Source organism: Scomber scombrus, chromosome 9 (genome assembly GCF_963691925.1).
Source record: "Scomber scombrus chromosome 9, fScoSco1.1, whole genome shotgun sequence".
NCBI classification, from domain to species: domain Eukaryota; kingdom Metazoa; phylum Chordata; class Actinopteri; order Scombriformes; family Scombridae; genus Scomber; species Scomber scombrus.
The window spans coordinates 12719319-12845268 of record NC_084978.1 but is presented as its reverse complement, the minus strand read 5'-3'; the positions used below and the strand labels follow the sequence as shown (position 1 = coordinate 12845268).

Below are 125950 nucleotides of genomic sequence, written 5' to 3'. Positions count from 1 at the left end.
CTTTGGAAATGTAAATCAACTCCTCATCCATTAAGAAACACATCACCAGTGACAGGTAGCCTTTCCAGAGCTTATAGTGCATACTAAGCAAGCTGCACATTAATGCATCGCAGCTGCTGAGCGTGCATGGAGACTATAGATATGTCTTAAAGATTCAGCGAGCGCACATGTGGTATCTACATACAATAGAGCCTCCTTTAGTGCTCCTGCACATTCATAAAAGATTTCATCAGTGGTAAACACATATTTTTACTGTATTTCACTTTTTTTTTAACACTAATGATGACTTAAAGCTGTACTTTTGGACTAAATAATGGTACATTGTTTTGTGTTTATGATAATATTTATGGAAATACTATAAAGATTTTTTTTTAAGTTATATTAGAAATGATACATTTGACAGCATCACACATATTACTTTTTCATCATTATATTGTTGATGTGTAAGAAAACCTCACTGAGGCAATGTGTTGAAATATACAGGACCTTGCATGGGAGCCACTCTTCCTCCTATACCCCCAGTGGGACCACTCAGGGAAGTGTCTGGTTAACGCGCAGAGCTGACATGTCATGATAGACAAGAGGTGCACCCCTGAGCCCCAGCAGCCCCCAAAAGACGCCCAAGGTTATATCATCAAGCCTGGGTCAGCTGTATAATTGGGCTTGGGGTCACCGGGAGGATATGGTGCGTGACAATGAGGCTATAGAGTTACAGTTTGCAGCCTGGCAGTGAGGGCCACCGGTGGGGCATTACAGCGAGGCCAGACGTCCCTTTAAAAGAGTTCAAGGTCCATCTGTGAGAGTGGCTCCAGCCCTGTTCACTGTCACTGCTGGTATGTGTGTCACTGCCTGCCAGCCACCAGAGCACTGCTGGGAGTAGGGGAGCAGGGGGTGGGTGAAGGAGAAGTTGGGTACATTGGGTTTGTTGTAAGAAAAAAATAAAACTCTCAGGATGATGAGTGAAGTACTGTGGATAATGAGTGTCAGACATGGTTGCTAACTCTCATGAGATCCTTTAATTATTGACAACATCCCCTCAGCAAAAAGAATAAAAAAGCACAGATCGGGAGCGTATGCCTTCTGTACCATAACGTATGTACAGTACGTGTGAATGTATACCACAGAACATACTGTGGGAGTAACATCTGGATTGTTCTTGGCACAGACTCCCAGAATCAGCTTCTGCCACATCATAAAAACCTCAAGTGCTGTTGGCTCTCCCACAATACCACCAACAAAGCCTATAGAGCCGCTGACAAACCCGCACTGATGGATATTACCCAGCTCACCGCTGTCGTTCAAACACCTGGACCACATTTGACTCAAATTATACGTGCAGACTGGGCTAGGAAATTAAGCATACATATAACGAGCAGGTGTTGGAAAAGTTTTGATTTAATTTTTAAATTTATATCCATGTAATTCAGTGGTGAGGTGGCAACAGATGGGTTTCTGTGCAACATCATCAGTAAAATACGCACCTGAAGTGTAAAATATCATCTCTAAATTGATCCTATTCACAATTTTACAGTCTCCCCCTTTTTGTGGTTGAGCTAACATCATGTTAGCTATAGTTATAATAAATGACTGAAAGGACAAGCTGCTATTGCCTCGAATGTCAGGAGATCCCAATTGAGCCAATTAAAACACTGAGGTCATATTCTTAGAGTTGCAATCCTTTAGATTTTAGTCCTTGATGATTTGGAGAAACTTGTGGTTACCATGGTAACGGTAAGTCTAGCATAATACTACAACCATTCACTGTATATAAATATGAACGCCATGACAGCTACCCAAAAGTGAAGTTAAAACATCTCAATCTCTCCCCAGTCGCTGGCTGCAGTATAGGTCATTAGTCATGCTCCCTCCATCTTAGCAGATGGGATGTGAGCCAATCTACAAAATCTAAGTACACGTCAAATACATTTTTCCCAGTGATGATTTCTATCATTTTATGTAGTTCGTATCACAATATTTGTTGATGTGCTCATTTTTCTGATAAGTTTGTTTTTAATTAGTTTTTTTCGACGATATAAAAAGGGGGCTTGACATCATGATTGACAGCTGTGACAGCCACTCTCAAACCTCTGTCCATTATCCCAACGCCCGACTTAACTGCATAGACTCAAAATGACATCATACAAGCAAGATGGGAGCTCCTGAAAAGGTTTCTATTTTGGCTTCACTTTTGCATGCAGTAGGTGTTGGAGACATGTCGTCGAAGTCAACAAACTCCTTGAGCAGTTACTTTGTCAGAAATATAACAGAAGAGCAACAGCTGTATGTCTTTACGGTGCAACCAAACAAAACTCATGTTGTTTTAATCATCCGTCAATAATCAGTCTAATGCTGCATGCAGCAAGTAGTCTTCCACACAACAGTACTGCACAGTAAAGTTTATTACCTCGCTGTGGAGGTGGAAGCGTGCAGCCTGTTGCCTGCAACTCATCATCTAACAGCTCACTGTGGCTGCTCCTTCTTACTCCATTATTCCCTGCAATATTAAAAACTGATTGGCTGACATGAAAGGCCGAAAATGTCCTATTTTTAAAGAAACATTTTTGTTGCTGTCAGTGCCTCTGTCAAACACAATGCATAAAATCCACACTGTGTTACAACACTTGAATGCTTTACATGTGAAGCAGCAGGAGTAGCAGATGCTTGGTGTGCATTAGCAGTAACTTAATACGGCTCTGATATGGCCGTGGGAGAGTAAACAGCAAACATGGAGGTTGATATCAATGCTATTGAATTAAAAACAGTGATACTGGATTACAGATGTGCATCATTTCCTGTGAGTCCCTTGTGTATAGAGAGACTATTTTAATCCAGCATGGGAATGACGGACTCCACCACTTACAATGAAATCTTCTAGAGAGAGAGACTTTCAAAATGTAAATACATTGATAGAGCGCTATTACTGTTAATGTTGACTGTAAGTAGGTTTGTGTTCATCATAATCTTAAATATTGTACTTTTAAAGTGCAAATGAAGAATTATGACTATTATATATTATGTGCTTAAGTGTTAGCTGTGAGCTATTGAACAGAAAAAAGATGCCTGCCAAAATTTTAAGCAGCCTCAAACCAATACAGAGTGGTATTTCTCTCTCCAATAAACCATCTTTGGCTGAGCATTAATTTTGCTCTTGATTTTATTGTGGACAATCTGGTGCCAGGAGGTTGTACTGTCGGGACATTTTTATGTTTTTAAACAGTCATTGTCGCAGTGGTGCGCTGTGGTTCAAACCCTGTGTATGTGTGTGTGAAGCAGAGGTCAGTGCATATTTCTGCATCTGCAAACTCCTGACTGCAAACACAGCCTGAAGCCAGCTAAAGTAAGAGGCAGTAACAACAGTCTGTGTAATGCACCTCAGCTGTATTAACACCAGCAGCTCTGCAGTGGCAACGGATCACTGAAGTGGTCATAAAAACAAAGTCAGCAAACACAGGAAGGGGGGTGGCTGGTAGGAAAAAGCAAAACTTAAGATGGGGGTGACATGTGGCTGCTTGTGTTGCCCTGAATCTCCCCTCTACTGTTTGTGCGTTTTGGATTTATAGCAATTTAGAAACTATCATCGATGGGTGAACATGGCATTTTGGATTTTGCACCTTTCTCTGAACTTCAGTCCCTTGTCAATGAGCCAAGACTTCCTTCAGGAAGGATTACTCTATACTCTGTACAGCTTAGCCACATAACCCTTAACTCACAAGTCAGGAACAAAGCGAGTGCACCGGCCCGTAGGCTAATATAATCAGGGTCATAACTTTCCCATCATTAGAATGTTATACATTGATGACGGATGGACTTGGGATATTAACTGTTACCTTCCTTAAGCCCTTCCTCAAGTGTCCTCTTTTAGGGCCAAAAGGGCATTTCCTTTCCTATTAGACAGAGAAATGTTGGCTCCTGTTTCGCAGCGATTCCTTCCCAACCATGGTTACACGAGCATGATGCTGTGTTATGGAAGAGGTAAAACTCGCTATGTGAAACCTTTATGATCACATATTAGGTGTAAACAAGAAACCCTAAGGGAATAATGTGACGTTGTAAAACTGCAAAGCTTTTACACTGCGCTGTCATGTTACAACAGAGAGCCTTAAAACTTTTTTATTGAGCAATGACCCTTTACAAGAATGTTTTCTATTGTTTGGATGCTGGTAACATTAAAACTTCCTCATGCCTTCCAACAAGTTATTTTTACCAACATGATACATAAACAGCTTTAAAAAAAAAATCTAAAGCATCCAGTTGTCCTTGAGGTTTTCCTTCAATAGTCCTATCTTTAACAACACTACGTAGTCCAGGCCTCACGTGTATACATAACGTGCTTAGAGCCAGGAAGTGGGTGAGCTGATCATAAGGGTGTCACCCAAAACGGCATGTTTATCAACTGTGTGCATGGCAGAGATTATCTGATAACACATTGTGAGCTTTACTGAGATCGTTGACGAGTTCCTTTCAGGGTCACACCAGCAAAGCACGCTCCTCTTTTCCCCAAACCCAAACGCATTTAAAGAAACAATTTGCTGGCGATCAGGGGAACCGTGCAGTGTTATTATCTTGTTAAGGCCAGTTAAGAGGCCGTGTCTCTGAGGGCTGAACCGACCCTGTCAGGAAGGCGTCACTTTGCTCTGCGGGCTGCCATGCGACCACAGAGGCGTTAACGGTCCAAACCTTTCTGCCACATGGACAATTAAAGAGTCAAACACACACACAGAGTCTCAAAGACGGACAGCTACATGAGTCACTTCACTACCCTCAAGGTATTTCACTGATCTGTCAACAGGCTCAAAGTAGTCAAGTTTGCTGAGAGGAGCTGGTGAACGTAGACTCAAGACATAACCTTATTCACACCTCCAGCAGGTATAAATGTATTTAAATCACTATGCAACATGGTCCTGATACATTTTACAATCAAAGAAACATAGGACAAAACATATAGCAAGCAGTTAAAATAATACAAAATAAAATAAAACAACCACATTATCACTTTAACTTTGGACTCAGGCTGTAATAAAGTGAATAAAAGTAGGTTTTCAGTCTCGATTTAAAGATTTCAACCGAACAATGCGGCAAATCATCTGAAGCCAACTTATTTTATGTTAACTTAAGGAATGACCTGAAGACCAGCATCGAGAGATCAAAGAGGGCCTGCTGGTGTATAGGGGTAATTAGCTCAGATAAGAAAGGTGGTGCAAGTCCATGCAAGGCCTTATAAGTTAAAATTCCTTGTTAACTGTTAGAAGGAGTTAGAAAGACGGAAGAGGCTAATGTTAGATGAGCCAGAGGAAATTTCTCTTTGATATTTACAGCAGGAGAACCTATGTGTGATGGATACTGTATTTGGACATGTCAAAGCAGGAAAAGCACCGGTGCTATGGATAACTGAATCCCTTTTAGTTTTTCCAAAGTCATGACCTTGGTATACAGCATGATGGTTCACTAGTATCTAAACAAATACATTTGACTTGACTTGTGCCACATGGTTGCTTGTAACAAACACTGGTAGTTGTTAAGATGACAGAATTTTTCATTAAGATTGGAGTTTTTTTGGATGCTTTTATTATTTACGACCATATTTATTTACTGACATTATTGAAACATCAAAATACAACAGAAAGGATTGATAAATTGTTGTTGAATTATTGATGTAACAGACAAACATATATCATATTTTAGTTTAACCAGTTATTAGTAGATTTCACTCCCAAATTTATCCAATTCATGCACAAAGTAAAACATCACAGTCTGTGGCATTTTTAAAATTAAACATGACAGTTAAATAGGGACTTTAACCCTAACCCTAACATCTTAGGAATTTTCCAATTAAAGTTGTCAACTTATTGGCGAAGATTTACTTGACTGATATTAGAAGCTTAACATTGGGAAAATTGGTAATGAAGTAGAAAAGGAACAAAGCTACATGGCATTATTCACTCCAATCCACTTGAGATTTGGCTAAGAGAGCGTTCTTCTAAAACATCTCAAACAATCATTCAGAAAATTGTGGTCTTGTTGTTACTGGATTTCTTCTCCACTTTAAATAGCAAAGAGAAAAACACATACTGATTGCAGCGGGAGCCGAGCCATTCAAAGGGAAGACAATGAAGTCGTGACACATGCTGACCTATAATTGCCAACAGAGGAGCGCTGAGGGGCAGTGATTGGCTGGCTCTTAGGGTCCTGTAGCCTCAGAGGATGAGAGCCATCATGCAATTGCACAGGATCAGCAAATCACTGTCAGATGCACACTGCCAGACCACTAAAAAACCGAAGCTATTTTCTCATCAGCATCAGAGCGTTTACAGAAACAATAAAAGCAAAATGGTTACAGTTAAAAATGGAAAAAGTCCAACATTGTTATCACAAATTGTGCAATAGCCTTAGAAGTACAAAGTGCTTCATGAGTGAGAATGAGAGAGACATTTGTTTTGGGATTATACTCTCCAAAAATGAGTACATTTGGTTGAAAGGGAACATAATGAATGAGAAGTAATGGGGCTAAATAAATGTTGGCTCATGGGTTTCATTAATTCAGTAATGCAGAAGGAGGCTGCGTTTGTGCATGTATAATAAATACATTAGTATAGAGATGGAGACATCAGTTCGTGAGGATGCATTTGGGCGATATCCAGGCGTTTATAATCTGCCAACACAGATTAGGTGAACTCTATTTAACCATAATAGCAGATTTCCTTAAATCACTGCCAAAACTCCACAGTTTAACGAGCTTTTGAAGATGTTCTAGAGAACCGTTCCTATTAGCCCGTCAGGCAGTTTCTGATGTCTTAATGCAGGTCAGCTCCCAAACCTGCAGCTGCACAGAGAAAGACAGACCAGAGAGAAGAGGGGGGAAGTGTGGAATAAACCCAGAATCAGCAGCTCTCCCTCTGCCTCCTTTCTTATCTGCTCCAACAGCCAGATGAGAAGCACACAGACACAGCACTCTCAGACACAGCCAAGCTTTCCTGGCATCTCTCCCCCGACTACGGAGAGATGAGTTTGTCCTCCCATCTACACCTCTGTGTGAAGCCCAACACACATCAAGCAGCAGCAGCAGCAGCCACGAGCACATTTAATTGGCCAGCTGTCTGAGTGGTCAGAGCTACTAATTACTCCAGAAACGGTAGACAGCAGTTTTTCAACAGTGGCTCGAGCCATATAGGAGCACACATTAGATCTGTACACAGGAGTGCAAGCACGAGTCATATGCAAATATCAGAGAATTGTCCTTGCCCCCACATTCCCAATGGAGCAAATCTGCACTTTCCCATTTGTCCTTCAGGACGTTAATTGATTAAAAATTCAACATATGGTAATACAAAGCTTGTGAATGAGGTTCAGCTTGCAGGCAATAGTTGCAGTTGAGTCCCTGCAGTAAATCAAAGTGATGTCTTATCAACTAATTAGCTCCACTGAATTGTTTATCAAACACAAACCCTGAAGACTTTTTCCTCCTCCTTCGCTACTGTTTCTGTGTAGCTGTGTGTGTGTGTGTGTGTATTATTAGGTGACATCTCTGGCTAACACTCCGTGGAAGGCTAGTAAGCACAGACATCAGCAATATACAAAGCACACTGACCCTTGGATGCCACAGGGAGATACAACGGAGATGAGTCAGGAAGGCTGCAGGGTGGAGAAAATGATTGAGGGCCAGCAGAGTAATGCTGAAAACAGCACACATTGCTTTAATATGACATCTGCTACTTCTAATTAGTTTGTATGGAGGTTGATTTGGACTAAAGTGTTATGTGTTAAATAACAGTAATGCAGTCATTTTGTAATGTTCATTAGTGTTTTCCCCCAAAAGAAGGTGGGCAGCCTTTTTCAGACCTGCACTCTCTAGTCTGGTTGAATCACCTAGCTCAGTCTGGTTTGTTTTCCCAATTGGTATGATTGATTTGGACAGGTCTGAACCATAGGATTTATATAAAGATGGACAACGTGTATCCATTTCCTACCGCCATGAGAAAGTGAAGCTATCTTGTTTTTTGGGAGCTGCCATCTTGCTTGTGTTATGTGACAAACTAACTGATAATAAACGTTTTAATTCAGGTTCATGTTGAACAAAGAGAAGAAAATACAGTGGCAATTTGGGAAACATACAGGTGACGGACTATTATTTTATTTGGATAGTTTAACAAATCTTTGAGTATTCTTGAAATACCTTTAAAGCAACATAACGTGTCCCTCTGGGCTTCTGTTAATGATCTTCAAGGATTTGTCACTCACAACAATGGATGCTGAGCTCTGTTAATTTAGGTACAAAATGGTGCAAGTGTCACTCATGATTTTTTAATTATAAAAATCATGTACAAAATACCTACTACTAAGAATGATTTTGTGTTCATCAGTGCTTTCTAATTAGAAGAAATTGTCTGTGCCATCTTGCCTGCAGCTAAAATCCTCAACTAACAAATGTGACTCGCATTATTTATGTTAATAATCCAATAAGGTAACGTCAATGTTCAAATTTAGCATATGGAGTTGTGTTGGACAGCAGAAACCATTTCCACATAAATAGATATACAAACAAATTATTAAATATTCTATTCACAGCAGACAAAGAATGTCAGGTCGAAAACATTCCATAGCTTGAAAGAATCCGCTCGCATTAATAAAAGGTAATGTAACTACCCACTTGAAGTCAATGTCTCCTTTAAACAAATGCTATACTTTAAGTAGCAGATATGACAGATATAAAGACAATGCTGCCTTAAAAAAATCACTTACTTAACACCAGCTGCCAACTGCTCCAGTGTTCCTTTCATTTGCGCTTTACAGGACCTTTGAGCTATGCAAATTCCATATTAGCCTCCATAGTTAACCAGGTAACAAGATAGTGGGTAGTAATTTGAATTTTAAGAAGTCTATCCTTCCTTAGAGGTAGGCTTACTAATAAAGATAGGGAAAAAATTCAACACGTAGTTCACCAGATTCATTAAATGTAAGGTGGTAGTCTGAGCTCTTGAAACACAATGGGAGTTTATATGCTAACGTAACTTTTCACAATTTACCTAATGTTATTTAGGGAACTGAGGTTCAAAAAAGGGGAGGGAAAATCATTATTTTAAATTATTGCGGAGCAGAACATACTATAATCTAAATGTATTTCTAATTATTTTTTTATGTATTCACTTTAAAACCATTTATGATAAAACCGTGACCTATTTGGATTTATGTGTAAATATGAAATTTCAAAGTATCAGTATCTGGATTGTGTAAAGTTAAAATATATCTGAAACTGGAGAATTTAAGTTTATTGAAATGTACAAAGACATGAAGTGAATCTGGATGGTAGATTTAGATTTCTGTCAGTAACTATTTCTAAGATCACACAAGGATTTTTCAGCGTTGACGTCATGAACTGAACAACTGAGGAGACCAACTGTCACGTTGCTACCAGCTATAGACTGTAATGTCTATGAAATCATCGTAAACTAAAACAAAATTCATGCATGTTCCTATACCAAAACAGAAACAGGCTTCCATCATTATCCATAATTACCAAGAAATATGTCAAATAAAACTTCACAATAATTAAACACTTCAACTATAACTTTGACAAAAGTTTTGAATTGAGTTAAGAAATAAGATCTTAGAATGTATTTTAAGTTGTTTTTTGTAAATTCTTTGTATTTTATATTATTGAGGGCTACCCGTTTTTGTGTATATTTTGAGTGTTGTGCATCACAAAAAACTCAAAACAATTCATTTAAACAAGTGTGACTTCAACAGAGATGTGATTGGATCATTTATAGCACATCCAGGTCAGTTTGCTAAATAGGCTCCATATTGTGCCGCTTTGATGATGATGGTACACCTGGCACCTCTAACACCAATGAACAGCCCACAGAAAAAAAAAATTGCATTAGCTGTTGTTCACAGTTAGTGACACAGGTTTCGGTAGATTTTTCCACTACGTTGCAGACCGTACGTGCTGTGTTCACGGGGCACTGACATCCAGCCAGGATGTGTTCCTGTTTTTCCTGGAGAAGATCTGCCAGTTGCAGGTAAACATTAGAGGCAAAGCACATGCAACAAGCCACAGCCAACCAATCACATGTCAGAAAGACATAGCACTGGGCTATCCAGTGTACACACTGACTGATAAGGATGATACTGGATTATGATCTGACAAGACTCAGATCTCCAAAGGTCAGGTGTGCGGTCGTTAACACACATTACCTAACTCACAAACATTAACAAAAACCTCATATTAAAGGTACCTGGCCTTAGGTAACCAGAATGGTTTTCACCTTTTCTATGATGCTGTAAGTGAGGTAATTTCAAGATAATTGTTCCCTAATTTGTAAAAGTTGTTTGTTTGTTTAATAGTAAAAAACAAACTATTAACTTTATAGTCTTATGCAGAATTTTTTTTGAGTATTTATTAAAGAATAGTATTTGTCAACAATGATAACTTCTCCTATGAAGACATAATATTACAACCATATTTTACTATATAACTTCAGTTTATAAACCCACCTCCTCTTATGGGAGAGTTATAGGTGTTGACAAATAAATAAATGAAAAATAACTACTGCTTACAACTACATTATAATGTTACATTTAGTGACCTCAGAGGGTTCAAATGAAAAAAAAAAAGGTACATTATTTTTAAACTTAAAGGTCCAGACTTGGATTGTAGCTCAGTAGTCCACTCATGTAAACATGACCTTAGACTAACAGCAGCCTGAAACATTTCTAAAAGTAATCTCATTCCGGGGGTTCTCACTATAAAACCAGACCAGGCACTTTGAAAATCCTCAAGTATGTGTTCACCAAACACACAGCTTAGCAGAGATAAAGAGAATTTCAGTGGCACATTCTCAACTTTGGTTTAAAGATAAATCATGTGTCCGTGTGGCTCAGCAGGCTTGAGGTGAACGCCATGTGTTCCTGTCATCACGGGTTCAAAACCAGCTCATGACCTCCGCTAGACATCATCTGTTTCCTTCCCATATTTCCTGTCATGTTCCACTGTGTACTATCTAGTGAAACAGAGGTTTCCTTAACGGGTAATACTGATGTTTGGGCTTTATTTAGATTATACCTACTGGTGTCTGCATACCTTAAAAAGATGTTTGCCATCAGTCATTGTTGTACAGTATGAAAAAAAAGAACTGTCACATTGTGGAAAATGAATCTTTGGCAGAGCAATCCATCACAGAAAAGCCTTCATGTAAGTCTTTGTCAGAGTTTAATTTTATTCCTCTGTGAATTGACTGTTTTCTTATCAGTGTGTGCATTACGCTACATTAGGCATACTGTCAGTCACCTGACAGCTGCAGGAAGAAATGGATGTTGTATCCAGGAAATGATTCCTCAAAAACATGTCAGTTTACAAAGTTTACTGTCACATCCGTGTCTTGTTATTCAGAGGATTATTGTGTGAAAGCAGTTCATTTCAAGCAAGACTAGCACCATAACATTTTTAAAATTTAAAACAAGAAGGAAAGATAGAACGTTGAAAGATTCATAGAGCATGCAAAATCAACCTAATCTCCTAGAAAGTATATTTACATACTACTAATTTGTTTTTCCCAAATTTGTTTTAAAGGAAATGTAATTATGTTCACTGACATTTTCCAAAGTCAAGAAAGTGTTACGTGCTTTTTTACTACACAGAAGTCATAAGAAAGAGGTAGAGGTGGCAAGTACAGGGTGTTGACATGGAGACTGGAGTCAAAGAGCTTTTTGCTACAAAAGAGCTTTAGTTACAAGGGAATCACATTTACAGTATATATTTTTAATCTGGGGCTACTGGAATATCGTTGCATGATTTAAAGTTCAGAGAACTCCTTTTTTTTTAACAAAATACAGACTCTTTAATGCAGCCCTTCAGTTCAGCCTCTGTCTGAAACATGTCGTTTTAGCTCCCGTTTTTTTTAAGCCCTCTGTCCCGAGCACACTTTAAAGCTGCCCCACAGAAGATATTTGCTGGGTCCAGAGGCTACGTCAACAAACCATTTAACAAACTATAATGGGATTTTATTACTTATTTTCATTCTTCACTCAAATTGATCAACTTCTTAATACTAGAGGGTGGATACACAACCCAAGGTTGACAGGACCTGATGAGTCGGGCTGGATTCAGACAAAAAATTTGAAATGATGTTTGGTCATGTCAGCTGGGCTAGCCTACTTGACATGGTGCTTCAAGTTCTTTTTAGTGAAAATATAGTGTAAAAATAAATTAAAATGATGGGCCTATTGCCTATGTTGAGCTGCTTCCTGATCAGTGCTGGGGTTAAAAAACATGCAAAAAATAGTCGTGTAGTATTTCAGGCAGTAAATACTGCGGTAGCCTACTTAAGGACGGAGGACATCAAACAAATTTGTCATTGGCTAAGTACTGAAAATAAATGTGTGTGTTTGTCTACAAATCTATCTACCTACAGTCAATATAAAACAATACCCGTTGTACCTTTTGTTCAGACAGAGATATGTGGCCCAAACCACTTTCTAATTCGTACATTTTCAGGCTGAAAACTGATTAAAATGAGATTGAAGAACGTAAACAACAAATGGAACAACAACCTTAGCAACAAACACAACAGAGCAGACAGCCGTATATGGGCATGTGTGATGAACTCAAAAGGATTAATTCATACAACATTTATTCATAGAAAAAAATGGTGCAAACAAAGCTTTCACAGATCAGGTTGAAGCCTGGGCTTTTGAGTTGCAGGGAGCATTTCTACATACATTAACATCATAACAAACATTTGACATCATGACAGTATGTTAATAACAGAAAATCACAAAAAGCATAACATGTCCCCTTTAAGGTTTATTTAAGGGCGATTATGGTTTTGGATAAATGTTAATAAAGTAAATTTGTCCTGCCTCTCACCCCAAGGCATAGTTTCTAAATATTTAGGTAAGACCACAATCTTTCCCTATAACCTTAACCAAGCGCCATTGAGCAGTTTGTCTGCTGCATCTGATTCTGTGAAAGTAACTTTGTGGTCACAGCTTACTAGAAACACAAATTATAATGACCTCAGCCTCTGGCAGCTTTCTACAGACCTTTCACCGTGTGCCAACAACACAACTCAAAAGGCAACAAAAGAGACAAGCGAACAAACCTCTGGCTCTTTGACATGGTCAGCAGCTCCTGAAAAACTGTGCAGCTCTGTGCTCAGCCTGAATATCTGACAAGTTATTATCCCATTACATATGCTTCATTTACAGTCCAGGCAATATACGAAATTACAGGCAATATACGAAAGTACAGGCCAACCACAAGTGAGACTCAGGGATAGAGATCTGCTGTTCCTGGCTGAAGCAACCAGTGTTTTTTTCAGCCTATTAATGACCAATCATAAGTTGCCTCATGGGTTTTAATACCAACAAACAACCAATTTTTCCTTCACCATTCTGTCGTAAGTATTTTGAAAATGATTTTAGGACAAGGGTTACAAAAGAATGTTGTGTTTAGTTTTGCCTCTGATTATGAGTCTCGTTAGCAGAACACAATACATCTCTTAATGGTTCAAAATTACTTTGACTTTTACGTCAGTTCTACCCTTGCAAAAAGTAACTTTAATTGTGTCAACGTCAGAGCTTTTGGGATTTACGGTAAATTTCGTAAGAACAAAAGTTACATTCATTAATATACAATACAACAAACTGTGCTTTTGTGTAACAGAAATATATTTTTAGGACAGGATATTTTAAAGTCCTACACCTCAATTGCACTACTTACATAGTTAATGGAGTTTGGCCACCAATCCTATTGTCATAAATCATTTTAAAACCATTGTTAAAATGGGGCCACCCGAAACATTTCACTAACCCTGAGGTCCTTTCATTTTCAGTCGAAGCAAATTGTTCCTCATCCAGTATGCTCTGAATGTTTAAGGACTCTGTCAACATCGAGCCAGTTGCTCTTCTGTGTAATGCAAGGCATGAGGTGGGAATGTAAAACATGCTTAAGAGTGTGGAGGGCTCTTGGAGGCCATGTATCAACAGATCCCTGAAACATGTTTTGACACAACAACAAGACGAGGGAAAGGCAGAGTCCTGAATGTTACATGAAGTTGGAAAGCAGAAGGTCTTACTTCCAGGTCACTGGCAGAAACATGACAACATACAGATGTTAAGTTCGATATATACAGTAGTAATACATGGTTAATGCCAAACTACACCTGCCAACCATGAGTACCTGTTATGTAAGACAGTTGGCAGATCTAGTTTGGCAGAAAGAAAATAGTTCCCACATTAAACTGCTCTCAGTGAGGCCTGTGGATTACCTTGGCCATATTTTTGGCTCTTTTTGCACAAGCCAAGTGCCATCCAGTTTAATTGTATTCAAGATATGGCAGACATCATCTCTACAGATAATGTTTGCAATTCAGTACAAAATGATCCCGATGGATAAATAGCACTACAGGTATGTCGAAAAATATGATTTTTTTTTTTTGGGGTGATCTTTAACTGCTTTTGGTTGTAATTTCCAGTAGAAATGCAACAACGGAACTGATGTAAGTCTTCACAGCTTTCCTAGCGAAAAGAAGAGGAGAAAGAAGTGGGAAAATACTTGTGGACAAATACAACTTCCTATAGACCCACTGCTGTGTTCTTGCTACTTCAGTCCTGATGCGTTTGATGCATTTAATCGACCACAGCTGTCAAAAAGGCTAACGGGTGCTGCTGGTTATAAGCGAAGATTAAAACCAAAAGCAGTGCCTACAGTTTTCTCCCACAAGGTGTCTAACGGTAAAAGCCCTCGGATAGTGAGTGAATTCTGCTCTAAGAAACATCAATGACAGGAGACGCTGGATGCTCTCCTGTTGATAGCTCTCCAGCTGCACAGACATCTCCTCTTCAATCAATAAAAAGGATTTTTAAAATGTTTCTTTATTATATAAATTAAGACACAAAGAGTGTTTTTATATAACTTTTATATAGTTGATGGCAACATTAATTTAATAAGGCCTACAAGTCTTAAGAGTCGGGTTTTCTTTTAATAAATCTACTTAATACAATTTACAAACACTGAAGGGTGTCTTGTTGAAAACTGACGCAGTTAAATAGTTTGATATTTTGGGAAATTGGTTATTGCTTTCTTGCTGAGAGTTAAGATTGATACCACTTTCATGGCTATGAAGCTACAGCCAGCAGCTAGTCATCTTAGCTTAGCATAAAGACTGGAATGAAAGGGAAACAGCTAGCCTTGTTCAAAAACATGTACCAGCCATAAACACTTATTAAATAATACAACACTTTACTAAATAATGCTTCATCTTGTTTGTTTATAATGTTTATTTTGTATGTTAGTAAGTGTAGGTATAAAAATTTAAATTGCTATTTTATGTTTGTTAGCCAGAAGCAGTTGCCAGGTAACCATTTGCTTTGTGCTAAGCTAAGCTAACTGGCTGCCTGTTACAGAGGCTTATCAATCTTCTTATCTCAGTCTGGGCAAGAAAGTGAGCATGCATATTCAACTATTCCCACAACCACACATAACACTATGTGCAGTTTATACCTCCTGCCATCAGATTTCCCACATGTCCTCATCACACATTGCACAGGAAATACTGCACTCTGTATAAATATGGGATTTAATGCTATCAGAACATGTGGCTTTCCCAGTCCACTAAGCAGCAACATGGACATACACACAAGCTGGGTCTCTTATATATAAAAAATTGCAGCCTTGTATATTCTCTGAAGACCCTTCCTTGAATGGAAAGGCAGATGTTTATGCGGTTGCCATGGCAAGAGGTGTCCTTTAGTGCGGGAGCAGCAGAGGTGTCACACGATCCATATCACCCTTTCAGGAGAGTCATTAGAGAGCCCTGGTTGTGTCAACTTCTGAAATACCGTCCTCTCAACAGGGTGGGTGCGCACATTTGGGAATGAGGACACATACTGCAAAATATAGACAAAATGTATTTTTACATAAATTGCCTTTTCACCCCAAAATAATGAGGTTATTGATGTGCACGTGATGAAAGATAAATATTCCCACATATGAGAATGACATCCAGCTGAAACAAATACTGTCAAACTTAAGTCTGTTAGGTTTCTATTATTATCTATGTTTAAGTTTTCCTTTTCTGTACGGTATTGTATTTCCTAAGGGGTTAGACAAACTTTACACTATAAAAAAAAAATTCTCATAGAAATAATAAACAGATAAACTTGGACTAAAGAGAGAGAACTGGTTTGAATTTCCTTTGTTTCTAAAGTTAGAAATGCCTGGGATATATCCATAAAAATTCACAAGGACATTGTGTGGCCATATTTAAGGAGGCCATGGGTCTAATTATCAATTAACTGGGTTATTATTCCCTCTTAACTCAGTCAGGCGGCACATATGTGCAGTTATGTATGCAGGATGCTTTGATTTCCGCTAATTACAGGCTTTTTTTTTTAACTTTACCATTCACTAGTAATTTCCTATAAAGGTTGCAAAGCATCCAAGTTTACTGTTCATTTCATGGTTCAACAATATGTTTTTGAAAACCCATATGAAATTAATTAAAAAATAACACCTACTATATAATGTTAATATGATGCTGGAGGCTGTTTGCAAAAGTAAAAGAAAATATGCACCTTTGACTTTCTGTGCTTAGAATTGGCCAATAAAATCAGGGGTTTCAACGCTCTGAAATCTTTGGGGTGCAGATCTCTCGTTCTTCTCCAAACATTTGTCTTCATCTTAAGGATGGCTGCTGGCTCTGGTCTTTGCTGCCAGCTCCTCACTGCTTGTTTGATGATTAAATACAGTTTGATTTGCCGGACCATGTTGTAAACTTCCTGTGTCAGGTCTGTGTTCCACACCGCTGCTCCCCAAAGGCCTTGTGTGAACACCATTATTATCCCTGCAAATTAGCCCAGTTAACCCACCCCTGCTCCAGCTCATTCTTTGTTAACCCCTCATTTTTCACCGTGTCTGGACGTTGGACCAAGGGATTGTAGAAGTCGGGTACCCCTCCCCACCGTCCTCATCCAGCCCTGTCCCGGCAGATCCTAACCCCTGTGAATATTAAACAGCACAGACTGCAGGAATGCCTCCACTAAATTGGCAGCAGATGTTGTTGAGGGGATTTGGTTGTGAAGTGTTTTGTCTGCAAACTGAGCTGTAAAACATCGCAAGGCTGACAGGTCCTCTGGTGAGCATCTAAGGTAAAATGGCACAAGGGCAATATAGCCCTGTAGTAGCTCTACTGAGACTCACCGGTGGCTGAACACCCAACCATCCATTTAATGGTCACTTATGAAAGGTTTCAGGAGACAAGCTGAACAAAGAGTCTACTTCGGGTTGTAGTGCAACAAGGGTTGAGTCCATGTAGAGTAATTGAATTTCCCCAGCACCAATTATAAATAACGAAGTGGAGAATTCCATGATTAAACAGGAGGATAACCTACTTAACACCACAACCTAATCTTAATTTGGTCCATATGTTGTTGTCCTTTACATGACACTGAAAGGCTTTTCTCAAATAAGGCACAGATCTCAATTCAAGATGTGGAAATCATGTCAATTTACAAGCAGATTACATTTTAATGTATGTTATAATATAATTTAAAAACCCTACGTGTGATTCACGAATGGAAAATGTTGCTTACCTGCCGGTCATGTCAATTTGAGATGAAGCAGGCCTAAGATGTCTGGGTGTCTGGGAAAAGATGAATGACTGGTGCGCAAAGAAAATGATTTCGTAGTTTGTTCCAAATACTAAACCAGCCGTTGCTCCAGGCTATGACTGCCGACATAAACTGTGACACATGTGATTTCGTACTCCCGACCCAAATTATGATGGTTTGGACTACTGGCGCTCTGGTTCCAAGAAGCACAGGAAGAATAATGGGTTGTAGGCACAAATAAGTCAAAGGATGTTAAAAGGAATAAATGCTTTCAAAGACTGAAATTTCACATGCAAAACAAAGCTTTTTCGAACCCAACACAACCCTTTATGATTTAAAGCTGCACTAATCAATATTTTTATATATACAATCAGTCAGATGACTATGTATAATGTTAAAGATGTCACTCATTATTATAATCCACAGATAATTATCACTGAACTCTGCAGTTACTCTCATCTGTGTGGAACTTTTTAGCATTTTTCAGCTCATTATTTGGGTTGTGACTTGCATGTTTTCTAGTCTCTAGTCTCAAATAGGCAGCGGAAATGTGTTTACCACAGCCACTTTTTAAGGTCAATATTGTGTTTACAGGTTGTTGCACTGCAAAAAAAGAGTGAATGCAGTTTTTGTAAACAATAAATAACTTTCATGTAAATAACTTATCATTTTCATACTCACACTGGTACCCTGCATATGTACTTATGATGTTGGGTGTTTTTTTTGTTTGTGTTTTTTTGTTAGCAATAAGAAAACTTTATAACCACGGTATAAGATCGTACATGGGGGCAGATCAGTGAATGGTGTGCTCCCACTTATAGACATATAAGTTGGAGCAGACCATTTACTGATGAGGTGAAGCTTAACATGAGAACTAACTTCAAAGGTGGCCAAGATCCATGCAGGCCATCTGCCAAGAATCCAATACAGCAAATGGTTGGATCCGTGTAAACCCTAAGCTGACAATAAAGTCACTATGCTTAAAAAGATGCTAACATCCTTTAATGGGTTTGAAAGCCACTGCAGCAGAATACAAATCCTTGTTGTTTTCTTATGTTCCCTGTAGCCCAGACTTTTATCCTCTTCCATCCAGCATGCCCTGTGAAGTTGAATAATTGAACACTTGGGGACAAAAGGGAATCTTTTATCAACTTTGGCCGTGACTAACCCACTGTGTGGAGTTTGGGGAAATCAACAGAGACTTAAAAAAAACAGCTTTGCTTTATCTACTGATCACAAGACAAGTGAAGTGTTTGCCAAGAAATGTTAAAAAATTCACAAACTGTAGATGGCAGATCAAAGATATGAGGAGTCTCGTGTTGGTGGTGTTTGCCACCTGCTTTGGGACAGACATGAGGGGAGCATGGGGTAAAAGTGGGGTCACGGCTGTCAGCAGTCTCTCAGTTATACAGGCCTAGTGGGACTGCAGATACGAGGAGGGCAAAAACTACAGCGATGACATGATGGGGGACCTGGGGTTTATACAGTCACACTACCACCATCTGCATATAGCATAGCATGCTGTATAAACTCAGTATGTGGTTGTTTGGGTACGTATGTAAACAATCCTTTAAGGAGTTCTCTCAGGACTCCTGGTCCTGTGTTGTGTGACGCTCCCACAGTGGGAGCCTGTCCACGACCTTTTTAAAAAGAGAGGGATGCCCACTTCCTGCTACCCTCAGGCGTGCCAGTCCTGCCTCAAGGGAGAGGGGCCCCATAATTTATTATTTGTTCCCCTCTTGTTAAGGAAATACTTTCTCAATAGCTCTTTCTCCTTTGTATATTTTTACTGTTCTTATTTTCTTCCTTGATTCAACCCCGTCCTCTCTTATTTATTTGCTTTCTAAACACCAGCTTGGCTCGTTACGTCCAAACTGCCATGAAGAGACTTTAAAAAATTACTTTTGTCTTCACTGAAGACAGTGTTTATTTGTCTGGGTGAACCTGAAGGGATAAGACTATTTTGGTGATACCTATGTATAGGTGACAGCTGAGCTGAGTCATACAAGCTGACCTCGGTTACCATTACCTCAAGCCTTAATCAGATTCCTCTACTGGTGATTGGAGATATGTGGACTGATACAACGAGCTTGGATGTCATTATTTATAGGCCTGACCTGCCACTCTTAATGTAAAGACATTCCTTCTCCATGTGAAGTTAACGGGATGTTATGTCCACAACATATGTTGTTTGAAATGGTTTCCTTCAGCACAAGCCAACCATCATGTTGAAATGTTCAATCGCACACTGAGCATTACCCAAAGGGAGTAAACTCCCCCAGCAGTGACTTCTTTTATTTGTTGGTCTTTCTCATCTCACAGAAACCATCAAGGCAAAAGGGATGAAAAGACCAGGGCGCTTCACTGACCACTGACTCAGCTTTGAAAGTCTTTGCCTTCAAATGAGATTGTCCGGCTTCAAGGAGCTGAGGTGTCACAGCCCTGCCCCGGGCCACTCAATGTCACCGGCCAGCTTTGAGGGGTTAATGCACATTTTTCTCAGTTGTCAAGGACTTGTGAAGGGGGCAAAGGAGTACAAGGGAGTCCAAAGGTCACCACGCTCACAAAATATCGAGAGGTCTTTGGAATGCTTAATTGTGTTATTAAAAAAAGCTGGAAATACTGACTCTCTAAATCCACACATCTTCATAGGAGCACATCTTGATCTCAACACCTTCTCAAATGGTTTATTGTTTTACCCCCAAATGATTTCTCTATTCATCATAAGTTAGTCATTGATAGGTGATTATGATGAGCTCTGTGTTTAAAACATGTTAGTTAATGTTTTCTAGAAGTCTTGTGGTTTGTTTTGTCACATTTCTTCTTTTTCTTGTATGGCACTTTGGATTTTCATTGGATTATATACTTATATACAGTATTGTCATTATTAAGATTCATGTTCTATAGATATTGTGTGATTTAGAGTTAATTAATTCACTGCTTTGTATTTTGTGAGGCTATTCTTGTATATTCATGCCATTTTCTATTTATTCTGCATATTGAGAATGAAATGCTTAAATGAAGCGTCTGTCCTTGTTTAAGATAATGCTGTTGATCATATTTTGTTCTTGTTTGGGATTTATTGACACCCCTAATAGTTAATCATCTTTACTTTTTCTTACTATTGCTGACATTAACATTTAACTTAAAGCACTGCTGTACCCACAGAGTCACTAGCATGGCTGCCAACTCTTAGTCTTGTTCATGGATATGAAATGGTTTGGTCACTAGGACTGGGTGTTGACCTTTGTTGCTTAAACAAATCACTAAACATTTATGTATCTGTCTGAATACTAAATTTCAGGTGTGCAAAGTTCAGAGGATTAACTCAGTCTGAATTTTGCTATTCAAACACAAATTTCATAGCAGGAAAATTACTGTTATTCTTATTTTTCTTAGATATTTTCATATTTACCACAAGGCAAATACAATTTAGTCCCGCAATTTCAGAAGCATTGGTTGGTTTGTAGGCTTTCTTTATTTAAGAGATACAGAATGAAGCACTGAGGGAAACCACATCTCTGAGCTCTTCCCCGAGGTCTTGATTGAGAACTTCGGTCCTGAGAAAACAGACACAGTGGCTTCCTCTGGGGTCCAGCCATGTTTCATGTCGGGACAATTAAACAAGTCACAGTGGCCACCCGGCCCCAGCCCCCTCCTCCAGACACTGAACTTAATTATTACAGAGGCTAACTCTTCATCACCAGTTCACTGACTGTGGCTAATCTTATCCGATCTGTTATTAGCAGCATTTTTCATCTTTATGGCAGAGCTAACAAGCCTTTGAGATCATTAATAGCTGGGAATGTTCAAATCTCATGTTATGCATGAAGATGAATGAAAGAGGGATCACTGAACATAAATCACTCTGCTCTTTGCATAGTTTTGTGCCGGGAAAGTCTTAAGCTGGAGGATCCACAAGCACTTCTCATGAAACACAGATTCTCACAAAAGAAATCAAACTGTCAGAAACGATCTCTTAAGCAACTAGTTTTATTTAATTTAAACGTGAAGCACATCCTGATGCTTGTGCAGAAGCAGGAAGCAAAAATGATTTATCACTGGTTTTAAAGTTGTGTAGAAAGTAAGGAAAAGATTACAAAGGAATGTATTACAAAATTTTCCTGAAATGACAGAAAATTGGGACATTGCTTTTCAAAAGAAGAAATAATTAATCATAGAGGTTTTTCTTTCGCGAAAGATCCAGGTGCACGTTTTGTAAGAGCTGCAGAAAAACAACTTCATGAGCCATTTGCAAACCAAACACTGGGCACGGTGCACTTGAGCGTCAGTTATATGTAAAACCAACATGAAGGCATGACTGTAAAAGCAAAGGAAAGGTGAGATGCTTTTGGTTACTAGAGAGAGGGCTGTCAATACGTTTGTTAACAGCAGAGAGGGTAAAGGTTAAGAGCTGGTAATCAGTCCGTGTTTGAGTGATGGACGAAGTGTATCAGGAGGGAATGACCCCACGGAGCCGTACAGTTTGTGTTTGTGTGATTTTTGTGTGATACTTGTTACTAGCAGAAAAGTGACAAAACATTTCTGAATGATATCAGCGAGCTGGTATAGATAAAACCCACTTAAGGAAATATCTCTGCCAGACACTGAATGGATACACACTCATCGCACAGCCCCCATCCTCCCACCAGTCTCAGACAGCTCCATCTTTCTTGTAGACTCGGGGTCATCTGCCAGAGACCTGTTATCAGTGGCCCAGCTTAGGTCTCCAGTCGGCATTAATCTGTCATGATAAGTTTACATCTGCTCAAATTGCTGTGTTGGTACCTTAAGCTTCATTCTAGTGCTGATTTGTGTCTGGTTTTCGTGTTTTTCTTTGTGTGTTTTCTGATCCACGTGTGGGGGAGCATCAAGCCTGCCTGTCTGACTCGCCGGCCTCAAGTCACAGGTTGCAAAGCCTCTCCTCTTCTCCCTCCACCAGACTCCTGAACAAGAGAAATATCCAAAAATACAAAAAGCAGGTGAACAAGGAGAAACATACACTACTAATCACAGGTTTACTCAAGAGACAAGATGTTGCAATCTATTGAGGTTCAAAGGTTATTTTTGAGTTTGAAAACACAAAATTACACAATCTCAAGGTCCATTATAAGAGTTCAACTAGTGACTGCTGTCCGTGTTATGTTTGCATGTATTATTCATTTGCAGATTGTTTGGTCTATAATATATCAGAAAAATGTTCTTAAGCTGAAGTTAATGTCTATGTTTTTATTGTCAAGCCAACACCAACCCAATGATTTATCACATAAGACAAAGAAAACCAGCTCATCCTAGAGGCTAGAAATCAGGAATATTTGACAATTTGTTTGAAAAATTACAATTAATTAACTAGTTCTAGTCAATTTAGTGGCTCCTCATTAGCTTTTAATCATAAGTCTTGTTGATTGGTTTATCAAATGCTGTTTCCAAAGCCAAGAATGAACTCAGAACCTACACTTTTAAGCCAACATGTATGAGAAGTCACAGAAGGGTTCAGAAACCCCCTCACCCCTGTAAAATTTTAACATCTGCAGTACATTTCCATTACAAATAGCAAACTACATCTGATGAAGACCATGTGATATGATCGAAAGCTTCAGAGCAGCTGCTAAATTGACTTGGCAATGAGATTGTTTGGTCATACATTATCATAAAATCCGACATCTGATTTCGTCATTTGTGCTTTTCTGAATATATTCATCTTGGTATATTTATAATTGCAGTTTAATATGAATATTTTGAATCTGCAGCAATGGCCGACTTGTTATATGGCTGACTTGTTAGTAAGTAGTTGCCTGATTGCACCCCCAGCAGATACAGTTTTCTGATTAATGAAGTCCTATATATACTCTCTTTTATGCTCTGGTCCAGTCTTTATCAACTCCTGAGTGAAATATTGCCCACGGTGCAGTTGGTTTATCTGTGTTTTGTTTTCTAAAAAACATCTGCCTGCTGCATCATAACATTGGAACCAAAGCCAAAACCAAAACCCAAACATTTGTTATAGCAGATTAAAAATAAGACCTGTAGTCATTCACTGCTAAGCATACACTTAGCAAAAACGGATCTTATCTTCAGCTGAGCTACTGGTTGCTGCGTCATGTAGCAGTGTGCGCAGACCACAATGAACAGCAGAATGAATTACAGTGTAATATGGTTCACATTAGCAGTGAGCGAAAGCAGTGAGCATCTTCCCAAACTGCTCTGAGATGCTTTCACAGGCGATAAGCCACTCAGTAATGGCAGCCTGGGGTCATTAGGGTCTGTTGTGCTGACAGTTTGCCACGGCACAGAGAGCATAAACAACCACCATTTTCATTTCTTATTCATGGTTTTAATCACGGATGACAAAACATCCAGTAAATAAAGAAAAGGAAAAAGAAAAAAAGTTGGCATTGACTGTGTGTCTTTCCTGCGCCTTAAAATGTCTTTGGGACAGTCTGTTGGGTAACGAGAGGGTATTAAAACTGTGGCGAATCTGGAAATGTGTGTAAGGGGTGAGGTGTGTGTGTGGAGGGGGAGCGCTGACATTAACAGGCTGGCGTGGAAAAGAGCTGGCAGAGGCCCAGCACACAGCTCTGACAGTGTGCGGTCCTCTTTGCCCATTCTAATGAGGCACTGTGAGGGTCTGAGCTCAGGCCTGCAGCAGGGCCCCCTGGGGGTCATATGCAGTCGGATGGGCGATGGAGGGGCTGCAGGAGGAAGTCCATGGCAGCGTGCTGAGATGGCTGAAGTACGTCACTCCACATACCAGGATGGCAGATGGTTAAACAACCTCAATGGAAGGAGGGAATGGCATGAAACGTCTTCAAGGTCGCATACAGGAAACTGCATCGTGACCCTAGTTGTCCCATGATGTCAGCCTTTTGTTTGCAGAAATATCTTGTTATGGACGCAGCGGATGTCCAGGTGACAATATGAGACAATATTGGACTCACACACCGGAGCTTACAGAAATACTACTTATGTTATTCACGGCGATGCTCATGCAGACAATGGACACGTCATCTACACATCACCAGACGTTTGCTTCAAGATTCGCTCATAAGTAAAGAATGTCAAAAGCAAAAAGAGCATCAAGTTAATGTAAATCTAATGAAATCATCCCATGATCATAATAATTCTCTATGACAGGTTTATATTATGTGTGGCACTTTATTGAGCACCATAGGGAACGCCTGTCCTCATTTTGAACCCCCTGCAGCCGAGATGAGAATCTACAATTTATGTTACGGTGTCTGCAGGTTTGAATTATAATCAGAAACTACAGTAGAGATGACTTCATGACATTAACACATTCAACAAGAGACGGCAAACTAATCAGTGAAGTCACCTGTTGCTGTCACAAAGTTTCTTGATCTTCTCTATTAAAATTACACTGTGCTGTACATGTCATTAGGTGTTAAATATATATGTTAAATTTTAAGAGTCTCGTTTAAGAATAACAACCTGCAGTTGTACAGACATGGAAATACATTTGAGTTACGAAGGTATGGAGGACACTAGTGAGTGTTGTGTATTTAAGGCAGCTTTTCATGCAAATTTTCTGTCACTAAAACAACTTTGAATGTTGTGTTTACAAGCACCAAATCCTACATAGTGTGCCTTTAATGTTAAGATTTTTATTAAGTTGTATTTGCATGCATCAATTGTCCCCGGGACCACTGAATCAGCCAAAGTTAATTGAAAGCCTACCTGGTTACCTGTGTGGTATAGATCTGTGAAGCCCACACCATTTCCCATCATTTACTACCCCGGCTGACTGACCTGTAGGCGGTGATCTCTATCTCTCTGGCCATCTTCTCACTGAGCAGCTCCTTGTACTCTTCACATTGCTCTTTCATCTGCACTTCGAAGTCAGCCTCCTGGAGCCTCATTTCTTCTATAGTACACTGAATACAACACACACACACACACACACACACACACACACACACACACACACACACACACACACACACACACACACACACACACACACACACACACACACACACACACACACACACACACACACACACACACACACACACACACACACACACACACACACACACACACACACACACACACACGTATGTATATAGCATGGGGAGGGGGTGATTTGAGGTTGAGATGAAATGACAGAATTGGTCCAAACCACTGGTCCGTTACTGACCGTGATTGCAATAATCAGTCCACACTCATACCTCCAAGTCAGCAATCTCCTCCATGTAGGCGGCCTTCTTCATCTCAACCTCGTCCTCCAACTCCTCGTTGCATTTTTCAAGCTCTGAAAGCTCCGTTTGTAGCTCTGAAATCTGCAGAAACACAGACAGCACACAGAAATGGTTTTTCATTCAGAACACAAATCTCTTTATTCATGTTGGTAATAATAATGGCATTCTCTTCATGGTCATTTTCAACTGCCCAGAGTTGGCAGGAATTCAGGGTCTTGCTCAAGAGCACTTCAACTGAGGAGATGATTGTCAACACAGCTTGAACCTGAATCTTCTTAGTTTAAGAATAGCCTCATTAAAGTTGCTTTAATCTGGGGTTTGTTTGGTTTTTTGGCCACTAGGGGGAAGAAGACTTACAACACAAGCTGAAAACATCATCTGACGTACAAGTTGATTGAGCAAACGTGTTACCAAACAGCTGTCTATTATAAACATGGAGCGACATTAACATTCATTTGAGTCCTGTTTCTGGTCACCTGAAGTATGTAAGTCCAATATTTACTTTTCTTTTAGCTTTGTTTTGGTCTCCTCCTGAACTCCTTCGATAAATATTGGATTTTTAGACATTAGATGTTTTAATTTCTTCACCATCTAGTTGCTAACTTTGTCTGTTGTCATTTGGTGCTGAACACTTGCAAACAGTGGGTTTATCAGACCTGTTTTTGCTAGAAACAGCTGCTTGCTGCTGCTGGAAACAGAGATGATGTGAACAGAATTTGCAGCCGCAAAACCAAAACAATTAACTAAAAGAGGCTACAAGGTCTGAAGAGCTGGAGACGGCAAAGTTGGGTGATAATTCTCTGTTAGTTTGTCAGTAGGAGCTACTTTTATCCAGTGTGGAATAATTCAGATCCTTACTTTATGTAGCAATAACACACTGTAAGAAAAGCATTTTAGTCTAGGGTTAGTCCTACGCTGAAAATGTTACTTAAGTAAGAGTGTTATTATTATCAGCAAATGTTACACTGTTATAAATTATGTGAACAGTGTTTTCAACAGCTCCTTAATCTGCAACTAATGAACTATTTTCTGTATTGATTGGTGTTTTCATCTTTAACAACACATTATATTTTATGAGCTGACCAGATATTTTGTGTAAAAGCTTAATTTTTTAGTAGATGCATTTTCTTTTAAAGCAATTATATATTAAAATGGAGGTGACAATATTTCCCTCTAAAATGCCATGGACTAGAAGTGTAATGTAGTATAAAATGAAAAAAGTGTCTAAAATTACCACTGCTAATTTCACATTTAAGTAATTTGATCCATTGTTCTTATTGTAATTTTTAGATGAACTCCCGAGAGAATATCTTTGAGCAAAAAAAAAAAAGAGATCCCACTAAATTAATAAATTAACAATGTAAATATAAAATATTCATTAATGAGGAACATAACAACTGTCTATAACTATTCTGTCATCCTGATTTTCCAAATATTTTGGTCTTTTATATCCACATAAAGTCTACTGCATATCTGTAGAGAGATCCTTTCTCTTTCTTCCATTTCTTCACCCGTTAAAGTTTTTTTTTTTTTAAACGGTTTTAGGATAGAGGGTGTTGTATTTGTACAGATTGTAAGGCCCCATGAGGCAAATTTGTGATTCTGGACTATATAAATAAATTTGAGTTTTCCAGTCAATCCGACCAACACAGATTAATACAGGTTACTTTACTTCTATCACAAACTAACACAGGAGCATCCCTCCCCTCGTGTCCGAGGCGCGTTGTCCTGCCGTGAGTAATTACAGCAATCACACAAGTTCAACAATTAGCTGTCACAGCCAGATGGGGGATCCAGGCGGTCGTGCTCGTCTTTCAGTGAGATCATATGAGTGGAGGAAGACCTAGTTACTACTCACAACCTGGTAGGGTCATTTACTCACACACTCCTCCATTCTCCCTGGCATGATAAGTGAAGTCTGGGTGGCGGCGTATGTGCAAGTCTGTACAACTCCATCAGTGCCTGCTCTATTATATACATTTCTGCATCAGGGCTGATTTCACTGCAATCTGTTTGTTTGGCCATGTTGTGTCTCAGTGAGAAACCAGACCCGAGGCATCCATCACATGCAAGAGAGGAAACAGAGCAGATCAGGCCGTGCTGTCCATCCGTCAGGCTGGACTGAGCAGAGCTTGTGTGCTGCATGTTAGAGAAAAATGGGCGATGTTGGGAGAATTCTGCTGTGTGGTTACAGAGGCTCGCTGTTTATTTAAAGAGCTGGAGGTACCGATACAACCAGAGTAATGAGAACCAAACCGCCATGTTTGTTTCAGATGTGGTGAAGACTCAGCTGTGGTTTGACCACTAATGGACAAGACATGGATGTAAACTTACTGTTTCCTGGAGTCACAATTTGATTTTACCAGAGTCACAATTTTCTGTTGTTTTTCTGTCTGCACACTTTACTGGCATTTTCTGCTGGACGGATCAAAAATAGCAGTTGTATTTCCTTTCTTTTATTTAGAGAGGAAATCTCCAGTCATTGTGTGTGTGTGAAGTTTTAAGACATCAATGATGCTGCAACCCGCTCTGAAAGACTGCTTAATAACTGAGGACACGGAGAGTAATAAATCCTGTCTGAGCTGAAGCCGAGGCCTTTCACATCTCCTGCTGAAAGTGTCCACAGAGTAAACACTCCGGTCAGCAGGATCCCCCACACTGTTGCTCCGCTGTCACTCAAACCCTCTCCACTCCCTTCGCCTGCTGTGGGAAACCATTCATTTTCACTATTAAGTTTGATTTAGGGGCTGATGGGCGACACAGAGTCAGTTGTGGGTTGTGAGACTCCTCTTTTCTTTGTAAGTAAAGTGGTGGGAAATTTTATTACGGGAAGCTCTGAATCAGTTGGTCGTGACTAAAGGTTTTAAAGGAATCATGCAATTTTTTAGGAAATACGCTTTTTTGCTTTGTGCAGATTTAAAGAAGATTAATAACACCTGGCTCATAGAAAACAAACTCTGCCTACCAGAACCTCTAAAACTCAGTAATTAAAACACATTATATCTTGTTTGGTTGATCTGTCCAAAAAATTGTACAGGCTGATTAATTGTGGGTTGCTCGACAACATTTAATGCTAAGCTAAGCCAACTGCCTGCTGGCTCCAGCTTCATATTTAGTTTTAATGTAGCTTAGGTTAAAAACTGGAGGCAGAGGTAAACAACTAGCCTGGCTTTGAAGTAAACAAAATTCACCACAATGAGCAATAAAATGTAATTTTTGTTTATTGGACGGATCCACCAAACAGGATATAATGTGTTAATTAGTGAGCTTTAGAGGTCTTGATGCCGGTAGGTGGATTTTTTTTACTTCAGATCCAGACTAACTATTTCCATCTGCTTTCTGTCTTCATGCTAACCTAAGCTGCTGGCTTCATATGCAGCGTATAGACATGGAAGTTGAATTGATCTTCTCATCTAAAAAAAACCCACAATGTGAGACCAAAAAGTCTAACTCGCCTTATTAATTATGCATAGACATGAGATTTAAAGGTTCAGTTCAGATAAGTAAGTAAACAAAGTTACATGTTTTTGGTTTGTATTTAACCGTACAGATAATTTTGGTCTTATTTGCAGGAAGATGTTTGCAGCCAGTTTATGAGATTCACAAATTCAATGCAGGTGAACATGGTGCTTACAGCAATGAAAACGTATCTATTACCTAACTTAACTTAACTATTTAAAAATTCAACAGCAATGTATTTCTCCAGATAAAACATATGATATAATGGATAATTGACCAAACCATTTTTCTATGCTGTGAGCACCACAAACTGAATTTAATTCAATTTTCATTCATTCAAAAAGTGTTTTCTGTTGGTTTGTTTGTAGTTTGGGTGGACTGACCCTTTAAAAACAGATAGGAACAAACTAAGTCCACTCACCAGCATCTTCAGTTCAATGATGTCCTCTGTCTTTGTCAAGTCTTTGACTGTTACCCCCGCAGCTCCTCCCACTCCCACTTCTCCATCACCACTGGGAACAACAGCAGAGGAGGATACACCTCGCTCAAACTACAAAGACAGAAGAAGAGTAATCAGGGCAAGTCTGCAGGAATAATGAAAAAAAAAAAAGCAAAACATTTAAATCTCAGATGGACTACATATGCACAAGACCATGCAGGATAGTGCTCTCTTTTGGGCAGTTAAGTGCACTTTGACAGAGGAGCAAAGAGCAATCAGAGTCTCTCTCAGCTCTGATGGGTAAACCTCTCCTTGTGTACACCACATTCCTGATTAGATGGAACAAATGCAGCAGAAACGAGCAACATGAGGGTGCACAGGTGTGTGGGAGTCAGCCAGCAATCACCATTACTGTTCAAACCCAATAGCAATCATTTCAGCATCAAGACAATTGCGTCTCGTAATCGAGGCCAGGCACAGACAGAACTGTGTCCAGCTGGCGAGGGAAGAGACGAGAGGGAGGGAGAATAGACAGCGATCAGGGGAAACAAGTGGCTGGCTCCAACAGACACACCTACGCATCTACACAGACAAATGTATAATACAAATACATAAATACGGAGGATAGGCTTCAACCTAGCCTCTAAATAAGAGAGAGATCCACACACACACACCAGCTTCCACTCCAGTGCAGCTGAGGAGCCTGGGAAGGCGGCCAGCAGTCTGATTACAGCCCTGACCTCTGAACCGGGCAGACATCCTCGCCCCAGAGGAGGTCAAACCCACTGGAGCTATAGTCTGACCCCAATGCAGCACCTCCACACACACACACACACACACACACACACACACACACACACACACACACACACACACACACACACACACACACACACACACACACACACACACACACACACACACACACACACACACACACACACAGGTAGACAAAGACATTCTATTCGGGTACAAAACTGCCCCTCCGATTCTCAAGTTCTTCCCTGGTGTTGTGTTAAGAGGGAAAGAAAACAAGAGGGAGTATCGTTGTGTGATTTGTGAAAGTTGAGATTTACATCTGGACCTGACCGGGCAGTTTCAGAGGGAGAGGAAGGGCGATGTGGTGAAAATAGGAGGGGTCAAGTGGTCAGTAGGAGGATGAAGTTGGCAGCTGGTTTCTGGATTGTGTGCATGAGGTTAGTCTGAGTCCATTCATGTGAGTGTGTGTAGCTTAAAGCCAGAAATAGGATTGTGATTCTAAAAATGTACACAATCCTGCTACTGTAAACCATTTGGCATGACGAGGCTCCCACTGCATGACATGTTTATGTGTTTTCATGCTACACTGTGTCGTACCTGCAGGCTCTCAGCCAGCTGGCAGTAGTATTCCTTTACATCCAAGGCCGCAGTGATGTCAGGGCTGCCAAATTTAAGAGTTGCTACCACTCCTGTAGTCTCTTCAGCTGGCTCCAGCAGATCCTCCACTGCCTGTTCATGCATGCCACACATAAAGTACAAATACACAGTGGAGTATTTAGATACACTACATGAGTAAAAGTAGCAATACCACTGCACTGAAACTGTTACTTACAATTTTATAAATTATATAAGTAACATATTAAAGTAGGTTATTAAAATGCACTTAAAGCATAAAAAAAAACTGGAATCAGAGAATTTTGACTTTTTTCTCTTAACAAATGAATCAAAACAATTAATTGATTTATAAAACAATTGGCGATTAGTTTTCTGCTGATCGAAATCTAAGAAAATCTTGAGGGGAATACTTTGACATTTTTGGAAATACGCTTATTAGCTTTTTGGTTAGCTGAGAACTGAGCTGAATGAGTTGAGTTGGAAAGATTGATGATACTGCTTTAACATCTGTTCATTAAGATGCTACAGTCAGCAGATGGTATGGTTAGCTTAGCTTAGCACAAATACTGGACACAGGTGGAAACAGCTAGCTTGACCCTATTTTAAAATTAATCATAATTTCTTTTTTAATTCGCTCATTAGTTAAAACCAACAATTCTTTATTTTACGGTACGTTAGGTGCCTGACATTGTCTTGGCTGGGACCAATAACTTCCTGAGTCTCCATTGATTGCCTGGCAACTGCTCAGAACTGAGACACAGTCCGGCGCATAACCCACCCTAAAAAGTCGAATAGTATATTTTACACTTTCGTTAATGCATGAATTTAAAAAACAAGATATTATGTGTTAATTAATGACCTTTGCAGGTGTGGGTATATTGATTTTGTTATGTTTGGAGAGATTTAGGCTAGCTGTTTCCCCCTGCTTCTAGTGTTCATGCTCAGCTAAGCTAACACAACTAACTGCTGGCCAGAGAGTGGTATCAATCTTCTCATTTAACTCTCCGCCAGAAAGTCAATAAGCAAATTTTCCGTGATGTCAAACTTTTGCTTTAAATTGTGTAGTAATTACTACATGTAACCTCTAAATACTGGTATAATCCAAGTATAAAGTGGGATGAAATAGAAATATTCAAGTAGTGTTTGAGTAAATGTACTAACTAATGTAAGTTGCCAGAACATGTTCATGCATTAAAAGACATATCAAAGACTTCAAGATGTACATGTTTTCAGCTATGTCGCTCCTTTAGAAAAAAAACCCCACAAGATAAATTAACTGTTACAGAGCTGCAGTCGCAGTCGTACATTTTTCTCCTTTTTTCCCTCTACCTGAATAACGACATGGCTGCCGATTTGTCAAGGGAATGTGGGGTATCTGGAAGTGCTGATAATAACAACAGTTAATAAAACAAAGGGAACTTCTGTTTTCATTTGGTATTCAGCCGCATTTCCCGGACTGTGAGTTATCGAGCGTGTCCCAGAGGGAGTGTGTTAAACGCCGGGCGGCCTGGCTTTGCAGAGAAAAACACAGTGTGATGGAGTTGCTCCTGCTTCAGCTGCCTCTCTCTCTCTCTGCCTACAGCCTCTAGATCTGATACTGGGGTGCGTCTGTCATCTCCTGGCGAGGCAGAGAATATTATAGAAGGTGAAGTGAGCAGGGTGTGTGCGTGAATACAATATAGGTAATGATGTGTGTTGCAAACATGTTTAAGAGCCCAGGATAAGGACTCAATTGGGCGAATTTTGATATGCTACACAATTCACTGAGGACTCCTCTTCATCAGCCTCACCAGATTTCAAATGTTGTGTTGTAATCGCCTCGTATCACTACATCTCCTGTTCACATGGCTGTTTTTGGCTCCAACTCCTCAGCAAGGTGACTGGGGTCATCACAGCTGTGTTTGTCACCACACGTCTGGGCATTTTTCCAACACTCCTGTCTGACCTAAGCGCTACATTTTGTGCCTTTTCATGGCTGTAAACCTCCAAGTTTCATCACACTGCAGCTATATATCTTCTCTCTCTCTCTCTCACCGTCTTGTGCTGGGCCTCCATGTTGGCCAGCTGCTCCTCGTAGATAGCCGCTTGCTCCCTCAGCGCCAAACACTTTGCTGTCACAGTGTCCACTTCCTGCACAGTGGAGGAGAGAATCAAGTTACACAGAAACTGAAAAGTAAAGAAGTTCAACTCAATTTGTAGAGGTGTCAGACAGGAACACTCAGCACCTGATCTATGTGATACGGTGCAGTTTGGGAAGTAAATTACACCACAGGTTGAATTAAAGTACAAAAAGTACTCCTTTCCACCCTGAACACCCATTAAAAGGACCATCATCACCAACGCATCCACCCTGTTTCACTGAACAGCAAGTAGACACTGCAATGCAGAGGAAGGGGGAGGAGGAGGAGGAAGATGAGAAGGAGCCTAACTAGAGACAAAAGCCCTGTCCACCAATCCATTCGCCAGCAGGGGCTCGCAGCTCAGCTACTCTTTTTAAAGAACTAGATTAATTGGTGTCGGATGCAATTAAACATGCAGAGAGGGCTGGGTGGTGAAGTTGCGGAGCCTCGCTGGGAGGACAGCAGGGTCCTTGATGGACAGCAGTACAGCAAAAGTAGTCTGCTGACTGTGTTCAAATATCAAGCAGCAGCTGGAGAGTATCATGTTGTAAATCACATTCTGTGCAACTTTAAAGCAATATATATTTGATCTTTTTTCGGCCACTTGGGGGCAGCAGAACAAGCTCGAAACACAAAACTGACATATCATAACTGTATAAAGTTATGGTTGGCTACTTTTAGCATTCGGAAGATACAGATCAATATTAGCGTTCATTTGGAGTCAGTATTTACTCACCATTTGACTCAACTTTGGTCTCTGTCAATTCCTGAAGGAAATATCTCAGTCTTTAGCTCCTAAATGCTCCACCAGCTAGTTGCTAACTTTGTCTGTTTACCATTTGGTGCTAGGCAGGTAGCATACAGCTGTTTTGAGCTTTTTTTTACTGAAATGAAGCTGTGAGAGTGAACCAAAGCCATAAAGTTCCAGGTCATAAAACCAAAACAATGAGCTGAAAGGCACTAAAATGGTCCATTGAGCATGAGGGCCTCTGCAGAATCGGGTGATAATTCTCTGCGGGTTTGTTACGATAAGCGGCGCCTTTTACATTACCCATGAGTCATGTTACCCAGTTTTAATAATAAATAAATATATTGATTGATGCAGCTTTAAATTTCCTTAAAACTGTATTTCAGTTCTGGTGAATGGACTGCAAGGTGCTTTTGTACCTTTGCAAAACACTTTAGAATTCACAATTCTCCTGTCGTTCAGCCATTTAAACACAAACACACAGCGATGGCAGAAACCTGGTGTTAAGTGTGGTCAAGGGCACTGAGAAGATCTGAGGACCAATCCACCAACCCTGCAATGCTATCAGACCAGATCATCTAGATGGATAATCTTCAGTATCCCTGGAGTCTGCTCTGATAAAACGCTTGGACGAAGATAAACTTCATTTGGAAACGCTGCCTTCAGATCAGACATTCAAGCATCACATGTAACTGAATGTAACTGTTTTAAATCATCAAGTTTTATCTCTCATATTTCTCAGTTCTTGATCTGTTGTGTTGGATGTGATTGTTGTAAATTAGTGTGTTTTTATGTAACTTTGCAACACATACTGTACAGGTCTCCTTTGTAAAAAGAGATAATGTATCTCTAGAGACTTCCAGGTTAAGTAAAGGTTAAATTAAAATTAATTAATTAATAGACAAGCCAATCTAGACCGCTCCTGATTGCCTCTAACATATTAAAGAGGGTGAATTTAAATACTGAATATTGTTCAAACTCAATTCATTTGTTCAACATGTAAGACATGACTGAGTTTAAAAATATCAGTCTTGTAAAAATCACTAAGATTATCTAACAAGACTACACAGGCCATGAAAATGAAGCAGAATTGGCAGGAAAGAGTCAACAATAGCCCGTCGTTTACTTCAAAACAAGCCAAACATGTCTGGTTTCATCACCATCAGTCTACCATTATGTTGAGAGAACTGCAGCTACAGTTGTTGTGGGCTGAGCTGTGTAGTATTCGCTCCTCTCCTCCGCATCTCTGCTCTTCCTCTACCTCCCTGCCGATTTCCCACCATGTCCTGTCACTCTGCAGCTGCTTCCAATTCACAACCAGAGAGCTCAGAGCCAGCAGGAGCATTACGGCACCATATTACAGCTTGCATTACATCTGTATGGGAGAAATTAAAATGCCCCCCCACCCGACCCCTCCCTCCCCTCATCGCATCTGGCCCGGCTGGGAAGAGATGGGCTCAGGCATGTGTGGGAGGGACGAGGGAACGGAGAAGTTGGTGGCTCAGGTTACTGTGTGACTGCTGCTGATCAACAACCAACAGAGGAGCAGCTGTGTAGTTTCATTTGACTCAACAGCAGGCGGAGAGACGCTTGACAACACTGACACCTACTGCTGAAGGTGCATTATCACACACGTCTCATAAAGGTTTTTATAAACTGTCACAAATAATGAAATATATTTCACTGCTTTAATATTATTAACCAGCTGTTTCAACTTTAAACCTAAATGTAACCATATCAAGACTTATTCTAATTCTATACTTAAACATTAATTTTATGCCTCAACCAACTTCTACAGCCAATCGCAGCATTTCTGCTCATAACCTTCATGAGATTCATAATTTAAAGTCTATGAGATGAGATCTTAATTGTTAATGACCTTCTACGATTTATCACAGCTGGAATCATATTTATTGTGTTGCCTGCAATACAACAATGCATACAATACACAATCAACTAAAACTCCCTTTCATTATATTTTTATTTTTACTACAGATCTTCCTCTGGAAAGTCTGATGAAGATTGTTGAAGATTTGTTTGAGGAAGAACTGTAGCTGCTTGACATATTGCAAACTGCAGATATAATTTAAAGGAGTTTAGTTGATGTTTGTATCCAGCACCTCTCCTACTGAATCTTCAACTTTACAATAAGCCATCAAATCTTTCCTTGTAAATGTCAAAAATGTGTTTGTATTCTTTTTTTTGCTTTGAAGTCCTTATAACTGTGGCTTTGAAAGGCGCAATAGAAATGAATTATTATAAGTCATACGTGGTGTGTTTTTTAAGTCTCGCCTCATTGGATATACAGTAGGTCAAACTACCAGTTGATCAACCTTGAGTCTTCACTGCTTTACTGAGCACAGGCTTTAACTCTCATATAACGCTGAATATTTCAGGTATGTACAGTCCAGTGCTGTAGTTAATCTAATTGAAACACATCATTGCAAATTTAAACAGATCTATAAATATCAGTAAAAAAGCAGCAAATGAGCCCTTACACTAAAAATGTTTGGTTTTGTGGGGTTTGTGTCACTTTCTTGACCCCTTGTAGGCTGGTGCTGCTCTCCCTCACTAGTCTTAAAACATGCTATTAGGTTAATTATTACCTCTGCGACATCTTGGCGGTCCTGCTGGAGGAAGATCTTTTGCTGAGCAACCTTCTCATACTCTTGCTTCAGACGCTGCAGCTCTCTCTGCAGCTCTTCTGTGTCGCACAGAATCTCATCCTGCAGGGAGACGCAGCGATGACAGTGATGCATCTTGACAAGGTCACACATCACACCTGCCTGTCACTGTAAAAACTGAAGTATAACTGATGGGATGTGAAATGTCTGCATAGGTTGTGCATGTGGATTCATGTGAGGTGTCGTATGAGAAAACTAATTTAGAGAAACATGCAGCGGACACACCCAGCAGTATCTTACCCTCTCCACACGCAGTCTGTCCACCACTGCATCCAGGCTGAAGTCCGGTGCAGCCACAATGGTGGTGAGGGTGGAGGAGGCTTGTCGATCACTCAGCTTGTCCTCCAGCTCCTCAATCTGACACTCAAGAGACTCATTCTCCTCCTCGAAACAATGAGCCTAAAGGACACAGAAACAGATACAAGATAGAGAAAGTCAGAACAAGTTCATGCTGTTTATAGAAAGACATTCACAGCGTCTTCTACCCAGAACAAAGGCCAGACACAGCGGAGGGAAAGTAAAGTGCTCCTGTGCCATGGGGAGCAGTCACAGATTTTCCCCATTAGGCAAGGTAGGAAAAAATGCATGGGGCCCCAAACTAAAAGACCACAGACATATTATGATGTTTAAATATGAAAACTGTTTAATCATGTTACTATTCTAACTCATTATACCCCAAAATAACTTACAAAAAGCCCCCATAACACCTAATAGAAAAATATGCATCTGTGTACTACTCACTGTATACTTCTAGTTCAGAGTAAAACTTTGCACTATTACATTTACATGACAGTTAGATGTTATCTTGCAGATTTTGATTTTACTCCAACATATAACAATTAAAATGTAATGTGTTGTTATACACTAAACTATCACATTGAACATAGTATTACACATCCAAGGATAATAAAATTAGGAAAAACCCTGATAAGAGGGATTTTTAATTATACAATGTGAACAACTGCAAATTAATCATATGTCATACACAGACCCTGATAATTCATCTATCAGTCTTCACTTTAAGTAAAGATTTGAATGCAGGACTTTAACAGTGTGGTGTTAATGTTTTTGCCATTCACAGTTAATTGTGATACTAGCAAGATGGAGTTTGACTGTGGCCCCAAAATCACTAAATCCACCCCTGGTCACAGTAAAGTTCTCACCAGTTTAATCAGCCTGACCAGTCGGTCGTTGAGAGCAGCAATGCTGGTGCGATCTTTGACAAACTGGTCCAGACCCTCCTTGCTGAGCGCCCTGGCAGCTACGAAGTCCAACTTGTCACAGTCACACTCGTCAGCAGCCGCACCCCTGTGAGAAGGACACAGAGTACTGCAGGGGATGTTTTGGAGACTAGCCGACCCTCCTTCAAGGATAGTTAATGATTTTTTTTTTCACCAAGTATACAATAATAAAGTGACTACAGTGAATAAATGAACTACAATAAAACATTTCAACTGAAGCATCAGGAATTCTTTAAATGTTTCAAGGCATTTCTGCTCATCCAGTCACAGTGAATGAATGTTGTTGACCAGGATGACATCATGTTTTTTCCATGAACACAGAAGGAATTTGTCACCTTCATCTTCAACATCATTACAAACAAAATTAGAGCAAGATATCTGAATATATTATATGATACATCCAACATGTATATTTTAAGAATTTTTCTTAGATGGTCACAAATTTCACAAAAAACTTTCAAGACTGAACAAGAAACTCAGCTGCTCTGGATTATATATTGTGCAAAATAACGTGATTATTCAGGAAATACCTATTTATTTTATTAGGGAAATTTCATACCCATTAAGTTACATCTACTCATTCAACTCCACCTTTTAAGTTTCTAACTGAAACTGAATGTTATGAGTCTCTTAAACTTGACTTCTCTTAACATTTACTCAGAAAGGTTTGAAGAAGTCTCACTAAAATGTATCTTTTATTTTTTAATCTATCATTCTCCGATGTAACTATTGTTAAATTAACTGGTATGATTGATTGTACTATCCTATATTTTTTTCTTTTTAAAAAGTCATAATTCAGGAATGAAAAGCCTGAACTACAAACACAATAAACCCAAACAACCACATAACACCCAAATTTTGCACTTGTTAAAAACATTGACATGACATATTTAATCATAGCACAAGACTTGAACCTGTGTCTAACATCTTCATATTTTAAAGCCTGATAAGTCCAGACTTGCCAACACTGACCTGACGGAGGCCCGGTACTGGCCTGCACACTGCATACTGGAACTTCCATTTGGACTCCAGCTCCCCTCCTCAAACAGCTTGCGGTAAGAAGACACTCTGAGCATGGCCGCGGCTTTGGATGTTTAGCTACAACACAACAGGCAAACAGTGGCAGCAGTCTGAGGAGGTGGTTTTATATCTCCAGTCGATGAGAATGTAGCAGTGTGGTGAAAGATCTCTCATCGGCCGCTGAGGAGACTAACTATAGCGTGAACATCAGCCAGCAACGATTTCACATGTAACTGAAGAGTGAGCCCCAAAATCCTTTTTTGAAATCTGACAACAGGATTTCCACACAGAATATTTCAAGAGACGATGTTGAATTAGAACACGAAACAACATTATACATTTTATTTCTGTTAAATAAATTAAAAGTACCAAAAAAAAAGAAAAATAAATCAGAAAAGTTGAAAACAGGTGCAAGTGTTTCCTTGTATACCTTTTAAAACGTACCTTAAATTTATGAAGAGAGTGACAAAACTGAAGACAGAAAGCACAAAAAATCCACACAAATACAGTTGATTCAGTGGGAAAGAACAAGATACTGATTATACTGATTGGTTTGACGTTTAGTTGTTTATGTCAATAAATAAATTGTAAAATCTCCCAAATCAAAATCAACGTACACTTTTCCTTCAGGCCTGAGCCGCCTTTTAGTAAAGCTTGGCTTGATGAAGGCCAACAGAAGCATTTATTTACTAAATGGCAATAAGGCAGAAGAAACTACACAAGAATAGAGCAACTTGAGCCTTACAGGTTTATCCTTTAAGTGCCATGATTGTCAGCAGTGTCATATTAAATCATGAGCTCACATCGTCTCAGATAAAAATCTTTTTAGTTCCTGCAGCGTCAGAGATGAAAACCTCTCAGGGCTTTTCTGGCTTCACTATATTTTTAAGAGATACTGAGCAACGGAAATTAGTATCATAAATGCTGCAAATATTTTTGTTATGGAAAGCTAGGAGGAGGCTATCTCTGGATACAACTGTTAAGAGGAAATACTCTTCATTATACACAGCATGGGAGTTCCTTATTTCAATAACCATGACATGGTTTGCAACAGTTCCAACACAAAAATGTTTCCTCTGTGGCACAAATGAGAAAAGCGCACAAAGACAGGGTACGTCCTGCAAAGTACTGAGCCATTAAAATCTTGCTGAACAGAAAATGCTGCATCACGTCAAACAAGAGTCTGGAGTTAGTTTGCGGAACAATGTTGGTGCCTTGGCGTCAATGAATAAACAGCAAGAACTGTAAAGCCTTAAAATATGGCAGAAGTGAGAGAAGAGAGACATGTAAACAAATAGAGATAGTAATAGTTCCACCTTCATGACAAACATGACAAAGTGTAGACACCATCACATATTTGCACCACCATACTGACAAATGTCAAATACCCATGAAAGTCAAACAGGGAAAACGACCACTATTTACACCATTTAAGACATCGACAACCACACAGCGTTAACTCTTCACTCTATTCCGGTCCATCAGGAAGTTAGCAGACTTGTTTTGTAACTTAAGAGGAACTGGCAAAACTGGATGTAAGGCTCATGGTTAGACAAAAAGACCGCAAACAGACGACAAAGTGTTTCTTTTTCTATAACAGGATGATTAAACAAACAAAAAACAAAATATATGATGAGATTTTTCCGATGGGACATTTTTTTTAAAACGAGACAAGCTTGAAAATAAACCACAGTAGAGAAAATCGGTTTGGGTGGTGCAAAGTATGTTGAACAGGAAAAAAATATATATAAATAACAGTTAAAACACAATGGAAATGCTAACAAATAACTCTAGCAGATATCTTAATATTGCCCACTCAGCTAAAATGCTTCAAAATGAACGATTGTCATGATTTATCTTAAGCTTAAACATTCTTAGTATTTTCATAATTATCCCATTTTAAACTATTTAATGCTTTGACAGATATACTAGCATTCAGTCTGCGTCTCACTGTTCATTTTCCTTTCTTTAGTGTAACTGAGTCTCTCTCTTAGCATTTATGCATACATAGTGTTTTCACGTTCATAGCACTCTATTATTTTGGCATGAGCGCCTACAGTAAGAAGGGTCAGCTGAGGATGAAGACGACTGTAGTCTGGAGGTCCTACAGGTTCAGCAGAGGTGCGTATGCATCAGTTCAAACCTCCCCCTAGTGCTTTCAAATCCAGCGAGCGGTCGTATTATTAACAAAACTTAAGCTATGACACTTGGTGTAATCATTGAAGTTCAAATGGAAGCCAAAAAACAAAACAAAAAAGGTCTTGGGGATTTTGAACATTAGAGTTGGTGAAAGAAAGGGTGCAAAACAACTGCACTGGTCTCCAATAGATGACAAAATACCAAGTGAATCATGTTACACAGTGTTCAACGGGTCCACTTCCTTTGCAAAGAGCGGACACTTGACCTCCGATACTCCTCGTCTCCTGCGTTACTCCTCATCTCCTGCCATGAGGAAACCCAGAACAAAGTCGATTGCTTTCTGTCGTTCATGTGCCGTCTGCCTACCCACCAGGTTGGGAGGCGGTCGGATAAGGAGGCTGGCAAAGAGGGTCGCTAGAAAACAACAACAGGGTAAAGAAACAATGAATAAAAGCTGACATACAATATATAAAGAAGACTAACTTAATCCTTAATCACGTATAATACAGGTTATCTATGATCAGCAGTGTCAAAACGTTAGCACAAATCCTGTCAGTCTGTGAGGATTTAACAGAAAAACCAACATAACAGGTGCTGCATCAGATCCCTTACAGTCAGTAAGAAACAATCCGCCCCTCCTAAACTACTGCTGCAACATCTACAGTGTCTGAGCAAAATACACCAAACTGCTCAGAACTCAGCAGTAAAGACGATGCTGTATTTATGACAGAGCATCATCTTATTTCCTGTGATTATGAGCCTGTGAAGACGACAATCAGGGCTGAGTACAATGTAGGAACTTTTGATACTTGAGCCTTGAACTCACCAGATTACGTATGTACATGTAATAACCACAACGTGTGACTATAATATCAGTAGAATTAAGGATTACTCCTGATAGTACACAGAAGACTGATGTTGTCAGTGCTAGTTTATCTTCTTGCAGATATCAACATCAGTTTAAGGCAGCTGATTAGTAACAAGTTGAGATCATTTACAAACAGTGTCACTGTTGTGTAGTTTATCCACCAGAAAGAACTGACACCAAACAGATACTGTACAGTCAATCAGTTCACACTACAATAGTCTTATTATAGTTAAAGCTCTGCTGTCAGAACTAAATAAGACTGATATGTGGAGGTAAATATTCTGTTCATATGGCCTTTAACACAGTTCATATATAGACAGCAAACTATTATGTAAAGTATGAAGTATATTGAAAATTAGATAGCAGCACTGTATGTAAAGCGTACCTAAGAGAGTGGCTGTTAGGTTGTTGTTGTGGGAGTGTTTGAGCAGTTCCTTCAGGAAGGCTATTAGGTAGCGGAACACATTGCGGTGAGCCCGGGGCAGCTGCGAGATCAACTGTTGATGGTCAAAATGGAGACAAAGATCAGTAATATGCATCAGTGCTTATATTACAAAGAAAAAACACTTAAAAACGCTTCTCAGAAAAAACTGAAAACTGCATCGTTTGCAACACACTATTTACTGCAGTGTAAACAGAGAGAGAACTACAAAATACATCAAGCGTATGATCACTCCACCTGTTTGCAGAGACGGCTGTCATGAGAACAGTCCAGGCACCGTTGGTAGAGTTCATAACACACGACTGGCTCCGGCAAGGCCTCCAAGAAGATCAGCAGGGCCTCCGCTACCGAGTGGTTGCAACCAGCTACAAGAACAGTCAGGGAACAACGAGAACGTATATGGTGCAATGTGTGCCTGGATCTATACTGCTCAGCATATAAGTGTGATCGGGATGGACTATGAATTTTTTGCATATCTAGTGACCTTGTCTCTGCCTGCATGTCTTCTTATTATCTGACAACGTCTTATCCAGCTACAAAACTCACTTAGCTTTAATCACTATCACTGAACCCTTCTCACTGACCTCTTAACAACACAAGCTCATATGAGAATCCATGTATTAACTCAGTAAGTATATAAATAGATGCGCGTCTTAATGCTGCTCATGTACGTCTTATATTTTATGCTGTTTGGAGGCAGATAAGACACGACTGGAGGCATTTGTGACCTCTGAGCTGTGAAACTGGCGATGTCTTAAAGGATACGGATGGATTCTGGGATGCTCGTGTCCAGACAGTCGATGATGCTCTGCAGCTCCTCTTGTAAGCCCGGTGTTTGAAACAAATCCTCCTGAGAGACACGCAGAGACACATTAAAACATTTAAACTGGACGACATAAAAAGATGCAAAATATACGATGACCAATGAATACAAAATGGTTAGAGCTGTAACTAATGATTATTTTATTTCATTATCAATTATTCTCAACATTATTTATGCAATTAATCAATAATTCGCTTACTCTATAAAATATGAAGTTTATTAATCTATCTGGACATAAATTTGGTGTTTTGTCTTGATCTTAAAGGTGCATTACACTGAAGCCAGATACTGGAAAATTGTTACTTTGTGAAAAGAAGAATAAATGCTATGCTAAAAGAATAAATGTTAATATGATGACCAAACTTTTCTTGTGAATAAAAAGCCTTTAAATATACTGAGAGACATTTTCAAATCTTTATCACATTATACATACGGAGGTCCTTGTTTGAAAAATATTGAAATACTTAGTTATGTTAGTATCATTCTGCTCTATATAATTATACTTTGTATGTATTACAAAATTAAAAAAAAACCTGCTCGTTAAAAACATCACTCACTTTTGTCTCATCACTTTTATGATTAACATCTTTTCATTGGCACCCTTCTCACCTGATCACAGGACTTGGTGAAGAGGTGGTTGACCAGAACCCAGACCTCCTTGGGGATCTTTAGAGGTTTGTCCTCAGTACTTGCACCATCCACCAACAGGAAGTTCACCTTGGACTTTTCCTGATGGGAAATAAGCCGTTGCCATGTTAGATAATTTCCAAGAATAGCACACCGATACCTCCCTAGTTATTCATGAAAATTCTACGAAAATGGAGATAAAAAATGATCTGAAATGATGACATTATTCCTATATTATTCATACTGCTGTGTCAAAGTGTAACAGAGACAACTAGAATGACTGCACATGACACATCTGATCAATTAGTGATGGAGTGGGGGCAGCAGTGAGGTCCAGATTATCTCTGGGGTCTGGAGACTTGAAGGAGAGCCATTTTACTAAGAGCAGGATATCACATTCTTTTTGTCTCTGCAAATGGATCCCCGAGACTCACAAGAGACGTCCGAAAATAACCGCAGCTGCGGGGCTGCACATAGAGGCGGAGGAAACTGGAGTGGGCCTTATAATGGGGGGCCAACATGCAGAGCTAATGTGATATTGTGTAAAATGTTTTAACGGACACCCAAAGCGTCTGATGTGATCCAGAAGGATATTTACAGTGTTTTTTTGATCTTCCAGAAGGGATTCAAGACCAAGAAAAGCCTCTAACATAATATGTACTGAATTGCAAAAGTGCAAAAAGTCTAATTTATATTCTAAGTGGCTCTACGTTTACTGATGCAACTTCTCAGATTAACTGATCAGTAACAGGCTATGAAATGGAAGAAAGAACTTGTCATTAGGCTTAATATGAGTCTTTGAGCTCAGCTGAACAGACCCTAATACTTCTTCTCATTAGCTTTAATCATGTGTATGAAGGAACAGCGCAATGAGGGTGACCTGCTGTGAAATGAGATTTAATGCGTATGTGTGTTGCTACATTTCACTGGACTGCTTGTACCCTGCTCTCAAAGGGGCCGTGGGAGATTTAATGGGTGACTGATTCATGCACACAGATTATAACAAAGCTGTCATGGTCTGGTCTGTGATTGCCCGCGGGCCGGGGTTACTGATCACTGCCCTTGTAAGCTTTCTAAAATGTGGAGCGACTTTGCTCTGATTCACTTTTTAGATTAGCTGGTGGTGTTTTAGCAAATGACAGTGTAAGAAACAGTGAAGTGTTGGTTGAACAAGTGAATTAAGGCTACAACTAAAGACTATTTTCATTATTAGTTCTTCTGCTCCTTACATTCCTGTTTGGTTGACAAAATGACAGAATACAGAGATTCAATGAGCATCATTTAAAGCTTAAGTGATGTCTTCAAATTGTGTCTCTTTTTCTAACAAAGTTTACAATCACATGTGACAAAGAAATGAAGGAAATCTCCTGAGCTAAAACTAGGGAATGTTTGGCATTTGTGCCTTAAAAATGACTAAATAATTAAACAATTAATTGATTATCAAAAGAGTTGCCATTTACTTTTGTGTCAAACAACGAAATTGATTCAATTCAATAAAAAAAATGTTTCTTAGAAGTACAGCTGCAAGTGAACTTTCATGATCAATTAATTTCAGGATCATTTTTTCAATTTATCAATTAACTGTTTAGTCTATATAGTGGAAATGCTGTCAGTTTGCAAAAGCCATTATTCAATTCATTGACTATTTGGTTCAACTATAAAGTTTACAGCATAAACTCTATAAAGTTTATAGCCACATAAAAAACTATTTGAATTCATTTATGTGCTGTACTGCTTGATTATCAAAATGCTGATTGATTTCACTGGACTGATGCTCATGTCAGCTCTATTTGAAAGTTAGCGGCCTGACCTTTTTTACGCATAAAAAAGTTACACATTAACAGTCTAGGTCAGAGCTTTCGTTGATACGACTGTTACTAATAATACTCGGCCCAGTTTCAGACATGAACAATTCAGGAAGGTCAATAAAATTTTATGAGAGACATACTTAATGACACAAGCCTCGTAACTACGGTGATACAGACATTGTTTTTGCCCGATAGCCGTTTATCACCAGTGTTAATATTTTACCTTTTCCATGTAGCTGTCCTCTCCCTGAGCAAGAAGTCAGCCCACAACCACAGTGAAGAGTTGGAAACGAATGATCAAGGCAAGGAGAGGCGACGAAGAGAAAGAAAGGAAAGAAAAGAAGAAGATAGTACTATGCATAATCACAGAAACAGCAAAGATTGATTATTAAGCGGTCTTAAATCATTTCATCCAAATACATAAAGCCAGCAGGAAAGTAGAACAGTAGAAATAAAAGGTACTGACTGATAGTGACACTACTTCAGATAAAAATCTGAAATATGGAAACAGACAGAGGTGTAAACATTAAGATTATTTATATACAACAGACTAAAGTGAGTTAACCTGAGTCAGTTCTCCCTCTTCTTTAGGAGCTCCCTTCCTATATTTTTGCCTCTTCCCCGTTCCCTTGGCCTCTCTTTCAAGCCAGAAATACACATGTTGAGACATTTTTATGCATTCCAAAAATAGGCTCTCTCTCTCTCTCTCTCTCTCTCTCTGTGTGACCAACTTTACCCAGAGGGAGTGAACAAGCCCTCACGTGTCCCTGTTCAAGTTTCAGGTGAAAAGCTACAGAGAGAGGACTGGTTATTGGATTAAGATCTGAGCAAAATTGGTCCATGTAGAGGAAGGTTTGAGGAAAATGTGTTCACTTTGTTCCTTGTTCACTAATCCTATCGTTTCAACTAGCCTGATGGGATTTCACTCGCATGCCACTGGAAAAGGAAAAGCTCTGCCCTCACCAGGTCGATGAGTTTGGTGATGGGGATCTCTCTGATGGGCTTCTTCATGCGGCACAGAGTCTCCAGCGATGTGCCAAAGCAGCTGGGCATGTAGTTGCCAGAGATGGTAATGAAGTAGTCTTTGCCACGGTCCAGATGGAGCACCAGAATGTCTTCTATGGAGTCCTCTCCGGAGTTCAGCAGCGTGACAGAGTCTTTACTGACGTACACCTCCAGATAGATCTCCAGCGTCTCATCTGTTTAAGGAGATAAAGCAGAGGTTCACTCTTCTGATGAGAACATTAGCTGCATTTACATGGAACCTGATATTCTACTGATAATCAGAATAAAAACGCCTCATGTAACCACCTCAAATCAGAAGAGACTGCCTCGATCGGAAGGGCTTTTCAATCAGGTTAAGAGGCGTGGTGTAAATCTGTGATAATGTGTTCAATAAGAAAACATTAGCAGTAATTACCATGTAAATACTTAATCCAATCGTGTCTCTCTGGTTGGAGTAAATATATTCTTTTTGTGCACGTTTGCCTCATTAGGTGACGTGATGGTGGCTCTCCACACAAGAGTGTGTGTGTGAGGATGAAGTTAGCGGTTGTGAACACAGCAGCACAGTGTGTGTAAAGTTTAGGATATTTGTCAGTGAATACATACTCCTCAAGACCCAAATCAAGTTCTCATGTCCTCCTTCCCACCTGCTGATTAAAGTGAAGGGGGTTAGCCACAACGGGTTAGCCTCACCCAACCAGTTCACTTAAGGTGGATTGATTTAAGGTGGATTAGCTATTCTCATCGTAGTGACAATCTCAGCCTCTCCTACACAGAGAGTGTAGAAATGCCTGGCTTCTGAGGTCTCTCCCCAGTTTTGCTCAGCCCCTCCCCAATTGTTGGCCGATAGGACATTTTTGACATATCGTCCTGATGTATTCATCACTTTTGTGCATATCACACAGCGGTCTGATTAAGCGTGGGCGCATGTAAACACCAGAACGTATTAGATCACATCCAATGTTAACAGTTGACCCGATGACATGTAACTGCAGCTACTCTCAGAGAAGCTGCTTCCGTTGCTTTATTGCAAACTAGATAAATATTATCTTGTGAGGAAACATTCAAATGTTCTGTTATCAGTTATCTGTTGTTTGGAGCAACAAGTGCCATGTTGTACAAATGGGGTAAAAAAAAGGTTGGCAGCATGAAGGTTCACATGCTTGTTACTGTTCTTCAATGTAAATAAAATATATTTTATAAGATTTTTGTTAAATAAAAAACTCCTCATTTTATGTGTGAGCCACTTTGCTTATTTTGCTGTTTAACATGCCGCAGTTAAACAAAGGTGAATGCTGTGAATATAAAATTATTACATAACTGCTGTAGTGAACCTGGGATCTGTAGCAATACAATGTTGTCCTGAAGAAATACAACAAAACCTGTAATCTCTGCTTTGACAGTAGTGTTTACAGTACTGCATAATTACAGGTAAAAACCTGAGGAAACAAGCCAAAGGACAATCAAAGAAACAAGAGAAATTATAGGGATAAAAAGGACTTACTGGGCTCTAAGAATCCATCGCTTGGCTCGGCACGCAGCCAAGGCTTACAATACTGTGAGTCATTGAGTTTGGGGATGAAGGCAAAGTGACAGGGGACCTGCCCATCGTTGGTTATTAGGAAGCGCTCCCTGTGAAGCTGCCGGAATTTCACATTCTCAAATGCAAACTGCAGGACGGAGAAAAAAAAGAGGTAACATTTATCACAGAATCCACATAACTTGATCCTGAAAATAAACGGATGAAAGGGACACTCAGTTTTATGAGCGTATGTGTGCGTGAGGACTTAATTCTCACCTCTCTCCTGCTCAGGGTTACAGAGGGAAGGAAATCGTTCTCCATTCTGTCCATCGCCCGAACAATCTCCTCAAACACCTTTTTGTGGCGTTGCTCATTCACGACCTTCACCTGTTACACAAACCATAAGTCCCAAACCTCATACACATGTGAATGTACTGTATTTTATTATTATCAGTGATCTTTTTAATTACTATTTAAAACTATCATATTGTCACAAATACATGAATTATTTTGCAGAACCTTGCAGGTTAGTAAGAGGTATTCATCTGCTTCTTACCCCTATATTGAAGAGGGAGCTGACAGGTTTGTGGTCGCTGGTTTGCATCTCCATGTGACTTCGGTATTTGAGCTGCTTAACATTGTTTCCCCTCCACAGGATTCTGTCACACCAAGCTGGGACACGGCACTTCCCACTGAAGGAAACAGACACGGTTTCAGTGGTGAAGTCAGAGGTCACACAAACAAAGACACGGACAGGACTGCTGACGCTGTATTAGTCTAACGATAAGACAGGAAATGAAAGCCTTACTAGCAACATTTTATCAGGAAAGCTGAAGCTGTGGTCAAGTTAGTAACGGCTGTATGAATCCAGGAGAAAATCTGTGAATTCCAGTTCAAAGTAACACAAAACAGGGATGTGTTCCTACCTTGAGTCCCATCGGTCTGTTTTGGGGTCATACTTGTACGTAGGAAGGAAGTTAATCTCTCCCTCCATGAAGTCAGTGAAGGCTCTTTTGGTCTGCCTCTGAATGTTAAGCTGCACAAAAACAAGTGGAAATATGAATTTAATGAAAGCCTCAGATGGGATTTATTATTATTGTCACAACAAACAGCCTTAAAGAGAAAACAGACACACCACAGCTTAAATGTAGCAATCCTAACAATCTGTGTAATAGTCGTATTTGCAAAACAGCTTCCCTTACATACCATACTTTTTTACTTACTACATACTTTTTTTTTTTTTAAAGAAGTACGTTCTCATTCAGCGACGCTTTGCTTAACTATCACACAGTTACACAAGTTCTCATGGGAGAGTTGCACAACACAACCACAACTCACTCATACAAACACATATATTTCACTAAAAGCTACTGATCAGCAACACTGGAGTTAGATCTCAACGGCATTATTAAAGGACTAAATGTTATCCGAAATGGCTTCATAAGTGGCCATTTATACAAGCAGTACTATTAAAACTGCTTCAGGGTCAAAAGGAAAGCTAATTATAGTAATACATGGTACGATAGAGGGTTTTGTTTTGTTTGTTTGTTTAAATGTCTTTTTCAGCTGCTGGCTATTAGCACACAGCCAAAAGAGTAAACACTGAGTCTCTCACCTGGTCAACCTCCTGAAGCTTCCTCAGCTCATTCTGAGTAATGAGCTGCTTGACCTCAGCAGCATCGTATAAGAACAGACGATAGTTTAAATCTCCAAGCCAGATTACCACACTGAAACGCAAAAAAAGGGAAACAGAGATAGCCTCAAGTAACAGAATTAGAACTATAGCGTTGTGGTGAATATGATTATAGAGATCATGAGAATCTTTGTTAGCAAAGCAAAAAAAATATTACATATTTTTTATTCTTGTAGAATGAATGAATTTTTATTGCTGAATTCTACAAATTTTAAAATAAGAAAACCTAATCAAATACAAAAAATCTTTAAAATGATTCAGTTGGTACAAACAAATCCAAAGATAGTATAATTAGACTTGCACGTGAATTCAGAGTCACATTCTCACTCTGAATGTCGAACTCACTCATGCTTGACGATGCTGAGGGGAGGGTGTTCCAGTAAGTGGAAGGTCATGCGGGCACAGATGTCTTTATAGTCCTGGTTACGGCGCTCAAAGTCCTCCACGTGGGCCGCTAGATGTGAGTTGACGATGCAGAAGCTAGTGTTGTGGAAAACAAACCTCACTGCAACGCCTCCTTTGTTACCCTGGGAAAAAAATTAAACATGTCCTTATTTTCATGCAGGAATAATGTTGATGTAAACTTTAGATGATGCATTTAATACTTCAGAAGGCTACATTACATTAAAAAAGACTGAGCGAGAGATGTGATTTGTTTTTTGGTGTGCATCCAGTTGCAGATCCAGCAATTTTTTACAATGTTCTAACTTGAACTCACATTTTTAACAGTCTGAGTTTAGTGTGAACTAACCATTTTCCCCATGATTCCAGTCCCCACGTGCTCTGCAGCCACTTCTTTTATATGATTCTTGTGTGTCTTTTTGACAAAGACCACCAGCATCATCCCAACCAGCCGTATGATCCGAACCTGTAGACGTAAAAAGAAGTTAGTACCTTTTCCAGCAGACAGGTGTCAATAACCCTAGAAAATATTGATTCAGTCATCATTAGGGACGGTCTCTCTCCTACTCACTCTCTTGTACTTGGCTTTAGTGTGTAAGCTCCTCTCCGTAGCTTCTACCCAAAGCTGCTCCTTGGACGAGTCCATGTAGAAGAAAGCCTCAGTGCTCAAGTCCAATTCTTGAAAGCTATAGAAATAAACCAAGTTAATAATTTAGTTATTTTCTAGAAAAGAGCAGAAAACAAATACAGGTCAAAGGTTTGTAAAATACTGTAAGAACAATTCACACTGACCCCAAAGCGTAAAGATCAGGAGGTTCTGGGTCACAGCAGAGCCACGACTCAAGCGAACTGTCTGGAGACTGGCCGTTCACGTTCCACGTGCCAGTGAAAATCCTGAGCAAACAAACAAACATGTTCAAAACAAACAGGGTAAGGTCAGTGGTGGCTGGAGCCACAATCTACATTTTTGGATAAAGCTCCTCTCACCTGAAGTTCTGGAGGTCCACATACTCGTTCTCCTTCTTACCCAGGCGGTGTTTGATGAGGTATTCTCTTTGACCCGCCTGGCTGGAGAACATGGCCTGCCTCATGGTGTTTGTGGTGGGACTCTCGCACCAAGACGGTGGCCTGTCCACACGATCAAACCCTGATCTAAAACTACTGGAATACAAAAGCAGCGTTGATCCAGTTCAGTTTGCATCCCTCACATGTTTCCAGTAAAAGTGACACACTGTGATGACAGGTTAACTTACTCTGGTTTGGAGTTGTCTTTAGCCTGTAAGGAGACAGCTCTGTCTTTAGGGATTGGTGGAGGAGGCAGAGGGGTGGTTGGTGTGTAGGAGGCTTTGCGAGGAGGTAGAGGAGGAACAGGAGGAGGTTCCCTGGAGGCAACGATCCGGTTCTGGTGGTTCTTCTTTTCCTCCACTTTCAGAGCGTGATTGAAGTTGTCCTCAAAGCCAAAGTCTGAGGCAAGTGACTGAGCCGGATCTTCAGGAAAAGTCAGTTTAAAAACAATTTCAGAAACAAAACTTCAGGCTTAGGTAAGTTTAGAGCTTTGTTTACAAACTAAATATCATATATGCATGTACGTATACATTACCTGTATTAGTGCGATTTGTTGGAGTGCTGTTGTTGAGGTTGGTAGGCAGTGCACTGGTAGATTTGGGTGGGTTGACTCCAGAGCCCACAGAGTTAGCAGTCTTGTTTCCTCTTTGAGGCGGGATGGGGACTGGACCCCTCTGTGCTATTGGTGCTAGGGGCTCCATCGCTTTGTGTGTCGTGAGTTTTGATTGAACTGAGGAAGTGAAACAGAACTAACATGAAGACTCACACAACAATCAATCTTACTCAACAACATCTCTCTGGGAATTATCTCGAGTTATGAGAAGAAAGAAAACCTCTCAGAGAAGTGAAACGTCTTGTCATGAAAAACAAATAAATCCATCAACACTAATATAAATTATGAAACCTTTACTTCAGTAAATTTTCTTCCTGTTTTAACCAACATTTATCAATGTAAATATGAAAACATAAAAATGAGCCAACACCCAGACAAGCAGTGATGTCATCACAGGAAGTAGTAGATCACGTAATACCAGACGACAGACGGTGTGTTGGCAACTACTGAAGAGGAAACATTTCTACTCCTACTTCTACTAAGAGTTAGTCATCAACTAAAAATTGAAAGAAAACGATAGCAGCAAAGTGAAACTGGATGATCAGGTTCTTTCTATAGAAATAATAACTTGTTGCTCCACATTCAAAAACGTTTTTTAAGATATTCCAGACTGTCTGTGAGGTGGTAACCCAAGAATGGATTTAATACCACAGTTTACACACACAAACACTTCAAATACCTAACTGGGCCAAATCACAATCTGTATTCTTTATCTATTTACTATATAAATATAGATAATCACAGCAACCTTTGTAGCATACTACAGTGTAATACCCGCCACATGTGTCTGACTCTTGATGATATCTGTCATTCATAACTGCATAAGCACCTTCACTTTTAGTTGCTGAAATACTCATTACCAATCAAAGGATCCAGGGCAGCTACAGTATAACCATTTCAACACCTGCCTTTAATTGGAGGTGGTTCTTATTTTAAAGCAGTACTAAATTCTCCAACCCTGTGTGACTTAAAATGCAAAACGGTTGCTTTTGTGATTATCTAACAGTTTGGCTGCAACTATTCTGTGCAGCTAAAGTATACAAAAGGAACAGGAGCACAGATAAAGACACGCTGGCTGCAGCACAGCTCCATTGTAAAGTCATGTGTTTGGATTAGGTCATTCAAGTTCCTCTGGGTTGCCTTTTAACACAATCTGCCCACTGTTCTCAACCAAAACATAAGTTCACAAATGCCTACAGTTGGAATGAACCAGATGGTTGTACACAGGTATAAATATATAGATTCTGATCAAGTCCGAACACAGCGAGATAAAGACCAAACAAAATGAAAACCAGTCGCGTTACTCTCTTCCAGTATACAATATATCAGCTATACGGTTAGTTTTAAATGCAAATGACTCATCATATATTCCAGCCTGCTTCAACAGATTTTCCTATGCTACTGCTTTCAACAGTGCTGCTTTAAAACTGCTTTGGATACAGAAATAGATAAAACATGCTCAACAAAGGAGCTGGTAGATCATTCACAAAGAAAAAATATATTTATAACTCTTGCCCAACATATTTACAATCTGTTTTCCTCTAATGACTTGAAACTTTGCGGTCATTGCAACTTAATCAGTGAAATAGTGTCATTTACATGCCTAACATTTGAGAGTGAAAGCTTAATGACACTGGCTGCATTCACACTGGTGGGCTGGCACATTTAAAAAGGTGGATCTGATTTCAAAAAATGGCAGCCAAATGAATCCTTCCACCAGTGTGTGGGAGGCCACAACACACAGGAAACCAGCGAGCGGTGTAATCCACCCTTGCTAAATAAATGTTAGATGAGTGATTAAATAATTCATCATCCAGCAGTTCTAGACTGCTGACAGACAGCGGCGTCTTACCTTGCTCCTGAGCGCTCTTCACCTGGACGAAGAAAGTCTGAGTCCGTTCATCGTCCTGGAGTTCTAACAGCAGGTCTGGAGCTTTTTCTCCTTTGATTCGTATCCTGATACAGGCTACAGTGGGGCACATCACACACACACAGAAACGTTGGACACGTTTAGACTTTGCAAACATCAGAAATGCAGACTGTCTAGTAAACAAAGCATAGTGATTTAACTGAACCATTTCAGCATTCTTTCAGAGAGCCCTGGCAACTCATGACCAGTGTCTGCTACTAAATAAAGACGTAAATGCTTGGCCGAAGGCATGCTCTAAAAATGTAGTTTGCTTGGATAGGGGCTGTGCTGCAGTAAATGCCTTGGTTTATCTTGCTTTAGTTCCCACAGTATAGGTCAGGCTTGCTTTAAAAGAGTTTTTCCTGTATCAGCGGCATCTGAAAACAAAACTGAAAGATGAATTAATTCAAAGAGGTAAAAGAAAAACAACTTACTATCAGCAGCTAAGTCAATGAGCAGAGCTTCTTCAGCCTCTGCAATGAAAGAGAAAAAGAGCGCTTCAGTGGAGCCGGTGAAGTTCAAAGGTCTGCTGTGGGAGTAAACTAATGCTGTTTCAACAGGCAGCAGTGGCCGTATGTTGATTTTTAAATTTTTGTCTTCAAAGTGCAAAGGAAACACTCCCTGGACTTCCACAGCACCCCTGAGTAAACATTAACTATTACTAACACTACTTTTCCTAAAGGTTAAAGAATGTGAGGTCAAACAGTGAGAGGCTGTGGTGGAATCACAAACATACTAGTGAGGGATAGTTTGTAGCAGTAGGCAACATTAAATAACCCGACCATTTACTACAGTATTAGACTAGCATACCAGAAACCACAACAACATTCATACTGAGGACTAAAAAAAAGTCACATACCTCTTACAAGCTCAAATTTACCATTGATGGGTATTGACAGCTGAGCCACTGGACGAGACACAACAGCATCAGGAGTCGCCAAGACGCCCAATCTAAATGAGAACAACACAGACTCCCACTTAACATCAGCTCTGTGACGCTTTAATATGATCAAACAATGATCTATGACACAAAGCATATATAAAAGCTGCAGCCACTTCTCTTACTCATAACAGCCATTCTGCATCTAAAACAGTGTTTCATGAACAGCATTCCAGCTTGAAATTATGAGAATGACTGAACATTGAGATGCAGTGTGGGTAAAGATGCTATTAAGATTACATTTATTTGGTGATTAAATTGTGAACTCAAAAATCTCAAATGTACATGCACATGCACTAATCTGCTGCTTTAGTTCAATGAGCAAACAATTTCACAAAATTAAGAATAAAAGCTTCAGTGTAGTTGACTGTAACAATCTAGTGCACAAACGGAGGCGCTAAGCTTCGGCTCATTAAACAGTCAATATAAGCAGTTTCAAGTCTGGTGTGGGTTTGTGTAGGTGGGGTCGTACTGCACTCTCTAACAATGGCTGAGTAACAGCCAGGGTCAGTACAGCACGCTGGACACTGCCCACATTTCCCTTCCACTTCACAGTAAGTCTGATTACTGTTGACAAGAGGAAAATGATTCAGCGCTGTTGGACGAAATGTGTCAGAGACTCACAGTTTCCCAGAATCAGAAAAGGACCCCTCTGATGTTGTAAGCAACATGACAACCGACCATCCGGTGGACCAAATAATAGAAACACATCACAATTTAACAGCCCTAAATTAGATACCAGAGTGGTGAACCTCACGATATTTGGTTTTAGTTGAGACTGTCAGAGCGTGGTTTGAATTTTTTAAATTTATTTTTAAGGCTTTCTGGTTTCTCTTAATGTCACCTCTCTACCTCTGCAAGTTGCCTCATGTTGCCTTCAAAAATAACTAAGGAGTAGTCATTTTGACACTTCTGCTATAGCTGCTAATTGATATTCAACTTACAGGAACACTCTCTTCCTGCTGCCTTTAAAACTGTTATTTACAAAGAGACACTGCATCAATCGTTGGTGCATCAACTACAAAAATTGCAAAAGTATGTCACAGGCAAGAGGAAAAGTCTCAGAAATCACAACACTACATGCAACTGCACTGGCAGAGATAGCAGGCGGTCAGAAGAGTATACTGTATATAAACACTGACGCACAAGAGAGGTGATTTACAGGATCTTTGCTCAACAACTCGAAGCCTCAAAGATTTCAGAGTTTCAACAAAAACCAAACACAGTCAGGCTCCCACTGGTATCTACTGCAGAGATGTTGTACAACTCAATCAAGACCAGCGTCAAACACTCACAGCAGCACAGGTGTATGCTGCAGTATCTGTACATCAAAAACTAATGCCGGACTCAGACTATAGGGGTTAAAAATCCTCACCCATTTTGAAATCTGGTTACATCACACACATAAAGAGAAACTTCACAGAAACTACTCTCTAATCTGAAACATGCACACACTGAGATTTAAAAACAATGGTGTATCACACACTAACAGGATATTAAGATTATTGTGCCAGAGGGAGCAATGCGCCACCTCACGTGATGTGGTGGGGAAGCATATGTAAACAAAATGCTTCGCAGTGAGAAAAAAAACACACCGTTATTGGCTACTGTGGTCCAGCTCAGAAAGTAGTGACATAATCATCCACATTTTAAAATCCTAAATATAAAACATTTAGAAATTACAGCAGCGCCAACAGGGTCCCAAACCTTCTCCTCCGATTGTCAGAGAGGGTGACTCAGGGATAAATAGGCTCAAAAACTCTGTAGTCTGAGCTTGACTTCAAATCCTGACAGCACCTGGCTTTCATAACAGTTTCACCATTTTCCCCTGTCAGAACATCCCCTGAGGTTAGTGTCTGTGGTTTTAACACAGTTAGCTGAGCATGGAGCTTGTGTTCCCATGTGAATCTCATTACAGACCAGGACTAAGTGGAGGAATTCAGGATAATGGGCAGTGAGCTGACTGCTGGTCGGACTAATTGCTTTCTCCCTCACACTACTGGCACAACCTTCTACAAACACCAACAACATGGATGGTTTAAACACACCCACAACATGCCCTTTCACTGATCACACACTGGAGCTGCCAAGAGGACATCAGGTTTGGCACATGTGACTCTCAGATGAATCTCAACCGAGAGTAAATCTGATTGGACAGCAGGGCCGTGTAGTGTTTAGGGAGCCTATCCCCTCAGCTGGTGGACAGAGTTAAAATCTCCATGAATGGAGGAGTCAGTCCTGCTGACGTAACACCGAACTGTATCACTACAGCTTCACACATCTGCAGCTGACCTTCAGGCCTCCGGGGAGCGAGTCCAACAGTTGCTGATATCTGCAGAAGTCCAGTTATTTTAATCGGGCCATATGACATCAGTTTTATTTGCTAATTTATGTACTCATAACATGTAATGAGGGATTGCTTTTATATAACTTCTCAAAACTAATTATTTTTTTCTTTCATTGATGCTAGCACACTGTTCTATAAAACTCAGCCTGGTATTCAGTATGAAAGACAAAGAAACAATAATGTCATTTCGCTGAAAAAAGCTAAAGTGCAGTTCTGGCTTCTGACCTTCTGATAGTTCTTTGATTCAGTTGCACAACTTCCTGCCAACAATATACTGCTTATCTGATGTTATTCACCATAAAATGAGGGGAAGTTAAAGCAAAGAGATAATTTTCTAAGTATAGCATACACTTAAACTGATATTGATTTTTTACATGGGCCTTTTTTTTTTAGGTGGCTAAAATACATTTTACTGCCAGCCCCACCCACAGTATTGCTTTGCTTCAATGTTGGTACTCCTGCCTGCTTCTCCACACTGGGGACATGCCGACCCCCCATCTACTGTAGGCAATACACCGACTATTGATAGGTACGTCATACAACCCTAATTCCAAAAAGTCGAGCTATCCCTATAATCAAATAGGACAAGAAAACCAACTTTACATCCTAAATAATCCAGTCTGTTACACAGTGTGGACCTATCGTTGTACAACCTTACAGAAAGGACTGTTTTATGTACCACCTTGATATAAGATCATTTGCATGTTAAAGCCAAATTTCCACCTGGCCTCGAAAGCAGCCTCGCAGCTATTCAGTGCATGTCACTAAAAGACAGCAGCAAACATAAAACAGCTCCCAAATAAGGCAACCTGAACAGAAGAGTAGGCCCAACACCTCAGCAAGTATCTACCTTCAAATACAGAAACAGGTGTCAACTACTTTAAGTTCTTCCAAATAAAGCAGAAGCGAAGAGGATGCTGCAGATGAACATCTAAAATCTCGCAGTGTGCACGGCTGCTTTAACACGCAGAAGAATAACCTATTCCTTCCACACTACGTCTACTTAAAGCCTAACAAAAGAAGATGATGAAATATCAGTCATGTTCGCTGATACTTACATAAACTCTCCACTGCGCTCAATTAGTGACAGTAGTCTGGGCTCCTTCTGGCCAGACCTCAGCTCCTGACCTCTCACAGTGTGAGCAGCACAATCAAGGAATTATTGTGACTGGGGATGAGAAAGGTGCTTGGACAACACAAGCACTGAGTTGTTATTTCAATGAACCGCGGCTTCACGGACATTTACGTCGAGGCTTGCAGTAGTATTAGTGGTTAGTGGTTAGTGTGAGGATACTCAGAAAGAGGTGAACTGTTAGAAGAAGCCATGCTAATTTAAAATTAAGAGGCAAATTAATGTGACAAACGACAGGCCATGTGGCAGTGACAGAAGAAAGGAAGCAGATCGGTGGATAAGTTGGTTAGCTTGTGACAACCAGTGTAGCTTTAAGGACGGGTTCATCATTTTTAAAGTGTGTCCTAAAACAGTCAGGTGAACACATGAACACAGAGAGGTTTTTTGTCTTCGCAGTAATCATTCATCCTCTCAATGCTGGCTATTAAAAGATCCTCTTCAAATGTGCTTTCAGTAAAAGAGATGGCGGTCGAAATCCAGAGTAATTTTGTGCAAAAATACATTTATAAGTTTATCTGAAACATATATGAGGCTTCAGCTGTCTGAGTTAGTCATATCAAGTAGATATCCGCCATATTTGAGTAAATGATTCCCATTTTTTGTTTCCCTGCTGAACTGCAGAGTAAAGTAACAAAATAAGAGAGTTAGGCCCTAAAAAGACTGTAACATTTAAATATATCTACTTGATTTAACATATTTGGATGGCTGAAACTTCATATTAGCTTAACTTTAAACACATTTTTGCACAGAAGGAGGACTGTGGGTTTTGTCCCCCATCACTTACATTGTAAATTCATTATGAAGGGATCTTCTAATAGTCAATATGAACAGGAAGAATGATTACATCAAGAAAACCCTGTTGCAATATTAATTTGGGCACCTGAATATTATTTAGGGCAGACTTGAATAATTGTCAAACACGTCCTGTTTTTTCTGCTAAATCATGGCTGATTATATTCAAATCAATAACAAGAGGCTTTAATCAGATGAAACTGCTTTTTTGTAGCTGCAAAAAAAGAAGCAGGTTAATAATCTCACACGAGTAGAAAGTAACATCTACTAAAAGACAATTATCGTATAATGTTTTTTATGTTAGCTAAATTACTGACGTTACCTGAGAAATCATTGAGGATCACTAACAAGCGAACATTAGCAACACAAACACAAAAACACTTTTCTTTTCCTTCTTTTTTTTTTTTTTTAAAGGATATTGCCAAGCACTCCTCGCCGCCTATCCCCAAAGATGAATCCATTCTTACCGATCAACAACAGGAGAGGGGAAAAGGAGGTGAAGGAGGAGACTTTTTAGTGCTGGCTCCGTCCAGACGGAGAAAGTTAAACCCCGGCCCGGCCCGGCTCGGCTTGGCCTTCCGGGCTAACAGCTGTCTAGTCCGACCGCTGGGTCGCTGCTGCTAGCCGCTTGTTAGCTTGTTAGCCAGCTGTTGTCGCTGCTGGATGCAGGCTCACAGATATTCAACAGAGCCCACTAGTCGAAGTATCCCGGCTAGTTTGTGTCATTACGCGACGAAAAAAGGTGAGGAATCCGGCTTGTGTTGAGTCCCGCTCGGTGTCAGCTGGTCAGACTACATATCTGACATTTGTGGTAGATTTAACTCCTCAGGCTGTGCTGGAGAGAGTTTGCTGGACTCCCTCTCTGGTCTCTGTGAGAGCCTCTCCCCGGCTGCTTGTTCGTCGATTCGGTTTCATGATGTTGATGATCCGGAGCGCAGCGCCACCTGCCAGTCCGGAGGGTGTAACTGCAGCGTCTCTCATTAACCCTCAAAGAAAAGACTGCAACATGTTGTAAATTCACCATTATTTTACAATACTTGAGTAAATAACTAAGTACATTTACTCAAGTACTGTAGTAAATTACACTTCTGAGGTATGTACAGAGTATTTCCATTTAACTTAATACTTACACTCCACTACATTTCAGAGGGAAATAAGATACGATATGTAGCTATATGACATATGACATGTATATGACAATATATGTGTATATATGTGTGTATATATGTATATGTATATGTATATGTAGGTGTGTGTGTGTGTGTGTGTGTGTGTGTGTGTGTGTGTGTGTGTGTGTGTGTGTGTGTGTGTGTGTGTGTGTGTGTGTGTGTGTGTGTGTGTGTGTGTGTGTGTGTGTGTGTGTGTGTGTGTGTGTGTACTCCTACTATTTGTAAAACATTAAACAGAAAAACCTTTAAATGGAGCAGAAGTATCTCCCCAACACAATCTTTATTACTTAGAATGACTTACAGTACATTGCAATATCTAGTAAATACTGGTCTCTACATATATACACAATATCATACAAAAAAGAAAAAGAAAAACAAAAGAAAAATGAACTGAGTCTGAATCGTTGGTCTTACTGTTAATTTGTCTTGTGTTGAACTAAATTAAAGGAACAATCTTAATAATGATACATTATTACATTATATTATATATGTCACTCCTAATCTCTCACAGTCACTTGAGTAAAAATACACAGAGAATGCAGCACAGTTATATTCTTTTAAAAGGAAAACAATTATCTCATTTTAGTCTGCAACTTAAAGTGAAAGTTGCTCTGAGTAGTTTTATTAATACATGTGATGTCTGTTAGTGGTTGTAAGTTTTAATCTTGTGAATGGCATAGGGGCTGGAGTCCTGCTGTGGCCAGATGTCTCCATTGGGATGATCCCTTGTCTGCTCCAGCTGACGGTCAACCATCTCGACTGCCAGAGTGGACGGGCTGAAGATGTCTGCTGCTCTGTAGGACTGCGTGAGGCGACGGAAAGATGACGTGTCTGAGATGTCGTCGTCGTAGAGGTCCTCCATGAGCTCCCTGCGCTGTTTGCGAGATGCTTTCAGCTCCTCTTTCAGGTCAGAAACCAGACCCTTCACATCCTTCACTATTGTGGAGCGTATGCCAAACAGGCAGAGCAGGAAAACCAGACCAGCACAGATCCCAGAGACAAAGTACAGAGCCACTCGCTCTGGCAGACCTAGAAAAAGAGGCAAATTATGATCAAACCAGCCTCAATATCTGCTGGCATAACACAGAAAATTCACAATTATCTGCCAAAAACCAGTTATCCTGGCACTCTGCACCAAATATTTCTCTGAAAGATGACACTGGTCATCTTTGTGTTTGCCATTATACAAATCTTACAAACTTTCCATTACTACAGACCATTTTTCCAAAGTTAAATTTTTAGACTCAAAAACCAACCTTTTTCCTCGTTTTCAAACAACCTCCTAATTCAGTTGTCATTACATCATGAAAAATCAACATGCAAAGGGTTCAAACTCAAGATAGGTGATCGGACACAGTAAACATTGAGGATTTTTAAAATGTATTTATCTGTCAAACTTACATTATTATAGCGTGGTCATGCAGTTGAGAACAAGGTTAGGGTTAGGTAAGTCTTTAAAGTCAGTCTGTTCAACTGCTGGTGGGAACATGAGTATCTGAAACTACATAGTTGTTTTTTGAATGCTATTTTAATGCAAACATCTATTATGCTTACATTCATTCTTTCTATAATTGTACACATTTGTTGATTATTCAGTTAAATTCATGGATGTGACTATACATCAATGGATTGTGAGATAATAAACTCCGGGGCACAGGAACCTAAAAGACTTATATCGTCGTGTTCACTCTCATTGTACACCTTTTTCCGCTTTTTTTTTCGAGGTTAACCTTAAGTTAATTTAATGTTAAGGTTCACAGCTTTGTGTTCCTTGGTTGCCATTTTCCACCAGTCCACCAGATGCCCTCAGACTTTTGCCCTGTTTGTAGAAGTGGTCTGAGTGTGTTCAGGCCCTTGAATGTTTGCTTTCACACTAGTTGTGAGAGGTGACTGAGGAGTTTAACAGATCTAGTTAGACGTCAAAGATTCAACAATTTATACACCAGGCAGTTCATTCGACGTGTCCTCACGTTTACATTCAGGCGGCCCGCGGCCTTAAATCCTCGGGTGGGGCCCTTCTGGCTGTTCCAAAGTCAAGGTTGAAATCTAGAGGGGACCGTGCTTTCGTCATCAGGGCGAAAGCACAGAGGAATTTTAGGAACAATCTAAACTTTCAACTGAATTATGATGCGATTATAATGTAACGTTGAAAAAAAAGTCAATTAAAAGTTGATTGTTTACTAATGTATCTTGAGCAATTCATGATGTGCAACTTAGTGCAATACTGTAATAAACTAAAAAAAAGGAACCACAAGTTGCCTGAAAGAAAGTTAAAAACCACAAACAATCTATGACATGCTTTTAAAAAAAATGGTCCACAGTAATGTTAAGTATTTATGCAGATTCAGTGTTACTAAACAGAAAACATAGGGGAACCTGAGAGGCAAAACAATAATTTCTAAGCATTGAAAGCCTCCCCCCAGTTTTTAATGTGCTACTGTTAACATGTTTAGGAGGCTGCTATTCCGCTGTTACTCTAACATTTCTGTTGTACTGAAGCATGCCAAAACACCTGTAGGCCCATATTTATGGTCTAATAATAAGAATTTTACATAACTGAGGTCTACAGGCATCAGTGCACATACCCAACATTTTTTCAATGATCTCCAGAGAGTTGGTTAAGAGCACGTTTTGAGGCCTGTAGGTGGGGCCAGTGTACCATCCACCTGCAGGTGAGAGGGGTCTGAGCTCAGACACCAGTCAAACTCTGCATGCTATAAAACCACTGAATATTCAGTCCAACTCTCACCATGTGTGTAGTCAGAGATCATGAAAGGATCTGTTGTTCCTCGACCCACATCTTCCAGAAGATATCGGGGCACTAAAGAAGAAATTAGAGATTTTTTACATAACACAGCAAACCATATCACCACAGTAACGAGCTGTAACATCCGGTTTGTCTCTCACCACATGTGAAGGACACCCGCAGGTGTTTCCTGGTCCCAGGGAAGCAGGGTTCCCCAAAAGTCACAGTATCAGCCAGTATTGAGCAGTTCGTCCTGGTGTGACACCTGCGTGAGACCTTCCTCAGAGCCGAAGGTGACAAACACTCTGGAATAAATAAAGATCGACCTAATTAATAAATATGATGCAATTATTATGAGAAATAAATGTCAAATTGTAACTTTATGTTCTTGTTTCTCGTCTCAGCTCTGATCAGCAACACTACAACTGTCATTAAACATAGCCTGTAGCTTTATTTAAAATAGTCACCAGTGGACAAATAACTGTTAAGCACAATTCTTCAATTATGCTCCCAAATTAGGTAACACCTTACAGTATGTAAAGACTTTTAAACACCACTTTCCTTAAAACAACACTTAAAAACACATCTTTTTAATGTAGCCTCTCTATAACACCATTTCACACCATGTCTTGTGCACTATATCCCACCATCTTTAAGACATTTTATTCCATTTTAAGGCATTTTAATTACATTTCATTGATTATGTGTTCTTCTTAAGATTTTTAGCTGTGTTTCCTGTTTAAGTTATTCTTGTATTCTTTTTTTTAATGCAAAGCATTATTTTTTTCTTGTTTGCTTCCTTTTAATCTACACGTTTCCTGTTTAATGTTCTTAATGTCTGCCTTCAATTTCAGTTCTATTCAATGGGCTTTATTGGTATGAAAGCTCTGAGAACAATGTTGCCAAAGTATTAAAATAGAATTTGTCCAAATATTTGGAGAGTACAAAATAACAATAATAGCCTATGTAATAATATTTATCTCTTTAATGTAAAACACTTTGAGCTGCATTTTGTATGAAAGGTACATACAAATAAAGTTTATAATTACTATGATTATTACTGTTTATATTGTAATCTATTGTTTGGATTCATGTGTACTAATAGAAAAATAGTGCAGAATAATTATTCTCCACCATATCTGAACAAGTGTTTTTGTTCCACTCTTTTGCCACTAGATGACACTGTGCCCTGTTTCCGACCCATATCAGTCTGTGATCCAGATTCCTGAGGACAGTGGGGACTTCCATGCAGTAGGTGTCCAAACGTGGCTGAGTAGATGGCAAGGACAGTCTCATTCTTACACATCAGCCTCAAACGCTCATTTTCACACACCAGTCTTGTGCGGTGGTGCTCTAAGAAACAGATGACATGTTCAGACAGATAAGGACAAAAGAATAATATGATGAGCATGTAGCAAAGCAACTTCAAGAACATGCTTATGTGTTTGCATGTTTTAGCTCATTAGTACTGCCAATCTACCCTCCAGCCAAACACTTTATGTAAATAAAATGTCAAAAGTTGAAATTCAGTTGTGACACATTACATACATTACTCAATACATGAGTGGTAAATCATGTGTACTTCTTGTATGCATACTTTCCAAATCAGTCCTCGTGTTCAATTGCATAACTATATCACAAGAAATAAAAATAAGTATGTTGTTCACTGTGATCAATGGCCTATCTCAAACAAGTTCCTATCATAGAGTTGATTTTTTTACATGACTGAACTGAACAGAAGCTGGTGGCTGCCTGAAAGGTAGAACAAAATGTCTTCTATGGTCAAAAGCTCCAGAACAAACGAGTAAGATGACTTTGAGTTGACTTTTTGACTGAACTGTAAAGTTCAGCTTTTAGGTCAACATTGATGCAAAGTCTTGGAGGTGCTTATTATTATGAAACTATGTGATGATGAGGACAGTATGATACAGTCAAAAGCTCAGGCAGGTAAGTACCTTGAGTTGAGATTGTTTAGTTAAATAGATAAATATGCATTTTTAAAAACCTGTCGAATTCTTTTGAAAGTCACTAATATAAAGTATGCATAATTTGTAGTAATGAAATTAAATGAAATTTTGGTTTTCACACACTGAGTACAGGATCATAGCAGCCTACCTGGTTGGCACTTGTAGGAGACTAGAAGGTACTTGCTGGTGAGAGGACAGGGGTCCTGCCCAAAAACGGGACTGAGGACAGGGATGTGACAGGACTGCCGATCCTGACACTCCGACAGCACTTTCTGCAAGTGCAGGAAAACATGCATTTGACGACTGTCATCTGCTGCGAGTCATTAATTAAAGCATTTGAAGCATCTGAAGAATGCTTTATTTATCTAAAACAGACCATGTTGAAATATTCAGCACAGCCTTACATGTATACCTCTATAGCAACTGGAGAAGTGCATTCTGTGTCCTCCTCCACAGTTGTGTTTGTTTTCTCAGAGGGGCATAAATGCTGATTAGGGACACGTCGTCCATAGAAGGCTGACAGAACGGCTACAGATGTCCTGGAGGGACACTCGATGGTGAGAGTGTCTCCTTCACAAGCATGAGCTGTGTGATTCTTCAGGATGGTGTGAAGGTACTCTAAAAGAGGACACAAGGTAAAGCTAATTTAATTTTATATATCTGCTGAATGTACAAGATCCTCTTGAAGTACGTCAGGGTGTACTCATGAGTAGCACATTGTTTAGGTGCAATGATGTCACAGCAAGTCGGCAGGCATGCAAACACAGTGATCATTCAACAGAGTGATGCAAATTAAAAAACAAGAGCTGATATCAAATATCAAGTACATAAGTTTAATGTGTCATTTTTGCCTAATTTAAATCTATTAATAAGCATTAACTGGATTATTAGAAAACAAGGCAATTGTTTTGTCTTATTGACAAAGTAGGAACTGACTGTCTGACTCAGTTAATAACTCTAAATGATACATCATTTAAAAATCCTACACTTTCTGAATTTGGTCTATGGGTGCTATTTTCCACTCCTAGCAGCTCAGTCCTGGTTGTTGACTGGGTGGTGTCTCAGTCTCTGGGTGTAGCTCCTCAACACAATATTTGGAGTATGACCACACACACATAAAAACATGAACGACAATGGAAAATAGACACTAAAGTGAACTCTCCCCTCCCATGTGTGCTTCCCGTACGCGCCCCCTTGTGTCTTGTGTGTGTGTGTGTTTGTGTGTTTGTGTGTGTGTTTGTGTGTGTGTGTGTGTGTGGGGGGGGGGGGTTGTTTGTTTGTGTGCACCACAGAGGCCAGGAGCAGCTTTAGGGAGCGAAGGAGGCAGTACCAGGCACTCACTTACAATGAACTATTATTAGGCCCCTCAGAGCCTGTAACCACACCAAAAAATGGAGATATCTGCCGGGGTCAGATATAGAGATACACTGCAATGCTCACAATAGAGGTCTCTGAGACAAAGGCGACCTCCTGCTATGTATGAACTTATCATTGTGATTATAACGTCATACAGCCCAAACAACAAAACTTCTCAACATGGTAACAAATAAATCAAATTCAATTTATTTATTGTTTTGGGAGTATCTGGTCCTGTTCTCTGAAGTTCTAAGTTCAGGACCTTGATTCTGGTCTCTTAGCATGAGCTGCGCCAGCTGTTTGGAAAAGCAGGATGTGGAGATAAATTACTAAATGCTGGATGCCTTTCAGGATTGTCAGCATTTTGAGTTTCTCCTACTAAAACAATTACTGATTTAGAAAAACGAAGCACTTACGAGAAAAGTCAGGAGCCGAATGTGCGCTGTGTATCTTCAGAGCCAAAATGAGAGGCAGAACACAGAGAGACCGGCAGAAACTCTGTGGTACTGTCATTGTGCATATCCAGCATGACAGACCCCCGGGTTTGTTGTAATGTCTTGTGTTGCAATGACTTTCTGCATAGGACAGAACAGTCAGTAGGTCAATGATGCCATTGTGTTCACAAGAAGCAGCCACCCCCTGTCAACCCCTGTCGATCACAGAGCTGAGAGCTTGTTGCTGCAGGGTTGATCCTCTGTCAATTTGTGCAGATGGAAACAGATTAATTTATTTCTATTTTTACACAATGCACAAAAACAACATTTCAGACATAGACCTGTCGAGCAGTAATCTCACAACATCAACACTTTTATTTGAGAGACACTTCCTGCACAAACCTGTGATTTGACTCATTTGATTGTTTGTTACAGCCTCCAGTATAAAGATTATATTGTTTTATACTGTGAGTTTAAGGAAATAGTTCATTTTAAGCTTATTCTTATTCTTACCATTCTCTTGTCTCTGGGTGCGTGTGTCTGTGTGTGAGTGTGTGTGTGTGTGTGTTTGTGTATGTGTAAAATGTCATAATAAAGGCTCATTATCGTGGGCCCAGAAGTCAACACTGAGTGTCCTGTTTATTGAGATAAGGCCATTTTTTCCAGGTCACTTCCAGTTGCTGTGTATGTCCAGCAGAGATATGTGTGTGTATGTGTGTCTTTATCCATGAGACAGTGCTTTTCCCCATCTTTTTGTGTGTTTTTGGGGAAGTGGAAGGTCATTGGTGTTTCCACTGCTGCCAGCTTTTTCCAGGAATACTCAGGAAATCTTTCCTGTTGAAGTTCCTAGCAACCAAAATTGCCTGTGATCAATTTAATACAAAGGCTGTGATTTTAACCTTGCTTTCCCTTTTACATATCCTCTCTGTTTCAACCCCATGTGGTGACTGTTGCCATAGAAGCCAAACACTGACACATAATACTGTACTTGTAAAGTCATTGCCAGTGATGAGCCCAGTACGTTATCAGCAATTGCGTACAGTTGCGAAGGTGAATCAAAATTAATTTCTCAATGGAACAAGAGTCATTTATCATGCAAGCTCCAATAAACACTCCCTCCACTGCAGCAGAGTGGACGAAATAATGGAGGCTGATAATCTGAAAGGACTGGGAGAGACCGTTTTAATCATGTTTCAGTAAGCGTGACACTCCCACACTTTACTCTCCTGTAAAAATTCCATACACCTCCCATAGGAAGTGTTAATAAAGTGACTAATTGTTCCTTAAAACTAGTGTGACTGTCTTTGAGGAGGGGTCATACCACTGTGTGGAAAGAGAGATTAGGTTTGAGATTGCTGGAAACGTTCAGGATTTTCTCCCACTTTTGTTTTCTACCACTTTATCTGCTGCCGTGACATTTCCTGCAATGATCAAACATTATTCATCAACTTTCCTGGATTTGTTTGGAATTTCAGTGGGATGCGTTTGTTCTTCATCCTCCCCCTGAGTGTTTAAAATTCCCCAAATCCTCTCAGCTAGATAAATGAGTCAAGTACATGGCACAGAGCCTTACATGTTTATCGTCTTCTTTCTAAATTCCTTGTTAAGCATTGCATAATCTGGCATATTACTTTAGGGAAGTCTTAACCACAACTTGGGGATTTTTTTTAATGAAATCTCGCTTCCCCTGTTTACAGTTAATGATACCATATTACAAGAAACACATCATGAACTGAGCCCCCTGCACCAATCTCCCTAAAGACACATGGCCTTGAAATGAAAGTAAATAATCATTCATTCATCCTCATTCATTTATCAGGAAAGATTTACTAATCATTACTACTTCCAGAAAATATTGTTTTCCTTGGAAAAAATATCTCATCGTGGAAAAGTGAAAGTGTTTTTTAATACTTTGTTTTCTTCGCTCCTTTACTATCACATGCAAAGCAAGTCAGCAATGAAAGTAATGAAAGCTAACCTCCACCTCCCTGCACTTTCTATGCCTTAAACACATAGGGGATTCCCTCTGCCATGATACAGTCAGTTATTCAAAATACCCCCAAAATTTCCCATTATTGTTTTAAAGAAATGTTACAAACTATAATGGGACCCTTTCTGTGGGCTTAAAACTAGAAAAAACAATGTAGACTTCTAAGAAGATGATCTATATTAAATAATGATGATTCTTAAAAAGCAGTATGATATTTTATAAAATACTCCAGTGAAAGTTCTGTATTTGAAAGTTTACTAATAGTAATATTACCAAGATGTAGTATCGAGGGTAAATACTCATTATGCAGGCCACTCACTGTTATATGATTATGAACTTTATATTCAGTTAGTGATGCATTAGTCTGCATATAACACTCACTCATGTTACAGGATAACACAAGTGTTTTGACAATGTAAAGAAACCAACAAGTTAAAAAAACAACTAAAAACAGGCACAAAAGACTAAATAGCTGTTTTACAAATAAAACCTATTAGTCATGTTCTATGTCATTAGAACAATTACATACATTTTTCATGCTGTTTAGTACTCTAATACTTTATAAAAGTGCATCATATTTTATAATTATGCAATTTATTGATTTTGTATTCTTATATGCAAAATAACTACTTATTACAGTTGTCACATAAATATTTCCTTCTGACATCTATTGTAGTAGAGATAGTAAGTAATATAACATTGCAATATTCCAGTATAGTACTCAAAAATGTACTAAATATAAGACTTTAAAATTTTTTCTTAGTTATACTTTTCACCAAAGACTATACTACCTATAAGTTAAGAAAAAATAGGTAAAGGGATGATTTGAAATGGATGTAATTAGATTTTCTTCTTATCAAAATGCACTAAAACAAGAAAAACCTCCACATTTTGTCTTCATCATCTAAAAATAAACGTTATTCATTATCAAATATATACAAACACATTGAGACAAATCAGTACAGTATAGACTTTTAAAGCATGTGGTCAGATATTTCTTACATTCCTGTCACACTGTTCACATTCAGACAAACAGATGGGGGACTGAAGGCTCCTTTTCTGCCAGAAAATTAGATTAGGAGTCTTTACTTTTTTCCAAAGTGTCACTAAATACACAGAAGGTGCTTTGTATTGAAAGCCTTCCAGGTGTATTATCCCTCCATGTTTTACAGTGTTGGAATTGAATTGGCTAAAATGAGTTGTGTGAATGTGTGTGTTTTGAGTCATACACCTTTACCAGTTCCTGTATTTTGTACAATGTCTATTTAAAGCTCTCCTCATAGATTTTGGCTTTGGGTATATAAGCGTGTCCTGTGTGTGTGTGTACCCCGCCCATTCTCTGGATCCCTCCCTCTTCTCCCTACTGACTTGTGAAGTATGTTCAAAGCGATAGCCTGCAAGGAGCCCTCAGACAAAACACAACCAGCCCTGAGGTGTCACACTTTCTCCTGACGTCTACAACCACAAAGACACTTGAAACCAGAGCAGCTTGTTCAAGGACACTGTTATCAGCTTTTTGGGGATTTTTGGGGAGGTTGAACAAAAAAAACCCTGAGTTTAATCAAGGAGAGGCTTTGACTGGAGCAACTGCTGGGAATTTTTTAAAAGAAAAAGTAAATAAAACAGTTTTTTTGGGACGACATGGCACTACGGCAGAACTCAGACAAGGAGCCGATCATTGAGTTGTTCATTAAGGTAAGTCTTAATGTCTTTCATTAATAGCTTGTAGAAAAAAATATTCATATATGAAGCAAAAACTACACTTGAATTCACTGTCAAACACATGCTGAGTATAATTTGATTCTACATGAATTTATCACCTGATTTTCCTGTTTTTATATTATCTCCTCCTGAGAAAATTTTATAGGCGTCACACAAGGATTTTCTGCTCTTTTATCACATTTGTAAAAAAGCGTAGAGCTCTTAATACATTGCTGTATGAGCATCAATCAGAGGACTCAGATACCCATGTGCTGCAGATGTTGAAGTGTTTGTGTCCCTGCTGAGTGTCACACCACTTTTTTTTAAAACTTTTTTTTTTATCAGTGAACTCTGGCCACAGACAGTCCATCTTATCATCGCACACCCAGAGAGAGCGGGGGAGCATACAGGGTGTCTGGCCCCAAGCATGAACCTGGCACACCCACTTAGTTACGCATACATGTAGATACAGTTGTCTATATCAAGACATTACATAAACACATAGCTCATTTCTCAATATCCAAACTGTAAAATATATCTTGCTCTCAGAGGTGTTTCAGTTGTTTTTTATCAGTGCAGAGACACAGTGTCTTCTGATATGTAGAGAAAGGTCATGTGGAGCTCAAAAACAGCACCAGACAGCTCAACATACATTAGATATTTGCAGATGTAATATTTAAAATCTAATCTAAAATCTAATCACTTATAGAAATAGTTTGAGAAGATTGATATCACTTCTCCTTCTCATTTCCCAAACTTTTTCTTTAACTTTTTCAATACGTTGGCACATTGGCTCAAAGCCAGAGCTCAGAAAACCTGACGTGGGGCTTTGAACAGACACAAGCAGGCTGAAAGAGGAGAGCAAATGTTTGTCTTTAAGACAATTCCTTCTTTTCCCCTCTACGGAGGAAATATCCCCACTCACTTCCAAAATCCCTCCTTTCAGGGAAGAGGAGGGATATTGTGATTGTGTACTAAAACTGGACGTGTTGAATTTTGTGAGTTTCTCATATGATCATAAAGTCAAATTCTCTGATGTTTCACTGTTTTTCCAGGCTGGTCATGATGGCGAGAACGTGGGGAACTGCCCGTTCTGCCAGAGGCTCTTCATGGTGCTGTGGCTGAAAGGAGTCAAGTTTACGGTGACCACTGTCGACATGAGGAAGTAAGCACCCCCCCTCTCCTCCTCTGGCAAAAAACACTTCCTGAGCATCTGGTGCGAGGCACTTTCACACAGTTTTCTTTTAAAGAAGTATCAACAGAGAAATTGAGATGTTTTTTTTTCCTCGCAGTTAAAAGGTGTGTTGCGTTGAGTTTAGAGGGAGGAGCCCGTAAACCCAAAAGTGTACAAAGAGCTCTGTGTCGCCTTCACACAAACACCTTCTTTAATTGAGTCTTTATTGTGTGAATTTCTCAGGGTCATTACCGGTAAGCAAATAAGATCAGGAAACTTTGAAAGGACGCTGATAATTGAATGATTCAGAACACAAACACACACACACACACACACACACACACACACACACACACACACACACACACACACACACACACACACACACACACACATACACAAAACAGGCCTCTTAAATAGCTGACCACTCCCAGCGCTGTGTGTTTTTGCAACTGAACCAACAGGCAGTGTTGAAATCATTAATCCATAGTTCCACATTTGATTGAGACAGCCTCGATAACCAGCTCGGCCTCTGATTTCAAAGCTCAGTTTTGACATGTTTGATAACAGACTGAATTAATGATAACGTGAATAATCACATCCTTGTAAACTTTCCTCTTCCATCTGTTCTCTCTCTCAGGAAGCCAGCAGAGCTCAAGGACCTGGCTCCAGGGACTAATCCTCCTTTCCTCCTTTACAACGGCACCCTCAAAACAGACTTCATCAAAATCGAGGAGTTTCTTGAACAAACAATAGCCCCTCCCAGGTACTGTGTGCTTAATCATTATACAAATATTAATCAAGCATTTGAATTGAATTTGAAGATGGCTTATTCTCATTAAACAGAAAGTGTTTCCCAACGTTCTCCTGCCTTCTCTCTACAGGTATCCTCATCTCAGCCCACTAAACAAAGAGTCCTTTGACGTGGGTGCTGACATTTTTGCAAAGTTCTCTGCTTTCATCAAGAACAGTCCAAACAATGCCTGTAAGTCTTTCTTCTCATTCATTAAACAAATTAAAGCTCATAATGTTTTACTTTTTTTTTAAATGACAATGCTCAAAAGGACACTCATTGTGGGATTTAAATGCACCTAAATAATCACAGCAAAGCAGAAAACTAATTAAAAAGTAGAAAAATAAAGAAAAGAGAGAAACAATCCGAGTAGGATACTGTTGTAGAAATACGGCACATGCTGTACATTTAATCCAAACAGCCAGTGCCATCCAACAACAACATATTTTCCTGATTTCTGGTCAATGTTCCTATTTTTATGTCAAACTAAAAGCCATTTGCCTCACTTAGAGACCTTTTCAGCAGTCTGGTGTTCCCAAAAAACTATGATATGTTCAACCATTTAAGTACTTATCATGTCTGAGGTGCTTCTTTACTTATTTTTACTTACTCTTACATGAATGTGAGATAAAAGAAAGCTTCAGTAAATTATACTTTTAATCCTCCAGTTCATGAGAAAAACCTCCTGCGGGAGTTCAAGCGTCTGGATGACTACCTGAACTCTCCCCTCCCCGAGGAGATCGACCACAACTCCAGAGAAACCATTGGCATCTCCAAGAGGAGGTTTCTGGACGGTGACCGCCTCACTTTAGCCGACTGCAACCTGCTGCCCAAACTGCATGTTATTCGGGTGAGACAGTGTACTGGTTGTTTTAGTGTTTTTGGGTCATCTCTGGTATAGTAGTCTGTTCATACAATAATTCATACAATTTTGGGGTGGTTGATACTCGTTTTACTTGAATATATTCAAGTATACTTTATTCTCCCCTAAATTTATATTACAGCTATAGTTACAAATTACTTTTACATTAAGATTTCATATAATATAGCTAAGAAATACAATTCTTTGTAAAAGATTATTTCCTTTTTTGGCTTCTGAACCACAGGACTAATTTTCAAGTTTCAGATGTCTACGAGTTGTTAGGAATTCCTCCAAAGAGACATTTTCCCTTTAAACATCTCAGATCGTCAACTGTTTGAGGCTCAAATTTTGAATGAACTATTCAATATTTCACAATACAGGGATTAATGCAAAGATAAATACAAATTTGTGAAACAGAAATGTATTTTAGTTTATTTTCCTCTAACATAAACCATCTGGTCCTTTGGAGTGAACTTGACCCCTAAGTTGGGAAATTGCAGCTGTCTGTATATAAACTCCCAGTACTTAAAACCAGCTCAACCTCCACCAACTATTACAAGAAAATGTTACTTTCACATTCTGCATAAACAGTCTAATTATGTAATTTATTACGTGTCACAGGGGGAATTTTTCTGCAGAATGTGTACTTTTGTTTTTGCTATTTCAAGGATGTTTTTCTGATAATACTTCTCTACTCATGTAGGATCTTGAAAGCAGGATTCATTTGTAGTTTTACTTTCATAATGAATCCGAACACTTCTTCAATCTCTGATCTTGTGTACTCTATTTCTCAAAGATGCGTGATTTTTGATTTCCTTTTCCATTTGTTTCAGATTGCTGCCAAGAAGTACTGCGACTTCGACATCCCAGCCCAGTTCACAGGCGTATGGCGATACCTTCAAAACGCCAACGAGAGAGAGGAGTTCAAACAAACATGTCCGGCCGACATTGAAATTGAGAAGGCCTACTTTACTGTGGCCAGCAAAGGAAAATAAACCTTTTATCATCTGTTATTCATGTCCTAACATATCCATGCTTGTCCTGATCTGTAGAGGGCACTGCAACCTACAAAAATAAACTGTGGCAAGAACTCTGTAGAAAAAAATCAGTCACTATCACAAATTAAAATATCTGATCTGTTGTTGCAGCAGGACTTTGGGTCATGCTAAAGCAAAATGTTTTAATTGGTTGTATGTTTTGACTGTTTTTCCAAAGTCGCTCACAAAAAAAATAATATATTTATGCCACAATGAAGAGACCAAACGTGCAATTGACTGATGATATAATTTAGCACATCATCTTTTTTGTTCATAGTGTAAATATATATATTTTTAATGCTTTTTATGATCAAAACACCCTTATTGAAATATGCATGATTGTGTTAGTGTGAGCATAACAGCTGAAGAAACCTTCACAAACTGTTCATTTTTATGCAAAATATGGAAATACACTTCTGTATCTCACTCTGTACGAATACAGTTTGATATAAGATTGTCTCACTGTCACACTAATAAAAAATATCAAATTAATTTGTCATGATCTTGATTTTGTGTATTTGTGAGTGCTGACTTGTACTATAAAGCTCTCTAATGTGGAAAAAAAAATCATCCATCATATTTCTTTAGGTCAATAGACATTTATATACATCTTTAATTTTGACATATCGCAGCCAAGAGCAGGTCACATAAATGACATTCCTGATATTCAAGTTTATTTTCAGCCACGAAAAACAACCATTTTACAACTTCAAAAATATATTTTCTGTTGATCTGGCGCAGATGATGAAAATGCTGTTTGGTGGGGAACAAAATGACGATGATGATGGATGAAGGTGTTTCCAACCAGGCCAAATGATATGAGTTCCTCTGTCGCTGGTCTCTAGTTGGTCACACAGTATTTCCAGAAACATGCTGTCAGTGAACAGAGAGCAAAATTAGGAACATAACTGAAGACAACTGCAGGCCTGCTCTTCACTTCAAAAAGCTTTTACACTGCCTGAAACTCTACGCACTTACTTATGAAACTTAGTGTCATATATTTTACACTGTTTGTGTAATACTATATTTCTGTACATATGTAATACTATACTTAAGTCTATTGCATGTCTGTCCATTCTTGAAGAATAATCCCTTCTGTGTTACACTTACCCCTTTTTTCCCCAATTACAATGTGTGAAGGTTTTCCTTTTTCCCCAAATTGTGGATTTAAAGACAGAGGGTGTTAATAAAGTTAAATCATGATATATATATATTGTTGTAAAGCCCTTTATTGCACATTGTCATTTGTGGATTTGGGCCACAACATATGTATTTAAAGCCTTATGATGTTGTGCCACATTTACAAAAGTAGAAGTACCTAATTTTTACTCCTGTTAATGATCAATAAGTCGAATTTTATTGCACTATATTTTGTTGTAAGTATTTCTTTTACTAAAGAAGTGAACTTTCCTAGATATGAAATCACCTCTATGCATCTGGTTTCTATGAGCATGGTGAATTCTGGAGCCAATGAGGGATAAAAGACTATTCTGATGAACCCAAATCAGTCTTTACTCTGTGCTTTTTTTCAAATATAATCAAATTAGGGGAGGAGGAGTAACCCAGTTCTTTTACTCTGCACTTACTGTTTACTTCAATAATCTTCAATAATTGATTTTCCAGTACTTTTACTCCTTCTTGCTTTAAAACATCAGCTTCGTCTTGAGTAGAAACTTCTACTGCTTAATTTATTGCTGCCTGCCAAGGCGTGAACAACCTGTCCCGAGCCTTAGTTAAACATCCTTGATGAGTTCATTGTATCGTAACACAATAAACGCCACTCAGATATCATGTGAGGTATTGTTATGTGATGTCAGGTGGACTAAAGCTTACGTGAACGTAAAAGAGCAGGTGTGGCATGTGCTTGATAGAGAACAATGGTCGCTCACCTCTCTTGTTAGTTTTTGGCAAGTTCTGGTCTGATCTGAGAAAACCCTGAGAGCGAAGCTTGTCAGCTGCCGCCAGCTTCAGAACTGCTTCTTTTAGGTCATCAACCTGAAAACAAGGAAAACATGATGCAGATGATCACATTGTACATTAATCGGTTTCATCTGTGGTGAACGTTCTTGAGATGATGTGTTCAGCCTCACCATGTTTGCATACTGGTCCTGTTGTGCTGAATCTTTAGCCCCTAAAAAAAAGGAAGTTGAAGAATTGTTTTATATTGACCATCACATGTGACTCATTTGTCTGTCTACTGCAAATTTCTGGGTGCTGATTTCTGTCGCTTCTTTTACCTTTATTCCAGGAGTCTCTCCCTGCGTTGTGCTGCATCAGTAGAGGATACAGATTATTCACCTCCCTCTGCTCCCCCTCAGCAGCGTTTGGTCCGTCTTCAACCTCTGAAACTAGTTTCTGAATAAACTCTGTTGAGACAAAACAGCTGCCTTTCATCATCCTGACATCATTACATTAACATCCCTGCAGAATACCGTAAAATATCATCTAGGAATTGAAGGCACATCTTAAAGGGCAAAAAGGGAGTTAAGAGTGAAAGGATATTCACATATTTTAGTAATAATAAAGTAGAATTTCATACATCTCAGGGTACATTTATAAACAAGATGAACACAAGAATACAGCAAAACAGAAGTACAGACTAAATATCTCAGTGTTGCTCAATTTTAAAAGGTAAAGCATGACTAAAGAAATCAAACAAACTAAAATTGAAGCAATGTGATCAAAAAACAGATTTTGGGGTCTTACCTGCCTGTGGTTCCAGGTTGGATTCAGGGTACAGAGGTAAAGCATGTGTCCGTCTTGCTGAACAAATCGCAGCTACGAGGTAAAACAGAGCTACAGAAAGCATGGTGACTTTAACTTGAGGAGGTCAGATCTGAACTATACCTTGGCTTGGCTGAGAACTTCACTTATATATCCTCAGAGGTCATCCATCACAACCTGATCAATACATTATCATCACACCCAGTCTCCTGCTTAATGGTTTTGACGCGATGGATCAGGCGTCATAGACACAATTTAGGGGACCCTGTCAATTCAGCCAGAGCCTATCTCTGCTTGTACAGAGAGGCCTAACAAATGTTTGCTCTCCAACAGTAATCAGCGGCTGTCCAGAGATGCTTTATGTCTGACACCACGTTCAGAAGTATCATTGCTCATGACAGAGCTCATGGAAGTATGTCATTGCAGGTTTCTACGTCATTTTCGGTCAAATGGCTAACAACACAGGCAATTAATTATGATTGTCTAATAGGGCAAATAGGTCACATTGTGAAAGTACATCACAAATCTTAAGTTATAGGTTCAAACTGCCATGTGCTTTATTCTTGTGCTCTGCTTTTTTGTTTCTATAATGGACGAGATACTATAATGTTTAATTTCTCCCACATTTTATATTGATTAAGTATAGACACCTATTTATATTCTCTGTAGGTTTTTATTGTACACTGCTACCCCTTTCAATATATGAACTGTTATTTGCACATAGGCCCAGCTAAAGTGTCAAAGTGTAAAATTTAAACCACTGCAGTGAAAAAAGTCCTTTGGGAGAAGGAAACGACACAGTAAGATTTCAAAGCATTACATTATTACTTGTTTAAAGTGTAAAATGTAAGAGAAAAATCAGGAGAAGTTGTTTCCAAAAATATAGAACAAAACAAGTTGAGAGTGTTTGGCGGTGTGAGAAGGCTCCTGGCCACAGGGCTTTTTATCAAACTGAAAGGTCACTAATGTTCTTCAGACGAGTGTATGTACTTGGTATCGGGTGATTTATAAGGTTGTCTTCACGTCTCTGCTATTGTTGTTGAAAACAACACGATTTGATACATCTGGCTGCTGAAAGGCTTAGATACATCAGCCACATACACAAATTACTCATCTTGAAAAAAGAGATTGCAGCTCTATCTATCTATCTATCTATCTATCTATCTATCTATCTATCTATCTATCTATCTATCTATCTATCTATCTATCTATCTATCTATCCAATACAACAGTTCTGCCATAAATTCTACTTTTTTTGAAGTTTATACATTTTCAGTTTTTGTTAACATTGTCAAAAAGGTGATAATTTTACTTTATGTTTATTACTGAGGTCATACTAAGTGGTGGTGGTGTTGTACAGAGGTGCATTACATTGACTGGTGTTGCTAATATTTAGCTCCTCTCATGTATGTTAATGGTTTGGAAATATTAAGAACACCATTCAATATAATGCACCCTAGTAAACCCCAGTCACCCACTATGACCACATTAATAAACATAAAGTAAAATGATCACCTTCCTGACAGTGTCAACAAAAACTGAAAATGTATAAACTTCATATAGAGATTATAGCAGAACTGTTGTATTGGATTGCTTTAGATTGCACAGGTGTACCTAATGAAGAGGCCAGTGGGTATAAACACACACACACACACACACGCACGCACGCACGCACGCACGCATTTTTTCTGTCTCTTGGCAACGCTTTGGACGCAAACTGCCTCTAAAAATCAACGAAGAAGAAGAGAGGGAAGCAGGAAAAGGAGAAGAAGAAGAAAAGAGTCAGAAAGCGGAAGTCGGTGTAGTCTTTAAACCTGAGCTGCACCAACCGGACTGCAGACTGCATTACTGCCAGTCCTGTCTGAGGTTGGTCGTCTCACCAAACAGGAAAAGTGGGAGCTGAAAGACAAACGACAGCAGGAGCACCAAGTGGCACGGCAGCAGTAACCTCGTTAGGTACAGTAAATCCTCTTTTATTTGTTGGGTTTATGCTGCTAACCAGATATTAGCCGTGTCTGAGCGGAGATATGAAGCTAACTGTTAGCCGCCTACAGCTAAAACCCCTTAATTAAATCATATACGGTCAATACTAGAGTACCTCGTTTAAATGTCGAGTTCAAAACAAGTAAACAACTCCAACAGACCGTATGTTATATATTATATGTTATATCGAAACTTATTGTTAAATGTCTGCTGGTATAAGTCACAGTGTGAGCTTTAACACGTAGTATTTCTCTACAGAGACGATACTGCTGAGTGGCATTTTATTTGTTAAATTGTCTAAGCTAAACATAATAACGAAAAGCTACTTTAAGATATCTAAAGCTGAGAAGTTTGTCAGGATATAAGCAATAAAAGCAACCCTGCTGAAATATGTGTTTAATGTTTACACAGAAGATGCTGAACAAGGTGCTTAAATGATTTGCAAACATGCTGAAGTCAAGCCAGGGATTTATTGGTATCACAGACTAGAAATTTACCCTCAGGGCTTTACAATCTGTACAGCAATAAAATACATAAAGTTATTCAGTAATTTGCCTGATGTATTTTCAGGAAACAAGTGACGAGTTGAAAAGTGTGACCGACTATTGTCCTCACAGGAGTCTTCTTCATTTGTAGCTGTCATTTACTTCATTGTGTACACATGTTATGTTTGGTGACAGTATCTTCATCCAGTTTATTGTTTCATTGTTTTGTTTGTCTTGATTTGTGTTGACCTCTTTAGGAACTTTTCCCAAGTATAAAATACAATCTGACTGAAAATTAAAAGCAATGTGTACACTTGAGTTGTAACAATAAGACGATTTATTAATAAATCTGCAGCTATTTTGATAATTGAATGACTGTTTTGATAAATTATCTAGTGAAATGACCAAGCTTTCTCTGCTTTTAGTTTCTCTTGTGATGATTTGCTGATTTATTTGTTTATTTATTTTTTAGTTGTAGCTCATTGTGATTAGAGTATATTTGGGTTTTGTACACAAACAGACTGAAATCCAAAGATAAAGATGAGAAAAGGAGCAAAGCCTCATAATTGAGAAGCAGGGACAAGGTAATCTAAAAAAAAAAGACCAATAATTAATAGATGATCAAAAGTAATTAGATTTTCTGTTGAAAAAAACAGTTAAAACACTATTAACAGCTACATTAATCCCTTTTCTTCTGTCCAGTGCTGCCATGATGTTGTCTGAAGGAGGCTCTTTCATGAAGGGGATGGTGATGGGGGGCCTCTTCTGCTTGGTGCTATCGCTTCTGGGTAGTTTCAGCCCCAGCACAGAGTCAGGGACAGAAGACCAACACCATCATCATCACGTCAAGGCCCCGAGCAAAGACGAACTGAACCGCCTCTCTGACCCTCAGGTGCAGGAGTTGATTAATCAAGTGCGTGTGTATTGCGTCATCATGGTCCAGCCCAAGATCCTGGTTTACTGGGCTACTGCGGTGGACACATGGAGCAAACACTGTGATAAGGCCATGTTTTACACTTCAGAGTCGTCTAAGGCCCTTGAGGCAGTAGATCTGAATGAAGATGATGACTGGGCAAGGTTACGTAAAGCTCTGAAGCACGCTTATGAGAATGCTGGGGACCTGCGCTGGTTCTTCATTGCACAAGCCACCACATTTGCCATAATCGAGAACCTCAAGCACCTAGTACTCACTAAGGATCCCACTGAGCCCTTCTACCTTGGCAATGCAATGAAATCAGGGGAGCTTGAGTATGTGGCGTATGATAGTGGCATTGTCTTAAGCTACGAAGCTCTGAAAAGGCTAGTGAACGTGCTCAATGATGAGGAGAAATGTCCAGAGAGAGGACGCGCCCTGTGGAAGCTGAGTGAGGACAAGCAGCTGGCCGTGTGTCTCAAGTATACAGGTGTGTTCGCGGAGAACGGAGAAGATTCACACGGCAAGGGCCTGTTCAACAGCAAGAGTGTCAACAGCCTGATAACGGACAGCATGAAAGACAACCCCAACAATGTGGTGGAGGGATGCTGTTCCGATATGGCTGTCACATTCAACGGGTTGTCACCAAATCAGATGCAGGTGATGATGTTTGGAGTTTACAGACTTCGTCCTTACGGGCACGATTTTCATGACTCGTTAGTATTTTACCCCCCCGAAGGCTCAGACAATGACTAGAGACCCACTCCTTCGACCAGACTGGACATTTTAAACGTTTTGCTTCTGTGATGGCAAACCTAACTTTGGGGAGAGGTTTTTTTTTGTATGCTGTTTGTAAAACTGGATCCTGGGCGGGAATATCACTATTATGTATTTTGTACTTTTTGCACCTGGCACAGTCAGCACCCCTCATTCCTTTGTGGTGCAGGTTAACGGTGTCAATGGGTGTGCCGTCCTTTGAATGAAGATATACCTGGGAAAATATATAAATGATGTGACATGGGGCTGGATTGTATGGAAGGTTTGGTTATTGTATTAATATATATCTTAATTGTTGTCTTTTGTGGTCCTAAAGCTACATTAGAGAAATAAGTGATACTATTTTCTGAAAATGACATGTTTGTGTCTTTATTTTACAACTCAGAGTGATTGGCTTTCTTAAAATTATGAGTGACTTCTTTTTCCTCCAATAACACATCACCAATCTGACTTAATGATTGTATGAAAGCATGATATATTCAGTTACACATGTCACAGCTCAGTCCAGCTTTACTTAAGTGCATTTCTTGCCACATGATGTTTGGTTATCTCCACAGATGAAGGATTTGCCTTCTCAGCTAAATGGAGGATAATAAACCTTAATGTCAACTAAAAGGGTAAAGTATATTTCTTGTCATGCACCAAAAGTTTTCAGTGAAAGATTTGTGCTTCTTCCTCGGGCCGTTTCAGAATCACTGAAACTCACCGAGCTTGTTTTAACATATGGGTGTCACACTAAGCAGATGACTTCTTTGAAAAAAGTAATTTTGGATAATAAAAATAAATACATAAAATAAATATTTTGTGGTGTTGAATGATCCACTCTGAGAAACATACTTTATGTTTTATCTGTCATTAATGAGAACTGTTAAAAGCTGAGAACAAGTGCTGTAGTTTCTCTCGTGTTGTAGTGGATTCATTCCTGAGCATGCTGTCAATGATTTTTGTTGAAGAGATATTTTTACAATGTAGAGACTATTTTGTATTTTCTATTCCAGAAAAACTGTGCTACTGTCAACATTTTACATTCTTCCTGATTGCTGTATCTATATTAACACAATGTATACTAATGTATTGCTGCTTTCAGGTAAGAAAATAAATTATTTCTTTGTAATTCTCATCAATGCCTTTAGTACTATTACAAAACATGACATGGGAGCTTTTTAAGAGCAAATGTTGTAATGTACAAAGTTCAGCCTTTAAAATGACCATGAAGTTGAATAAACATTTCCCTGCAACAGTTTCATAGCATTATAACCTTCATGAAGGTAGGGTTCTAGCTACGTGTCAAACTCGCAACGGAGTGTAAATTCGAGAACACCAAAAATGTTATCTGATTTTTACCTGGCAGCAGACTCACTGCCACTTTTAACCTCACTTAAGGGAAGATCAGAATAACCGGTTCTGACTATTGAATACCTGAGCTACCCTGACAATCCTGTAATTATGTAAATTTGCTGACATCCTGTATTGCTCAATGAACATGTCTTAACTAGATCCACAAACAAAAAACATTTGAGGTTTAAAGCAAGATCTTCCTTTTATTTGTGCATAATGGCGATTGAGTCAAAGCCTCCAGCAGGTTACACAGCTAAGTCCGTAGGTGTAAACAGTTGACTGGCAGTTCATGCCTCGCTGTCAAGAGCTCCACACTCTCCCGGAGTGGTCAGGGGGTGGGGTGGTGGGGGGCGGGGCGTTGCAGGTGCTGATGTCATCATTTATACGTCTTCATGTGCCACAATCCATCATTCAGATAGTGAACGTTCTCGATGCCAATTCCCTTGTTGACTTTTTCTCTGTTTGCAAAACACAAAGTAAAGTCAGACATCATTGAAACAGCAACAGAATCTTGCTTCTGTGTAAAAAATTTGAGTAAATCTTACATGCTTTCTGCAGACATCTTCATGACGCCAACACAAAGTGCATGTTGTTTGCCCTCTGCCATTATGGCCTGCATTCTCTTGTTAAGGATAAACTCACTGGTAGGTACAAGTTGATGTATTAATATTGCAGATTTGGGGAAATATTTGTGGTACAGAACAATTCTACAAATATAGTCTACAGCAGGCATGTCCAAAATATTGCATAAAGGGTCACGTGCTTGCAGGTTTTTGTTCAAACCAGTCAAGGGTACACGATTCGACCAATCAACTGTCTGAAAACTGAGATCAGTTGATTAAATGAGTCGAGCCTGGTGTTTTCCTGCTTGGTTGGAATGAAAGCCTGCAACCCCTTTGTGGAATAGTTTAGACATCCTTGGTCTACAGAGTTAAAAAATCAATTCAAACAGCTTCAATTGTAAAAAGGATACAACTACTGTGTCGCCTTCAGCCGGGTAGAGTTTAGCGCCTGGTGACGTCAGCCCGGGACACATGATGTTGGCTCCACTTAAGACAAATTTAATGGCCCCTTTGTCTACTTGCTGATGTGGCAGAATGAAAGGATCTATGAGGAGGAAATGTATTTCTCGTCAGTGGGATCACACTTTAATACAACCATCAACCAATCAACATGAGGAAATCTTACATTTATGCAACAGTCTGAGGGTTGGATAAAATGGTCCTTCTCTCTGTCTGAAGAACAGCAGCTCTCCATTCACTGTCAAGATTTCGATGTGTTCATGGCTGGAAGAACAATGATAAATGATATAAGAATAACTGTAAGGGAAAAGACACTTGGCTGATGAGAAAAGTGAAATGATCAATCTTACCATCTCACGATTTTGACGGGGTCCTTTTTTGGCATTATGTGATTGAGCCATGACTCGATTTCAGGGAATTGATCCAATAGCTGATTTTTTATGCCTTTGATCACTGACGTTTTCAGCTGGATGCAGTTCGACACATTCTCCTTCTCATCAAATCTAAAGAGAGAAAGCAGAAAAGTTTAATTTATACATGGTTACAAATACGAAAAGGTATTCAAATGCTTGCTTGTGGCATTATACAATAAGAATCTTTTCTCATTTAATTTTATCTTTGTCATTTTAATGTGCCATATACATTCATTTAAAAGCTTCAGGCCAACATACACATTTATATCCCAATCATACTTCTTTAACAATGGAGTACATTGACTCCTTATTGTGGAAAATAATGGCTGTAAGCAGTATAGCATTAATTTCAATATTGCATTTTAAAGCCAATATCAAGAGAATCCAATTATTGTCATGGAGAAGAAACAGAATACCACTGACACATCAATACATACAACCTTAAAACAACTATGCATCCATGTAGGGCTGCAATTAAATGATAACTTTTATTATTGATCAATTAGACCATTATTTTCTTTATTAATTAATTAGTAGTTTGTAGGGACGGGTATTGGTACTCAATACCTTTAAGGTATCGACCAAAATAAATTGATACCAAATAGTATCGAAACGTCGCCTGTCACACAATACCTGTACTTTTTGCACCCAGAGCGATAAAATACAAATATTTATGTGGAATTGCACACAGCCAATCAGCACAAGCATTCTTTGATTTAATGCGACTTGTGATTGACCCACTGCCACAGCAGCTACAATCCATCAATGGTGGTATTTTATGTCATTTAATGATTCTATTCACATGATGGGTATCGAATGAAGTACTTAAATGGTATCACTTTAAGTGTACTTGGATTGGTTCTGGTGTTGTAATTTCTTAAACGACACCCAGCCCTAGGGGTTTGGTTTGGTAAAAAAAAAAAAAAAGACAATCATTATTTCACAGAGCTTTAGATGAAACCCAAACATATTCAGTTTACTATCATAAAAGACAAAAGGAACCAGAAAATATTTCCATTTTTTTGAGGGAAGCAGGGAATTTTAGTATTTTTACTTAAAATGAATCACAGTTATTCATTGATTATCAAATAGTTGCCAAATATTTTTCTGTTGCTGGACTAATGAATCAAATGACTAATCGTTTCAGCTCTGCATCCACGTACCATTATTATTAAATGGATTTCAGAGTAAAAATATCTCAGTCAGCTGTGCTCAAGGAAGAGGAGATAGTTTTGACTAGTTGGTGGGGAAAAAGCCACCTTTCAGTAGTTACTGTAAATTCAAATGAAAAAGTCTAATGTTAAAAGTAGAAATACTCCTTACTAATGCCAAACATGACACCTGAACGCACCCATTTTTTAAAAATATTACTGACTTTATTATTTTGTACAGAAACGTGAATGATAGATAATAGCCCTGTGGATCTGACCCAATTGAGAGCATTAAAAAACTCTGATCTGATGTAATAACTCAGAAACTGTGAACATGAGCCACAGTTAGCGTTAGCCTGCTAGCTCCAGTTAGCGTTAATATGGAAAAATAATCAACAACGTACTTTTTAAACATCCTCGTTGGTCACTCGTTAACGCTTTCCTCAGTTGTCTCAAATCTTGTCCGTCTTACTGTAACAGATAGGGAATGGTAAACACAAGTAAATAAGAAATACAAGTTCATCTATCCAACGATGCTCTAGCTAACCTCACGTCTGTATAGCAGCGGAGGGCCAGAAGCTTTACGACATCTGGGTACGACACACGGCAAGTCAGGTCATTTTCTTCTTCTTCCTTTCTTTTCTCTCCTGTCGCCTCGTTATTAACTTTATATTAAAGCTTATATAATTTACAAACGTGACCATGTCCGCTGTGTATCTTTCACAGACAGTTAAATAAATTATGAGTTATTCAAATATGTCCAGTAAATAATATTAATGCCAGTTTCCATAGTGACGATGCACTTTTTTTTTTCAAAAAGTATGATTGAACATGAGGTACACAGGTACACAGAAAGATACTACTACTACTACCACAACAACTACTAGCCTACTACTACTAATACTACTACTGATAATAATAATGTTAATAATACAATAATACAATAATAATAATAATAACTAAAACACATTAAAAATAATTAATACAAAATAAATGCATAAAATAAAACAACAACAAATATGTTTTTCATCATAACTCATAATAATAATAATAATAATATAATATTATATTTTTACGATATGTGTTCCATGTTATTAATATTGTACTTAATACTTTGAGTTTCACTATGAATGAAAAGTGTACTACTACTACTATCATTATTATTATTATGATTGTTATCTTTACTATTTTTATTATCACCATTATTATTATTTAGGGCTGGGTGTCGGTACTTTTAAGTACCTTTTAGGTATCGACCAAAATAAATCAATACCACATCTCCAGTCAAACGATACCTGCAATCAATCCTTTGTGAACCCAGAGCTAGAAAATATGACTATTTGTATGGAATTGCTCACAGCCAATCAATGCAAGCGTTCTTCGATTTAATGTGACATGTGATTGGCCAACTGTATTTAATAAATATTAATAATTTGAAGACTTATTGGTATCACTTTAAGGATACTTGGATTGGTACTGGTATGGTATTTTTTTAGATGATACACAGCCCTATTATCATTATTATTATTATTATTATTATTATTATTATTATTAGTAGTAGTAGTAGTAGTAGTAGTAGTAGTATTAGTAGCCTAGTAATGGTACTTCCCAGTTTCAAAAATGTACTTTCAGGTACTTTTTTCACAAGATATATTTTATTAGGCGTCTAATATGACACTTTTGATCTTTTTGTTGCACAATGCTTATCACAAATCACATTTCCACCACAATTTTATGAGAACATTAAAGAGCAAAATCAAGAAAGGCGGGTGAAGTTGGCCATTAATTTAAAGTGAAAATTGAATATGGGATATGAAATGTAGAACAAATGAGAATATGGACACTGTAAAGATTGTAAGAAAAAGTGATGATGTGGAAAATATATTTTTCATTGTAAAACCAGACCAAAATATATAATATATTAAAATATTTTAGCTGTATTCAACTACAAAAAAAGTTTATTAATGACAATCATCATCATCATCATCATATTATTATTATATTGAGATGTATTGAGGAAATAAAGTACTTAAGTACTACTTTAATTTTAGATTTGCATGTGCATTCCTACAATTAAATAAAAACTGAAAACAGAGTTCAAATATTAGTAGTTCAATAGCTGGATCTATGAATATATTGCTAATTAAAGTTCAAAACAACAATCAACAATTTTCAAAAATATACACAAGGAATGACTGTATACAGGTGAAACTGTACCAGGATACAAATAATGCAAAGAAGTGACACATACATGCAGTGCTGCAATAAATATTACATGGTAAAAATGGCATGTTACTTTATACATATTAGTGCTCAATTGATACTGGATTTTTGTGGCCGATGTCAATACTGAAATTAGGAGTGAACATTTTTTTAATATATTGTCCGATTGTCCTTTACAGTATATACAGAAAATACACATAAACACACATTTTTGCTTTCACAAATGTGGTTAATAAACACTTGTGACAAAGGCATGATATTTTAAAGTTCAATAAACTTTATTGTATAAAATGACAGGAGTGCACTGAAATAGTAAAGTTCAATGAGAAATGTAATAATTATAAATAACTACAAACAAAAAATACATGACATAAAAAACCTATGAATGTATTTTAAACTTGAATTAAGAAAAGGGATCACATACATACATAAATACTGCCAACATAACTGCCTATATCGGTCCAGCTCTGAAACATACAGTACATGGTTCTGTACAGTACAGCCTGTTCACATATACACTAATGAGTGAAATGTATTGCACATTTTGTATTTTAAACTAAATAAATATGTATACTTTAGTAAAGGTAATACAGTAATTTTAAGGATTTTAACAAAATAATTGAACTTTTTTGTTAAAAAATCATATGAGAGACATTATTATTCTAAGTAGAGTATTTTTCATACATCTTAACAGGGTTGGGAAGGTTACTTTGGAAATGTAATGGGTTAGGTAGTCCTATTTAAAATGTAATAGGCTAAGTAATGTTACTATTCCAGTCTTAATCAAAGTAATGTAACTCATTACATGTGATTACTTTTCTAATGGTTTAACAAATGTTTTCAACTGTGACTCTACCCATTAAGCCCACCAAAATCTAAGTTCAGCTGTTTTTCATGGATACATGGATGATTTAGAAAGGGAGGTCATTTCTTATAAAGTAAGATTAATCTCTCATTTGAAAATATATTTTATATTTTATGAAAAAAGTCAAAAGTCTGGCATGGGCTTGATTGGTACTGTGACACCTTTTAAGCTGACGTTATGATTTATTTACAAAATTAAATTTTTTTTTCCAAATAATTAAAAATAGCAATACAATTATGTATTAAAACAATGAGGAAATAACCCTCCTGGGCAAAGTCTTAAAGGTCTGACTTAAGATCCCCCTTTGTAATCATCAACAATTTCGTAAGCAACTGTAATTTAATACACTTTTTTCTCAGCAACTGTAACGGATTACAGCTATATTTATTTTGTAGTTAAATCATATAGGCCTAACTCTCTCCCTCTCCTCAAATCAAGGCTAAAAACTCACCTATTCAGACTTGCATACCCCACTTAACCTGAACTGCACCACCGCACCTTACTCTGTTTTGTCTGATATACACTATATTTTATCTGTTTTGTTTCTTATTGTTTTGTTTATTATTTACTGTTTTGTTTATTAATTGTACGGTGTCCTCGAGTGTCCAAAAGAGGCGCCTTCAAAATAAAATGTATTATCATTATTATTATTATTAAAACTGGAGGGCATCTTTAAACCAGAACGTTTATTTCAAAGCACACAGGAAGTCTGCTGTTGCCATGGCGCCATCTTGTGTCGGGAGAGGTTACTGCAGCTCAGTCGGTATAAAAAAAAAAAACACGCTTGTGCAAAAACTACTTTTGTACAAAGTACTTCCGGTGGGGTCACCGACTACCTTTCGCTGTGAATCTTCCCCGTGTTTACCGACGTACCGTTTTCCTATCATGCGAGCGTGTTTGTGCTTTAGCTTCACTTCTCCGGTAAATAACGGTCTTTCTTTAACGGCCGCGTTTCTTCAACCGCCCTGCCTGAGCTGACTCCACGCGCCGCGGCGGTGAAAAAGAAAAGAGGAAGCAATAGCCAACCATCTTTCTTCTTCTGCCAGCAATAACAAGAAAGAGACAAGGCTAGGTTTAAGTGGAGCTGTGTAGTTTTCAGTTAATTGTTTTACAGTGGATAAAGAAGTAGCCTAAAGCCTGCCCGTGTTAACAGAGACAGCAGCTTTCGGACTCATCCTCATCCTCCCCGGCTAACCCTGGAAGTTATCACAAGACTGGCTGTTAAGAATTGGTATCCCCCGTTTTTTCATGTTTCCAACAGGTTTATCTTCCCCTAATCCCCCACCACCGCCAACCCAGGAGGCTAGACCAGCGGCTACTGATGTCAAACACGACAGCGGTAACATCACATCTCCGAAGAAGAGGAAAATAAACGGCTCCGAGAGGGAAGACACCACCGACACCATCTCCTCTTCGCCTCCCAAGACCCTGAATTCCTCCTCTTCCTCCTCCTCTTCTTCTTCCTCCTGCTCTCCCACTCCGCTGCACATTCAGAAGAAGTTGAGGTTTGAGGATTCAGTGGATTTCATTGGACTGGATGTGAAAATGGCTGAGGAGGCTGCTGCTGCCGCCGCCGCTTCGTGCTCCAATAACAAAAGCAAAGCCGTGTTCCTGGCCGGCGGCGGCGGCATGGGGCATCATGCAAACGGACTGACGAAAACCGCAGGCTCCGCCACCTTCTCCAACAGTAAACCCGGTGCTGCCAAGAAACTAGTCATCAAAAACTTCAAAGGTACTGCTGGATGAGATTCATCCTCCAAAAAAAACTTAATTTCAAGTGCTGACAAATCCTCAGACAGTGATACAGAGGCGTTTTCAGACCCCTTTTAGAGGTGCTCAATCACCCCTAAATTTGATCTCAGCACCCCTAAAAAAAAAAGAATAAATAATAATGTTGTTTTTTCCCCCTAAAAATTATTTGATACAACTTTAATTATTTTGGGAGCCTATCTGTTAGAGATGGGACAAATACTTATGCTACAGGTTCATATGGTTTTATTTTAACAGGTTTAATGTACGTTGGATAGTTCTGTCATTTAATATACAATCTTTCCCTCAGAGTCGTATGGTCTTCTCTGTAGAAATCTGTGATTGTTTATTCTGAACCATTATTATTATTATACACTACAGTAGACCACTCTACTATGTATGAATATTTCTTGTTGTAATTTACATTATTCAGTGAAATTAGTAATTTAGCAGAGGGGTTTGAACACTTGCAGGGCATTGTATGTCAAATTCTCATTAGGAGCTGAGCCCCTCTAAAGGGCTGATCCTAGAATCACCCCTGCACTGATATGTTGGAAATGGGACTTACATATAGTCTTCTTGGCCCCCAAAAAGCTTCATCATAGTACAAAAGTGATCAATCGTCCAGTCACATTAGTTTAAATGTCACAATAACTTGATTGACACAAGATATTTTGACAGGAATATATATATTTTTTTTTAGAAATTATAAGTCATAACCAAGTATTTAGGTTGAGACTTGCATAGATTAATTTAATTATTGATGAATTATTTTGTCTTTAAACTAGTGATAATGACCATTTATAATATAAGATAAGATAGCCTTTATTGTCATTGTACAGTCACCTATACAACAAAATTGGGAGTGCCACAACTGAAGGTGCATAAGACAAAGACAAGAATAAACAAAACATCCCATATATCAGTCTGAGTCAAAGCTCACATCTTCTGCCTTTTTTTTTGTCCAACCAACAGTGCTGAGAAAGCCTGGGACACTGAGATATTACTGGTCCATATGTTTTAAAATTGTGACATAAAACTAGATATAGTTAGACTTTTCTTGGTCTTAAAAGCAACATTACTATTCAAAAGTGATGAATTTAGATTGCCATTAATTCTTCACCATCTGTTACAAATAAGAAATGTGTGTGTGTGTGTGTGCGTGTGTGTGTGTGTGTGTGTGTGTGTCAAACCAACAGTCTAAAACTTAAAGGTAGTTTATTATCATGAATGACAAAGAAAAGTACCAGATCTTCCCATTTGAGAGGCTAAAACCAATTTTAAAAAAGAAGCTTTATTAATATTTTATTATCAATATAGTTGCGATTAATTTTCTGATGGTCTACTAATTGATTAATTGTTGCAGCTCTACTGTCATAGGTCATTTAAGTCAGCTAAAAGAAGTCAACTAACTTCTAAAATCATTATTATAATTTGGTAATAAGACTATTAAACAACTTCAAATGTTATGTATCCAAATCTTTAAATAGACCTCAGTTGTTTTAAAATAGCACCACTGTCACTGGGACTGGTGACACAGCATAAAAGTCCACTGAGGTCCACTGTGGTGGTCCTGCTGAAGTTGACAGTGTTGTCAGTGCATTTTGTGTTTTGTCTCGCACACAGAAAAACCCAAATTGCCAGAGAACTACACACAGGAGACCTGGCAGAAGCTGAAGGAGGCAGTCGAGGCCATACAGAACAGCACTTCAATCAAGTACAATCTAGAGGAGCTCTACCAGGTATCACAGCAGGCCTGTTGACCTCTCAGAAGCTCACTGTGTGGTCTGTGGAGAGCTGCTCCTGTGTTACCATGTTCATGCCCTTAAGTGAAACCAGGTTTCCATAAAAATACTCTTTTCTTTTGTCCCCTCAGGCTGTTGAGAACCTGTGCTCCCATAAGATATCTGCCAAGCTTTACAAGCAGCTGAGGGCTGTGTGTGAAGACCACATCAAGGCACAGATTGATCAATTCCGAGAATATCCTTTACAGTGTTTTGATAGTTTATTCCTAATTTTAGTCTCTAAATCTGACCAGTTATTAAGTGTGCTTTAGAGGATAATCAAATTACAGTAAGAGTCTTGAATTCAAACGTCATTCGCTTTAACTTTGTCCTCACGGATGCCCTGGACAGTGTGCTTTTCCTGAAGAAAATTGACAAGTGCTGGCAGGATCACTGCAGACAAATGGTATGTTTTACAACCTCAACGATTCAAGTGGAAGTTATCATAACCCCCTAAAATCTAAAAAATCTCAAAGTTATCATAATACCATAACATGTGTGTGTCATTTAATATCCATGTTTTTATTGTCGCTGTAATTGTCCATATATGCTGCAAAGAGATTTTTTTAAGGCACTTTCAAGGGGGCAGAAAATCAGTCCTTGTTTCAGGCAAATTAAATGTATAAGTTTAGCTGAAGATAAGAGGAAGCTTCAACATTTTAAGGCACCTTTGGACTGTGACCGTGTAATTTTATTGCGTGTCACATTGTGCGAGATGCCTTGGGTTAAATCTTGGTAGCAGTCTGTGTCAGACCGTACAGTGTCAGATTGTGAGGGCTGAATCGTAGTGCTATGATGTGAACACAAGAAAGTGTACGAAAGCAGAGAAACATCATCAGCTGTGAATCATCTGCGGCAGGATGTTTTAAAAAAATGGCAAAGTCACATAAAACTTCACCTCCCGTGGTTTTTTGTTTTTGTGTGTCACTGATGCATTAAGGAACACAAGTGTGTCAGTTTTCCCTAAACTTAATTTTAAAAACTACATTTAGGAAATGTCCCACTGGTCAGTGTTTACCTTCATTTCATGTAGTATTCTGATTGGTTTGTTTGTGACATGGTCGTAACGACAGTTGCACTGTGAGAATTTGGTCTTACATTTCTGACACAGTCTTTGGTCACCGAAGCTCCAAATCGAGTCTCACTGTTTTGAATTGACAGCCAAAGATGTTTCCATGTTTCTTGCACAGTGTAAAGGCGCCTTTAGACAATTCAGGTGATTATATATTTTAGTTTCTATTCTTCTGCTGCCGCTCAACAAGGAAACCCTGTCTGTGGAAGCATAGAGAGGGAACTTCATAGTTAAAACATTACAACTTGATTTTTACTTGATTTGTCCAACACACACTGTTGAGGCTTCATAACAGCTTCAGCTGAACTTCAGAAAGTGTTTTACATAGAAAGAACGGTGTATCATCAAATTGAAATCACTTTTTTCTTTGCATCCAGTTTTGACAGGAAGAACAGTTACAGCGATCAATAATGCTTCAGATGCACATAAAGTATGTGCATATTATACGTCAAGAACGTCAAACATATTTTGGTTCCGGCTTATAAAATACAACAATTTCTTGTTTTTCTTTGTCATATATGACAGTAAATTGAATCTGAAGGTTTTGAAGGTTGAAACAGACAATACAAGAAAAATTGAAAAACTCCCTGTGAGCTCTGAGAAAACTCCATTTTTTTCAAAAATGTTTTAACAAAGTGATGAATGAATAGATCAATTGAGAAAATACCCAGCAGATCAAACAATCATGAAAATAATTGTTAATTGTTGCAGCTCTACAGTCATTAGATTGAACTAGTCTGGTAAATTCCCACTTCTTTTAAACTCTGTACCCCCAGTTTGTAATGAAAACTTTCTTTCAAGCCCAGTTTGAGATAAATGACATCATTAGGGTTATTTTCTCAGACTTATGAAAAGGTTCATCAGCACCACACAAAATGTTTTATTTTACTACACTAACCATTTTTATAGCCTGAGTAGTTGTCCTAGTGACGTGTTAACTGATCTTCTTGTGTTTGTGGGATGTCTCTAATTTAAAAAAAAAAAAAATGACGTCTGTGTTTTTCACTCATTTTCAATGTTTGTCATTGTTCCACAGATCATGATTAGGAGTATATTTTTGTTTTTGGACCGCACCTATGTTTTACAAAATTCAATGCTGCCATCAATCTGGTGAGTGATTGTTGATGTTAGCTGCTCTACAATAGCATTGGCCAGTATTGTTCTTAAAATTGGTTTTAAAAAGGAGCTGCTCTGGTCTGCAGGGACATGGGTCTGGAGCTGTTCAGGTTCTACATAATCAGTGACCTGAAGGTCCAGAGTAAAACCATCGATGGGATTCTGCTACTCATTGAGAGAGAGCGAAACGGAGAGGCGATAGACCGCAGTCTGCTGAGGAGCCTGCTGAGCATGCTCTCTGACCTGCAGGTAATCGACTGTTCACCTTTTTTTTGATTCACACACGAGTCTCGGCTGTAAATCTGTATTTGAAAGTCAGGATTGCACCTGAGTTTCTTTCTTTTCCTGTACGACATGAAATGTGGTTTGGCAGCTGTTTGTTTGTGATTATCACCCTCTCAGGAGTGTGACGAGCTGCTTCCTGTTGACAAATGGCTTTAATGAAACCTGTGTTCTCTCCATCCCTGACAGATTTATCAAGACTCTTTTGAACAACGCTTTTTGGAGGAAACTAATCGCCTGTACGCTGCAGAGGGACAGAGGCTGATGCAGGAGAGAGAGGTGATTTATGTGACCCTCATGCTCTGACCACTTTTTGTTGTTTGTTGTGTATTTTTAAAATCCTGATGTATAACTGGACAGCCATTGTGTAGGGAACTGATATTTTAATGTACGAATTGTAACATCAGGGTTAGAATGAAAAGTTTCACCATTTTGTGCTTATGTTCAAAAACAACGTGAGGACCTATCACACATATATTCAAGCACAAATACACTCATAAATCCATAACAAAGGAAGTCTCATCTACACCTTCAGCAGTTCAAAACACAGCCTTTTGTCAGCATTTCACTTGCTGATGCATTGAATTGAGACACATTTTATCTTTATCTTGTCTGTGTTGCATCAGCTATGACAGCTCAGATTTTGATGTTTTTCCACAGGCTGTAAAAACATTTGTTGGTAACATTCAAATATGTTAACATAAAATGAGTTCAAAAATGTCCAAAAAAGCTAACTGTACATACCCACATTAACTCTTACATAGCTAACTTAAGATGAATGTACTGCACTATAATAACAATCAGATGTTTGTATGCTAACATTAAAAACTTAAACACACAAACTCATGTTAGTTTAGCACAGGAAGTATGGCTGGATGAGTCAGTGTTATCTTTCAGATCTCTTCTTTAAACAAACCATTTTCTGAGTTTATCCAGATTTTACTCATGTTTTATATATGAATTGTCTCTTTAGCTCTTTTTTTACATTACTGGATTTTGTATCTACAGTTTCTCCATTTGATGTTATTTCTGTTGGTTTTAACTTTTTTGTTTTAATAAGTTTGATATAAATAAAGAATATTGTCATGTTAGTCTGAATTATTAGATACATTTAGATGGATTGGAGAGTAACAGTCATTCAAGGCACATGTAAATCGGTTTTAGTGTGTAAGAAACTGTTGAAACTAATACTCTCCTTTATTTATTTAATAAACTATTGCTTGTTGTGTGACGTAAATGTATAACAATAATAATATCTGTTTTTTTCCTCCTTTCGTAGGTACCAGAATATCTCCATCATGTCAACAAACGCTTGGAGGAGGAGGCAGACAGAGTCATCACATATCTAGACCAGAGCACACAGTGAGTGTTGGACTGCAGTACTCGCTTAACTCTGATGGAGATTTGTTTTTAACCTGACCTTTTTTTCCCCCCTCTCAGAAAACCACTCATAGCTACTGTGGAAAAGCAGCTGCTGGGTGAACATCTCACTGCTACTCTGCAAAAAGGTGAACCACAGTGATTTATATTAAACGTGAAGTAAATGTCTACCATGTATTGATACTTTCAGCTTTTCTGTCTGTCTGAATACATGCTGGACATTTGAATGTCACGCTTGCAGTAGCAGCTGCAGTTTGTCAGAGTTTATGTGCACTCACACATTTCTGACTGCTTTTGTCGGAAATTTCTAGGGCTGACTCACCTGCTGGATGAAAACAGAATTCAGGATCTGTCCCTTCTCTATCAGCTCTTCAGTCGAGTGCGAGGCGGTGTTCAGGTCCTCCTGCAGCACTGGATAGAATACATAAAGGTATGTCTGCAGGAGCTCTCTGAAGCTGTTTCATAGGTTTTGTTTGAAGACATTTGGAGATTTTCACAAATTTTGGCTTGTACATGTTATATAATATCTTTGAACTCAATGTCTAGGCTTTTGGAAGCACAATTGTAATCAATCCAGAAAAAGACAAAACTATGGTGCAAGAGCTGCTGGACTTCAAAGACAAGGTGGATCACATCATCGACGTGTGCTTCATGAAGAACGAGAAGTTTGTCAACGCCATGAAGGAGGCTTTCGAAACATTCATCAACAAACGGCCAAATAAACCTGCAGAGCTCATAGGTTGGTAACATGTTTCTTCCCCCCCGTTTTAGACTCGATGCACTCAGTCAATGAGTATAAATCCCAAACAAACAATTGTACTCTTGTTTATTAAAATATTTCTTTTCACAGCAAAACATGTGGATTCAAAACTGAGAGCAGGAAACAAAGAGGCAACAGATGAAGAGCTGGAAAAGATGCTGGATAAGATCATGATTATCTTTAGATTCATCTATGGTAATAATAATATCACATTTGCTTTCTTTTTAGGATTTTTGCCTCTGTTGTTGTTCCTTAATGTATTTGTGTATTTTCATTTTAGGTAAAGATGTTTTTGAGGCCTTCTACAAGAAAGATCTGGCCAAGAGGTTACTAGTTGGAAAAAGCGCCTCTGTGGATGCTGAAAAATCGATGCTGTCAAAACTGAAACACGGTACGTTGAATTCAGTTGAATCAGCATGTCTCTTTATAACACACTCAGTTTGGAATAACTGACACAAACGGGATCTTGACTTGATCACTTCTTTGTGGTATTTTGTCAGAATGCGGAGCGGCGTTCACCAGCAAACTGGAGGGAATGTTCAAAGATATGGAGCTTTCGAAAGACATCATGGTGCAGTTCAAACAGGTAAGAACAACAATGGTATGTACATGTAATGTGTGTACCTGAAACATATGATTGATTGTTTTAACAGGAGAGATCAATTGGAAGTGTGTAATAACATTTATTTAGGTTAGACTCTGGAGATTAGTTCTCATTAACGTGATAGATCTTCATTAAGCCAACAAAAGACAACAAGACCAATAGACCGAACAAAACAAAAGAGAGAGAGAGAGAGAGAACAAAAGAGTCTAGATGCTGTTGGTGTAAAGTCAGCAGATAGAAGATGGGGCCTCTCACTTGAATCTTTAGGATGATCCTGAAGGACAAGGTGGTGATTGAGGAGGAAGATGAGTTTCACAATCACAAATCTGAAAGACAATGACAGAAACCCAGTGATCTTCTTAGGAGACCATTGAAGGACTGATTGGCCTAAAAAACACAGGAAGAAAGATCATTTGACGGATATGGTAATGCCATGATTTATATATGTATGTATGTATGTATCTGGCCATAGTTAGATATACAACAGCACTGTGTGGAAAAATGCAGCCCTCTCATTAATTTCAGTGAAGTGAATGTATTTGTACAGTAAGGGTGCAGATGCAGAGGCCTCCAGGGGAAAAAATGCAGGGTCAGCCAAGGAAAATGCTGACTTTCAACTTAACTTTATTGTCCCTTGGGAAATTTGTTCTGTAGCCAAATGAAACATAAAATACACACAGATTTAAACATACCATCTTTATCAATATAGTTGAACACTGACTGCCTCTCACTGAGTTTTGTCACAACTGACTGTGCTGGCCAGTCAAATACATGCAAGCACACATTGCTGGAAGATTATTTTATAAATTAGTTTTCTGCCAGTCATTGTGATTGAGGATAAAATGACAAATCAGTAATTTTACAGAGTTGTAAAATCATTCCTCCATACTGTTTGACACCACTATGCACTATTTTGCCATCTGACAAGTCTTCAAATTTCATAAATCTATTACTCAAACCACGTCTCCTGGATCCTGTGTCATCACCTTGTCTGTTCCTGAAACAACACGCCTTCACAAACGCAGCCCCTTGCAGTTTTTTAACACAGTGCTGTTTTCAGTCTGAACATCCGTCAACAGATCAGGTTTCTTGTAGTGGGAAAAAAAAGTTGGATTTGTCTGTGAGGTGACATGTGGATATCACATGTGTCTCATTTGTGTTTCTTTAGTATATGCAGTGCCAAAACATTCCCGGCAACATTGAGCTGACGGTGAACATCCTCACTATGGGTTACTGGCCAACGTATGTCCCGATGGAAGTGCACCTGCCCCCTGAGGTTAGAGCTGAACAAATATTTAAATTTTCATACCATGCTGTTTTTATAACCTGCTGTGCAATAAATGTACTGAGTGTTGCTTTGTAACACATCTGTTATCTTTGTCCAGATGGTGCGACTGCAAGAGATCTTCAAGACCTTCTACCTGGGCAAACACAGTGGCAGGAAGCTCCAGTGGCAATCAACACTAGGACATTGTGTCTTAAAAGCAGAATTTAAAGAGGTGGAGGAATTATTTCCAGGAATAATCTGACTTGTTTTTCCTTAGGAGAAAAAGCTAAATGCTAATTGCTCTCTTTGATTTTTCTCACACCAGGGCAAGAAGGAGCTGCAGGTGTCACTTTTCCAAACACTTGTGCTACTGATGTTTAATGAAGGAGAGGAGTTCACTCTGGAGGAGATCAAACTGGCAACAGGAATAGGTTTGCATGATCACATCAGCATCACTTAGATTTAATGATGAAGAAATGGGTTTGTCGAATGTTCTTGACTTAGTCCAGCTGATCTAAAACACTATTTGTGTGCCTGTGGGTTTACAGAGGATAGTGAACTGCGTCGGACTCTGCAGTCCCTCGCCTGCGGAAAAGCACGTGTTCTCACCAAAATCCCCAAAAGCAAAGACGTGGAGGACGGGGACAAGTTTTCTTGCAACGACGACTTCAAACACAAGCTCTTCAGAATCAAAATCAACCAGATCCAGATGAAAGAAACGGTATAACTGTGTTCTTATACTCATCTCACTGCTTCAGGGTCATGATATTTGGCAGTTATGTTTTAACTTATTGTTTTTCCCACAGGTGGAAGAGCAAGCCAGCACCACAGAAAGGGTCTTTCAGGATCGGCAGTATCAGATTGATGCTGCGATTGTGCGGATCATGAAGATGAGGAAGACTCTGAGCCATAATCTTTTGATGTCCGAGGTGTACAACCAGCTCAAGTTCCCTGTCAAGGTGATTAGTGCAGTTGTGATCCTTTTTTAAAAATTAAAAAAAAATCAAAATATGTTCTTTCTGGGACATTTTAGAGTTGAAAACAACTTTTAGTGCTCTCTGGTGGACAAACTAAGAAGTGGAGACACAGTAAATGTGCTTAAACATATTTTTGTATTTTTTTATACTTTACGTTTCTTATTACTTATCAAGCAACATGAAGTATATTTCCTCACAAATATCTGCAACAAACTAACATAGGATTTATCAGTCCAGCTCTAATGAGGATATCTTTCATAATGAAGTGGGGGTCTCTATCACTTTATTTTGCAGTTGTACTCGAAATTATCGCTGCAACAATTTGTCGATTAATTGATTAGTCAAACGCCGATAATCAAATAATGGACTTAGTTGTTTTTTAAAGCAAATATGTTAAATTTGTTGGTTCCTGCTTCTCAAATGCAATGATGTAATGCTTAATCATTCATGGCAGTAAACTGAATATCTTTTTGGAGTGTTTGTTGGACAAAAAAAAGACATTTTGAAAACATTTGGCTCTGAGGTATTGCAAGGACCATAATCACTATTTAATCATTTTGTCTGTAAAATGTCAGAAATCAATTAATCAACAAAATAATCAGCAGATTAATTGTTAAAGCAAAAAATCTCTATTGTCTTACCAGTTGTATTTAAAGTACCTCTTTGAGGGTGTTCATATTGTAAAACCATTAGTACTTCTCCATCTATAAACATACAGCCTTTCTGTGCACAGTTTCATAACAACACCCTCTCTGTTAGTGAGCTGCTGCTCCCATTAGCTAATGATACTGATTAACAGTTAAAGTGGTGTTGATTCAAGACCATTTGCAATAATAATATGTAAACTGTTTTTTCCAAGCAGGGCTTTTGTATATTACGTTGCCCAGTGGAAGTGGGATGGCTACCATGAATCAGCTTTTCAGTGTGCTCACCTCACACCTCAGGGTAAAAATAATCAGAAGTGTTAGCATGTTCCTCATCTTGTAACTTCTTCCACCTCTGTTCTTCTCCCTTTCAGCCTGCTGACTTGAAGAAGAGGATAGAGTCTCTTATTGACAGGGACTATATGGAGCGTGACAAGGAGAACCCCAACCAATACAATTACGTGGCTTAAAGAAAGAAAAAGTGACAGAGAAAAAAAGAGTTGCAGACGGTCGAGTCAGGCTGAAAGCTGATCTTAGTGATCGGTCTCGTAAATCTTTTGCTCCAGTGGATGTTTACCATTATCATCTTCAACCCAGCGACCGACAAGTGAATGGATACTGCTCCACAGGATTTTTGTCAGGGGTCTTGTGATCCTGTGGACTGCGTGCCCATTGAAAAAAGATTATTGTCCATATTTCTCAGTGTCTCTGAGAGAATTGGGCGACCTTGGACAGACGAAGAAGACACAGATGTTGTTCCGTTTGCTCTTTTTTTTTTAATGGAGAGGGAAAATATTTATTTTCAAACTTAGATTCTTCTTTGTCCATAGTTTGAATCAATATGCTCTTTGTTATCAAGTCACTTTTTTTCCCTTTTTGTTCACTCAGTACCCCAAACAAATGCTGACACACCTAACAATGCTTAAATGTACCACAAGTTGGAGAGAAAGAGGATCAAAAAAAAAAAAAAATTAAATGATGCTTGTTTCTTCAGTCAGTGTCAAATGTGGGACTATTGGACTAACTAACATTCATTGCAGAAATTTGAAAGCTGGGTGATATTGGTGTCAAATGTGTGATCCTGCAGCAGAGTTTTACAACCTTAAGGCCACATAGCCACCTGTCAAAGCTGTGATCATGAACACACAAAGTACAAAACAGTATGTGCCAAAAACAGGAGCACTTCTTTTATTATAGGGTGTATTCAAGCTGCTAAAACAGTTGTACATGTATCTAGTTTCTCCTTTTTGTTTTTTTGTTTCTTTGTACAGTACATACCTAACAAAAGTGACATTTTAAACAACCCCATCTGACAGCTTTTTAGGTTTTTGTTAACCCTTAGAAAGTATACTAAAAGCACAATGGCAGCAGAGTCCTTTTCCTCACCATCCCTCTGTGTCATACAACATACACACTATATGTGTGGCTGGACCGCTTCGGGCCAGCCCTATAAACACAAATGTTTATCCCTGACTGACTAATGAGGTTACACAATGGTGCAACTTAATCACTCAGTCAGCCAGTTACTTAACCCATTCACTTCTTGTATCCGTCAATTAAAAGCCCTCAAGTGTTTCATACACAGTCCAGCCATATACTAGGCTTTGACCTAGTCTTGTTTTTTTTGTAAATGTCCCTGTGGGGCTTGTAGACTTTGCTGAAAGTGAGGAAAATTGAGTGGATTGCCTCAACTTTTGAGTGATTACTGAGGAAAAAAAACATGATTGATTAGACAAGCCCTTGTTTGTATGAGTCTGTTAGGTTTATTGCTTCAGATTAAAATAACTGTTTCAATCGGGGTTTTCTTTCTTTGATCACTGGTTTCTCAACATTTTTCCTGGTGTCTTAGTGGGTCTTTTTATTTTATTTATTTTTAATAGCAAACCGATGTTAAGCATTTTTTGCAAACATTTACATTCTGGTGAGCGTTTACAATGTACCATACAGGACAATAATTAACTGTAAAAAAGGGGGGAGATATCTAAAGATAGATTACAGTCCACACCTCCTTCTGACACATTGGTCTCTGTCATATGACTTCCATTTCCTGGTACAGCGGCTCAGCTTCATCCTAAACGCCGCTGAGTGAGCGTCTCTGTCCGGCTTTCTCTTCTCCTCTCCGGTGTCTGGCACTCTAAAACTATCAGGCGATCATGTCCCGATATGCTGCATTTGTGTTATTCCTCGCACTGGGAATTGGTACGTATAACCACATTGAATAATATTTAAATCTGCAAAAAAAGAAGACCAAAGAAAATCTCTATTATGCGAAGTGACGTGATTAAACTTCTGGGGCCTGGTTCTGCTGAGCTCAGGCTTTATGCTGCTGTTTGAAGATATTTAAATATAGTTGGTGCTTGTAGCTTGATTGTCAGTCTTCTTTAATTACAAAGACATACATGTGCCATTTTTGTGGGTTGAATTAACTGTAGAGGCCCTGAAGAACCGAAACCACCATCAGCTGTTCACTTGGAGGAGTCGTGATGTTTTGCTAATGTGGCTAGCTTGCTTGCTAATTGTTACCTACGTCAACAACACCGCTGAGAAGCAGCTAAACCGCCGAGTCAGTCATAAAACACTGTATTCGTTCACATACATGCTGTTTTAATTTTCATGCCAAAGCTCAGCATCTAAACTATATACAGAAAATAACTTCAACTAGCCAAACGTTTGGACCTATACTGATATCATATATAACGTAAGGCGTATATGATATAATGTGTTGACAACGGTAGCTAACTTCGCGTTAGCTTACTGTTGGGATCATTTGAAAGCTAAAGTTTGATTTAATAATGAAATCTAAGCTTGTGTGAGTGATGTATGCGCATAAAGACACTCAAACAGCAATGCTTTCAAAATATAAGGGGCGCTTACAGCCTTGTAGGTACAACGTAAAATGAGTCAACGTTATGTTAGCAGGCTAATATAGTTAGCAACTTTTGGAGGTTTACAGTAAGTTAGCACGTGACCGAACGGCAACAGAGAGTTACCGTTCAGCTACCGTTGTCATGTGATGTACCGTTAAATAACGTTATGTTATTTTACCGTTTAATTAACGTTACTTGAATTACTCCAACGTTATGTAATTTTACCGATAAATTAACGTTACTTGATGTACTGTAGCGTTATGTGATTAGTTAGCGTTAGTAAACCTAACTAAGATTGTGACCTAAAAACTCAATCACGTTAAAAAAGATCACATCCGTTTAAAATAAACATTTCAAATGAGAAATCCTCTTTAATCTCTTGTGTTGATAATGTAGCTACTTGATCTGCTGATAGTACGTTTAAATGAGTGTTTCGTGTCTAAAATAACAGTTAGGCGCCCAAATAAACACTGAAAATCGTTTTTCTTGCTGTTATCATTCCTCCTGTTAATACTGACCCTCAGAAGATCCCTTCATTAATGTACTTTCAATGTAGCTGATGAAATCCACAAGCCTGTTTTTGTGCCAAAATGCAAGTAACTAAGGATAAGGCAAATACTGATGCTTAAATGTTCAAATGAACAAATATTTCACCAAAAATCAAAGATTAGAAAAAAGTCCAAAAAGTGAAAACAGATGTGTATCAGAACTTGTTGTTTCTTCTTTCCTCTCCCATTAATCATCTTACGACCCCTCCGATTTATCTCATGACCCTTTGGAGGAGGTCTGACCCCTAGGCTGGGAACCTGTAGACTAAATTATATTTTATATCCAGTTAGGCCATAGTATATATAATATAAAGTAGTATTTTTTTGACATTGCTGTAGTGGTGCTTTTACCTAAGTAAAGGATCTGAATACACTCCCCCCACCATTTAAAAGTTTATCTGAGGCTATTTATCTGACTGTAAATGTGGTGGATATCTACTTGACATGACTAGCTCACACTACTGAAGCTTCATATAAACTTCAGATAAACCTTAAAATGTTTTTGCCTAATGTGTGTGAACCCACTGTAGATTTTGGCCGCTATTACTTGCATTGAAAGTATATTTGAAGTTTTAATAGCCAGTGTGAACATGATGAATGATTACAGTAAGGAAAACTTGCTCCACTGTTCATTTGGACACCTGACTGTTGTTTTAAGACACATTTGAAAAAATGCATACCCATCCTTTAAGTTAGTCTCCACTGCTAACAGATACAGCGTTCAGGGCATGTGACCCATAATGTTCTGTGACCTGATTAGGAATTTCAAATATTTTACTGCTGCAAATGTTCTTACCATACTTTATCTCATACTGTGTTTACATTTTTGGTCTCACCAAAAATAGTGCCCCTATTGTATTGAGTCACACATTTTGATTTTAGTTTACAGAGACTTAACTTACCAAGACTAAACACTGGTTCAGGTACAGGTTGTGACTCTAAACCTGACACTCCTATAAAAAGAAATTATTTTTATAGTGTAGGTCATCTGTTTGAGTCATGTTGGATGCTTTATAAGCTTGTGTTCCCTGCAGATTGTAGCAGTCAGCTGTTGAGTTGATGACAAAGCATAATATCTAAATCATAGTTAATCCAAGTGGACCTTGGCCTATCTTTTGTCAAGTACTTCAAGTATGGAGTACACTATCTTTTAAAAATGTTAGTAATAATAGTGTTTTCTTGATTTCCACTACGTAGAAATGAGTTTGTATTTGCTTCAAAATGTGTTGTATTGTAACAAATAAACTTCACATGAAGTGTCTGTGTTTATTCCACATGTTGCAGCTATATTTTTTACTGAAAAGAGAGTAACCTATTAAATTCCAGCTAGAACTAACTCTTGATAATCATTCAGAATAAATTCAGTAATTTCTTTTCTTTTCAGAACTCCATCTGTCACGTGGTACTGAGGTGTCGGTCTTGGGCAAAGATGGCAAGTTATGCCTGTATGCAAATCTAATGGTCAACTTCTCAGTCTCATATGAAGTCACTGGCAATACGGTGGGTGTTTACTCTAAGTCACACACTCTTCTACTTTGATTGACCTGTGCTTGTGTTTGGTATATATGCTATGCTGATTTGCTAATGCGACATAGCAGTGCTGCAGTTTCCAGACCACCTCAGTGGTGTGATAATCAGACAGCTCTTGTCGGAAGAAAATGTCACCATGAAAAGGAAATGGTGGAAAAGGAATAGGGGCAGTTACTACAAAGCAAACATATATTCTTGCTATTCAGCATTTCAGTGTATGAGTTGTCCTGGTGCATATCCTGTACTTGTTTTGTCCTGTCCCTTTGATGAGTGAGTTGTTGGTCTACAGAGAGACGCTCACAGAAATAAATGTAATTGTAACACGCTTTCATGTTTCTTAATTATTCTTTTCTACTAGAATGAATTTATCATATCAGCTGTTTAACATATTTAGGCCAATATAATCTTGTTTTAATAGTTAAACATTTATTGGACTTAATATTTGTGTCATGCACATCAGATAAACAAATAAGCTTTTGCCCCATTGCCTCTTGACATGTTTGTGTACATTAAAATTGTACTCAGTAAATCTTTATTGTGTTCGCACTAACTAAAACTTTGCTTAGCAGCATTTTTTTCTTTAGACCTGTCTCACAAAATCTATGGTATATACTCCTGTCAGGTTAAGGTTACACTCTGCTCTCATTTCAGAATGAAACAGTTGAGATTGAACTTCCCGTTGAGGTCAAAAGCGATGAAAGTACATGTGATGTCACAAGCTCAGTGCTGATGCTCAGTTTTGGAGAAGGTCACTCCTGGAGAGTGAACTTCACAGGGAATGACCAAATGTACCAGGTGGACTCCATCATGTTTTCCTACAATCTCGGCGACTCGACCCACTTCCCCAATTCTTTGTCAAATGGTGACTTCTACACTTCACAGTACAAGCCAGAATATACACATGGACAAAAGATGTTGTACTGATGCTGATGTGTTTCTGTGTTTCTGTTTTGCTTTTTAGGAACCATGTCAGTGAGCATGACGCCTCACATTACAGGCGTTGGCATGGACACCTGCTACTCTTGCAAGAGTAAAGACGTGATCCAGTCTGACTCAGTCAATCAGACACTGTGGAACGTGCTCATACAGGCTTTTGTCAGCAACGGCAGCAAGAGTGAAAAGAGTGAGTGTAGATGAAGCTTCACGTCTCATCCTGGCTTTAATAATTATCTCCTGTCTCTATTGACGACCTCCTCTCTCTGTTTTCTCTCTGCACAGTCAGCACTTGCTCTGCTGATTTGCCCGTAACCACTGTTGCCCCGCCCACTCCCACCACCACTCCCACCACCACTCCTACCACCACTCCCAACACCACTACCACAGAAGCTCCAAACTCGACTACCATTGCCCCTCATAATACCACCACCCCGACCACCATCCCAACCACCATCCCAACCACCACCCCAACCCCTACCCTGCCCCCACCCATAACCGGGAAGTACAGCATCAAGCAAGATGAGAACAGCACAGCCTGTCTGTTGGCCAGCTTTGGTCTGCGGATTGGTTTCAAGCAGGGAGACGTATGTTCAGAAACACAGTTAATCCCTTTTATTTTATACACAGGTGATCTTTGTGGCCGTTTCTTATTTGGTTCCCTTCACTTCCATCTGCTTTAGAAATATCAGGAGATGAACTTGGATCCTAATGGGACCCAGGTCTCTGGATCATGTGGAGTCAACAGCAGTGAGCTGGTGCTGACATCTAACACAATGACTGTCATGTTAACCTTCGCCAATGTAAGTACTCAACAACATGTTGGATATATTGTTTTGATACACCGGCCTGGTTACATTTAAGATTTCATTTGAATTGTTTTCCTTTTTTTAATCTTTATGGCTGCACAATTTCTCAGAGAGCCAGAGAACATGAGCTGCCTTTTTTCACTATCGTAACATAGCCAAAATATGCCACATTTTATCCAACTCACACGTTGAAGTCCTTGTATATGCTTATATAACATTCAGAATCAACTACTGTAAGGCACTTTATTCTGTCCTTCACAATATGACCGCAACAAAAGGTCTCAGTTTGGTCCAGCTGCCAAACTCCTCAAGATCTAAGAAGTTGGATCATATAACACCAGTAGTGATGTCTTTGTATTGGCTACCAAGTCAAGCAAGAGCTGAAAATCCTTCAACTTACTCAAAAGGCTTTAAATGGGTTAGTGGCTCCCTCGTATATCTCCTGTCTTATCACTCCATATACTTCATCACATCCTTTTATTTCTCTTGATCCTGGTAGACATACAAATTCCCCTTCTTTGGAATGAATATTCAGGAGGCAGGTTTTTTGGAGATTTTCAGATTCAGACTGAAAACACATCTTTTCTTAGTGTGCTGTGCTGTGGCCTCTCCTAATTTAACCAGAAGGGAAATCAAATCACCGACTGTTTTCCTGTTTGATGAATAGTTACCTAAGTTCTGTTCTGGTGTTATGATCTCTATTTTTAAATATCTAACCTCAGTCCAGTTGTTATGTTAACATTATTACTTTTGTTTGTGTGTGTGTGTACTTTTACATGTGAAGTTGTGTGTTTGGGTTGTCCGTCCATCCCGTTCAAATGTTCACTTGAACTCAAAGCTGATCTGATTAGATTTTAGTGGTCGAAGTTCAAGCTCACTGCGAACTCATAAAACATGTTATTGGTTGTAATGCAAGACTTGATATGCTAATTACAACAGCGTTTAACACAAATGTTTGATAGGATAAAATGATGACGCATCGTTTATTGTCATGACCACAACTTTGATCAGAATCAGATTTTTTTGGTCAAACGTGAACACATAGAAGAAAAATACTTGTAACGCCTTTCAAATTAAGTTAAGAAAGTATTTCTATTTTTTAAATTAATGTAACTTGTATCTCTCAGATTTGAGAAGGGTAATGTTTTTTATCCTGGATGCCTTTGGTAGTTTATAAAGGCTGGTAGGGTTGTCATACATTCACAATAAATTACTTTCAAGCACATTCTTTTATATCTGAACTATATTTTTCTTCTGACAGGACACAAAGAAATTCCGCCTTCATGCTCTGAACGTCACCGGAAAAACGAGCTCTGGTTAGTATAAGTATCACACCTACCCACGCACACCAGACACCACACCCAGATGTTGTCTTTACATCTGTGTGTTTCTTTCCAGGCGTTGTGTTTTCTGAGGGGAACAACAACTTGAGTCTGTGGCAGGCCGCCGTCGGCAGCTCCTACATGTGCAATAAAGAGCAGAACTACACCATCACCGGCCTGCTCACCATCTACACCTACAACCTGCAAGTTCAGCCCTTTGGAGTGAAGAAGGGCGTTTTCAGTACAGGTAGGTTATTCCTTCATGTGTCTCTGCCTTCACTGCGAGTCCTGAACAAACTGTCTCATATTCAGAGTTTTAAAAATGTGCAAGCAGGGTGCAAAATTTACTTTGGATGTTTACATTTTACCAGCTACTCAATTGATTACAATTGGGGGGGTTTTTAGCTGGTGAGTGAAGCAAATCTACCAGACATTTGAATATTTTAACAGCATTTGTCTGTTGTCTGGTGCTAATTTTGTGCCCTGAACACACAGGCTCATATTGTTAGTTTTTACCAATACAAGAGCAGGATGACAGTCAAATATAGATTTGAAATAACAAAACATTCAAGATAGCATTTCAAATGTCCTTTTTAACAGCATAAACAAACATAGTTTGATAAATATTTATTTGTTGGTTTAATCAAAGATATTCCATTCAGGACTTCATGTACTGCAGAAAATAATAAGTGTTAATACTTAATCAAAGCCTTAATTTAAATCTTGTGTATGTTTTGTGGTAAGTATTAGTGTTTGTTTTCGAGTAAATTCATATTGACATAGAATACAATTCAACACAGTTTAAGCTCTCCTGCCTCAGGACAGCATGAATAATGCATTGTGTTTATTAAGTAAGAGTTTTCTGAAACATTGTGTACTCCCTTCATGTAAACCAGATGTAAAAACACAAAGACACCTGGTTTGCCCCTACAGTAAAATACCAGTTTTTATTTGATTTAATGAAATGATTAAGATGACATGCAATTCACTATTTGATAATTCATTTGGCACTGCTCAGTATAATGACATATTACATACTGACATACTTTGTCAGGAGCTAAAAATAAATAGCAGACAGCTGATTTCCAGCCGAAGTCATGACCGGTGATCAGTTTTATTTCATATCAACCAAGAGAAGTAGTTAGAATTAATTTAAATGATTGATTCTCCACTTTTCTGGCTTGTGAACCCTTAAATCGAAGCAATATCCACTCATCACATGTAATTTGAGGAATGTAATTTAAAAGATGCTTGAAGAGATGAAAGTATCCAGTATTTTTGCAAGGGGGAAAAAAAATAAAAATAGTTTTTTTTTTAAAAAACCAGACACAATTTAGTTTCATATTTTCCTCAAATCCTCAAAAAAGACATTATCATTTCTAACCACGCTCATACCGAGCTAAAGTCCATCTTCCTGATCACTTTAAATACCTCCTGCTGAAACTCTTCATTTATATAAAGTTCATCTGTTCTCATCTGTCATATCGAAGGTGTGCATTCATATGAGAAAGGTGTCATGTGACAGGTTGAAAGTGGTGACATCACATGTTTTATGTTGACACAGTTGCGTAGCTCGACTCTGCCGTCCTGCTGCTTCACTCTTTTGTCTTTCAGGATGTGTTTGTTAATCCACCTGTTGACTGACTCTCTTTTTATCTGCAGCCCATGAATGTTCATTGGATGACACCAGCATCTTAATCCCAATCATTGTTGGCGCTGCGTTGGCTGGCTTGATTCTCATTGTAGTGATCGCTTACGTGATTGGTCGAAGAAAGACTTATGTTGGATATCAGACCCTTTAAATCCAGTCTGCAATCAATCAGGAAATATCACGGGGTTCCCAAGCCTGGTCCTTGGGGTTCATGTGCAATCAAATAAATTGGCAAATAACAATTCAAGAACTTAAATCTAAACTTGAGACGTAGTTTCATACACAAAAAATAATTTTATTATCCATTTGTATTGAAGCTTTTGGTCATCTTGAGACATGAAATGCACATCAAGCATTTTTAAATAGCAGCCGCCTGACGGATCTTTAATGATAAAAGTCAGTGTAGAGATCTGAGGCTTGGTGTTCTCAAGGACCAAACTTGTGCACGCCCCATGTTTGTGTTTGTTTCTGTTGTTTTCTGGATGTCTTGTCTTTCCTTTTTCGTTGTTTTTGTTAATGGAGCAAGTGCAAGATCCTCACAAACCCTTTTTAACTGTAAGAAATCACAATGTAAAATGACTTTCTTTATTGAATGAGACTTCATACTCTTGTCAGTATGTTCAGTATACAATACTTGCAGTTCTTTTAATTATGCATATCTTTTAACACTGGATATGTTATAATTTCAGAATCTTACATTTGCTCTGCAGACATTCCTTTTTTGTTTGCTTTTGTCATTATTTAATCTCTGTGCACATTTTAGTTTTTACTTCCTTTATGGTTTGGCTTTTCATCCCCTGAAATTATTTTTATTGTCAACATTTAAACATTTTCCACAGAATTCCAGCTGGTAATCCTTTAGAAACTAGAGGAAGATAGTCGAGCAGCTTTCTTTCTTTGCTCATCATTAACAAGGATGAAGGTCTTCTCCATTTGGAAAGTTATTAAAGGAAATGTGCTTCAGCCCATGTTTGCCCCTGTAGAGCAGGAGAAACATTTGAATTAATGTCCTGATTATGTGGCTCCAATCATGATCAAAATGTGTGTTGTTTGAACGTTGATGGGCCTTTTTTTTTTTTTCAAAGAAGACATTTTGATAATGTCAAGCAGTAAAAGTCCAGGTGGGGGTAATAACACCAACGATGCTGCTATCATTAGTGTTATTAATTACACCTGTGCTTCTCCTGCGTGTCAATGTCGGCCGTTTAAAAAAAATCAGAATAAATCTGAATAAAAAAAGATCCTACAGAAAACATTTTGGCATTAGGTTTAGAAAAGGGACAGTACTTTTGTGTAGATATTCACTGCAGATCAATCCGAGATGATGGATATTTACATGTAAATGCACTAAAACGCTCTTCACATTTTTGCATATTTGTGTTGAAACTGTGTCACATGATTTCACCTGTGTATAGGCCTGGGCTTGGCCTGAGCTCTGAAAGATGCAGCTTGATCAGAGGCTGTTAAAGCTCCGGAAAATCAGATCAGTTTATGTATTTTTCTTCATTATTGAACAACTGAAATTTAAGATCAGCTAACCGACTCAATCAGGACTGTGTGGTTCTGGTGTAATCGTGTTTGATCGGCTAACAACCCCACAGCTACCATCAGATTTTGATTCAGGTATTAATAAATCCTCACTGGTGCAAAGATGTACACCAAACCAGTGAGAAGAGGACAGAAGCATTAAAATCTGCTAGGTTAAATATTAAATAGACAAAAAATTCTCCAAGTTCTCTGTTTGTTTGTGTTTTTTAATGTAGGAGACCGTTCTCATACTGAAGGGACTTTCACATATGTTTGGTTCAGTTTAAATGAACTCTGGTGCCCTTTTGGTTCGATTCATTTTGGGTTGGTGTGAAACCTGTTAATCAAGCTCCAACAGGACTGACATCATCTAAAAAATGAACTCTGGTGCTGTTTGTGACGCAAACAGACCAACCACAAGATTTCATGATATGTGATTTTAAGCATAAAATCAAAAGTTACTATTAAATCCATCTGCTGATCCTGAGCTGATAAGAAAGCGATCTGTAGGCTATATAACTTGCATTTATGCAGTGTGGTAACCATGGTAACACAAAGGAACCACAGCACATGAGTATGGAGATTTTCCCTGATAAATGAGAGTTAGACTGGAGTTAAACCAGAAGTGTGTTGAACTCTCTTCCCATAATATTAAAGGACAAAATAACTTTTTTTTGTCCTGTTTCTCTTCATCAGTATTTACGATGTGACGTTCGAGGTCCATTTGACTAATGATGCTCAAAATCAGGTTTTTTATGAGCTCTTTGTGACACCAGAGAACTTAAGTTAACACATAAAGTTCAGTAATGTGTGTGTGACTGGCTGTCAGTCACAAATAAATAAGTTGCCTGTGAGTCCATTTGACTTCATGGTTACAGCTCTCCATTTGTTTGAAATACATCAGTGAGAACATGAACCTGACCAGAGCTAAAAGGCAGTGGGTTTTTCGTCGTCCCTCCCCGATTTGATCCAAATAAACCAAACGACTGATGTGAAAGCACCTTAAAATCTTAAAGTCAGGGAGCTGGTTCAGGGTTGCAGTGAAGCAGTATCCAGGATGGAGGCAAGCCCAAGAATGTGTATTTTTGTAATGATAGTAGACAAATGTGACACGTTAGTTGCTTTGTGGTGTTGCATACTTCTAGAGTGCCGTGTACTGTTTGCCTCGTTCCAATCGGAGCAACGCAAGCAGTTACATGAAAATCACTCATTCTTTGCATTCATAAGTTGCTCAGAAAATTTTGCTTCCCCAGGACATTGTACACATGTATGAATAATGGCTTTTAAATCAAATGCAGGCTTGTGATCGTTGCTGTCTTGTTCATTTCAGCTTTGTAAAAATTTGAGTTGCCTTAATTATAAAGATGGTTTTGCAGCACTAGTATAAAAATGAATGCACATGTTAGACATTTTTGTCAAAGTTCATCTGCCTTCTCCTCAATAAATCATCCAGTAGATTTATCGCCATGACAATTGTGCCTTTAGTTAAAGAACAATCAGTTTTGTATATTCAATAACTCATTAATACTGCTGATCTATCATTATTGGGTAACTTGATAGGCTTCGGATCATTATGTAATGCCCCTTTAGGTGTGGAGAACATTGCACATGTTCAGCAAAGGGAAATTTGTGCTGCAAGACCATCTTCATCCACATCAGTTCATGTGTGTTAATGTGGATACAAATGACTTCTGATTTCATCTACATTGTCATTCGCTGTTAGTTTTAATAAATTTGGATTTCAGATATTGTGTGTCAGACTGACGTGGAGCTTTTTAGCATTTTTGACATTCATGAAAATAAAAAATGTGTTGTTGTCCTGGACATTTGAGTAAATGTTTATTCTTTTGTAAAAAACAAAACTGCTGTTCATGCATCAAATACTTGGTTGGCGGGCTACTTCTCTTTTCCTGCTGTCCATGCATTAACTATTCTTTTTTTTTTTTTTTTTTTACTTTTTTAATACTCCTGTTCAGCCTATAAGACATTCACTTCTCTGCTCTCTTCACTCTTGTCTAGCTGAGGAATGCCAGGGTGATGCGGAGAGCTTCCTTGTTCCCATAGCTGTCGGAGTGGCCCTGCTTGTTCTCATTCTTATCGTTCTGCTGGCCTATTTCATCGGAAGAAAGAGAAACATGGCCAGCGGCTATGAGTCCTTCTAGTTAAAACCTGCCTCATTTAGATGTTAGTCAGTGAATCGCTGCCTGTTTGGCTTTCTGCCTGATTGTGAAAAATTACCAGTGTGGTGTTGCATTAATGTTTCTATGTAGTGTTCAGTGCTGTTGACTGCCTGACAAAGATTTTGGGAAATAGTTATTCACTTTCTTACCAAATCAGAATATTGATACCACTCTCATGTTTGAATCTACGGCCAGCACACAGTTAGCGTAGCTTAGCACAAAGACTGGAAACAGATGGAAAGAGTTAGCCTCGCTCAGTTTGAAGGTTTAGATAAAAAAGCTCTCTAACTTGTTTAATCCTGTTAAATCTGCGCTAAAACAAAATGTAAAACTGACATGTAATGAGTTTACAGGGGCACTGTGTCATTCATTTCTTCCTATTAAATAGTGTCTATATAATAGTATTTAAATAATAGTGTGAACTGAGAATTCAGACACATTTTTGTAACATCACTGACAGGTTTAGGGTGGCACGGTCGTAATTTTTAACATCTAGAAAAATGTGACTCGTTGCTTTTGGGGATTGTTAGCAAAGTGTACATGCCGTGGACTTCTTTCATCCCATGTTAGTATTTTTTGAGGGCGTCACTTACAGCATACATTTGCACACTCATTTCATACACTACAATGAATTGTTAAAGGGTAAATATTGTGCACTATTTAGCAAAAAGGGATTGATTTTGGACACAGCCCAGAAAGAAATAGTTAGGTGTATAACCAACTCATAAATCTGCTTGTGTTGTTTTTACACTCTGTATATACAGATTAAATAAATGTGATATAACTTTCTCATTGTTGAGCCTTAAAGTGCTTCTAGATAGACTTTATTACCTTTGCCCGTGTTTCCAGTCTTTAGGCTAAATTAAGCTAACTGCATATTTAACGTGTGGCCATCCTGTCATCTTCCTTTTTTCTGATCATTCTGCCTAAAATTAATGTTCATATAGAATAATGATACATTTCCACATTGGTGATTTCCTTCTTGTGCTTTTGATATATTTGATGACTCTTTCTTCAACATAAATTTGATTCTCTTTGTGGAAATGTGGTCAGTTTCTAGGTTTGGATCTATTTTCTTGCTACTTCTGCTTCATCTCTAACCCTTTAAAGTTTCAATCCTTCTCGTCATGGTGTTTTCCGCCGTCTAAACCACTAACCTGCTGTCTCTCTGTCTGTCTGTCTGTCTGTCTTCCTGTCTGTCAGCTGAGGAATGCTTCCTGGACTCTGATTTGAGCTTTTTGGTGCCCATTGCAGTGGGCGTGGCGCTCAGCTTCCTAATCATCCTTGTGCTTATCTCTTACCTGATTGGCCGGAGGAAGAGTCGCACCGGCTACCAGTCTGTATAATCCAACCGGGCTGCTTCTGCCTCTCACTTTTCCAACCCTCACAGCTGTTTAACAAAAACAAAAAAAACAACACACACTCCTCCTGTAACCCCCCTCTCCTTCTGTTTCCTGTGAGGCAGCGTCACCCTGAAAAATAACCTTTATAGCTTATTTCTCGTACAGTTTCGAATTGATCCCAGCGACCCCAGCCCCCCACACCCCCTACCCCTCCCCCTCCCCTGAATGGTTTTCTTTGTTTTGCTTCAATGCCAATGACTGAATCAAGTACCAAAACATTTATGATCGATATTGCACCGTTTGATTATAGATTGCATGTTTTAAAAATCAGATTTATGGCTGTGAGTAGCCGTCCACATCCTTCCCAGAGAGCCCCCTCCTCCTCTTCCACCTCCTCTCCCACCGCAAGAGGCTTTTTCCTCTCAGTTTCTGTGCTGTACAATAGTATATGTGTAAATTCATCTCTTGTATAGAATGAATGACGCTGATTTTTTGATGACTTGAATGTACGAGCAAGCTAATAGATCCACTGTTGTCATTCATACCCCCAGAAACCATTGTTTGTGTTGCTTTTTATGCTAATTGTACATGTTTCTTTAACCCTTATTTACCATTGAAATTAACAGCTAAATTACATCTGCTGCACATTTAGTCACTTAATTGTAGTTTGATGAAAGGGACACTAACTTATGAAGACACTTTACCAGCACTGGGACCAGTTTTTTTTTCTGGAAATGTGTAATGTTAGACATTTATATTTCTGTCGTTCATGTTAGGAGGATGGAAGATTTTTTTCTTTAATTGTACATTTATTTTTAAAAAGATTAACATGATTGTTTTGTTGAGTTTATTATATTGTTGTCACCTTGTAATTCTCTGTTATTTCAAAACTGTGACAGATGCATATTTTGGCATTTGGGAGTCTCAAGCCTGATTTAAGTAAACACCACGTTTGTCTCCAGGATTAAATTTGGTTGAATGCACATAAATCTGACAACTGGTTAGAGTAAGAGTCACACACTCCCCACGATGTGATAGTACAGAAATATCAACAGCATGACAGTATGAAGGCCATGAATAGTATTTCCCCTTGCTGGTTTTATTTCACACCATTTTATAGGCGTCATTCTCAGTTCTGTACGTTTGCTCACTCTCCTCTGACAGTTTGTGCCTTTCTGTTGTGCACCTCTTGAGTTGCTTGCTTGAAGCTTGTCTCCATCTGATGAAGAATGTGATGTGATGAGCTTGTTTAACACAAGTGGGGAACAAATTAAATAAAGTTCGTTCTTGTTTTGTATCACTGTGCAGCTTTTTTATTAACAGTTTGTGTCCAGCTTTTATTGTCGAGCCACATTGCATCGAGTCTTGTGACTGGACTGAATTCAAAGGTTAACGGTTTTAAACTGATCATTCACACTGACGCGTGAACTGCTCTGCCTGCTCAAACTGTTGTTTCGACTTTGATCAATGTTGTGCTTTTTATAGCCTGTAATGGTGCACAGAAGCATGACTCTCAGCTGCAGCTATAACTGGCATGTGTGCAGATATGCAAGTTGACCCTGAGGTCACACCAGATGACGTAGGCCTAACTTACAACTACAACATGTTTAAAGACTAACTGACTTGGTGTTTTGTCGTCATTTACTTCACTTCGTCACTGGTTTTGGTCTCACAGCTGCACTGCTTTATGTGTAAAAATAATAAGTACTGTGCAAAGGTTTTGGGCACAAATAATGTCATGAATATTTTTTATCTATTATCTTTCATCCATATTTGATCTGACCACACTCACCAGTTCTCCTCAGTACACCTGCTGTTTTTCAAGGCAAGAAGGTTGTTCAAAGCATCTTGGAGAACTCAAGTTGTTCTGTTGATTTCGAATTTCAGCTGCTTCAGTCTCTTCATGTGATCCTAGACTTATTCACTGACGTTAAGATCAGGGCTCTGAGGGGCCCAAACCATCTGTTGCAAGACTCCTTGTTCTTCTTATGGACATGACGGTTCTTTATGATTCTGTTATATATTTGGGGTCGTTGACATGCTGCAGAATACATTTGGGATTGCCTCCCTGATGGTTCTGCATTACGGATGTTTAAGAATCTAAACATAAGAGCATAAAACTTTTGCATTGTACCTAAAACCCAATAAATTGAAAACTATTGAAATGCTTCCCTTTGCCACAACTAAGGTTGCACACTTCATGGAAATGACTAAATTAAAAAAGTTCCATAAAACTTTGTTATTACATCAAATAAGGTCATATTTCATGTTTTCTAAACTATATGTGACATGTAGAGACAAAAAGACAATCGCAGACAATCTAATCAGTATATTATTCTAATAAAGTCACATTATGCTTAAATCTAATTATGTTTATAATAAATTCTCTTGTGTTTTAGAAAATGTCCTGAAGTATCAATACGATAAACTGTTAAATGTGTTATTTCTAAGCTTTTAAAGAAGGAGAACAAACTTCAGGGTAATTTTGCAAGTGGAAAGTGGAGCACAGTTTGAGTGCGTGAGTACATTTTTAAGACTTTGAGTACCGTGCAGAAGAAAACTTACAGTACATACCAGAACATTGTATTTATTATAAGAACTATAATAGGAATAAATACAACAAATGATACCAAGTTTAGTAGCACAGTTCAGGCAGGATGATTAATGCTTTCACAAAATAGTTACGCTTTTTTAAAATGGTACAGACCTTTCACAAACTATTTCACAGTACAGTATGTCTCTTTATTGATCAGTCTTGTGTAGTATTTCATTCTCAAAAGCAAATGTTTTATAAAAGGATACAAGAAGTGGCTTGTGATGCTTTATCATAAATGTATAATTCTGCTCTATTCAACAAAAATATAGCAATAGTGTATTTGCAGTCGTTTATTATGTCTTTTTTTTTACTGTGTAAGTACAGTACAAGTCCTGCTTTCAGTGTTTGCATTATAGTTCTTTGAATTCTTAAAATATACATGTTTGAAAAATATAATGCAAAAAAAATTAGTACACTTGGTCACACAAAAATGTTCACAGAAAACCATTTTCTAAGCTGACAAAACAACATTTCTAATCACCTATTAATGTTTTAAGTCATAATTGGATTTGCATAGCCAGAAAGACTAACTATTGGGCAGAGTGTAATTTAGTTTGATTAATCTTGCTAATCATTACAACATATCAGGAACTGAATTGTAACTCACTCTACGTACTCGCTCATGTGCTCAGCACTGTTTGTTGTGGACGCAAGTGCCAGAAGCACTCAAGGTACAAAGATACAACAGAAACACAAGAGTAAATGTCTACTTCTTGAGGAATTTGTTTCTCAGCAGAAGACGTGGATATTTAGGTGAAAGATGAGGAGAGGGAAATATAATACATATTTCATGTAAAATAATAGTTGTACATTTTCCTGCCTCATTGTCACAGGAGCATCCTGCTGGCAGCGTTATCTTTGCCTTACGCTCCGACATCCAAGGAGAAGGTCACACTGCCCAGGTAGCGGTCAGTGGGTGAATCATTAATGATACCCTTCCCGTTCAATTTGCATTGTATTTGGATGTGAGTGTCGTACTGCACTCCTGCAAAACGCACGGCCATCACCGGTGAAGAGTAGTTTACCTGTGACAGAAGAGACATAGAGGATTAAGGCCCCAATCAGAGTTATCTTAGAAAACTTTGAGGCATCAAACTCCCACTTACATGTCTAAGCTTGCCATAGTATGGAAAGTACTTCAGGTCAAAAATGCTCTTAGGAAAAAACTGGATTTCTCCCAAGGCTTCTGGTGGTCCTTTCTGAAAGAGAATGAAACTTTCTTGACTTAACTTGCATGATATTTTCAGACATTTATATAAAATATGATAATATTACAAGTAAGGTTGCTGAAGTTGGTGTACCTTAACTCCACAAGTCACATTTACTGCTTTGCCTTGGCCAGGGAGGTAACCAATAATCTATAGGCATAGTGAGGAAAGTGTCATTATGTGGAGTTTTTTAGTTTTGCATGTAATCAAACTGAATGCCAGCAGGAAAATGTATTTATATCTGAATAATTATTAAAAATCACATGCAAAAGTTAACTTCTGAAAACATAACAAGTGTTCAAACTCTCTACAACACAGCAAGTTACCATATTAAAATGTAAATCAAGTCAAAACATAGTGCAGAAGTGGCTCCGTGTCTTTTCATCCTTTCCCTAAAACGGCCACAAGATGTCACTCACTGAGAAAACTGAACTGCGTTAGAACCAAAGCTGTTTGTGAGTTGTGCTTTTTAAAGTGTCTCACAGGTTTTGATGTTCTGTTCCTTTTGTGGACACGTCTTACCCGGTTCATCCGAAGGAGGACACATGGCCTTCCCTGAGAATAGCCATAGTGGGGGTCCTGCAGACCCGAACAGTCCCCCAACCAGGACCTCTTAAATTGACACGCCTTCCTCTCTGCACTCTCCTCCAAATCATCCTGCATGAAGTACCTGTCCTGCGTGCAGCGAATGTTCTTCTTGTCCTGAGCGCCATCGTTGTATGCTGAAAAGGAAGAGCAGAAACAGAGAGAGAGTGAGAGAGAGAGAGAGAGAGAGAGAGAGGGAGAGAGAGAGAGAGAGAGAGAGAGAGAGAGAGAGAGAGAGAGAGAGAGAGAGAGAGAGAGAGAGAGAGAGAGAGAGAGAGAGAGAGAGAGAGAGAGAGAGAGAGAGAGGGAGAGGGGAGGGAGGGAGAGGAGGGCATAAATAAACCCCTGCAACAGCTATGCCCTGCCAGACTCAGGCCTCTGATTAAGGAAGCTTGACAAAAGCGGGATGTGAAGAAGAAAAAAAAAAACCCACATTGAATGGCTGCACTCTGCCCACAAAGAGGCTTCCCTTCCCAGCATGCCATGCAAGAACCAAATGGAAAAATGGGACAAAGGTAGTGAAGATGAAGGTTAACTCATTGCATGCCTGCTTCATTTGAACAAACTCAACAACCTCATCAGACTCTACTGACTCACGTCTTAGATATTCATCCATAGACCTTGCATACTTCTTCCAGGATTTACGATCAGAGGCGTTGAAGGCGATCTCTTGGCCCTCTAGGTGTGGAGCCATCGTCATACCTGCCAGTGGAGACCCAGAGACAGTCAACTGTGCTGACACTCAAGTAGAACCAACAGACAGAAGGACAGTCGGATGGAGAGATGCAGTAGTGTGAGGTTGGGGTTATATTTACCTGGTGGCATCACTCTGTCATTGAAGGTCGGATGGTAGGGACTAATAGACCACATAAGGCAAAACATACAGCCGCCAAACATGGCTGCGAGAAACGTATAAAGTGCAGCATAGAAGAGAAGGATGAGGCCTGAAAGGAGAGAGTGAAAAAAAAAGAAAAATATTCTGGTGAATATTATACAGTTGACACAGTATGAACAGCAGTGGCTTTCAGAGCACAGTGCACCTTCCCTGTCTTTGATCAGAGTGGAGAAAGGTAATGAACCATGAGGAATTTCCAGTTTTTCTGAGACTGTGTGGTCTGTCTGGTCTCCAGCTACTGTCCCTGATCAGGACGGTCACTAATTTGTTTACTCATACAAAAGCACTGTCCTCCCCTGATGTCTGCGCTTGCAAATCACTCCAATACTTTTGGTATAAAATCCACTGTACTGAGCTAATGTGTGAACCCTGGAACAAAGAAACCTTGGGAACTAGCATTGTCCTGCAATTTTCAATTAACAGCAACTAATCAAGCTAAACGTGCTCTAAATTAAATGGCTTTTGCTGTGCGGGCAATTTCACAGGGGACTAGCTGCAGCCAGTCTTGCGTCCCCAGAGCCACAAAGGCCTTTCTGTTTAAGCTCAGTGAGAATTCTCCCAGCTGTCCTTTCACTCAGGAACACAGTGAACCTCCGGTTGCCATCGTAGTGAAGGTCTTTTGCAGCCATAGAGGCCTGGCCAGCTCCAAGGAGCCCCAATCACCCCACTCTGGTATTGTGTCCCCTCTGACACACTCGTCTCACAGGACACACAGCAAAGACTTCAACTCAGGGCCTTTCTTCAGCAGACACATGGGCCCCATTCCTGCACAAGTGTGCACACACTGGTTATGTGGCTAGAATGAGCTCTTTAGCCCTGCCTGGGATCCTGTATTTCAGCTTGTGCGAGTAACACACACTTTCCTTGGATATTCTCTCAACACTCTAGCTGGATCATGTTTGCTATTGTGTACAGTGGACCAAGGGGAGGGGGCTCAACAGCGTCACATAGCAACTACCCTGGAATACCAAGAAGCTGCTCCATCATCATTGACTCAACAAACCCATCCAGTCTGTGCTGCTGCCAAAAGTGTTCACCACCACCAAAAGCTCAATTTGGCAGTGGACTCTATGGAAAAAAGAAAGACATGAGCATCTCTACGTGTTTTACTGCAACCGAGGCGGAGCCATAAGCATATTAAGTTCAGCGATGAGGTCGCCAAGGCTTTGGGAAAGAGGCTGTGGAGAGCATGGTAAGATGAAGAGGAATGTGATTCCTGGCCAATGCGAGAGCCGGAACAGTGCGCTCCCGCTGGGGACACGTCCCCAGGCAGTCTGTTTTTGTCGGGACACTCTGAATTGTCCATGCACCTATGTAAACACTGAGCATGAGGACACACACACACTTGCAGCACAGTGAGTACAGTGAGTCACTGGACTGTAGAGACATTTCTAAACCTCTCAACTATCCCTGAGTGCATCTTTTAAAGACATTCAAACACCATAACTGCTCTTAATCACTGTAATCACTCAACCTTAGAAAACAAACTTTGGTTGTCTGTACATTATTGAATTTGTGCAGTAAAAATTTTAACACTTTTGCATGAATCCAAACGTCCCTCCCCACACCCCAAAAACCCCATCGCCCTGGACAACTCACTCCAGCTCTTTCCAGAGCGACCCATGAATTCGTTGGTCTCTGCATTCCAAAGGTACGTCTTCAAGTCATCTATTTTCTGGTGCAGGGTCCTCTTGGGTAAAGGCCTGCGCTTCCATCTCTCAAAGTTCAGGTCTTCCTGTTCCAGAGGCTGGTGCTCGGCCAATTCTTCCTGCTCTTCCTCCAACTCTTGGCCATGTTTGAGTATCACTTTGTGAGGCTGGTGGAAAGAAGAAGAGAAAAAGCCCTCACCACACATATTCTCAAACTGCTAAGCTCTGCAGTCAGCCTATTTGCTTTTCAAATCACTGCAGTAAAAAAATGGCATGCCTTCTGATCCGAGTATGACCGATAAGTCAACTGCCGGACAGTGCACTGCATATTCTTGGACATCGCACTGATGGTCCTGTCCCATGTTTCTGCAAATTATAAACCCGCTGGTGACCTTTCTGGCTCTCTTTGGGAGAGCTGACCTCCTCTGAGCGGACCCTCCTGCTTGGAGCAGCAGCTGCAGACAGCAGAGCTAGAGGGTCACTCTGACAGCCAGATGTTACTCACTGACTCTCAGCATCCACAGGCCAGGACACACATATCCCAGAGGAGCCACAGGACACATGTGAGTGTCAGCAAAGAGTCTTTTTGAAAGTTTTTCATTTCTGTTAATAGTTTGAAATGCTATAAAAGGCCTTTATGATTTGATAAGTCTGGTGCAAATAAAATTGAGTATATAACAAACAGTTATATAATTTATTTAAAAACCTAAGTGATACTAGAATTCTGCCTTAATCACATCATCTTCTTAGGTGATAAATGCACTGAAAGTTATATGTGTTTCATTTAATTTCAGAACTTACTGGATTTGTTGGATTATTTTTAATGAGCGTCTCCTCAGCTCCTCCCTCTGTGGAACTGGGCTCCATGTTCTTCACAGAAAGAAAAGGTACTTGTTAAACCAATCACATCTATCGTCCCCATTGAAGCAGAGCGACACATCTTCAAACTTCAACATTTTCAGCATATTTTTAACAAAGAAATCTACCAGGCTGCCGGGATAACTAAACCTGAAAGCAGACCCTGGAAATAATTAAGATAATAAATAGAGTTGGAATAATGAGAAATGTGACATACCTGAAGTTCTTTTTTCAATAAAAACGCAGATTAATATGTCGAAACCCTCTTGACCCCTGAAGGAAAAAAATAATGTTTGTCAAAAAGTGTTTAAGGATTTCATTAGAAAGTTTTAGGCAGGAAGAGGGGACCAAGTGTGGGGATCCTCCTTCAGCTAGGCGCGCATCATAGTGAATGAAGGCTGCACGGAGAAACACTGGGGGTGGGATACAAAGTGCTTTTTTTTGGTCCCAGAGACGTTTTGGCAGCGGCCTGGATCACAGCACTGCATTCTGTACACGCACACCATCATCCATTGTCTGCTAAGCTGGGCTACAGCAAAGCCTGAATACAATATTTATAGCCTATCCCTAACACAAGACCTCGTTGTCAATCATTGCGCGCTGGCTGCATATTATCCGTGCGTAAAGACGCTCGGCAAATCACTGTTATTGGCTAATGATGAGTTAATTTTTTTAATGTACAACTTTTAATTCGGTGTTTGTCCAACATGAGACAACTGCTTCATAAATGAGATATCAGTCACTTAAGTGTTGTTAATGCACATGCATGCTGATCCAGTGTCCAGCACGGCTCCTCCACAGACTCCTGTAGCAACTGCTCAACATAAGCTCTCCTCTGGTGAGGTTCAAGTAGTCCTCATCCCTGATCCTGTCTGCACTCCGGTCACGTAACGCTCTGTTACCCCAATGTAAAAGTGGGAGAGGGGGACTTCTGAGGCTCTTTTTTTCTCCTCTTTTACATGAAAAGAGAAATTGCGTCATGGAAAAAAATCTGTTCTTTGAGATTTGTGCGGCAAAAACGTGCATGTGTCCATGTCCGTGTGCGTGCGTGTGTGTGTGTTTGTGTGTGTATTTTACAGTAAAGGCCATTGATTCTCACCACAAAGGGTCAGTAACAGGAAAGGCAAACGCCAGAACAAGGCAACGTGCGAAAATCATTAAGTTCGCGCACAATTTGCTTTTGCAACAGAACTTTATTTATTTTTAGTATGCAGGTCATTTAAATGTGTCTTCACCGCATATTTCCTGTCGTTTAAAGTCGTGTATTCTGTGTGAGGTCTCTAAAGATATATGTGCATTTGGGCATGAGCAGTTTCAGTGCAGTGAAGCCATAAATTACGCAATGTGTAGTTTTCTGTACACAACCCACCTCTAGAGTCGCTTAAATTCAATAATTTAACGTATTTAGGTTTTTAACTGACTTTACAACTTGGATAAGAGTTCATCATTGTCATTTTCGAAATCAGAGACCCTATTATGTTTTTGATGTAAATCAGATGATCAAGTTGCAGGTCTAAGTTACTTAGGAAACAATAATAGCATTTAGACCTAAAAATAAAAGTTTTTATTTTTTGGAGCAAGTGGCTGAGTGCATTACAAAGCATTAATGAGGGGAACAAAATGTACACCACCACCTTCTGATGTTTTAGTTACCCATAAAAGTGTCTGTGTGCCTGCTTGCAGAGCTGTAAGCTGGATTTTAGCAATAGTGAGAAAATAAGTTCAAGGCCCCCAAAAGCAACTTTTGTATTTTATTTTTTCCCTACAAGAAAGATCTAAATGCAGTTTCAAGCACTTTTCAACACTGCCAGGAGTAAGATCCCAGTTTGTAAACCATATTAATCATTTTTATTCTAAACTATTTGTCAATCATAAAACCTCAAATTACAGAATACAAACACAGAGGACATGACCTCAGTGTCTTATGACAGATACAATTGCAACAGAGTGAGAACAAAAATGTAAAAAAAAAAAAAAAAGAAGATAATTCAAGCATAATATTGATGTCAAAATAAATATTTAGACAATCTTGTGTGATTGTTGCTTTTGTTTCTGTGTATTTGCAGTTTCCTGACTAACTTCATCCTGCTCCTGCTGCTACAAATGAATAGGTACTGTCCACCTTACATATAAATTAAAATATCTACAAACAAAATTAATGTTGTACTTTTTATTTCAGAGCAGAACCTTATGAAGTTTCAACCATTCATGTGCTGCTCACTGAATGTCCAACAGCTCTTGAATGCAACAGTGTTTTTCAGACAGGAGATGGTGCTCAATGCCTGAACAGGACCCTGACCAGCTGATCCACAGCAACTACAAATCTGTGTAAGAAACAATCACATAAATATAAAAAGACATTAAACTCACTAAACTTGATTTATTTGACAGAGTTTGTTTTAAAGGTGCAGTCTGTAGAATTTGGTAGCATTAGGCAGAACTGACTTATATAACATTCATAAGTATATTTTACTTAGTGTATAATCACCTGAAAATAACAATTGTTGTGTTTCATTAGCTAGGAAAAAAAACACATAGGGTCCTTTTCAATGGAGTTTCATGGCAACTGTAGGTTCTCCTGCACACTTGGAAGGGGAGAGGGTAATCAGTTGGTTTGTGATCTGCAATTTCTCCACTAGATGCAGCTAAATCTCTGCTTGGTTTCCCCCGATGTTCTTACCCTAACCAATCTTACTCCTCATACATACAATCAAAGAAGGCAACGAGTACTAGCCAAACAGAGGCAGAGTAGGGCGGGTCATGACTTTACTATCCTAGGAAAAAAAACAAAAACACATTAGTTAAATACATGAGCAACAAACAGCTTGGTATTTGAAAAAAACAAAAAAAAAAAAAAAACTTGGCAGAAAATGTATTAATTCTCAGTGATATTAATGTATTTTATGATTACGTGTGGTCATTGTTTATTCAGAGTACTTTTTGTGGTACACCCAAAAACTATGTGACCACTTTTGTGTTTATGTAACTTGATTAGCTGAACAGTCATTGTCTTTGTTTTCCAGGAGCTAATATTATCCCTAATTAATGTAGGTAACAATCACTTTATTTTATTTTCATATATAGTGTGGAGAGAAATGGTAAATGTAAGCAGCATCCAGGTGAAACTTTTTGTATCTCTTTGCCATGATATGTTGAAGGTTAAGAAAGAGGCCCAAGGTCTCGGGGGTTTGTACATTTCTTTGAAGAGAAAACAACATTTCTCAGGGATTTCAGTTTCTGTTGACTTAAAGCAATGATGACTGAAATTGTGTGAAGTTTATTGGAAACATGTGTGTCTTTGACATAATGCCTAATTAATGTGTAGCAAGAATTTTAAGTGCCATTCCAGATGTTAGGGGTGAAGCGTCACCTGTCAATGATACAATATTCTGTATTCTGCGACAATAATTGAACCAGGTCTGATAATAAAAAATGTTTGAAGACAATTACTTTGTGGACCTCAAATTATTCTTTAGATGTGTAGAGGGTTGTGTCAGATAAATGTATCCGCTGATTTACAGACATCTCTTTCACAATTGAAGTCAATGGGGAAAAGTCTTTTTGGGCCCAGTTGCATCACTTGATGTTGTAATTACACAATTTGACTGCTGTGTCAAATTGGCTTCAAAGCCTGGTGCTCTTCCTGGGGGCTT

The 125950-nt window shown here is 38.9% G+C and overlaps 10 protein-coding genes across 15 annotated transcripts; 4 read left to right on the top strand and 6 right to left on the bottom strand.

The window, feature by feature from the left end:
• Positions 1-21657: 21657 nt before the first annotated feature.
• Positions 21658-39004, bottom strand: vimr2 (vimentin-related 2). Its single transcript, XM_062425845.1, has 10 exons — positions 38864-39004; positions 37814-37958; positions 36891-37049; positions 36573-36692; positions 33133-33228; positions 31081-31212; positions 29707-29835; positions 25797-25907; positions 25375-25499; positions 21658-22553 (listed from the first exon to the last, which is right to left on the bottom strand). The coding sequence occupies exons 1-10, from the start codon at positions 38965-38967 to the stop codon at positions 22511-22513; spliced, it is 1164 nt and encodes a 387-aa protein (XP_062281829.1). The 5' UTR covers positions 38968-39004; the 3' UTR covers positions 21658-22510.
• A 217-nt stretch (positions 39005-39221) lies between these two features.
• On the bottom strand, positions 39222-59889 carry ocrl (OCRL inositol polyphosphate-5-phosphatase). 4 transcript variants are annotated; one of them, XM_062425319.1, is made up of 24 exons: positions 59458-59889; positions 58173-58252; positions 54687-54778; positions 54262-54300; positions 53771-53884; positions 51841-52035; positions 51494-51728; positions 51228-51401; positions 51033-51134; positions 50812-50926; positions 50590-50706; positions 50184-50365; positions 49761-49872; positions 49072-49181; positions 48702-48837; positions 48422-48532; positions 48128-48293; positions 46582-46817; positions 45842-45865; positions 43793-43912; positions 43126-43210; positions 42598-42725; positions 42304-42415; positions 39222-41464 (listed from the first exon to the last, which is right to left on the bottom strand). In XM_062425319.1, exons 1-24 carry the CDS (start codon positions 59497-59499, stop codon positions 41340-41342), a joined length of 2952 nt encoding a protein of 983 aa, XP_062281303.1. In that variant the 5' UTR covers positions 59500-59889; the 3' UTR covers positions 39222-41339. The 4 variants fall into 4 exon arrangements, with proteins under 4 accessions (XP_062281303.1, XP_062281304.1, XP_062281305.1 ...); XM_062425320.1 differs by having other exon boundaries at positions 51228-51398; XM_062425321.1 differs by lacking the exon at positions 45842-45865.
• Positions 59890-60622: 733 nt separating this feature from the next.
• Positions 60623-67257, bottom strand: si:ch73-335m24.2 (protein eva-1 homolog C). The gene is made up of 8 exons (XM_062426258.1): positions 67224-67257; positions 66693-66970; positions 65333-65538; positions 65069-65192; positions 64154-64306; positions 63115-63258; positions 62957-63028; positions 60623-61236 (listed from the first exon to the last, which is right to left on the bottom strand). Exons 2-8 carry the CDS (start codon positions 66787-66789, stop codon positions 60851-60853), a joined length of 1182 nt encoding a protein of 393 aa, XP_062282242.1. The 5' UTR covers positions 66790-66970; positions 67224-67257; the 3' UTR covers positions 60623-60850.
• A 2851-nt stretch (positions 67258-70108) lies between these two features.
• Positions 70109-74718, top strand: clic2 (chloride intracellular channel 2). The gene is made up of 6 exons (XM_062426260.1): positions 70109-70395; positions 71457-71566; positions 72216-72341; positions 72460-72560; positions 73037-73218; positions 74064-74718. Exons 1-6 carry the CDS (start codon positions 70342-70344, stop codon positions 74223-74225), a joined length of 735 nt encoding a protein of 244 aa, XP_062282244.1. The 5' UTR covers positions 70109-70341; the 3' UTR covers positions 74226-74718.
• A 307-nt stretch (positions 74719-75025) lies between these two features.
• On the bottom strand, positions 75026-77076 carry urp1 (urotensin-related peptide 1). Its single transcript, XM_062426263.1, has 5 exons — positions 76974-77076; positions 76505-76633; positions 76358-76398; positions 76157-76262; positions 75026-75140 (listed from the first exon to the last, which is right to left on the bottom strand). The coding sequence occupies exons 1-5, from the start codon at positions 77074-77076 to the stop codon at positions 75109-75111; spliced, it is 411 nt and encodes a 136-aa protein (XP_062282247.1). The 3' UTR covers positions 75026-75108.
• A 1737-nt stretch (positions 77077-78813) lies between these two features.
• Positions 78814-82404, top strand: c1galt1c1 (C1GALT1-specific chaperone 1). Its single transcript, XM_062426259.1, has 2 exons — positions 78814-78947; positions 80162-82404. Exon 2 carries the CDS (start codon positions 80169-80171, stop codon positions 81126-81128), a length of 960 nt encoding a protein of 319 aa, XP_062282243.1. The 5' UTR covers positions 78814-78947; positions 80162-80168; the 3' UTR covers positions 81129-82404.
• A 259-nt stretch (positions 82405-82663) lies between these two features.
• On the bottom strand, positions 82664-85650 carry mcts1 (MCTS1 re-initiation and release factor). Its single transcript, XM_062426261.1, has 6 exons — positions 85478-85650; positions 83860-84012; positions 83676-83773; positions 83461-83594; positions 83033-83100; positions 82664-82945 (listed from the first exon to the last, which is right to left on the bottom strand). The coding sequence occupies exons 1-6, from the start codon at positions 85486-85488 to the stop codon at positions 82864-82866; spliced, it is 546 nt and encodes a 181-aa protein (XP_062282245.1). The 5' UTR covers positions 85489-85650; the 3' UTR covers positions 82664-82863.
• A 3335-nt stretch (positions 85651-88985) lies between these two features.
• Positions 88986-101592, top strand: cul4b (cullin 4B). The gene is made up of 20 exons (XM_062426257.1): positions 88986-89893; positions 91537-91652; positions 91787-91890; positions 92031-92100; positions 93803-93876; positions 93969-94131; positions 94354-94443; positions 95444-95526; positions 95605-95672; positions 95856-95974; positions 96091-96283; positions 96395-96499; positions 96585-96695; positions 96805-96890; positions 98077-98184; positions 98294-98407; positions 98501-98606; positions 98724-98896; positions 98982-99134; positions 100171-101592. The coding sequence occupies exons 1-20, from the start codon at positions 89410-89412 to the stop codon at positions 100264-100266; spliced, it is 2616 nt and encodes an 871-aa protein (XP_062282241.1). The 5' UTR covers positions 88986-89409; the 3' UTR covers positions 100267-101592.
• Positions 101593-101821: 229 nt separating this feature from the next.
• On the top strand, positions 101822-115803 carry lamp2 (lysosomal-associated membrane protein 2). Of its 3 annotated transcripts, XR_009925481.1 has the most exons (10): positions 101823-101995; positions 104596-104711; positions 105393-105603; positions 105703-105864; positions 105960-106261; positions 106358-106477; positions 107745-107799; positions 107882-108052; positions 109468-111659; positions 111828-112807. XR_009925481.1 is itself a non-coding variant. In XM_062425342.1 (9 exons), exons 1-9 carry the CDS (start codon positions 101950-101952, stop codon positions 113143-113145), a joined length of 1326 nt encoding a protein of 441 aa, XP_062281326.1. In that variant the 5' UTR covers positions 101822-101949; the 3' UTR covers positions 113146-115803. The 3 variants fall into 3 exon arrangements, 2 of the variants coding, with proteins under 2 accessions (XP_062281326.1, XP_062281327.1); XM_062425342.1 differs by lacking the exons at positions 109468-111659; positions 111828-112807 and adding an exon at positions 113003-115803 and having other exon boundaries at positions 101822-101995; XM_062425343.1 differs by having other exon boundaries at positions 109468-112807.
• Positions 115804-117085: 1282 nt separating this feature from the next.
• Positions 117086-122663, bottom strand: atp1b4 (ATPase Na+/K+ transporting subunit beta 4). Its single transcript, XM_062425857.1, has 9 exons — positions 122515-122663; positions 122241-122309; positions 121390-121606; positions 119711-119839; positions 119493-119597; positions 118833-119032; positions 118404-118460; positions 118209-118301; positions 117086-118127 (listed from the first exon to the last, which is right to left on the bottom strand). Exons 2-9 carry the CDS (start codon positions 122304-122306, stop codon positions 117966-117968), a joined length of 1029 nt encoding a protein of 342 aa, XP_062281841.1. The 5' UTR covers positions 122307-122309; positions 122515-122663; the 3' UTR covers positions 117086-117965.
• Between the last annotated feature and the right edge of the window lie 3287 nt (positions 122664-125950).

Coding starts and splice junctions, on each gene's coding strand:
- vimr2 (XM_062425845.1), bottom strand. CDS start 38,967: ATGCTCAGAGTGTCTTCTTACCGCAAGCTGTTTGAGGAGGGGAGCTGG. Junction 36,693..36,890: donor ACAGACTGCGTGTGGAGAGG/GTAAGATACTGC, acceptor GTCTCCCTGCAG/GATGAGATTCTGTGCGACAC. Junction 29,836..31,080: donor AGCTGGCTGAGAGCCTGCAG/GTACGACACAGT, acceptor CTGTCTTTGTAG/TTTGAGCGAGGTGTATCCTC.
- ocrl (XM_062425319.1), bottom strand. CDS start 59,499: ATGGATTCATCTTTGGGGATAGGCGGCGAGGAGTGCTTGGCA. Junction 48,838..49,071: donor ACAGACCGATGGGACTCAAG/GTAGGAACACAT, acceptor TGTTTCCTTCAG/TGGGAAGTGCCGTGTCCCAG. Junction 42,416..42,597: donor ACAGCCGTCTCTGCAAACAG/GTGGAGTGATCA, acceptor GACCATCAACAG/TTGATCTCGCAGCTGCCCCG.
- si:ch73-335m24.2 (XM_062426258.1), bottom strand. CDS start 66,789: ATGACAGTACCACAGAGTTTCTGCCGGTCTCTCTGTGTTCTGCCTCTC. Junction 63,029..63,114: donor GCGGGTGTCCTTCACATGTG/GTGAGAGACAAA, acceptor TTTCTTCTTTAG/TGCCCCGATATCTTCTGGAA. Junction 61,237..62,956: donor GATCTCTGACTACACACATG/GTGAGAGTTGGA, acceptor CTCTTTTTCTAG/GTCTGCCAGAGCGAGTGGCT.
- clic2 (XM_062426260.1), top strand. CDS start 70,342: ATGGCACTACGGCAGAACTCAGACAAGGAGCCGATCATTGAGTTGTTC. Junction 70,396..71,456: donor TCATTGAGTTGTTCATTAAG/GTAAGTCTTAAT, acceptor CTGTTTTTCCAG/GCTGGTCATGATGGCGAGAA. Junction 72,561..73,036: donor GAACAGTCCAAACAATGCCT/GTAAGTCTTTCT, acceptor TTAATCCTCCAG/TTCATGAGAAAAACCTCCTG.
- urp1 (XM_062426263.1), bottom strand. CDS start 77,076: ATGCTTTCTGTAGCTCTGTTTTACCTCGTAGCTGCGATTTGTTCAGCA. Junction 76,399..76,504: donor GAGAGACTCCTGGAATAAAG/GTAAAAGAAGCG, acceptor CCTTTTTTTTAG/GGGCTAAAGATTCAGCACAA. Junction 75,141..76,156: donor GCCAAAAACTAACAAGAGAG/GTGAGCGACCAT, acceptor GTTCACTGACAG/CATGTTTCTGGAAATACTGT.
- c1galt1c1 (XM_062426259.1), top strand. CDS start 80,169: ATGATGTTGTCTGAAGGAGGCTCTTTCATGAAGGGGATGGTGATGGGG.
- mcts1 (XM_062426261.1), bottom strand. Junction 83,774..83,859: donor CCCGTCAAAATCGTGAGATG/GTAAGATTGATC, acceptor TTGTTCTTCCAG/CCATGAACACATCGAAATCT. Junction 83,101..83,460: donor CTGAAGGCGACACAGTAGTT/GTATCCTTTTTA, acceptor AAGAGAATGCAG/GCCATAATGGCAGAGGGCAA.
- cul4b (XM_062426257.1), top strand. CDS start 89,410: ATGTTTCCAACAGGTTTATCTTCCCCTAATCCCCCACCACCGCCAACC. Junction 95,673..95,855: donor CACTGCTACTCTGCAAAAAG/GTGAACCACAGT, acceptor GGAAATTTCTAG/GGCTGACTCACCTGCTGGAT. Junction 96,696..96,804: donor GCTGTCAAAACTGAAACACG/GTACGTTGAATT, acceptor GTATTTTGTCAG/AATGCGGAGCGGCGTTCACC.
- lamp2 (XM_062425342.1), top strand. CDS start 101,950: ATGTCCCGATATGCTGCATTTGTGTTATTCCTCGCACTGGGAATTG. Junction 101,996..104,595: donor ATTCCTCGCACTGGGAATTG/GTACGTATAACC, acceptor TTTTCTTTTCAG/AACTCCATCTGTCACGTGGT. Junction 105,865..105,959: donor CGGCAGCAAGAGTGAAAAGA/GTGAGTGTAGAT, acceptor CTCTCTGCACAG/TCAGCACTTGCTCTGCTGAT.
- atp1b4 (XM_062425857.1), bottom strand. CDS start 122,306: ATGGAGCCCAGTTCCACAGAGGGAGGAGCTGAGGAGACGCTCATTAAA. Junction 118,461..118,832: donor TCCTCCTTCGGATGAACCGG/GTAAGACGTGTC, acceptor CTATGCCTATAG/ATTATTGGTTACCTCCCTGG. Junction 118,302..118,403: donor ATGTGACTTGTGGAGTTAAG/GTACACCAACTT, acceptor ATTCTCTTTCAG/AAAGGACCACCAGAAGCCTT.